The 144,179-nt window shown below is 43.6% G+C and overlaps 6 protein-coding genes across 13 annotated transcripts; 2 read left to right on the plus strand and 4 right to left on the minus strand.

Moving 5' to 3' along the window:
• Positions 1 to 15,974: 15,974 nt before the first annotated feature.
• On the minus strand, positions 15,975 to 53,927 carry ECD (ecdysoneless cell cycle regulator). Of its 6 annotated transcripts, none has more exons than XM_072129631.1 (14): positions 53,774 to 53,927; positions 30,168 to 30,384; positions 28,913 to 29,030; positions 28,220 to 28,307; positions 27,893 to 28,068; positions 27,480 to 27,672; positions 27,254 to 27,382; positions 25,304 to 25,429; positions 21,291 to 21,376; positions 19,578 to 19,684; positions 18,619 to 18,793; positions 18,082 to 18,149; positions 17,415 to 17,620; positions 15,975 to 17,336 (listed from the first exon to the last, which is right to left on the minus strand). In XM_072129631.1, exons 2-14 carry the CDS (start codon positions 30,370 to 30,372, stop codon positions 17,097 to 17,099), a joined length of 1,917 nt encoding a protein of 638 aa, XP_071985732.1. In that variant the 5' UTR covers positions 30,373 to 30,384; positions 53,774 to 53,927; the 3' UTR covers positions 15,975 to 17,096. The 6 variants fall into 6 exon arrangements, with proteins under 6 accessions (XP_071985732.1, XP_071985730.1, XP_071985729.1 ...); XM_072129629.1 differs by lacking the exon at positions 53,774 to 53,927 and adding an exon at positions 32,075 to 32,239 and having other exon boundaries at positions 15,975 to 17,333; positions 17,418 to 17,620; XM_072129628.1 differs by lacking the exon at positions 53,774 to 53,927 and adding an exon at positions 32,075 to 32,239 and having other exon boundaries at positions 17,418 to 17,620.
• Positions 32,164 to 58,274, plus strand: FAM149B1 (family with sequence similarity 149 member B1). Of its 3 annotated transcripts, none has more exons than XR_011850614.1 (15): positions 32,164 to 32,441; positions 35,775 to 35,898; positions 35,985 to 36,095; positions 36,322 to 36,445; positions 37,540 to 37,682; positions 38,865 to 38,972; positions 40,113 to 40,271; positions 44,430 to 44,617; positions 45,230 to 45,363; positions 46,645 to 46,757; positions 47,645 to 47,863; positions 48,942 to 49,062; positions 49,549 to 49,619; positions 51,452 to 51,530; positions 52,043 to 52,058. XR_011850614.1 is itself a non-coding variant. In XM_072129632.1 (15 exons), the coding sequence occupies exons 2-15, from the start codon at positions 35,852 to 35,854 to the stop codon at positions 57,751 to 57,753; spliced, it is 1,737 nt and encodes a 578-aa protein (XP_071985733.1). In that variant the 5' UTR covers positions 32,164 to 32,441; positions 35,775 to 35,851; the 3' UTR covers positions 57,754 to 58,274. The 3 variants fall into 3 exon arrangements, 1 of the variants encoding a protein (XP_071985733.1); XR_011850615.1 differs by having other exon boundaries at positions 49,549 to 49,602; XM_072129632.1 differs by lacking the exon at positions 49,549 to 49,619 and adding an exon at positions 57,680 to 58,274 and having other exon boundaries at positions 52,043 to 52,159.
• Positions 58,275 to 58,459: 185 nt separating this feature from the next.
• Positions 58,460 to 67,278, minus strand: DNAJC9 (DnaJ heat shock protein family (Hsp40) member C9). The gene is made up of 5 exons (XM_072129633.1): positions 66,981 to 67,278; positions 65,955 to 66,095; positions 60,072 to 60,326; positions 59,153 to 59,239; positions 58,460 to 59,073 (listed from the first exon to the last, which is right to left on the minus strand). The coding sequence occupies exons 1-5, from the start codon at positions 67,161 to 67,163 to the stop codon at positions 58,951 to 58,953; spliced, it is 789 nt and encodes a 262-aa protein (XP_071985734.1). The 5' UTR covers positions 67,164 to 67,278; the 3' UTR covers positions 58,460 to 58,950.
• Positions 67,279 to 67,283: 5 nt separating this feature from the next.
• On the plus strand, positions 67,284 to 70,219 carry AP5Z1 (adaptor related protein complex 5 subunit zeta 1). Its single transcript, XM_072129625.1, has one exon. It carries the CDS (start codon positions 67,300 to 67,302, stop codon positions 69,745 to 69,747), a length of 2,448 nt encoding a protein of 815 aa, XP_071985726.1. The 5' UTR covers positions 67,284 to 67,299; the 3' UTR covers positions 69,748 to 70,219.
• Positions 70,220 to 79,402: 9,183 nt separating this feature from the next.
• Positions 79,403 to 84,975, minus strand: LOC140106233 (small serum protein 2-like). The gene is made up of 4 exons (XM_072130516.1): positions 84,903 to 84,975; positions 83,398 to 83,506; positions 81,883 to 81,988; positions 79,403 to 79,805 (listed from the first exon to the last, which is right to left on the minus strand). Exons 1-4 carry the CDS (start codon positions 84,921 to 84,923, stop codon positions 79,682 to 79,684), a joined length of 360 nt encoding a protein of 119 aa, XP_071986617.1. The 5' UTR covers positions 84,924 to 84,975; the 3' UTR covers positions 79,403 to 79,681.
• A 21,005-nt stretch (positions 84,976 to 105,980) lies between these two features.
• On the minus strand, positions 105,981 to 120,018 carry LOC140106250 (beta-microseminoprotein-like). Its single transcript, XM_072130533.1, has 4 exons — positions 119,863 to 120,018; positions 118,071 to 118,200; positions 116,067 to 116,169; positions 105,981 to 106,291 (listed from the first exon to the last, which is right to left on the minus strand). The coding sequence occupies exons 1-4, from the start codon at positions 119,863 to 119,865 to the stop codon at positions 106,162 to 106,164; spliced, it is 366 nt and encodes a 121-aa protein (XP_071986634.1). The 5' UTR covers positions 119,866 to 120,018; the 3' UTR covers positions 105,981 to 106,161.
• Between the last annotated feature and the right edge of the window lie 24,161 nt (positions 120,019 to 144,179).

Here is a 144,179-nt window from a genome sequence, read left to right on the forward strand (position 1 = left end):
GTAGTTTCCATTGGCTGCCATCTTAGTGATAACTCCACCTACTTTAGAGAGGCCATAAATTTTGTAAATCATAAAATCAAATTATTTAAGCTCCATTTTGTGACTAATGACATTGAGTATTGTTGTATTCATTTATTTATATCATCATGGATTTTTGCGTCAGGCGTTCATATTCCCGGAATACCCCTTTAACTTCACCCCTCAAACCAGCAGTTGGAAGCTTGTTAACCCTTTATGTATTTACATAAATTCAAACAAAATGAATGTTTGATTTGGAATTAACTGACAATCATCATTAATACATTCATTGAGCTGCAAAATTTACCCACATAAACTGAAAAAAAGCAAAAAATGCATCTAGGAATATATTGTGCAGTTTTTCCAAGTAAGAGGACGCCCCATAGGTGGATGTAATCCGCTGTCTGGGCACATGGCGAAGCGTGGAAGGGAAGGAGCCATTGAGCTTTCGTAGCGCAGAATAGTTTTTAGGTTCCAGGATGTGCGTGTAGAGACCCTGGGGCCACCTTCACACGTGGCATTTTGGTTAGACTTTGAAACTCAATTCGGAGGCTCCAGCTGCGATCGCACGTTGAGGTAAGATTGCATTTCCTTCGCGTTCAGTTAAAGTGTTGGAAACGCATTGTTACCAAAATATGTGATCATGAGTGGAGCCTTTGTTCGTTCGACAGGGTGGAGTGGAACTTTCTTTGGTCAGTGATGGAGAGGTTTAACCTTGGGGATAGGTTTATTAACCTGGTAAAATGCATGTATGCAGCCCCGAGGGCGAGGATACGGGTGGGGGACAGAGAATCAGATACGTTTGTATTATCTAGAGGTACCAGACAAGGATGCCCGCTGTCTCCCTTGTTATTTGCCCTATACATCGAGCCGCTTGCACTTAAAACCAGAAATGAGAAGGGTATTGAGGGGGGAGGCTGCGGGGGGTGCAGGGACAAGGTCTGCTTATATGCAGATGATATAATTATGTATGTACGTAACTCCCCCAGGTCAATTCCCAGGGCTATTCAGATAGTAGCAGGATTTGGCAAGTGTGCAGGCTTAAAGATCAACTGGAACAAATCTAGCCTGATGCCTTTGGATGAGGAAGCCAGGATATGGGGCAGTGAGGAGAGTGGACTGGCCTGTACGGACACTTTCTGCTACTTAGGTATAAAAATCTCAAATAACCTGAAGGAATTTTATAGACAAAATTTAGACCCATTAATAGAACACCTAAAAAGGAGATCAGGAAGCTGGAAGGGATTACCCCTTTCCAGAGCGGAAAAAATAGGACTAATCAAGATGATTCTCCTTCCCCAGATATTGTATGTACTAGCTGCATCGCCGATTTGGCTGGAGGACTCTTTTTTTCATCTAATAGAATAAATACTAAATAAACTTATCTGGGGAAGGATATCTGGGGAAGGAAAAGGGTCCGGATAAAGATAGAGCATTTGTATGGACCAGTGGGGGAAGGGGAGCTGTGCCTCCCCTTCTTCCAAGGGTACTACTTAGCCGCCCAAATGGACAGACTGGTGAATTGGAAGAATGACTATATGTTAGTTAAACTGATCCATATATCAAATGGACAAACAGAGTCTATTATTGAGCTGTTGGAGAGTTCCTTTTTGAGAGAGTCCCCCTATAAAGGGTGGATATCAGTAAGAACTATGATCAAGTCATGGAAGCGCTTTAAAAAGATAATGCAAATTGAGGGCTTCTTGCAAGAAACCCCACTATGGTGTAATCCACATCTCACGGAGCTTGGGAAGATCCCGGATTGGAAGTTTTGGTGGAGGTTAGGGTTAAGATATGTGTCACAATTAATAAAGGAAGGTCAGATGCTGTCCTTCTTGGAGCTTAAGAGAATTTACGGGTTGAAGGAGGGGGATTGGATTCGATATTATCAATTATCACATGCAATTAAGGGCAAATTACACTTGCCCCACACTCACGGGAAACACATGAATGTTTAAGCTTAATAAGGGAAGCAACAAATCATAGTAAAATGATGTCAAAGATATACAAGTTTATACGAAATAGTTTCACAAAGACAAGGATTCACTGGTATAGGAAGAAATGGTAGATATCGGTAGGTGAGATGAGCGAATCAGAATGGGGCACTATACACAGAAACACCAAGATTGGATCCATTAATTGGAATCATAGATTAATACACTTTTTTTTATTTACCAAATATATTACACCCCACTGGGGTTAAATAAAATGAACAAAAGAGGTGATTCCAGATGCTGGAAATGCGCGTCAATGGGTGCGGATTTCCTCCATCTGGCCTGGCAATGCCCATGTATTCTCAATTTTTGGAGAGAGGTCTTCCAACGAATTTCGGATGTGCTGCAAATTGACTTGGCTCCATCGATCCAGACTGCAGTGCTGGGGCTAGTAAAAGAAGGGGACGGGGTTAATGGACACAAAAACCTTATTATTAAATTGCTCAACATTGCACTCGTATGTATAGCTCAGAAATGGGGAGCTAGTGAGTACCCTGCGGTTGAAACCTGGTTCAAGCTATCCCTGCAAGTAAAAACTTATGAAGAACTATGGTTCAGAAAAGGGAATAAGGGGGAAAGAAAAATCAAGATCTGGGAAAAATGGAAGGGAAATGAGTAGCACGCATCTTCTCCCTTTCTCTCTCTCTCTTTGTTTTCCCTTTTTTTTTTTTCTCTGCCGGGGGACCAGTGGGGTGGGTGGGGAGTTTGGTTATCATTGTTACTAATACTATTTGTGGTATGAAGTCAGGAGAGTTACAACCTTGGTTATTCATACGGAGTACTTATGTGGGACAATCTGTGATGAACTTTTATAGGAAGCCTTACTTAGTAAGTATGGCCCAAAGAGTCGCACCTTCTCTCCTCTTTGGTGCTGTTCTGTGTTAGTAGATAAGAGAGTACCTGAACCGAAGGAATGCATTAGAAATTTATGGAGTGTTATTAAGGCTCTTCGTAGATATGGCTATTGTATAATGTTTAATGTATTGTATTTTTCATGTAAAGTGAACATTTGAAGTATGATTAAGTAATCCGTTGACTGTTCCTACATACTTTGTTAAAGCCTGACTTCGTTTGACAATAATATATATAAAAAAAAAAAAAAAAAAAAAAGTGGAGCCTTTGTATTGCGTTTCCAAATGTAACTAAAATGCCACGTGTGAATGTGGCCTCAGGTACCACAAAAACCCTTATCCCAGAGAATTTGTGTGGTATCGTCATGTGGTATCGTCATGTGGTATCGGGGGCATATTAAACCCATGTCCCTGATGAGCTTTATGCATTTTACTTTCTGTTTATCGCTTCCTACTTTCAAAAATCAATAACTTTATTCTTCCTTGTACAGAGCTGTGTGAGGGCTTATTTTCTGCGTAACAAGTTGGTATTTTATATTCCATTCCTTGTACTGGGAAGTGGAAATACAATTCAAAATGAGGTAAAATTGAGAAGAAACCGCATTTGCGCCATTTTCTTGTGGACTCAGTTTTTACGTCTTACACTGTACATTCCAAATAGCATCTCAGATATATATTTTGGTTTGGTACGATCACAGGGATACAAAATTTATATAGGTTTTTATTTGGTCTGTTACCCAAAATTAAAAACTTATGTACCCCCCCCCCCAAATTTTCATTTTTATAAATTTTTAGTTTTTTATAAAATGTTTATTTTCACATTACTATCATATTAACTAGTGATCGTGTGATCACCAGTTCATAACAATATATAGCAGTGCATTAGAAGTGTCATTCTTTGCATCTACTCAAGCAGGCAGATGCTGATGGCAGACCCAGGGACCTTCATAAGGTCCCAGACTGCGCCGCTGAGAAGACGGCACCCCACCATCACATCGCGGGGTGCCGGGAGGAGAGGGAGAGAGCCCTCATCAATCCCGCGGTCACAGCATTGACGGGTTAACGGAGTTCCGATACAGACTATTAGAGCAGGGTCATGGCTGTCATAAGACAGTCGGGGCACTACTCTTCCCTGCACAGGGGAGCCTGCACAGAATTTAGGTTTGGCCGATGGAGAAACCCTAAGGCCCCTTAGTGACCGACTTAGAAACCCGTATGGGTGGTCACTAAGGGATTAATAGCTTATTCCAAACTGCACACTTCCCTTGCCCTGGCAGCTATAGCCTATGATTTGCTCTATGATAGGATCAATAAAAGATGGCCGAGTCCGGCCTTTCATTGTGTAGTGGTCAGACCAGGTGAGTGCAGATGCCCTTACATTTACTTGACAGGGAGCTAAACTGCAGTGAGTAAGTCCAGTGACTACACAGTGAGTGGTGCAGTGTGCTTCCTATTCCTCATCCAAGGTTTTGGACTCCAACCAATCTGATAATGATGAACTATTCTTAAACTCAACAGGGTCATCAATATTTCATACCAGAAAGTCCTCCTTACAACAAACAGCACAAATGGACAACACTGGTCATGAAGACATGATAAACTGTGCCACATGACAGATGGCAAAGCTCATGGCTTTCTAAGGTAAGGAAATAGTTCACTACTTATTTTCTATAGTAGCTGCTTTTAAAGTAATTTATATTGGCTAGACAACCACTTTTAATTAGGACTACAGCTGTATGAATGAACATGTTAAGTCATTAATTTTCCTGAATGTAATTTACCTACTTTTTGAAATTATCAGCTTCTGGATTAAAAATTCCCCTTAAACAGAAGCCGTCAGAAGAGATTGTAATAAAAAAGCACAACCACCATGTTGTCAAGTGGATTAATGCCTTCCAAGTCATGTTTGTTTCATGGCCGAGTGTGGTAGCATCATAAAGAAAATCTACTTACAAGTGAGATGTCAATTAGTTGTACGAAGTACCGCAGACACATCATGATTCCTCTATGCTGAGATGCTGTGTGCTGACAATGTGCTTAGATTATCAGGATACAGGCTTATATACACTTTCATTTAGCTTCATTCACTAGTATCTGACACACAGAAAGAGAGGTGACAGTAGAGCTGAGAATGTCATGTATAACATGCATCTTGTGGATCCCATCTATTACAGGCATAACATAAACATCTCTACTATATCTCAACTATGAGATCTGTCAGATCTACTGTGCTTTTCCATCGCTTCTGCGCAGTTAACTTTAATTTCAAAATAACATCAGATAACCCAGAAATTCTCATAATATGGACCTTATTTTCCGTAAATTTTTCAGAAATATAAGATAACTGTAAACTTGAAGGTAACAATTCGGGTTTGTTGTAAAAATTTCTACATCGGAAAATCAGTTCAATATATCTCAATGGGGTTATTTGGGGGGCAAACAAATACATTTCATCATCCCCTATTTAGGTGCATGGGACAATGATATGAACGTGCCCTTCACCGTTGTTTAAATGTAGAGCAATTGCCGTACATTTGGACAAAGGGAAACGAGGATATTGTGGATTTCCGCTGTAAACTCAGGATAAAAATCGGTAACAAGTTGCTATTATGGAGCAGTCTATTAACATAAAAGACAACGAAAACTAAAAATACCTTTATGTGGGCATCTTGATTTTGCCTTTTTGAGTGGTGTTTTTAGCCCCAAGGTCCTGGGTTATAATCTGATCATCTGTATGTTTTACGGTTTTGTCTGCAAAAACACATCAATAGCTTGACTGCTTTCCTACTGGCCCTAGTATGTTAAAAAAAAATGTAAACAAATTAGATTGTAAGCTCAGTGGGACAGAGCTGGCGTAAAAAAGAATGAATTAGTTACTCACCGGTAATTTTATTTCCATTAGTCCACCATGACGGCCCACCTGGAGGATGCCCCTTGACCTCTGTAGGGACAGGAAGAAGAGAGGTTAAATTCCCCTCCCCGCATCCTCCCACCAGTGACTTCAAAATAACCACACCGAGGAAGATGCAACAATGATTTATTTATATGTTCTGATCACATACAACTTTATCATTGTGAATACAACATAACCTTAAGAGAAAAAAACACTTTAAGGGAGGGAATATATAGGCCGTCATGGTGGACTAATGGAAATAGAGTTACCGGTGAGTAACTAATTCATTCTTTCCACTTCGTCCCCCATGACGGCCCAACCTGGAGACTTACAATACAAGTAGTCTTTTAGGGAGATTACTGTTGAAGGACCTTCCTCCCAAAGAACAGATCCTTTGAGGAGGGCAAGTCGGGCCTATAATGTTTGGAGAAAGTAGAGGAGGTAGTCCAAGTTGCTGCTTTGCAAATTGGTTCTAAGGAGGCCCCTCTTTTCTGTGCGCAGGAGGTGGATACAGTGTGCTTTTATCCCTGATGGTACTGGAACTCCTTGAATGTCATAACATGAAGATATCGCCATCCTTAGCCATCTAGCGATGGTTGCTTTGGACTTCCTCCCGTTATTTTTCCCCTGAAATTGGACAAAAAGGTTAGAATCGATACGCCAGGATTCAGTTGCTTCCAAGTATTTAATAACAGAGCGTCTTACGTCTAGAGTGTGCCTATTTCCTGGCTTCTGTGGAATTCTGAGACCACCTTTGGGATAAAATTTGGATCCAACATGAGAATAATTCTATCATCAAGAACTTTCCTCAAGAAGTCTCCTTGCTGAGTTGATTGCTATCAGGAATACTGTTTTAAGTGTTAGGTTCTTTACATTAGCAAGAGAAATGGGTTCAAATGGTTCTTTAACTAAAGTATTTAAGACCAATGAAAGATCGCATGAAGAAGTCCTTTTGAGGACCTGGGGTTTTAGTCTAGAGAAAAAGTGACTGTTCCAGCTCACCTCTAGCCTCCTTGTACTCTGGAAAAGGCATGGACTCCACCTTGTTTGTTAAGGTCAAAACAGCATACGAAAAAACTTTCAATGATCCAGCCAGGTTCCAATGAAACTTTAAGACTTTTATTTAGTCAACATTGTGTATCCACAGCATGGTTTCAATATTCCTCTTAAATCCAACGTGTTTCGAACGGACTAGCTGTTCTTAATCATGGTGTATCTGAGAAGATAACATGCACTCGGCTTTATACTATCTGGAATGAATACACCTGTGAGGAGGCGTGGTTGCCTGACGTGTGCACGTTTATCTCTCATGTACTCCGTGTTACAAAAGTTTACATATGGTTTCTTTTACAAAAGATAAAACATGCATAGCTTTATTGTAATACATTATGATAAAATAAAAAACACTGAAAACATGTAACAAAAAAAGAGAGAACTCATTGTGTGTACATTAGGTTCATTTTCATAGAAATTAGTGCATAGTACATAAGACAATAAAAACAGTCGCAGACATGAAAATATTAAAAACAAAATTATGAACAGGATACACCATGATTAAGAACGGCTAGTCCGTTCGAAACGCGTTGGATTTAAGAGGAATATTAAAACCATGCTGTGGATACACGATGTTGACTAAAAAAAGTCTTAAAGTTTCATTGGAACCTGGCTGGATCATTGAAAGTTTTTTCGTTTTAGTCTAGAGGCTGCTAGAATAAACCTTTTAACCCACCTGTGTTCTATGAGGGGCTGATCAAAGAACGTGCTTAGGGCCGAGACCTGGACTTTTAAAGTGCTTGTAGAAAGACCCAATTCCAGACCCTTTTGAAGAAAGTCAAGAACCTGCAAAATATTTGGATTAGATTGACAAGTTGGCTTATCTGAACAAAAGGAAGAACATTTTTTCCAAATTTTGTGATAGATCGCAAAAGTGACAGGTTTTCTACTTGCCTTCAAAGTGTTAATGACAGCAGAGGAGAGTCCTTGAGACAGCAGATCTGATCCAGGATCCATGCCGATAACTGGAGCCATCCTGGATTTGGATGGAAGATCGGACCCTGTTCCAGGAGATCTTCCAATACTGGTAGGATAACTGGATCCTGAGTAGTCATTCTCTTCAGTATTGGATACCAGCTCTTTTTCGGCCAGTTTGGACACACAAATATGGTCTTTGTCTTTTCTTGGTATATTTTCTCCAAGACTCTGGCGATCAGGGGAATAGGGGGGAAGGCGTAGGCGAGAGTGGTGTTCCAATAGTGGGAGAACGCATCTAGATGTCTGCTGGTTTCTCCTTTTTCCAAAGAAAAAAGCGTCAACACTTGGCGTCGCAAATAAGTCTATTTGAGGTTTCCCCCAAAGAGAAGTCAGGTTCTGGAATATCTCTTCTTTTAGACACCACTCATTGGAGAGAGTCTTTCTTCGGCTGAGGAAATCTGCCTTTTTGTTCTCTATTCCCTTTAGGTGGGTAGCCGAGATTGATAGAATGTGGTCCTCTGCCCACGAAAATATTTGCTGTACATCAGTAATGGAGACCTGGTTCCCCCTTGTCTCTTCAGGTAGGACACTGTCATGGTATTGTCTGACAGTATTAACAGGTGGTGTTGAGCCAGTTGAGCAGTGTTTGTGCCGAGTACCTCCCAAACTGCCCTCAGCTCCCGGTAGTTGAATGATCCTCTCAAGATCTCCTTTGTCCAAGAACCCTGTGCCAGTTTTTGACTAAGTACTGCTCCCCAGCTTGCTTGCATCTGTTTGTATAGGGATATACGGACTGTTCTTCCAGTAAATTCCCCTGTCTAGGTTTGCGTCTGCCAACCACCCCTTGAGGAAATTTTTAAACCTTGTTTTTCTTGTTCCCGTGGAACCTGGGTAATTACTCCAGAAGACAGTAAGGAGGAGATTTCTTGCCAAATAAGACCGAGACATTTTTGACATATGGGGAGAAGATGACAGGTATTTTGTAGGAGGAAGTTTCTTGAAATCTATCTTGTATCCCTGAAGAAGGATGTCTAATACCCAGGGATTTAAGTACATTTTTAGCCATTCATCTCTGAATTTCAACAATCTTCCTCCTACTATGGCGTCATTGCTTCTTGTTTCTACTTGGGTCAGAGAAAAGAAACCCTTTACCTTCTCCACCTTTCGGGTAGCCCCAGCGACCCCTTTTCCCTTTGTCTTTATATTCATCCCTATGGCTTTTGAAGTCCAGAAAGGGCTGCTTCCTGGGTGCTGGCTTGTTTTCCGGAAAGCCCTTCTTCTTGTCTGATGCCCTTTCTAGAATGGTATCAAGTTCCGGGCCGAAGACAAATTCTCCTGAAAAGGGAAGGCCACATAATTTTGTTTTTGAACGGATATCCCCAATCCACTGTTTTAGCCATAACGCCCTTCTTGAAGCGTTCGTCAGAGCCCCCTCTTTGGACGAGAAACGGACACCTTCAGCTGCAGCATCTGCTAAGAAAGCCGTTGCCGATTTTAGTAGAGGAAAGTTTTCTAAGATGGTCGTTCTAGGAGTTCCTTCCTTGATATGGGATTCTAGCTCGTTCAGCCAGTACAGAAGATTCCTTGCAACTGATGTAGCTGTTAGGATAGACTTTAAACTCCACATGGATGTCTCCCAGGCTTTCCTTAACAGAGAATCCACCTTGGGGCAGAAATCCCATAGCTTAGAATCTTCTGGCTCAAAAACCAATCTTTTCCTGAAATTCTTTGATATGAGTATTCTTTTTTCAGGTTCCTTCCACTCTTCGGACACTAGTTCTCTAAGAGTGTCATTTAAAGGAAACACCCTTTGATGTTTCGCTTTTAATCCCCCAAATAACTCATCTTCCTTGGATTTGGGTACAACAACATCTTCAATTTCCAAGGTTTGTCTGATGGCTTTCAACAGATTATCTAATTCATCTATCTGAAATAAATGTCTTAATTCCACATTATTAGCAAAATCCTGAGGGTTTATTGAATCTTCTGTCTCTACTACAGAACAAGATGGTGTCTCCGAATTACTTCCCGCCTCTGATGGTGATGTTTCGGGTTCAAGTCTAGGTCTTTTAGAGGGGGGAGCACTAGATGTTGCCGCTGCTATAGATGAGACCACTTTCTCTTCTATGAAACCTTTTAGTTCATCCAGAAAACTATGAATTACTCTTACCGGTAATGTTGTTTCCTCAAGTCACGATGACACCACCAGAGAGATAGGGATCCGCCCTCCAAGGACAGGAAACCTGAGCATAAAAAGAGGCTCCTCCGACTCCTCCTCAGTTTGGTTACAGAGATTCTCTTGGAAGAGCCGTTAAGTTAGTTGACAAAAACATATACACATATTTTTTTTTTTTTTTTTGCGACACCCGTGAACCAACACCACACAAAAAAGTAACACCGGGGTGGGAATACCAGGTGCCGTCGTGACTTGAGGAAACAACATTACCGTTAAGAGTAATTCATTGTTTTCCCCTTCATCACGATGACACCACCAGAGAGAATTGCAGAGAAAAAGCATACAATTAGGGGGGATAATAGAGGATAAGACTTTTCTTCCAAATGAAAGAGAAGAAGAACCCATCACATCCACCCTATAGTGTTTAAGGAAAGTGTGAGGGGTAGACCAGGTGGCCGCCTGGCAAATTTGTTCCAGCGTAGCATCCGTACACTCGTCCTATGATGTAGCTAATGATCTAGTTGAATGAGCACGGATGCCGTCCGGGACAGGAACTTCCGATCTCATAGGCCATCTGAATACTCACTTTAATCCATCTAGCGATGGTTGTGGAAGAGGCTTTATTCCCCTTATTCTTTCCTGAAAAGAAAATGAACAAGCTATCTGATTTCCTCCACCTAGAAGTAGCATCCAAATACTGTACAATACTCCTAACATCAAGGCAATGAAAAGCCCTCTCCTTCTCTGTCTTGGGGTTACTACAGAATGATGGAAGGATGATATCCTGAGATCTATGGAAATCGGATACCTTAGGCAGGAACCCTGGGTCTGGTCTAAGGATAACCCTGTCATCCAAGACTCTACAATATGGATGTTTATGAGACAAATCTGCCATTTAGCCTACCCTTCTGACTGAGATTTATAGAAATACTTTCCAATGGCTCAAACGGAGGGCCTGATAAAACCTTGAGACCCATAGATAAATCCCAGGGAGGTAACTTACTCCTAATTGTGGGCCGAATTCTACCTGCTGCCCTAATAAATCTGGAAATCCATGGATGTCTGGCTAACTCCTGATCAAATAAGGCTCCTAAAGTCGATACCTGAACCCTAAGAGTAGCTGGCTTGAGACCCTTCTCTAGGCCTTTCTGCAGGAACTCAAGGATCTGACTAACATTAAGCTGAGCCAACCACTCCGGGTTCTGACCAGAAAAGGAAAAGTAATCCTTCCAAATTCTATGATAGAGTTACTGGTTTCCTACTCTTCTGTAGAGTAGAAATAACCTCACGAGACAAACCTTGCTTTTGGAGAATCATCCTCTCAATAGCCATGCCGTCAGATGCAGGCCCGACGAGGCCAAAAGGGAGCGATCAATATCACCTTTGCCCTGTCCTGTCTTATCTTCCTATTAGTCCTGGGCAGGAGAATCATGGGAGGAAAGGCATAAAGAAGAGGACTGTCCCACTTTTGAGAAAAAGCGTCCACAGCTAATTGAAGCTCTGCCCGGTTGAGGGAAAAAAAATCTTTCCACCTTGCGATTTTTCCTTGTGGCAAAAAGATCCATCAATGGCATCCCCCAAAGCCTATCTTCCGAAATACTGACTGACTCAGTTCCCATTACCCTTGATATAGGGTCTCTCGACTTAAAAAATCTGCCGTAATATTTTCTACACCTCTTATATAAATCCCTTTTAGTGATGTAAAAAAGGTCTCTGCCAGGATTAGGATCTGATAGGCAACGGTTGTAGTGTCCGACATCACGGCCACCCCATGTCCCTGTAATAGAGGAATTGCTTGCATCAGGGCTTTTAAGACTGCTAACAGCTCTTTTTTGTTTGACGACAGGTCCCTTTCTGCCATGTCCCAAGTACCCTGAAAAAACGGATTTTCCATGTGAGCCCCCCACCCCCACGGACTGGCATCCGTAGTGATTAGCCTGTCCTGACTGGGGTTCCAAGGAAGACCAAACTCTAGATTCTAGGGAGTTTAAAATTTTTATGGGGAGGAGAACTTTTACTTCTAAGGAGGTCTGATCCCTGTCCCACTTTTCTAGAAGAAAATTCTGTAGACTTCTTGAGTGGAACTTAGCCCAAGGGACAGCAGGGATGGCAGCTGAAAAAAAAAACCCAGAAGAGACATTCCCTTTCTTAAGGAAATCAAGGGATTTTGTTTTACTTCTAGCATCGGTGATCTTATTTTTTCTACTTTGTCTACTGGAAGAAAGGTCCTCTGTCTTTGGGAGTCTAACCATGTCCCTAAAAAGAGCTTTCTTGTTGTAGGAACCATAGATGATTTTTTTTTTTTTTATCAGCCATCCTAATTTCTGCAAAATATTAAGATCCCTGGACAGTTGACTGTGTACCTCCTGACTCATGACCCTACCAGTAGGAAATCGTCCAGATATGGTGGGAACAATCCCTCTCGTATGTGGGCTGCCATTTCTGACACTATCTTTGCAAAGATTCTTGGGGCAATAGCGATCCCGAATGGTAGTGCTCTGTATTGAAAATGATGACCTTCCGAGTCTACCTGAATGGCCACCCGTAAGTATCTCTGAAAGTCCTGATGTATGGGGATGTGGTAGTACGCATCGGCTAGGTCTATAGAAGCCATGAAGCAATTGGGGAACAGTAGGTTTACTGCTGATTTCAGGGTTTCCATCTTGAATTTTGGAACAACCAGGAATTTGTTTAGGGGTTTTAGATTTAAAATGACCCTTAATGAACCCCCCGGTTTCTTTACCAGGAATAGATTTGAGTAAAATCCCTGGCCCTGTTCGGCAAGAGGAACCTGACACAGTACCTTTTTCTGGACCAGGGTCCGGGCCTCGGTAATCATCGCTTCTCTGTTTTCGCTCGAAGCGGGATACGTGATAATTAATCGAGAGGGAGGAGGAGAGAGAAATTCCATCGAGACGCCCTTCTGAATTGTCTGTAACACCCACTTGCTCCCTGATATCTCCGACCAGGCTTCGAAGAAGTGGGCCAGTCTTCCCCCTACGGGGGGCCTGGCGTCATAAAGCTTTTGGCCTCTGACGCTTGGGGTCTCTGGATTGATTAAACAGGAGTCCTCTGTTCTTTTGAAAGGTCTAAAATTCTGATTCCTTTCTGCTCCCCTTCTCTGAGACCTTGGATTCCGAAAGGGACGAAAGGAACCACTTTGAGTAGTAGGAAATGATTTAACCCTACTTCCTGCATTTTCCAATAACCCTATGACCCTATGTCCCCTGGCCAGTTTTTTAGCCAGAGGGCTCTTCTCGCAGAATGGGACAATGCTGATAAACGAGCAGTGAGGCATCGACAGATAAAAAGGCGGCTCCCTTCTGTACATTAGAAACCGAAAAGGCTAGGGCATCACTCGGCACCTTATTTTGAATATCAGTTTCTAGTTGATTAACCAAAACAACATAGAACGGGAAACACAAGCGGCTGCAATATTAGGCTTAAAGGCCGAGGTAGCCGAATCCCAAGACCTTTTGAGAAAACTTTCAATTTTCTTATCCATGGGATCTCTGAGGGAACCTAGATCTTCAAACAGGAGTGATGACCTGCGACTGACCTTTGCTACAGACGCATCCACCTTAGGAGCAGAGCCCCATGTACTGGATACATCTGAGTCAAAGGGATACTTCCTCTTGACTGATCTAGGAATATACGACTTTTTATCTGGTTTCTACCATTCTTTCTGTTGTCAGAGATGACACTGTCTCATGAAGGGGAAAAGACAATTTACACCTTTAAGGCCTTCGAACATAATATCCTGAACGGACTTAGGATGACTATGGACATTGAGGACAAAAAGCAACCTAACGAGTTTAAGAAAGTGATCAGAGTCGTCAATATGAAACAGAGGACGCCCTGCCTGTTCTGTTTCGGAGGCCAAAGAACCTGAATCGCTAATTGAGGCTACACCTTCTTCCTCTGATCCTGACCCCTCCGCAACATATACTGCCGCGGAGGTGCCTGGCTGTTCCTGAGTGAGAGGAGGGGGGGGTTTAGGATATGACAACTCTCTGGCCCTTTGGACTTCTTCTCTAACCACGCTCCTTAATGATTCCATCCAAACGGCAGATTCCTCAGTTAAGATCTTGCCAATACAGGTGTTACAGGTGGCTTTTTCATAACTGGAAGGTAGTTTATGAGCTCAAATTTGACACTCTATGGTGCGTCTTACGGGTAGCCTTTTTAGGCTAACAATAACACCCGTTATAAGATCAGTAAAAACAAAACTGAAAACACTCACCGCCCTGCAGTATAGTTACCGGCTGGAGTCCTGTGTGTCTCTGCAAGATCTCGCTTGTCTGCCATGCTGCACAGTTGACTTGTAACCAGCACTCAGCAGTCCCCCTCTTCCATTTTTAAAGCTCCCGCTAAGTGGGCGTGGCCCTTGACCTTACTTCCGGTCAGGACGGCCAGCGGTGAGAAGAAAACAAAAAAGGGACCAAATAGAAAAAAACACTTTTCCCTTGTAATAATAAAAAAAGTTGAGCCCCACTGCTTTAGAATATATATGGCCGGCTCAATTCTCTTTCCGAGCGCTCGTAGCCAAAACCGTGCGCACTTTCCACTAACCCCTGCTGTCGGCAGCCGCCGGTTCCTAGGAGACAGGTTCCAACCAAGGCCTTGCGTGCCCAGAGGGAGGAAGCGCCGCGATCCTCATCCCCACACCGGAGGATAGAACTGACGGCGTCCCACACCTTTCATGGAGAAGGGTAAGTGAGACACCGCAGGGACACCTTCACCTTCTCCTTCCAAGGACAGGAAACCAAACTGAGGAGGAGTAGGAGGAGCCTCTTTTTATGCTCAGGTTTCCTGTTCTTGGAGGGCGGATCCCTATCTCTCTGGTGGTGCCGTCGTGATGAAGGGGAAAGGATGTTTTCTCCTCTCTCATAAAGTTATTGATACAAACTTTACAAATTGGCTTTTTATACGAATCGGGCATAGAATGATTACACATATTGTATTTTTTGGCTCTGGATTTGTCTTATTTCTCGGGTCTTTCAGGCCTGTTAGCCATATCCCCCTTCTCCTCTTTGCCTTTCCCCCTAGACCACAGGTCTTTGTCCTAAAAGGCAAATACAGGAGACTAATAACCCACTAGCATTGAATACACAATGGCAAGATATCCCCTGCCATTCAACCCCACTTAAGAGACTGGAGGGTGCAGGAAAATTGGGTTAACTTCGTCAATCATGATAGACAATAGAAGATTTTTGCCACAAATACCGGAGACGTCGTCACCAGAGTAACTAGACCTCAGATCATAGTGATCTACCTGCTTAAATACCTTAACGGGGAGCCCATCCCCCTTAGAAGCGGATGCGGCCGCATCTTCCTGCTCCCAGTAATGCATTGCCCTACTTTGCGCGCAACTTCCAGTCGCGGCCAGAAGTCGTCATCAGACCTCGGGCTGCTGAGAAATGTAGTTTTCTTTGTCCGCGCACGTGCAATCCAGGATCGCGGCACGCCGGCCAGCCATACGGACCCCAGGACGGCTGCAAGGAGGACCCAGGATCGACCGAGAGCCGGGGCAGCCGGGATTTCGCCATGGACGGCCTTACCGGTGAGTATACTTCGTCTCCCCTCCCCCCCTGGAGGAGAGAGGGCACCTCTCTATGACCTGCCTCGGTAGGGACAGGAAGAACACTGGCGGGAGGATACAGGGAGGGGAATTTAACCTCTCTTCTTCCTGTCCCTACAGAGGTCAAGGGGCATCCTCCAGGTGGGCCGTCATGGGGGACAAAGTGGAAAGTGTAGATTTGTGGAATATATTGGTGCCATACATTATATATAAGCATCTCATGGAATACCTTAGGTATTAAAGTCTTGTGGGGGCAGCTATGGTTAGTTAGTGGAAGAATGTGAAAAGCAATATTCACATATTTACTATTATGTTATATACATTTCTATAAACATCCAGTGATACAGGATCCATAAGTTCATGTTAATGCTGCACTGAAGGAAATCTACTACCTATACGTTACATAGTAGGATTTCCTACAGGCCATACAAGTAGAACTGCAGGAACAGGGACTTTGACTCAAATAATACTAGATGAGAATTAGCATCAATTGTTTTTAATTACAATTTTATTTTATTTTGAAAAGAACAATCACACAAGTAGAAAAATATATATTTACAGACCATGACAGAGATTGGTCAAATGATGGACCATTCAGCGTCCAGTTTACCGGACTGACCACAATGCAGAAGACGGGACTACGAGCCCGGGACTGTATGATGCAAGGAGTCCCTGCTAATCCTGCTTGGGTGCTGAAGAAGGGACTCCTTGTATCATATATACAAGTTCCATCCTCCACAGTGAATTTGGTCAGTGAAATCTGCAGCATCTCACGGACTAACCACAGTCATGTGTTTCTGTGCTATATCTCCTAAAAATTTAGAAATAAATTGACTTACTTTTCCTTAAAAAAAAAAAACGCATCAAGGAGTGGAAATCGATCCTTCTTAAGCTCCCTGCAAGCAAGTTTTAGAAACCACAATATAGAAAAATACAATATAGATACACAGAACACCATAAACATTAACATATCCTAACACTTTAACAATATAAAAACAACAATAATCAAGTACATGAAAAAGAATTGTAATGGCAGAACACACATTGCCGGATATTGGTGTTACTGGACATTGTATACCTTTTCCATGCTCTTGATTATCGTGGCTTTCACATTCTGCATGTCTTATGATAATTATATATTTGTGGTGTCCTGTGTATGTATATTGCATTTAGCAGATGTGCTTTTTAAACTCGTGCGTTTACTTCTATACTATTTATGTCTAGATTTTTTTGCACTTTCTTTTCTTTTGAGTTCATGTTTTCCCTTTAAAAGGTAAAAACACAAGTTAATTGCCATATCAATGCAAATTAATTGATAAGACTTGATTGTCTATAGAGAATACACCACTGTGCTGTGAATCCAGCATTGCCTTAGTTTGGGGGGTTTTGGTTCCTCCTTGGTTTCACTTGTTACACTCTGTAGCTATTGAGAAAATCTAACTGTACTCTTCAGGAAGTTATGATCTTTGTGGATATGCTGCATTCCAGTGCACAGAAGAAGGTGGCGTTTGGGGATTTCGTTTAAATATTTCTGGGATAGTCCATGCATCTTATTTTAGTTGTGATGTACTTGGTAGATACGTACTTACAGAGCTGAGTCTTTAGGCTTATGTCAGTGCTGTAAATTATCCGCTGCCTCTTGGTCTGTGTTATCAGGAAGATGGACCCCTAAACTTTGTAACAGATTGGAAGCCGGTCCGGCCAGTCCAGATTGAGAACTGAAAGATTCAAGTATATTTGTAACCAAATTCAAGTCCACATCCACGGGTGCCAAGTCTGACTCTTCGCCTTTGACCTCGTCGTCCGAGTTACTTTCACCAGCTTTGGTGGTCTTTGGATGGACATTACTCTGCTGGTGAAGAAAAGACATCTGTAATGCTAACATCTTTACAGGACTGTCATAAAAACAATAAGACATACCACTTCTTACCACGTTTTTCTTTTTGGTGAAACTTTTTCCAATGTTTGTGTGTGCCAGTTCCCTGTCCATAACATTCATGTATGAGTGAAGACTTGGTAGGACATCTTCATTCAATGCGCTGACCTGATCATCTTCCGAATCTTCATCACTGATCAGTAGCTCAAAGTCTTCTTCTGAGTCCAGGTCATCAGAATCAAGTTCTTCTGGGTTGGGACCTATGGAATAAAAAAAGAACTCGTCAACCAGTATAAAATGAAATATGAATAGATAATTTCACTGCCGCTTTTGATGTAACAACGAACACTAGAATTGCTCAAATATTTGTTGAATGCCCTGACTGGACTTCACAGAATGAGAGCATTGCCAGGGACGGGACTCCCTGCATCATAGTGAAATATGATACAAGGAGTCTCTACTTCAACCCAGAACACACAAGCCAAACTAATATAATTCCAATGTTTGTGCTTCTTTTTTGTGGGAAAGAAGGGACTCCTTGCATCATATCACTATGATGCAGGGAGTCCCGTTCCTAGAACAGCCCTTGATCCCTGAAACCCAGTCAGCGAATGGTCCGTATTTTTTACAGACCAAACGCGGTCATGTCCGACCAACCAGACAGACTGCTATTTGGTAACACATAAACAACACAACAATAACCCAACAACAGGAAACTTACCAAGGATTTTTTCCAAAGCGCTTGTGAAAGAATCTACATCAAATGTGATCGGTGCTTCTGCAGGATTCCTGCATGTGTTATAGAAAACAAAAGTATATATAAAAATACGAGATTAAAATCTGAGCAGAGAACAGCAGGGACAGCGGAGAAGGGCACCAGCATAGAAGGGCACCAAGAAGATGCCTTTAAATATGAAAACAACATTGATGGATTTATAATATAGAATTGTGTTCCCTTACTCAATAACTTCCCTTTCTTTCCTTGGTAGAACTTGATGAACATAGGTCTTTTTTCACCCGTACTAGATACATAACTATGTAAGATATCATGTTTCTTATGTACACACATGAAAGCTTATTATGAGAAGTTAGTTCTGCTTCAAAGGGATTGGCTCAGCACAAACAGTGATGGCATATTGCTATTCTATCAGTCAGTCTGTCCATCTGTCAATGGTATATCAAGTAACTTTAAGGCAAAGCATGTATGTCATATAAAAAATACACCCGATTAATGTGAAACAGTTATACATTTACATACCAAGGCAGCTCTGCTCCTTCATGAGAAGACACTTTGGTTATAAAAGCCTTCATGCTGTCAGTCACGTCAGACAAGTTGTATTGCTCCTCGCTCTCAGCTGCAGTGTCCTTTGAGCCGCAAGCTTTCTGCAAAATCTGCTCTAATTTATCTGGTGTCAAGTCCAACCAGCTGTCATCTTTAGACAAAAAAAAAATATAAAAATCAGTACACTGGAAAAAAAGAATATAAACACAAGGTCATTAACCCCTTAAAGGAAACCTACCATTTCAAATGGTAGGTTTAAGCTGTAAACACCGAGCACCAGCTCAGGGTGAGCTGGTGCCGGTGCTTAGTTTCGTTAGTGTTAAAACCGCGGTATCGCGGTTTTAAGACTTTTTAAACTTTATAGCATAAACTGCTTCTGCTATAAAGCGGCTTCTGCTATAAAGTTTAAAAAGTGTTAAAACCGCGATACCGCAGTTTTAACACTAACGAAACTAAGCACCGGCACCAGCTCACCCTGAGCTGGTGCTCGGTGTTTACAGCTTACACCGACCATTTGAAATCTGTTTTTTTTTTAAATTTTTACCGGTGTTTTGTATGCGTTGGAAAAGGGGTAGTCTTATACGGCGAATATATCTTAAACTCTATATTTTAAACAGGAAAGTAGGGGGGTCGTCTTATACACCAGGTCGTCTTATACGCCGGAATATACGGTATACATGAAGAGGGCAGCATGGTGAGAAGATGGAAAGGCTGAAGCTCTCAAAGGAGGCAAAGACACAGATACATACACATGCAGAGAGAGACAAGTCTAATGTTACAGATTTATTGAAAAGTGGCCAACCCCTTTGAGCTGCATTTACACCCACAGATACAGGCTACGATGGGTGCGTTTTGCCAAAAAACCAAGATGTTTGAATATTTACACAGGGCAATGTAAAGTTATTAGGAAAGGAATAACGAGGACAATGATTTACCTTCATCTGGAGGAAGATCGGCCTCTTCTTTCTTCAGCTCTTCCATGTCAACAGTCATGGTGCTTAGTAACTGTAAAACTTCTTTGCCAGGACTCTGGTCTGTTGAACTGGGAAGATTGATAACAGCATTCATTCTCACTTTCCATATACATTATCACAAAGTGTTGAGACTTAGTTGTGTTTTCTTTTGGCAATCTCTTTATGCAGGTGAGGATGTCCAGTTATGAGGAAGACCCTGGCAGAAAGTGGTCAGGTCACCTTTAATGCCTCCATTGGGACTTTCTGGCCGGACCTGCTAATGTGAATGGGCTTGTGTTTTTAGAGTAGCTCTAAGGTGAGACAAAATACTGCTTGAATTGTATTAAAGCCGCTTATAGACATGTACACTCACCGGCCACTTTATTAGGTACACCATGCTAGTAACGGGTTGAATCCCCTTCTGCCTTCAGAACTGCCTCAATTCTTCGTGGCATAGATTCAACAAGGTGCTGGAAGCATTCCTCAGAGATTTTGGTCCATATTGACTTGATGGCATCACTCAGTTGACGCAGATTTGTCGGCTGCACATCCATGATGCGAATCTCCCGTTCCACCACATCCCAAAGATGCTCTATTGGATTGAGATCTGGTGACTGTGGAGGCCATTTGAGTACAGTGACCTCATTGTCATGTTCAAGAAACCAGTCTGAGATGATTCCAGCTTTATGACATGGCGCATTATCCTGCTGAAAGTAGCCATCAGATGTTGGGTACATTGTGGTCATAAAGGAATGGACATGGTCAGCAACAATACTCAGGTAGGCTGTGGCGTTGCAACGATGCTCAATTGGTACCAAGGGGCCCAAAGAGTGCCAAGAAAATATTCCCCACACCATGACACCACCACCACCAGCCTGAACTGTTGATACAAGGCGGGATGGATCCATGCTTTCATGTTGTTGACGCCAAATTCTGACCCTACCATGCGAATGTCGCAGCAGAAATCGAGACTCATCAGACCAGGCAACGTTTTTCCAATCTTCTACTGTCCAATTTCGATGAGCTTGTGCAAATTGTAGCCTCAGTTTCCTGTTCTTAGCTGAAAGGAGTGGCACTCGGTGTGGTCTTCTGCTGCTGTAGCCCATCTGCCTCAAAGTTCGACGTACTGTGAGTTCAGAGATGCTCTTCTGCCTACCTTGGTTGTAACGGGTGGCAATTTGAGTCACTGGTTGTGCGTGAAAATCCCAGTAGATCAGCAGTTTCTGAAATACTCAGACCAGCCCTTCTGGCACCAACAACCATGCCACGTTCAAAGGCACTCAAATCACCTTTCTTCCCCATACTGATGCTCGGTTTGAACTGCAGGAGATTGTCTTGACCATGTCTACATGCCTAAATGCACTGAGTTGCCGCCATGTGATTGGCTGATTAGAAATTAAGTGTTAACGAGCAGTTGGACAGGTGTACCTAATAAAGTGGCCGGTGAGTGTATGTATTAAAGGGGGTCAGAAATAATAGCTGCTGTCCGACCGCAACGCAAAGTGTATGACAATCTAAATAGGCGAGTGTGAGCAAGCGGTGATCGTTAGGTGTGCAAAGGACTTCCTCAAGGTCTTCAGCAGATGTTGTAGAGTTACAGGGGCAGGGTTAATAGCTGTAATCTTTCGGATGGTTGATAATTTGGTTTCTCATCATTCCAAAAGACGTTTGCTGTATATTATTTTGTTTTGTTACCTATTTGGCTTGTCTACTGACTGCTGGAAGTAAATCTCTGCTTTCTTCATAAGTTCACAATATTGTGCTGATCCCTCCATTTCACCCTAAAAGTAAAGTGGAAGCATAAAAAAATGTCTTTAGACAAATTAAGCAATTACAACAGGGGAGAATCTCTTCTAAATGAGGCGTTTCTTTATTAACATAATTAAAGAGCAACTCCGCAATTTTTCTAAAAAAATCAATAGCTCTTACTTTCCCCATTATCTTGATTATCTGTGTGCAGCAGTTTCTTTGGTATCCTTTACAGGTTAGCCCGCCCGTGCAGTAGCTGTGTCTCCTGGTTGTGACAATTCCTCTTGTGATTCCAAACAATTGTTTAGAGATACTGGGGGAGATTTATCATAAGCCGGTGCCAGATGCCAGATCTTGATGTATCTGCCAGATCTGGCATAGTTTTAGAAAAAGTGTTTTTGTGATGCACACTATCCCCTATAGGAGCTGCCAAACAGTCACAGATGGATCCCACATCTAGCAATTAGTAAAAATAAAACAGTCTGACCGGAGCTCCTTGTGTGTCCTTTTATATATCCTTTGATAAATCAATGATTTCACTCCTTTCCCAACTATGTTCCAAATTCTTCAGTACACTTCCACACAAACGGTATTTGGATGGGAATAGATCGCTATTCAGACAGTTTTAAGCTGCGTTTTCTTGAATCCTGTAGCCAAATAGTGTACAGCTACTATAGAAGAGATTAAGCAGCAGATAGGGTAGTATGTTCAAATATATGGAGTTTATTTTATTAAAACATACTCACAAAATAGAATAAAATCATGCGCATATAAAATCCACCATCCATTATAATAGAATGTAAGGCAGTAATTGTGCTATGTGTAAGGTATAAAAAGATTGAGAGGTTACTAGCCAGCAACGCCCGGAAGAAGCCGTGGTAGCGAAACCCTGGGTCGGGCGAACTAGCGAGTCTGGCGTCCACATGGTGGATTTTATATGCGCATGATTTTATTCTATTTTGTGAGTATGTTTTAATAAAATAAACTCCATATATTTGAACATACTACCCTATCTGCTGCTTAATCTCTTCTATAGTAGCTGTACACTATTTGGCTACAGGATGCAAGAAAACGCAGCTTAAAACTGTCTGAATAGCGATCTATTCCCATCCAAATACCGTTTGTGTGGAAGTGTACTGAAGAATTTGGAAAATAGTTGGGAAAGGAGTGAAATCATCGATTTATCAAAGGATATATAAAAGGACACACAAGGAGCTCCGGTCAGACTGGCATAGTTTTGCACATGACGGCCACGCCCCAGCGGTGACCATGCCCTCTTCACGCCCACATGGCATGGAGGTGCTGTATTCTCAATTTTAATTGGAAATTGCTGCTCTGCGCAACAATTAGCAATTATTCCACTGCTTCCACGCCAGAAAACAGGTGTAGAAGCAGTGATAAATCCACCCCCCCCATGGTCTCACAGGGGGGGAGGGGTTGCTTTTCCCTGCTCACTCTGGAAGGAGATCATGTGACAGTGCTCTGTATAGCAGATAGGAGAGTAGTGTCTGCTATTGTGCGAGTGCAGAAGTCTCCTACACAAAAAAGTTAGGAAAAATGTCATCCCTTCTCCCTAAGAGTCCCTTCACCCCAGTCTGTGATTTATCAAAACTTACTCTCTCTCTTTCTGCATCTCATACACACTTCTGCAGCCCCTCCCCCTGGAGTTATTCTTACATGGAAGAGAGCTTCCCCTCTACCTCAGCAAGGGGACTACCATATATTCTCGAGTAGAAATCAAGGATGCTCTTTTTTTGTTTTTTTAAACACAAAAAACTAGGAAAACCTATAGCCAGCCAGCCCATGCCAACCCCAAGTATATAGCCAGCCAGCCCATGCCCCCCTCTAGTATATAGCCAGCCAGCCCATGCCCCCCTCTAGTATATAGCCAGCCAGCCCATGCCCCCCCCCTAGTATATAGCCAGCAAGCCCATGCCAACCCCAAGTATATAGCCAGCCAGCCCATGCCCCCCCCTAGTATATAGCCAGCCAGTCCATGCCCCCCCCCTAGTATATAGCCAGCCAGTCCATGCCCCCCCTAGTATATATGTCTGCTATTGTGCGAGTGCAGAAGTCTCCTACACAAAAAAGTTAGGAAAAATGTCATCCCTTCTCCCTAAGAGTCCCTTCACCCCAGTCTGTGATTTATCAAAACTTACTCTCTCTCTTTCTGCATCTCATACACACTTCTGCAGCCCCTCCCCCTGGAGTTATTCTTACATGGAAGAGAGCTTCCCCTCTACCTCAGCAAGGGGACTACCATATATTCTCGAGTAGAAATCAAGGATGCTCTTTTTTTGTTTTTTTAAACACAAAAAACTAGGAAAACCTATAGCCAGCCAGCCCATGCCAACCCCAAGTATATAGCCAGCCAGTCCATGCCCCCCTCTAGTATATAGCCAGCCAGCCCATGCCCCCCCCCTAGTATATAGCCAGCCAGCCCATGCCCCCCCTAGTATATAGCCAGCCAGCCCATGCCTCCCCTAGTATATAGCCAGCCAGCCCATGCCCCCCTAGTATATAGCCAGCCAGCCCATGCCCTACCTAGTATATAGCCAGCCAGCCCATGCCCGCCTAGTATATAGCCAGCCAGCCCATGCCCCCCTAGTATATAGCCAGCCCATACCCCCCTAGTATATAGGCAGCCAGCCCATGCCCCCCTAGTATATAGGCAGCCAGCCCATGCCCCCCTAGTATATAGGCAGCCAGCCCATGCCCCCCTAGTATATAGCCAGCCAGCCCATGCCCCCCTAGTATATAGCCAGCCAGCCCATGCCCCCTAGTATATAGCCAGCCAGCCCATGCCCCCCTAGTATATAGCCAGCCAGCCCATGCCCCCCTAGTATATAAGCCAGCCAGCCCATGCCCACCTAGTATATAAGCCAGCCAGCCCATGCCCCCCTAGTATATAAGCCAGCCAGCCCATGCCCCCCCCTAGTATATAGCCAGCCAGCCCATGCCCCCCCTAGTATATAGCCAGCCAGCCCATGCCCCCCCTAGTATATAGCCAGCCAGCCCATGCCCCCCCTAGTATATAGCCAACCAGCCCATGCCCCCCCTAGTATATAGCCAGCCAGCCAATGCCTCCCCAAGTGTATAGCCAGCCAGCCCATGCCCCCCCAAGTTTATAGCCAGCCAGCCCATGGCCCCCCCCAAGTGTATAGCCAGCCCATTCCCCCAGTATATAGCCAGCCAGCATATGCCTTCACAGTATATAGACAGCCAGCATTTGCCCCCCACAGTATATAGACAGCCAGCATATGCCCCCCACAGTATATAGACAGCCAGCATATGCCCCCCACAGTATATAGACAGCCAGCATATGCCCCCCACAGTATATAGACAGCCAGCATATGCCCCCCACAGTATATAGACAGCCAGCATATGCCCCCCACAGTATATAGACAGCCAGCATATGCCCCCCACAGTATATAGACAGCCAGCATATGCCCCCCACAGTATATAGACAGCCAGCATAGGCACCCCTGCTCGCAGTATGCCTGGTACAACAAAAATACATCAATACTCACCGTTCCAATCTCCCCTTCACGCCCTGAAGATGGTCTTCTTCATTGCTTATGGCGGCTGGTCACTGGTCCTTGTGTGCTGGCCGCCCACACACTACCACACTACCTGGTGACATCATAGTGCGGGCGCCACCATCATGCAGGGAACTGTTGTAGCCAGGGCACAAACTATGGTGTCAGCTGGTGGCTGGCGTCATAATGTGTGCGCGGCTAGCATCCGCCAGCAGCAATGAACAAGAGATCCTGCAGGGCTTCCGAAAGCTGAGCATTAAATAATTTAAAAAAATACAACCTGAATATAAGCAAAGTTGAGTTTTTTCAGCACATTTTTTGTTTGGCTTATACTCGAGTATATATGGTAACTTAATGGCTGTAACTAGCTAAACCAGCCTTCTACCAGTTTGTTAAAGACCCATAAAAATCATATCATACCTTAAAGAAATCATTCTTTTTCAGGTTGTTCAAGAACCCTGTCCAGAGTGGGCTGTCTGTAGGATGTCTTGTGGTCAACCCGTCAGACTTAGAACATTTGGAACAAAGAATCTCAAAACCATGTGCCTAATGGAAAATCAATTGGTGATAAAGAGGTCTGATATTAGAAACCACTGAACAACAAATGCTTCCTACTACAATAGGATAAATAATTAGTTTCTTCTATTGTAAAGTGTTTTAAACATAAAGACAAAGCAATCAACAATAGAAATAGACTACATAGATTATATGCTGTGCAAGTCAATTCTTCTCCAGTTTTAAACGACATCTACTACCAGGATAAAGGATAGTAAACCAAGCACACAGACATACTGGTGTGTGTCGCTTCTGGCGGGATCTGCACTTCTTTAAGCTTCCTGTGCCCTTGTTTTTAAGGAAAAAAGGCTATAAAAGTATGCAAATTAGCCTAAGGGACTGCAGACTCCAATAACACTTATGTAGCCCAGAGCCCCTCAGGTTTATTTGCATAATTTAAAATTAAATTATAGAAGCTACAAGAAGAGCAGATCCTGCCACAGGGGGCAAATAGCAGCATGTGAGTGTCATTGGTTTACAGTCCTTGATCCTGGCGGTAAATGACCTTTAAAGGTCTAAATTCAGTTATGGTTGATAGAGCGGCTCCAGTGATTATAAAGCCGAGAACGACTACACCTAAGATAATGTGCACACGTGACAGCCAGCTAGTCCTAATCCAATGCTATATACAGTCCAGTGACTGCTATTTTTCGGCCTATAAGGCGCATCATCAATAAATGCATGCTAAAACGTCTAGGTTCATATATAAGGCATACCGGATTTTAAGGCGCACCTGATTATAAGGATGAATGACCAGCAGGTGGCAGACCTGTGCACAATTCAAGGCAGCTGTTGTCTTTAAGTACGGTTCATACATAATGCGCACTGGACTATAAGGCGCACCTTTGATTTCTGAGAAAAAAAGGATTTTTTGTGCGCCCCCATTTATGAGATTTATTCACATTCACTCAAATCACAGATCTAACCTGTCATTTCTAATGACATATAATTTTTATGGTGAAAATAAAAAATTGTGACCCGAAGACAAGCATACTCAACAGCAGTTAAGTGCAGGTTTAAAAAAAAAAAAAAATCAATTGGGAGGTTTATATATTACACAACAATTAAAAATTCCCTGGTGGTCACACACAATCACAACACACAGTTCTGCTACATCCATTCACTCTCTCCCCTCTTGCTACATATATTCATTTACAAAAATACACCGAGCACTGCTACATCTATTCACTCTCTGACACACACAACACTTACTCATACCTGCCCCAAGTCTCTGGCCTCATCCACTGACAGAAAGGACCTTGCATTGATACAGGAAGCATGTAACTGTTCCTCTACTTAGGTCCTGCAGTGATGTTCACGTAAGGATGGTAGGGAGAGCAGTGGGGAGGCTCTGCTTTCTAAGAGATTGGGTGAAATGCTTTATCAGCTCTTCACCCGATCTCCAGAACTACAGTCAGGAGGGTCTGGCACTGCTGGATCTTCCTGACCTTCGGACTATAAGATGAAGGCACTTTATATTAAGACTTTTTCTTCCTAAGAAGTTTTGCCCACAGGATAGTGCCTAACTTGCTGATTAGTGGGGGTCTCAGTGATGGGACCCTAATGGACCACGAGAACAGGGGTCCAATGTACCCCCATCGCACCCAGAGAGGAGTAGACCCGTTCATCTCTATGGAAATCTGTATTTGTCGGGGTTTAACATGCATGTACAAGCAGCCAGGTGCTAATTCACCAATAAAGCTATACAAGTGTATATGGACACCCTAGAAAGACATTACTAGAGCACAGTTATTGGTGTAAACATCTACATCTTTTAGAGCAGACAGAGGTAGATTTCCTAGAGACTCCGTTTACCAGCTTCATCCCCAGCTCATGTGGTTTGTACTTGGGATGTGATATGGCAGGAAGGGTGTATCCACTGCGTTTGTCAGGATGGAACCTCTGCTGGCTGAGCTGGGCGTATAAACACTTGGTAAAAGTCACCTGTGAAGGACAGAAATGATGTATAAAACTGTGTCTGAGATATAACAGGTGATCAGATGAATAAATGGAGCTGGATACTGTACAAATCTGTACTTACCGGAGTGAATACTCGCCTCTCCGGCCGGAAATGGTGAAAAGTGCGACAGGCTTTTAAGTCAATAGGGTCTCGGAGGTAAAATGCTTGGATTGCTGCAGATACCAGCTGCGGACGTTCCTTTAACACAGCCGCAATTTCAGCAGGTACAAAACAATGCGCTCGATGCAAAGAGTCCTTAATTTTGTCAGGGTATCTAAAGGTCAAAATGTTAAAATGGCATCAGATGAGTGTAGACTTATGTGACTATTTCGAAGCTTTTTCAACATTCATTAACAGATCTCCCCTAACAGAGCATATTATTAGGGGTTGTTGTTCAACAACACATTTTTAGTTAGGAAAAAAAACTTTATGGAATAGAAAACATATAAGCAGAACAAGACAAATGGGTTAGCAGAGAACAATGAAATAATTACTCTTTAATTCGCTGCTCGATGGCTTGAGCTATTGGCGCCGATGCTGTACAGGCGTCTGGGCGACCAGCAAGTAACATCAAGGCTTGTGATATGTTTAGATTGGAGGACTGGTCCTGAAGGCTGCACTCATCTTGCTGAAATGGTAAAATGCACAGTTTTCCATGGTGAAAGAAGACCTGGTGAGACAAAATCACAGACAATCAGTAGGGGAATACGCCTACTAAGGTTTGGGCTACAGATAATGGAGATGTGGGGGTTTATGGGCATCTACAGAACCTTGGTGTGTGAACAAGATCATAAAAGGGATGCCCATGAAGAAATACTTACTCGGTTCGAGCTATTCTCTGGCTTCAGCCATTTGGGCAAGAAATCAGCTGCCTCTATGAGCAGAAACTCTCCATCGTTGTCTTCCACCCTGTAGGTGATATAAGATTTGAAACCCATAGACAATACTTGAATGTGTGTAGAGGCACTGGGTGTGGACACCTTATCTATAAGTGTAAGTGATCTACAAATTAAAAGGGTTGGACCAAGTTTGAAACTTGTCCCCTTATCTGATCAGTGAGGGTCTAACTGCTAGGACCACCATTGATCACAAGATTGGACCCCCAACAATCCGAAGAACAGGAATTCTATTCTCACCAAGATGAAGGCTGAGAAAGGAAAGTGCAGTGTTCAGCTATTTCCAACACCCCCATGCTACTGAACGGAGTCACAGAATGCATGCTCGTACCACAGCTACGACCATTAAAGAAACCGGGGACCCCATTTTCCATTTTGTAGGGGATCTGTTCTCCGTGATTGGTGATGGTTCCAACAGTTGCACCCTAACCAATCAGATATGTACAATACTTTAATTAGCTTGTGTTGCATCTTGATATGGGAGGTATTTTTACTTTAATTGAAAACAAAAAAAATAATAAAATTCGATAGTAAATTGAACTTGAAAACAGCGTTTTTTAAAATTCCTTTTAGTGTTAATTATTAACCAGCACAGAAATCTAGTAGCAACCCTGTTACCTGGCAGCTAGCGCTGGAAAGTCCTTTGTGATCTGTTGGATCAAGTAAACTATAAACCACTCATCTTCTATATTATCACCAAAGCGGGTAATTCCTCCTATATGGGCTGGAACATCACCTATCATAAGGGAAACAAAATATTATATATTCTGACAAAGTCAAGGAACCAACCTTAAAGGGAACCTACCAGCACGATTCTACCTATAAAGGTAGAACAGGTGGTAGGTGGATGTAAGGGACGTGAGGAGAGCTCTTTTTAGAGCTAATACTCACGTCCCCGCTAACTTTTAATAAACTTTATTCCCTTAATAGCCACGTTACTCCTCCTACCCTGTTGTGTGCGGCGCGCAGTTCCTCGTAGCTGCTCGTCCGACATACTGGCATTCTGCGCATGTGCAGGCCCGCCGGAGCTATTAGAGCTATCCTCACGTCCCTTACATCCACCTACCACCCGATCTACCTTTATAGGTAGAATCGTGGTGGTAGGTGCCCTTTAAAGAAATGGAGGATAATGCATTTCAGGTTTCATTTCTTTTCCATTGATAAGACCTTAACTTGCTGTCAGCGAATGGAAACATCCTATCCAGATCACATGCTATCCTAACCAGGGAATGGGGAAGTGCCGAGGGAGCAGGGGGAGGGGGAGACCATGTAAAAGCCTGTGGAGCTGCACCATGGAGGGACTATTTCTGGTTCAATAACATAATTGTAAAAGTTTATGTCCCTGGTTTATCATGATGGATTTTGATCTCTGAGCTATGATCAATGATCTGCAGTGGGGTTTTCATTGTTGTGGTCTGTTACAGGAGTAGAATAAGTGGGGTTGGATGTTTAAAATGAGGAGCACCAATACAAATAATAAATTTGACTAGAATGGAGCATATTGGGCTTTTTGCAAACAAAAAAATTCTGAAATACATAATATTCCTTGATTTTTTTCAGGATTGTGAATGAGGCTCCAACCACTATGACCCCTATCGATAATGCAAATGGTTGTCCTCGATTTCCCTGTATGAATGGTTCAGTAACGTGAAAACACAACCCATGCTCTATTCACTGCTATGGGACTGAAAGAGTGCTCTCTCTTCACTAGTCCAATGCAACTGAATGGAGTAAGGGACATGCATGTGAACTCCTGCTCCATTTACACATAAGGACTCAGGGATCCCTATTCTCTTATTCCCTGGAGGTCCCAGTGGTCACACGCTGAGTGATTAGACACCCATCCCAAATCTTGGTCTTGTTATATCATTACCTTTTCTTGATTTATACTTGAGATTAAATGGTTGGTTTTGCCAGATGTAATCAGCCAATAAGGGAGCAAGTTTAGCGAGTATCTCTTCTATGTATTGCTTCAGGGTGTGTTTCAGCTTTTCAGGTTCACGTGGTTCATCAGATACCAGGAAAAGTTGATATTCTACAAAATCTTCCATAACCATCATCTTCATCTGCTTCTCCATGATGCCAGGTTTCTACAATACGTAGAAAGTGAAACTCTTAACAATACCCAGATCAATGTATTTTCTAAATTTACTAGAGCTATTAGGTATAATTATTTCCTGAATTCATTGGCATTTACCTCCGTTCTAGAAAAACCTAGGATGGGTAATACAGTTATAACATTGATAACAATATGATTAGTGGGGACCCAACCCTTGGAGATAAAAAGTGTTGGGCTAGAAGGTTGAGCATGTGTTTTGCTGCTCCATTCAATACTAAAACAGTGATGTAAATTGCAGAGCACAGCGCTCGGCTATTTACTCTAACATTCAGATCGCTGAATGGAAAGTTAGATTATATTTTAACCACTTACTGCCCTGATACAATACTGACAAAGTCATAAAAATCTTAGCTAGACAACTAATGGTGTAACCAGTAACCCTTACTACTCTAGAGCTCTGTGTGTTGTGATTACACCTTCTCTGCCTTACTTACACCTACAAGTTTGCTGACAACAGATGGGTGTCTAGTGGGACAACTATGAGGGCTTGGGTTTTACAGTTTGTGGTGCGGGTGGGGTACAAAAACTTAACTACCTTAGTTTAATGGGATAAAATCTGGCGATAGGTCCCCTATAACCTAAATTCTATTGATGCAATGATATTTATGACTAGTCCTATTAAGAATACAATTATCTACAAAAACCAGCTGTATATAAAGAACTATAGTTGTGGGTTACATATTTTGCATTGGGATCCAATGGAGTTCCAATGGGATCAAAGTTTAATTTCTAAACCCTATTAACTCATCGGGAAGGGGGGGGGGGGATGGGTCAACTGCTGGGGTAACCATCAATCAGTAGAATGGGGTCCCGCATTTAATGTCTATAGAGCTGATAAAGTTGCATGCATCTCTTGAACGTGCAAATTTCTTACAACGGAGACCACTAAAATGCTAAATGTCGCTCTGATTCACTCTAGACTAGACTACTTTACCTTCCCCCCACTAAAAGCTTGTGTCCCCCCCCCCCCTTCATGCTTATAGACTTTAAGCTCTTGTGTCACCCCCTCATTCTCATAGACTGTAAGCTCTTGTGTCACCCCCCTCATCCTCATAGACTGTAAGCTCTTGTGTCACCCCCCTCATCCTCATAGACTGTAAGCTCTTGTGTCACCCCCCTCATCCTCATAGACTGTAAGCTCTTGTGTCACCCCTTCATCCTCATAGACTGTAAGCTCTTGTGTCACCACCTCATCCGCATAGACTGTAAGCTCTTGTGTCACCCTCCTTCATCCTCATAGACTGTAAGCTCTTGTGTCACCCCCTCATCTTCATAGACTGTAAGCTATTGTGTTACCCCCTCATCCACATAGGCTGTAAGCTCTTGTGTCACCCCCTCATCCTCATAGACTGTAAGCTCTTGTGTCATCCCCTCATCTTCATAGACTGTAAGCTCTTGTGCGCAGGGCTCTTGCTCCTATTGTTCCATGTAACTGTTTGTACTCTGTAACGTCCTTTGCCCTCTATGATTTGTAAAGCGCTATGGAATATGATGGTGCTACATAAAGAAAGATACTTATTATGGCCATTATATTTGTGAGGAGAAGGTGGTAACATGTGAGCGCCATGTACTGGGCCCACAGTACTAGTCACATTGCCCACACACCACATTCATAGCATCACAGCAGTTGAGTCAGTGCTCAGCATGGCGGGTAACCTCACCTCTTCCTTTACTAACCTCACTCTCTCTCCGTACACCATAAACGCCGCTGTCACTGCTATGGTGACGTCATTACCAGGCGCCTCCTGCAGAACATGTGACGGGAGGCGGTCGCAGACAGTGTGACGTAGCTGGGAGCCATGACGACTACAGAGCGTCCTTACGGCGGCCTGACAGCTCCGTGGTGCTGGTGAGGAGAGTGAAGGGTTACGTGTGGCACTACAAGGCGGCGGACTCGCCATTAGGCTCAACCTACTCGGAGTTGTAGGGTGTCAGAGCCCGGATCCTCCACAAGGTTACGTGTGACCCGGGGAGTTACACTGCATGTCAATGTAGGATCCAGGTAACAACCTGGGGACTGCTGAGCAGGTAGGTGGCAGTACTGACAGCCCCGGGGGCCTGTGGGGGCGCACATTGACCTCTGCTGTCTGCTCTTACTTATACCTACACTGGGAAAGTTGATACTTTATTGTAATAGTACATGTGATCACCTGCTGAGGCTTTTACACTACAGGTCTAAGGCCCCTTTCACACTTGGGCTTTTCACACGCGTTTTCTGCGCGTGCTTTTGACGCGCAGAACTTGCATTGCACTCTGACCCATTGTAATCAATGGGTCTTTTCAGACTTGCATTTTTTTTCACGCACACACTCGCGTTTTTTTTAACGCGCGTTTAAATGTCGACATGCTCTACTTTTGCAAGTCACGCGCGTGAAAAACGCACCATACAAGTCTATGGAGATGCATCAAAAACGCATTGCACTCCGAGACACTTGCAAGTGCAATGCGTTTTTCACGCATCAATTGCCATAGAAAAGATAGAGCTCAGTCCTGAGTCCATTTCACGCGCGTTTTCTGCGCGTGAAAAACGCATTGAAATTGCATTGAAATTGCATCAAAAACGCGCGTGAAAAACTGAGACACTGAACAAACTCTGACTGAAAACTGATTGCACTCTGATGCAAAATGCGCGTTTTTCACTGACCAAAAACTGATCGCACCCTGAACAAACTCTGACGTGAAATGCAACGCGAGTGTGGAAGGGGCCTAAGAGATAAGGTTCTTTATCTCCCATTTTTCATTCCTAACCCAAATTTCACAAGAGTGTATTTTCATCACACCTTATGTTGGTACTCGCAGGTATTGGTAGTTGGGAGATAGGTTGGGTAACTTGGTGACTCATTACCATCATCCTATAATAAGTGTTAACCCTTGGTTTTGTGAGACACCAATCATCTATTGAAATTTTCGGTATAAGACTTTTATAATTCGGCAACATGTGATGTTGTTGGTTGGAGCACGATTTATCATATCATTGTACACCTCTGAAAAAGGAGATCTTAAAGGAAACCTACCACTTGTAGTATACACAAAAAAGGAGCAAAAGCCAGTAATGGGGGCCGACCACCACTGGCAACATACATAACACACCAAAAAATTGATCAAGACAGTAACAATCTTTAAATTCATATATTCAATTTATATTTTATTGGTAACAAAAATGTACAAAAAGTATTTCAAATACATAAAATGTCAATAATGAGTGGATCAAAATTTAAAACAATGATAAAAAAGTGACTATGTGAAATGGATAGCCAAACAAGGCATACAGGTAGGTTATACAAACCAAATTCAATACATTATGAGCACAAACAAGGCATGAGAAATCAAATGAACATGAACAAATTTGACATATGTAAACAGGTTGTACTAATACCATACCACAGAGGGACACACGCCACTAACCCCGACACGTGTTTCGCCGCTTAGGCTTTCTCAAGGGGAGTGGAAATACCGGGCACCAGCTCAGGGTGAGCTGGTGCCGGAGCTTATTTTTGTAAGTTTTTTAAACCGCAGTATCGCGGTTTAAAACACTTTTTAAACTTTATAGCCGGCGCAGGCAGGTACGCGCTCGGCGCTTACCATGCGCGCGGCTCTCATTCACTTCCTATGTAGCCGCGCGCACGGTAAGCGCCGAGCGCGTACCTGCCTGCCCTGGCTATAAAGTTTAAAAAGTGTTTTAAACCGCGATACCGCGAGCTGGTGCCCGGTATTTCCATCAGAAACCTGCCACTACAAGTGGTAGGTTTCCTTTAAACCAACAAACAGGGCCGGCACCAGCACTGGGCATGTGCTGGGGACCAGAGCTGCTTTGGGGGCCCACATAAGGCTGTACATAATGAATCCATAGGGTGTGTGACTGTTTTAGTTTCCAAATTTTGAATGCTGCCACTTGAGTTCACTGCAAGGGGGCCCACTGAGGCTCTGTCGCTAGGGGCCTACGGCGCAATAACAAACAATATCTTAAACTGATACTGTACCCAAGAATGGACAACAGGATTCATACCAGATAGGTTAATTAGCATTAACATAAAATCCATACAGGAAGAATATAAATATATACCGGTATATTATATTCAGACTATCAGTCCATAGCTGTAAACCTGAGAATAATATTGCTTCACGGTAAAGTACATCCAAAACACATCCATAAGTAATCTCTGATGTAGGTAAAACGTTCTGCCTGAAAACGAGGTCAATTCGAATTTTGAAAATGGCAAAAGATTTTTAATAAATAAACGCAAAACTTTACCAAAATTTACCACTAAAATTAAATGAAACCTACCATTTGATTTGACGCATTATAAAGCAAACTGATGCAGGATCATAACTTGCTTACCGTATATACTCGTGTATAAGCCAAGTTATTCAGCACAAAAAATGTGCTGAAAAACCTCATCTCGGCTAATACACAAGTCAATTATTCTTGGATCCTCTGCGCGGTTCCCGCCAGCTCCTCTTCTCTAGCAGGCAGAGTCGCGTTCATGCTATCTCCCAGCTACTGCACACTTTGATGACGTCATCAGCAGCATCATAGTGTGCGACGGCCGGCAGATCGCATGGAAGTGACTGTACCGGCTAAAGGAGAGAGAAGAGGAGCTGTGCTAAGCATTGGTGGTGAGTATCGCCGGAGGGTTAGTATTAAGTTTATTTTTTATGTGCTTGGCATACACGGGGGCTGGCTGTATACCACACCTTCGGCTTACATTCGAGACAATATATTTTCCCAGTTTTGGTGGTAAAATTAGGGGTGTTGGCTTATACTCGACTATATACGGTAATCCCTGCTCACTGGTTTTGCTGAAAAAAAAACAATTATAAAATTATGATAATGAATTTCTGTCGCTTCTGTGCCTGGCTCCGGCACTTCTTACATTAAGTATGTACTGCTTAAGAGAATGATGTAATCCGTGTTTCGTGCCTGACAGGCAAAAGTAATCAATTGCCACACTATCCCTCGGCTGCTGTGTATGAGTGATCGAGCTCAGGTTGATTAGTCCTGTCTTGGCTAATGACTAAGCTTCATGTGTAATGAAAAGCTCTGTGTGTAATGTGTCAGCCAGCCTGATCCAGCTTTCCAAGGTCCTGAATTTTAGGATTGTTTTTTCAACAAAACCACTCAGCCTAGGGATTAACCAAGATATGATCCTGCATCAGTGCAGCTACAGCATTCTCAAGGTATGTTTGCTTCATACTGCATCAAATGCATTTAAGAACAACATGTGATTGTAAGTCATGGGATTGGATGATACAAAGTTACCAGTTTTCCCTGCACTTACGTGTATGTGCACTGTTGGAGCAAGGACACTGATATAGTGAGCCACTCATTATTTTTCAGATTTATGTATACTTACCTTTCAGGATTCTGGGAAAGCTGGGTGCCTGAGATGTTAATAATAGGCATCAAGAGGAAATGATAGAGTAACCTGTACACTAGGATGATCTCCAGGTACAAGAGGAAGCCTGTATCACAGACCTCTCAGATGTAAGTGCCATATCCATGTCCATCTGTCAGCCCCATGTAGTGATCATCTACATAGATAACTATATTACTGTCATCTGCATTTCTAGCAATCAGACCCTTGCTAAAGCAACAGAAACCCACCCCCATCCAGATCAAGGAGAAGGATTTCCCGGCTCTCTTGGCAATGAAAGATATGAGGTGGCGTCTGATGGTGAAAGGTACAGCTACAGTAGATTGTTCTAAATAATTCTGGATGAGATACCTGTATAAATGTACACTTCTCTAAAAAAAATACTTACATTTTTTTATAATAAATAAATGAAAGGCAGCAGATTATAAATCATAAATCAATTTTTAGTATAGTTTTGAAGCCAGACAAAGTGAATGCACCTACATAGTTTTTAAAAATACTACAATAAATATCTCTTGTATTGCTTTTTTCAGCAAATCAGAGGTTTCCAGAAATTCTGGGCTTCCAAGAGATGACACTGAGGTTTCATGGTCGGAGTTCCAGAGTTGTGCCGGCCTGTCTACGGACAACAGCTCTGTTTTGTCTTGGGGCTTTGATGTAAGAATTAAGATATTTGTGGCTAAACATCCTGTTACCGTTAAACTATAGGGTGCAAAAGCATGTTGAAAGGAGTCTAGCACAAGTTTTGACCATGAAAAGCTGCAGAGTGTGTTAGGTATTGACCCTGGAGAGCTGAATAACTGTGTGTGTTGTAAATAACAGCAGGACTTAAAAAAAAAAGACCAAAGTTATTTCAGGATTGTAGCTGTACTTGGAACACTGTTTCTATGTGACGTCCGTGGAGCAGAACTACAAGCTACAGACAGATAAGTTATTTATCTGGGGAGGTACAGCAGGAAGGCACAGCAGATCTAGTGTGTTGTGAAATAGCAGAAATGTAGGAGAGCTGACTGTCATTGTGTGTAATAGGCATCTCATTGATCTCATCATATCTGATCTGTCTCATCTTTCTTTCTATGTGTCAGATATTACTACAATGTTCAAAAGGTAAATGAAAGTGTGTTTAAACCTGTACCCTGATAATCTAACCACATTGTCACCTCACAGCTTAGAGGGATCATGAAGTGTCTGCTTAGAGAGGCTCAACTCACACCCTGGAATATTACACTGTCCATCCATCACTGAGTGATAGGAGCTAAAACAGCAATAAAACTGAATAACATTGTGAATTAAAGGGTTAAAAATTATCTTTATTGTGTAAACATCACTAGTGGATTGAGATTTGAGAATTTTCTTTCATGGGAAAACCCCTTTAAGGACTTGTCCATGAGCAAGATTCATACATGCAGGAGCCTACTTGCCCTATGGTGCTTTAGTATTACGTACAACAGTACAATTGGAATCTAGGTGCTAAACCAAATGGCTCCGTGTAGGCATTTAAACTTTAGGGTCCACCAGCCTGAGTGACTAACATACCAGTGAACTGTGACTGCTATTTGCCGAATAGTCACAAGTATGATGGACGTGCATCACCACTTTTTTATGTAGGTGGTATCTTCTTGTAATTCTATCCTATGCCATGTAAATGAAGTGGCTATTGTGGAGAAGACACATTAAAGCACTTATCTTCTACTAGATATTTGGTTATAATCTGAACTTATAATTTAATGTCTTGCTTTTGCTCCTCACAGGAGTTTGACCAGGCTGCAACAAGACAAGTGCAGAAGATCTTTAAGCAGATTGATGAGCTGCTGTATGAGCAGAAGGCCAGTACACTTGTGGAGGGTCTACAAGAAGAGTGCCATCAATGGACATCATCTTTCCCACATCTACGGTATTTCACTTAATGGGTCAACGGGATTGCATGAGCTGTTTTCTAACATAAAATGTTTAATAAAAGTTGCACATTTAGGTTAAATTCAGTTTTTTGCCATAATTGTGACTTAAGACTAACACATTAAAGGGAACCTGTAAAGGTCCACAGACAGTTGGAAAATTTAACCCACCATCTATGAAAATCACCCCATGTGAGTCAGATCATGGTCTTACAATGTCTGGCATATTCATGTTCTGACTGCCCAGCCTCACCTCCAGCTCATTCCCTGTTCCCTCAGGAATGGGTGAAATACTGGCTGTGTGACTCTCCGAAGAGAATTCCGGAGGGAGGGGTGAATGATGTAGCAGAACAGAGTTCACAGCCGCTAATCAATGTACTGCTTCATGTTTGGTAATGAGTGAAGAGACTGCAATTCTTTACTTATCCATATAGTGGTAGAAACAAATACAAAAGTTCCATATCCAAAATTTTAAAAAATATACATTCTTATGGTTGATTTAAATTATGTATACAGTAAACTTAATTTATTGTATGATGAAAAGTTATACAATTTTCCAGTACACTTTCTGTATCCGTTTCTTACCGCCTTCTAGATCTCTGCTGCTGAAGGTTCCAGTTGAATGGCAGCAAGCAACAGCCATTGTTTACTTGCTGTGGATAGTAATCTGGTCATGTGATGTCACACAGGTGCACGGCTCATTAGAATCACAGAGTAATTGGTCCCTGTGATATAACAAGCTGTGCTCCTGTGTGACATGACCAGGGATCAGCCTTTATCCACAGAAAGTAAACAATGTAACTTCCTGTTTAATGGCAGCAAGCAGAGATCTAGAAAATGATAAGGAATTGATACAAAAAGTACATCAGAAAATTGCTTACCTTTTAATCATGCAAACAATAATATTTATTTCCGGAACTGGACAACCCCTATTAAGCATCCAAATAATTACCTCTAGTATAGATATCCTGCATGCGGTTAGCATAGCACAAGCAGTGGGTATAGACCGGTAGTATAGGCTTGTGATCATGCAGTGAATCCAGCACTTTATTTTGCCATGGAACTTAGGGCATAAAAGGCAAAACATTTGCCGCAAACAATTAAGAATTCAATCCAAATTGAATATTTCTTTCATGAATAAAACATTAAGATTAATATCTGATGTGTTTTCAAATCTTCAGAATACAAGGCAAACAGGTAATACCTCCAATAGACGATGGATACAGCTGGTACTCAAGTCATGCTGAAACTGCAGCTCCTATACCCTTCAATGCAAAAGAGTCCAGTGAGTAAGTACACTATGCACACAAAAATGTTCACTTTGCTACCTTTCCACACCACAAAATAATCTGTGCTAGCAAATATTTGTGACCCAAATAAAGGATTTAGGGATAACTGGGTAGTATCGTAGAACTATGTTAGTTGGTCCAACGATCTTTGAATGTTTTAATAAACTATGGAAATCTATACCTTCATATATACCTTGGAATGTGTAGAACCATCTCTGTGCTTGTTCTGTGCTCCTTCTTTCTCCTGTAGTAAGCAGTGCAGTCTTGTACACAGCACAGAGATAAGGAGAGGAGGTTAAAGACCTAGAGAATATTTCCCATGATGGTATAGCTCTGTAATTACACTATCCAGTGACTGTCTGTAAAGAGTTACGTCATTAAACACTTTATCAGGCTCCTTTATAACTAATCTGCTGGTGAATACAGGACAGAAAACAAATTTACACAAAGGGCCTTAACAAGGTAGAAAGAAGGGGAAAAATAATGGCACAGGAAGAGATTTATTTAATAAAGTTTAATACATAGTTTACCATTATAAATCTCCTACTATACTAAACGTATAGGCCTACAGTGTCGATCCAGAGGAAGGAAAACAAAACCAAATCAGGCTGACACTATTTACCTAATTTTAGGGAATATATAATTTTGGACCCCAAATAGGGGAGAAATCCCTGGATTAACATACCATCACAAAAAAATGTAGTTCAGGAATCCAGGCCCTTTTATAATTGCACAAATGATCCGCCAGGCTCCATAGTCTCACTGCTTGTATAGTAAAGAATACACATCTCTGATGATGGTGTAAATATCTTTTCTTTAAAGGGCATCTACCACCATCCACCACCAGTATGTAGGACTGCATGCAATAGAGCCCGAGGGGCTCCAGGCTACATAGGTGTTGACTTGCATACAGTCTTTCATGCTGGTAGTAGTTGTCCATTAAATGTAGAGCTTGTTCCTTATGATTAGTGCCTGTTCTTTCCTGCCCCATAAAATTCATGCTGGACCTCCAGCTCATGTTTCCCAGCATCTGTTCACATTAGATGGTAAGCAATTAGGTCACCTGTTCCCATACTTTGCTTTCATTGAATGACGGTATGCTCCTGTATGCTCACCTTTCTAATTAACCATGTGTTCCAGATTGGGGATTTTTGGTACAAGGTTTCCTCTCTCCACCCCTGGTGACATCCCTTCCCCGGTGACCTTTTCTCTCTATACTGAAGAGGATGAAGATGATGTGGGGGTAATAACATCAGATGGGACAATGGAAGAATATTTGGCTTTTGACAGCCGAGATAAGTGAGTAAATGATATTAGTAATACACAGTAGATGCATGGGGTGTGCTCATGTCAGTTTTATAATCTCTCTATGTAATCTGCTAGAATAACAAAAGAATAGCTTGAAATACTGTAAATGTGTTTAGTAGTTTTGTGCTCATTCAATATATCCCTTTTCTGGTGAAACACTTACAAGTTTCACATATACTTTGTATTCCAGTTTACAGCCCTTTCATAAACAATTGGTTTAACCCCTTCCCGCTCTGCGGCGGATATATCCGCCGCGGAGCGCAGTGTCTTGGCACTCATTGGCGGATATATCTGCCCCTGTGCCGATGCAGGCTCAGCTCTGGATCAGAGCCGAACCGGCATCTGGATACACGGAGTGCCGGCTGTATCTAACACCCGACATCCCAGTGTAACACCCGCGGTTGAAGTGGTCTCTGATCGGGAGTGTTTAACCCATTAAATGCCACGGTCAACGCGGCCGCGGCAATTAACCTGCCTTCTGGGGTTCTTTCCCCCACGATCTCGCCGTCTTCGGCGATCATTGCTATGGCAGCCCTGGGGTCCAATCAGCCCTGTAGGCACTGCTTAAATGATTGAGTCTCTGACGTCATCATGTGCATAGGCTGACACTGATAATACCCTGCACTATATCAGTATTGCAGAGTATTATCATGAACAAGTAATCAGATGATTTCTTGTTCATGTCCCATGGTGGATCATGTAAAAAATGCCCCATAACATATAAATAGACATATAACGCTAAATCATAACACAAACCCCACATATATAGTATCACCAGGTCCGTAACAACCCGTAGAATAAAAGTAAATAATTATTGAACCCGCACGATAAACACCGCTAAAAAAAAACTGTTAAAAACCCTCCAAAAATGATGATTGTAAAAATCCCACAAAAAATGCAATAAAAAGTGAACAAAAAATCCTATGTACTCAGAATAATGTTGCAAAATATAAACCAGCTCTGTAGCCCAAAAAGTAAAAATGTTATGCCACTTGGAAGACAGCGATGCAAAAATGATAGATTTTTCCTCACATTTTGGCAAATTTTGGCAAATTTAGTAAAACATAAGAAAAGATATTAAAGTCTGGTATCCCCGTAATCGTATCGACCCATAGAATAAAGATAACATGATTATTAGGCTAAACGGTGAACACCAAAGTCAAAAATCCAGTACAGAATTGATGCTTTTCTACTCCTGCCCTCAAAAAAAGTTCCTACATTTTCAACAATAGGTGATACCAACCCCAAAATGGAAACACTGGAAAAAGCATCTCATCCCGCAAAAAAAAATGCCGTCACATGACCCAAATAACGGAAAAGCTAAAATTTTATAGCCTACAAAAGGGGCCAATGAGGAAACTAAAATCCTGCCAGCTGAAGGTCCCTCCTATGCCTCGCTGTGCGCCCATAAAACACGTAACGGCCACATGTGGGGGTTCCCTGTACTCGGGAGAAATTGCTTAACAATTTTTGGAAATGTCGGTTATATGTTTATTTAGCCCTAAAATTAACACAAAATTTGACCATTCTAAATTTCACCTCCATTTTGATTCAATTACTATGAAGATCTCAAGGGGTTAATCTTCCTAAAAGCTGTTTCTGATAGTTTGAGTTCAGAACAGTATTTATCCCCAAAATAGTCAATTCTGAAAATATGGAAAACCGGTATTTGATTTGTTAGTCGTGTGACATTAAAATAAATTATCCAAAAATTATGAAAATGTAAAGTAGATATATGGGAAATAAACGCAAAACTTATCAGCCAAAATTTACCACTAAAATGAAATACAACATGTGGGGAAAAAACCTGTCTCAATTGTTTTGGTAAGTAACAGTGTCCAAAAGTTATAACTATATAAAACGACGCAAGTCAGAATACAAAAAATGGGACTGAGCCTTAAGCTATAAACTGGCTGGGTCCTTAAGGAGTTAAAAGAACGTCTACTCACCCCTCCCATCTCTATTATAATGAAGTGAGTTTTGTCAAGGCTCCCTCTACAACAAATACACCTGCATACAGATGAATAGAGCTTCATTTACATTATCAAGACAGTTGACTTATGAAGTTAATGAGGCTAGTGGTGCTCCTAGGACTTTGACTTTGCTATTAGAGTAATACTATGACTCGTCTTCTTCATGAGCTAGCAAAATAGTTGGTTACATACACTCACCGGCCACTTTATTAGGTACACCATGCTAGTAACGGGTTGGACCCCCTTTTGCCTTCAGAACGGCCTCAATTCTATGTGGCATAGATTCAACAAGGTGCTGGAAGCTCCTCAGAGATTTTGGTCCATATTGACATGATGGCATCACACAGTTGACGCAGATTTGTCGGCTGCACATCCATGATGCGAATCTCCCGTTCCACCACATCAAAGATGCTCTATTGGATTGAGATCTGGTGACTGTGGAGGCCATTTGAGTACAGTGACCTCATTGTCATGTTCAAGAAACCAGTCTGAGATGATTCCAGCTTTATGACATGGCGCATTATCCTGCTGAAAGTAGCCATCAGATGTTGGGTACATTGTGGTCATATAGGGATGGACATGGTCAGCAACAATACTCAGGTAGGCTGTGGCGTTGCAACGATGCTCAATTGGTACCAAGGGGCCCAAAGAGTGCCAAGAAAATATTCCCCACACCATGACACCACCACCACCAGCCTGAACCGTTGATACAAGACAGGATGGATCCATGCTTTCATGTTGTTGACGCCAAATTCTGACCCTACCATCCGAATGTCGCAGCAGAAATCGAGACTTTTTTCCAATCTTCTACTGTCCAATTTCGATGAGCTTGTGCAAATTGTAGCCTCAGTTTCCTGTTCTTAGCTGAAAGGAGTGGCACCCGGTGTGGTCTTCTGCTGCTGTAGCCCATCTGCCTCAAAGTTCGACGTACTGTGCGTTCAGAGATGCTCTTCTGCCTACCTTGGTTGTAACGGGTGGCGATTTGAGTCACTGTTGCCTTTCTATCAGCTCTGCCCAGTCTGCCCATTCTCCTCTGGCATCAACAAGGCATTTCTGCCCACAGAACTGCCGCTCACTGGATGATTTTTCTTTTTTGGACCATTCTCTGTAAACCCTAGAGATGGTTGTGCGTGAAAATCCCAGTAGATCAGCAGTTTCTGAAATACTCAGACCAGCCCTTCTGGCACCAACAACCATGCCACGTTCAAAGGCACTCAAATCACCTTTCTTCCCCATACTGATGCTCGGTTTGAACTGCAGGAGATTGTCTTGACCATGTCTACATGCCTCAATGCACTGAGTTGCCGCCATGTGATTGGCTGATTAGAAATTAAGTGTTAACGAGCAGTTGGACAGGTGTACCTAATAAAGTGGCCGGTGAGTGTATGTGCAGCGCACCATCTAGCAGGCACATACACAGAGTTGGACCTAGTTTTCACTAAAGACAGGTTGCAAAAGCCCACAACACCTGCATTGAAAACTTGCCTTTGTACTTTCTCTAAGCATTTTCATTACAGTATAATTGTGTGTTTCACCTGGTTCCCAGGTTTTGCTTTGGTTTGGATGCATAGCTACTCAATCACTCCTCAGCTCTGTCTAAGACCCCACCTTTCTGCTCCTGTACAACTCCTCCCTACTGCTCTACTCACACAGGGACAAAGCTCAAGGCATGGTGATCTGACATGAGTGGGGGAGGAGTTGTACACAGGCATAAAGGTGGGGGCTGAGAGCTGAGGAGTGATTGAGCAGCACAGAAACCTTTTTTTTTTAAATGCATCCAAACAAAGCAGACCTCAGCACTGGATTCTAGCAGGGGCCAGGTAAGTTAAAAACGCACAATTGTATTGTAATGAAAATGCTCAGAGAAGGCACATTACGGGTTGCTAGGGCAAGTCGAATTGAGTCGGTCATCATGTTCCTACTCGACTGTACTTGTGGCTTTTGTCTTATGTCCTAACAAATAAAGAGATTGTTTGTTTGCCACAACATTGCATGAAGTTTTCCAAGTTGTACTATCTATGCCTGGTATAGCTCCACTGCAGTGAATGGATGTTTGACACAATCCATGGATAACTATGGAGCTATGTCTATGAAAAAATCTTCTACCACCTGTTTCACTTATTGCTGTGCAACATTTCCATACAAAACTATGAAAAAGGATCTTTTCTCACTTTAGGGATGATGAACTCTTTGAATGGAACAGAGCAATGTCCCTTGACAGCCTGAAGATGGGCTATCCCCCAATTTCTCCCCAGTACTGTAAGAAAGAGGCAGCGCTGGCTTGTGTGTTTGATGATGTGTGGAAAGAAACCGTGGCATGTCTGGAGGAACTTATTTGTCGACACTGGGAGGAGTCAATCACTGGTAAGAATACAGATATTACACATAAGACAGACACTCAGCGAGATGTCAGAATATATAGAAGCTGTATGCAAGGGGGGGGGGCAGCGAGTCACAGCAGCTAGATCTCTCAGCTTTCAGAAAATGCAGACTAGTGATATGGGCTGCAGAGATGAGATTTGTCCATTAACAGTGTAACTCTACATGTACATTTAGTGGACTACAGGCAGTCCCCGGGTTACGTACAAGATAGGGTCTGTATGTTTGTTCTTAAGTTGAATTTGTTTGTAAGTCGAAACTGTATATTTTATAATTGTAGTTCCAGACAATGTTTTTTTTTGCCCCAGTGACAATTGGAGTTTCTAAATTTTTTGTTGTAATGGGACCAAGGATTATCAATAAAGCTTCATTACAGACACCTTACAGCTGATCATTGCAGTCTGGGACTATAGTAACATCCAGAGAGCTTCACCAGAGGTCACAGTGGGCAGAGGGGTCCGTCTGTAATTATGGGTCGTCTGTAAGTCGGGTGTCCTTAAGTAGGGGACCGCCTGTACTGACTTCTCTAAGGTTTCTGGAGCAGTACCGTGTGATTTAAGTAACTAATTATTAATATTCTTTTTTTTTTTTCTCCAGTTGATGACAGACATGATATTACCATCAAGACCACTACAATAGAAATCCCCAACCCGTATGCTCCGTTCCAGCGCGTTCCACTGGTTCTGCCTCCAGTCTCACATTCTAAAATTCCTCCCATTTCTCCTAATCCGGTAAGAGGGCCCTGCTCGTCATACACCCGAGCGTGTGCGTTTATTTCAGTCGGGAAAGGTGATACTACCAGTTGCCCCTAACACTTCAATGTTGAGGAAACAAAGTTCTGAATTGTCATCATACAAGAGTTGGGCTGGTATAATACACGTTGAATTGTGAATTATAACACCAAAACTGTTTCATTGTGAAGCTTTTTTCTAATTTGTATGGCCAACATGATTATACAGCAGATAGTTGGCCAGTCCTGTCAGTGAAGGATTTGATGTATTTTAGTCAAATGCCAAGAGGTTTAGGCCGAAGCAAATATTTTCACTTTTTAATACCAGTGCAAAGTAATTCCATTTAAAGTAAAATTAGCAGGTTCTATAAACTTGAATAAATTTAAGGTTCTTTTGTACAGAACCATAAAAATTTAAACCCCTGCTGCTGGGTTCCCCTGTTTTTTGTTAATGTCTTAAAGATTAATAATTGACATGCATCGCTGCATGTTATTTGCCAGCATGTAACATATAAATGCTCTAGGCAGACAAATCCAATGCCATTCATGGGTAACCATCATGTGTCTTTGAAGAGGTTGGCGTGAACATTGGAAATATTTTTATATTTTTTCTGCTCTTAATATTCCACTTTCCTCCTTTACCGCTATTCTGTTCTCTATCTATCCTGTCACCTCTTAACTTTGCTAGTGTTTAAAATGCAACCACGCTCCTAAGAACAAAGACAGAGGAAAATCTTCCCATGTACGTATAGTGAAATAAAACTACAGCACAAGTGTTTTATATTCAGATCCACTAGCGTTCTAGATATAACCAACAACCGGTCATGAACGCGGACTAGTAAAGATCCTAAGCGCATACTGTGCACCCCAAAATAATTATTCTGGTTTATCTCTTCCACGGTTTAGTATGGCACCTTTAAAGTCAATATCCACTGTTAAAAATATAAAATAAATATAAAAGTAAGTTCAGAACATTAAATATTTATTTAATGCAGACATTCTGTTCCGTTTTTGTTATACAGATACTGTATATGAAATTTAAACATTCTGGTTGCCTCTTGCCACCACTAGAGGGAACTACTACACCCGGTTTCTACAGTTAAGTAAATGCATAGCTAGCCAAGTTTTTATTCTTAATGGCTTCTTTTGGTCTTATTGATAAATAAGTTCAGCTGACAAACTTGCTAATGAAAAGGTGGATATTCACTTTAAGCACTAATATAGTCAATTAGAAGGACACTTTTATATATAAGCCTAAAATATAACTTGCATCTGTTTGTAGGCCAATCGTTCTCAAGCAGGAAATATTGTGAATCAACGAAACCTGAATGATTTGATGATGATTCACGGAATACCATTACAGCAAAGGAACTTACATTTGATGGATAAAGTTCTGTGAGTACAGCAATATGAAGCAGAGCTATATCTGGTGGTGGTATACATCAGATAGTACACCCATAGTGGCAAAATAGTGGAAACTAAATTGTATAATTATATAGTGGGAACAGTTGTCCATATTGTGTTAATTGAAAACAAAAAACTAACTTTTAAATCTTTACTTTGTAGTGGTCACTGAGTTGGTAGGTAAAGACCTTGATGCCCATTTGGCTAAATAAATACATAATTCCTTTATTTATATTGTGCAGCGCTGCGTAATCTATGTGCACTGAGTTTGCCAAGTCTGTCCCTGTCCCCAATGGGGCTCACAATCTAATCAACCTACCAGTATGTTTTGGAGTGTGGGTGGAAACCGGAGGCACGGGCAGGCTGGCTGTATACCATGCGGCACAGGCACTCTATATACTTGGGAGCATAGCTATGTACTTCCCACCCTAGGCTTATACTCCAGTTGATAAGTTTTCCGAGTTTTGTTGTGGTAAAATTAGGTACCTCGGCTTATATTTGGGTCGACTTATATTTGAGTATATACCACAAATAAAAAGATAAGAGCATAAGAAAGTGGAGTAAATATTTCAAGGTTTTTTGTCAATTGTATAATGGAAATATACAGTCTGTTGAGACGTTAGTGATTGTTTAAGGACATTACTTTTACAATAAACTAAAGTGATAGTCAGCTCACCGGTTTTATGAAGAAAAGTAACTACAGAACTGAATAGATTGGCACCATCTTATAAATGGATGTATGTAGAAATGAGGATATAAGCATTATGTTGATGTTATTAATAGAAATAAGGTAAGTCAGATAGGTCATCACATAGACCTGTACATTCAGTGGGTATTGCATATCCATGATGACAAAACCCCTTTTTGCCCTCCTGTAGAGATCCAGATGATAAATCACACATGAGGCCAACGTCCGCTGCACTGATCTCTGGGAAGCCAAGGCCAGGCCGCTCCCTGGAGCACAGCTCCTCATCACTGTCTCACAACGTTCCTTCTGCTAGAAGACGTAATCCTCCTCGTACGCTTCACCCTATCAATAACAATCCCTCCAGATCAGGGACACCAAAGATGGAAGAAGTCATTAGAGGAACAAGACTGTAAGTTGGATACATGGAGCACATAGCTCGGGGGGGGGGGGATCATATTCTGGGAATAGTCTTGGTGTTTTTCATGGGGTTATCAATTATCCACAGTGATATTTGGTCATTATTGGATAATATCTTTTTTAGGTTTGGTAGATCAGGAATAATCACTTAATTTTTTTGGGTGGTAATTTGGGTCTTGTGATTCTGACTACTTAAAGTTATTAGACACCGAACAGTGGGGGAGATTTATCAGAAATGTCTGAGGTAAAACAGTTCTAGTTGCCCATGGAAACCAATCAGTTTTATAAACGTCAGTGGGAAAATGAAAGCTGAGCTCCGATTGCTTGGCATGGGTAACTAGAACAGTTCTGATAAAGTTTTTTTTATGTATACTGAGGGTTTAGAAGGCGCTGAATGACTTGGATGGTGATTCAAATATAATTTTTTTGTTTAAAACTTATTGTTGTATATAAAACATAAAATCAAAGTTTTATATACAATGATAAGTTTTAAACAAAAAAAATTATTTTTGCATCACCATCCAAGTCATTCAGCGCCTTCTAAACGCTCAGTAGACATAGTTAAAACGCTATCAGATCATTCACTCTGGGAGGCGTTTTTCCAGTCTGGAGAAGGAATTGCCCCAGGAGCGTGGCAGCAGGAAGACACCAAAAGACATAAGCGGTATTTGGAGTTGTGCCGGATCGCACGACCCCATCAGGATAGTAGATCTTGTACTACTTTCCTTCCAAATTCACTAACAAAGGGTACTGCACTATAGCAGCACCCCTTTCTCCATTATTATAGAACCGTTCTGCTCTCAGACACTTCTGATAAATCTCCCCCATTCATGTATCTCATTCTGAACTCTATGATATATCCATAGGGAGTGAGCTCCCCCTAGTGGCAGTGGGAAGAATTGTGATTCTGAACCAATTTTCACAAACAGAACGCAGGCTCGTATTTTGGGTTATAATACCCTCTTTACCAGAAGTGCAGCCATGACATGCCAAGTTATTGAGATAACATTCCATTGTATTGTATATAATTCTTGTATAACAAGGCTTCTTGTGTCTTTTGATGAAAACAGCCAGACTGCAAATGACCAGCTACCGTGCTCTCCTATCCCATTTAACCGAAATAATCTCCTGCCACCCATTGGAACTTCAGATACAGAACACCACAACCTGCCTGGATCACAGAGACAAACGGTAAGTAATTGTAAATGTCAGATAACTTAGTTTGCACTAAGTGAGGTCTCGTTGTGTGCATTCACACTGTTTACAGGGTACATCAGGGGTATGCTGTTACATTCTATGGCATAGGTTTACATTGACAAATCATTGTCACATAAATTGAGACTTTGGTGCTCCGTCTACAGGATTATGGAGTACATTCTCCAGCAGGGGGAGATGTTTCCATGGGTTATTAAAGAAGTTATCCAAGATACCAACTCGTTTTGGAGCCATTCTACAGATCCATGACTGTGGGACGTCTAAGACACGTTGGGGCAGTAGTGTGGGCATACACCTAACCACAGAGCACACTGGGACCACTATATACATGAAGGGTTGGTCACATCCTCCCATAAACCGCAATTACACCTGTCAGCTATTATTCTCTGTTATCTCACACTTTAGTATTGCCTGAAGTTTTATAGTAATTCTGTTAAGTCCCTGAATATTTTACCTCTGCAGATGGTTTGAGTTAATGTGTGAAAACAGTGGCAGAGTATAGCAGCAGGTCCTTAGGTAGGCTGCACTAGCATGTGAGTACTACACTGTGTGATCCTGTCTTGTACAGCAATGTCCTATTCCATTTACAGGTTTTATTGCTCTGATGCATCCATATTAAATAGAATCTTGCAAGCTAATATATCCCCATGGTTACAGACTACAAATCCAGTAGAGGGGGTCCAGTATGTGGACCAGCAGCAGACTACACAGGGTTTGTCTATAGGCAGTATCCACAGAGACTATAACCCTACTATTCAGAAAGCGGATGCATTGCAGTAGTAAAATATGTTGAAAAAAAATAGTATAAACCGTTTCAGTTCATTCCACTTGTGACCATGGCTAATGGATGGTTCATGTCGGTTTTGTGTGAGCAGAATGAGACTTGCATGGAATTTTCTACTTGCATTACTCTAAGTAGGAATGGTTCACAAGGCAGAAGTGTCCGACTTAAAGATGTTTTGAATTTATTCGTATAAATTACAGCAACGCCGTTTCCACATTATTATTTCTTACATACAAATAACCTTATTATACTGTGCACATAGCACCACACAACAGTTCTTGCCATATATATTCTTGTATTTTCTCGGGGGCAGGGGGATTTGGTTGTAAGCGCCATTAAGTCAGGGCCGTTTCTAGATAAAACAAAGCAAACCTCAAAATTTTAGCCCCCCCACAGCAGGCGGTGCCCCAGCTGCTGCGGAGCAAAAAAAAGCAGGCGTCCCGGCTGCTGCGGAGCAAAAAAAAGCAGGCGCCCCGGCTGCTGCGGAGTAAAAAAAAAGCAGGCGCCCCGGCTGCTGCGGAGTAAAAAAAAAGCAGGCGCCCCGGCTGCTGCGGAGTAAAAAAAAGCAGGCGCCCCGGCGGCTGCGGAGTAAAAAAAAAGCAGGCGCCCCGGCTGCTGCGGAGTAAAAAAAAAGCAGGCGCCCCGGCTGCTGCGGAGTAAAAAAAAGCAGGCGCCCCGGCTGCTGCGGAGTAAAAAAAAGCAGGCGCCCCGGCTGCTGCGGAGTAAAAAAAAGCAGGCGCCCCGGCTGCTGCGGAGTAAAAAAAAAGCAGGCGCCCCGGCTGCTGCGGAGTAAAAAAAAGCAGGCGCCCCGGCTGCTGCGGAGTAAAAAAAAGCAGGCGCCCCGGCTGCTGCGGAGTAAAAAAAAGCAGGCGCCCCGGCTGCTGCGGAGTAAAAAAAAGCAGGCGCCCCGGCTGCTGCGGAGTAAAAAAAAGCAGGCGCCCCGGCTGCTGCGGAGTAAAAAAAAGCAGGCGCCCCGGCTGCTGCGGAGTAAAAAAAAGCAGGCGCCCTGGCTGCTGCGTATCTGAAGCCTATTTGCTCTATTTTTTACTAGGATAAATAGGAGCAGTGATTCCAATTTAAGGGTTGAGTAAGTCCTAAAGGAACAGGGTCAACTGAGCCATCGGCTCACTGCTGGGAGCGGACTCACTCTGCTCACTGAAAAGATTTTGCTCTTTGTGCCGGCTCAGTCTGCTCAGCATCAGGTGCAGATCTTTATACACATGAAATTGTCCGACTAGGTGACCAGATTTCTTTCTTCGTACATTCTCTCCAGTATAGACTCCATAGGCATAATTCACTTAGACTAAGAATCCTGCGTCCCTATCCACTGATAGGGATTTGTTATATATGGTAACTCAATAGGCTAAAATAATGAAATCTCTATATTATTTTAAAGAGAATATTTAAAAAAATAATTTATGAAGATTCCTTGTGAGGTAATGTCATGTGGCTGTGTGTCTATCACTACAATGGATGTGCATGTGTCTGTGCATGTAGTGCCCATGGGGTCTAGTCACTGCTGTGTGTCTGGCCACATAGCTATTATGCTCTACAGAGTGTAACATGCTATTGTTTTCACAGCCCGATGATGTGATGAGGTCCTTTGTGATTTCTGAACACCCAAATCTTCTCCGATACAGAAGAGGATCTGAAGAAATGGGTAATGGCAGATGTTCTGATTTCTCTATCAGTGATAACCACGTGGCCTGGGACCTTTGTATTAGATCCATATTGCCCCTGATTTCTAATAGAAAATACTGCATTAGCATTGTACATGTACAATACAAAGGTGACTGCTGTATATAAGCACCTAGACTGGGAATGTAAGGGATAGAAGTCCTTGGATAACAAAAGAAATTATTTCTATTTAACTATCCGAAAAATGAAAGGTGGAAAGTTTATTAAACTGTAACACATATTACGATAGTTCATGATTTTATACCATTACTATGATCCATTTTTGAGTGTTTTTGCTCTTGACTCCTTAATGCACTATGGCACAGAAAAGGGATGAGTATCCCAACCACAAAGATGCTGTCTCTGCACCCACAACTGCATTTAGATTGGTCCCAGCTGATCACAACAGCAGCTCCCAGCCTCTCCTCTCCTCCAGCAGAGCTCATTTTGGATAGATGTTATCTAATGTGTTTGTGGTTTCTATCCTGCTTTAAGATTCCATTATTGGAGTAACTGGCATTGGTCTTAGTATTGCCAGCTCTTCAGCCAGTTCATTACCATGGGGCCAGGCCATACATGAGAAGAAAGAGGACGGTGATGATCAACACTCAGGTCAGTAGAAGTTATATTCGCTGCTCTGCGAGGACTGGAACATAACTCTGCATTCTCACATTAAAGTGGTATTCCCACCAATCAAGTTAGGCCGTATCTACAGGATCTCAGTGATGAGACCCCCACATATCAGGAGAACTGTCTGACAGGGTCCGAGGTACCTCTGTTGGACCCCTCGTTGCTCCCAGAGATTAATGGAGTAGAAGGCCGCGCATGTCGATTCTGCTCCATTCATCTCTAAGGAGCTGACTAAGATTGCTGAGCGATGAGGGGTACCTTGAACCCCTCGTTCTCATGATATGTGAGGGCCTCGTCACTGAGATCCCTGCCCAACAGCAAGTTAGACCCTATCCTGTGTACCAACAGAAAAGTCTACAAGTATATATAACACACTTCTACTACTGGTGTACCTACCATGTAAATAGATCACATAACTGCAATAAGGCCCATGGCAGGAAACAGTTGCTGAAGTTGCTCTATTGAACACCTATGTGTCAGGATTTGGTGCAAGAACAATGTGAAGAGGGCAAGAGGCCTAAGTGTCCCTGGCCTATGCTTGATTTTGATAGGTTTCCTTTAAGACAACATCACATAACTGGTAGCGGAGGCAATCATAACAAATAGGAGATTTGAAGGCAGCAAAATAGTTTGCACTTCCAAAGTATAATGCTACATTCACACTGCCGTATGGGGGACGTATATACGGCTGACGTATGTTCCCCATAGACGGCAATGGGCGCACGGCGCCCTACGGGAGCGGTACGGTGCAGCACACGTGCGACATACCCCGGAAAAAGATAAAACATGTCCTTTGTTTGTCCATAGTACGGCGCCGTGCGCCATAACTTTCTATGGAGAGGGGCGGGGGTGAGCTCCGCTCACCTCCACCTCCTCTCCCCTCCCCGTGCACTGCCGTTGCCCGCTACGGTATGGTACGGGCGGGCAAGTGAATGTAGCCTAAGAATGTAGCAGTGACAAGATGATTCCAAAATCCACCACTAGAGTGTTGCACAGAGCTAATAGAGCTGCATGGAATCTAAATGGAAAAAAGTTATTTGTGGCGAATCCCACTTACAATCCATGTCAGTCTGAGCTTATTGGGGAAGTTCCGTTGTCTTGTAAATCAAAGACTAATTTTAAAGAATTTGAAATACTTGCTGTTTTCAGCTACTCAGAGTAGGGCTAGTACTGTGCTGTCAGAGTGCGTTCTTGGACCGTTTTTAAACAGACTGTTTAAAAATGGACCAAGAATGCATCGTGTCCAATGCGAAACAGACCCTTAAAGCAATGTGTCCAAATCTCATCAGATTGCAATCCAAGATGACACATCTCTGGTTCACAAAACACAATCGACATGAGTTCAGATAGAAAGTCTGTCACCTGTTTCCAGGTTCTTTCATTTGGAGAGTACACCCATTACATATACCATAAGTCGGCCTCTAAAAAGCTGCACTTCGGGCAGGCCGTAGTGGGCACCCGTACCAGTCAATGCATTTAGACTACATCACCTCCCAATTACAGGCCAAGAACTGTTTCATTTGGTTCAAAACAACTTAACAAATAACAGAAAATGGTTTTCTACACGTAAATGAAAACTACTCTGTGTGTACTTACCTTACTCCAGCATGGGGTGGCTATAGCAGACCTTCCCTGTAGTAGCTACACCAGCTGTGCACACAGCCCTACTCACCTGGTTTCCCTACCTCCTATTTACCCGCCAAAACCTGGCCTGGATCTATGCTCGCACATCATCCTACCCTGCTCTTCCACATTAGCTACACTACTGTTACCAAATGTCAGAAACCTGAGGGCGCGTTCACACGTTCCGCTATCATCGCGTTCATAACGTGACGCTAGCGCACAGTGGGCGGGGCTCGGGCCGATCGCATATGCGTTTCCCGGGAAACACATGCGATTAATAACCCGATCGCATGCGTTTCTCTGGAAACGCATATGCGATCGCCCCAAACTCCGCCCCCTGTGCGCTAGCGTCACGTTATGAACGCGGCGCTAGCTGAACGTGTGAATGCGCCCTAAGGCTGCGTGCACATGTGCCAAGGGCTACACCGATGATCACATGATGAGGTCACATTGTATTTCTACAACTTTTAGTAAATGCAATGGAACTGCAATGTTACCTCAACGTATGATCATTGGAGGATCCTTTGGATTGCGTTTCAGAATGCAATAAAAAAAGCCGTGTGTGAATGCGGCCTTAGGTTACCGTATTTTTCGGACTAGAAGGTGCACTAAAAATCCTTAGATTTTCTCAGAAATCAAAGGTGCGCCTTATAATCCAGTGCACCTTATATATGAACTGTACTTACAGACAACAGCTGCCTTGAACTGTGCACAGGTCTGCCACCTGCTGGTCATTCATCCCTATACTCCGGTGCGCCTTATATATGAACCTAGACGTTTTAGCAGGCACTTATTGATGGTGCACCTTATAGTCCGAAGAATACTGTACTTATGAAATATTACGAGCTCACTTCACCAGGCCTGGTCACTATCAACCACTGACACATAACATAACCAGAACAATAACATAGATAACATAGATACATTGAAGGATTGTAAATAATTCAATTTATTATCAACATAAACCCTTTGGGTGATGCCACACGTGGTGTTTTGAAACAGTTTTTGGTCCGTTTTTAAGCAATCCGTTTTTTAAAACGCATCAGTTTTTGATAGGTTGCGCAATAAAAAAGGGAAAACCGCATGCATTTTTAACGTATTGCTTAAAAACGGACCAAAAACGGTTTCAAAACACCATGGGTGGCATCACTCTTTGGCTGGTTTCCCACGTATCCAAAACACAAGTCGGAGGGGGTTGGACCAAAACGCATATGCATTTGCAATGAAACTCATGTGTTTCAGGCAAACCCCACTCGCATTTTAAAAACGTGACAAAAACAGCACGTGGGGAACCGTCCTTAGGAACTTAAAGATAAGTATTTCTATAATAATTGTGGGAAATATTGGAGGTGCATTTAGTTTTTTATGTGAATTGTGGGAACAGTTTGAGCGCTTATCTTGACCTTTAAAATCCACTCTACATCCCTGATAAGCTCTCTGCACAGCCATAGAAATCCCAAAGCTTAAAGGGGTTTTCCCACAAATACAAGTTCAGACCTATTCACAGGATAGGGCCTAACTTGCTGATTGTTGGGGGAGTCAATGATCACGATAATGAGGGGTCTGATGGGGTCCCAGGTACCTCCGTCAGACCCCTCTGCACTCCATGAAAGTTATGGAGCAGACTGCGGCGCATGAACGTTCTATTATTCATGGTAAAACCCCTTTAAGAGCGCTGTCCCACGTTGCGTTAGCAGACGCATTCAAAACCGCGCCCACCGGGGCGGTCCGCGGTCCGATCGCATCGGCGTTTCTATGGAAACGCCTGCGATCGGGAACGCAAAACACCGGCGGCTCGTACCCGATCGCAGGCGTTTCCATAGAAACGCCGATGCGATCGGACCGCGGACCGCCCCGGTGGGCGCGGTTTTGAATGCGTCTGCGTTTGCGAACGCAACGTGGGACAGCGCCCTAAGGCAGCTGATTTTGAAAACACATGAGAACAAGATGACTGCGTTATTACAAATTCCAAGCGACACCACTGCATACAATTACTGCACATTAAGCATTTTGTCTTCAAAAACCCGCAAATGCAAGCAAACATCTTCAATGCATACGAAATCGCAGCAGAAAAGCAACAAAAACGCCCCACATGTTGCCAGCCTTAGGGCGCTGTCACACACAACGTTTATGGCTGCGTTTGCAAACCACACCGCACCCACCGGGGCGGGTGGCGGCCCGAGCACAACGGCGTTTCAATGGAAACGTCTGTGACCAGGAACCAGCCACCGGTGCTTTGCGGTTTGGTCTGTGTTTGCAAATGCAGCCAAAATGCAACGTGGGACAGTGCCCTTACAGTTGCCTACACTGTCATTGAATTTAACAAAAACGGATTGAAACCAACTAAATGCATGGTAAATATGCAAAAACTAACAGTTGTGTGAATTCTGCCTTAAAAATCATCTAATCTCCAGTAGATTCCTAACAGAAACTTTACCTCATAAAGGGAACTTGTTACATTTGCTTAAGGGGTTATCCAGGTTTAAAATTTTTTTTATGGCCGGGCTGGGGAGGGCTAGTTAAACATAATAAACATGGACTTACCTCCTCCAGCGCCGCTGATGTCCCGCGCCGCGGTCACTTTGATCCGTGCCCCTTTAAACAAACAGGGGCACGGAAGCCGCGCACAGGGAGCTTCCGGTCCGCGATGTGGACGGCTCCTCCCATCGAAGTGACCGCGGCGCGGGACATCGGCAGCACCGGAGGAGGTAAGTACATGTTTATTATGTTTAAATAGCCCTCCCCATCCCGGCCATAAAAAAATGTTTACACCCAGATAACCCCTTTAGTGAAGTAGCTGCAGAAGCCAGGAAAACCGCTGGACTTCCTGTACTGGTCTGCACTCCAATGTGAGATATCACAGAACAGTAAACGGCCTCTAGTTAGATATCAAAGGGGAGGGGCTTAGTATTAGTTTGAATGTAAAGATCAAATAACTCGACCTGAAGATCTAAGTCTAGCTACAATCCAGGAACCACGACTTCAAACATTCCATATCAGATACTTACTGGATGTGCAAGAACAGGGGAGAATTATTGTGCATTCTTGGTGGCACTGTCCCGTTTACCTGGATAGAAAATAAAAATGTGGATTTGAGCGCTAGGACTATATGTCTTCTTATTTGGAAACTATATAAATTGCAAATAGAGAACTAAATTATGTTGTCTATTTCCTCTTCCTTACAAATTGTGTATACATCAGTATTGCACTACCGTGGACTCTATACTCCTACATCTCCCCTCCCCAGTTTGGCAAGTAGAAACAAGTAACACACCTAGGATCACAGAAGTAGCCTTTGGCTTTTTCAATTTTTAAGATGGCAAATATTTTTTTTCCTTCTGGAATTGAATATTTTGTTTTATGTTGTATGAAGGGGTTTTTCAGAAGCTGGTGGTCTGCTCCAGATGAGTCCAGTGTTCAGCATGTGATCTAGACTGAAGTCAGTGGAATGTGTCAAAAAAAAAATGGATGCATATACTTGACCAATATACAAAAACAAATTTGTGTCTTAACTTGCCATTTTCTCCAATTTTTCTTAGTCTGGAAAACGCACCTCAAAAACGCAAAGCGATTGCTTTATTTGAATGTAGTCAAAAACGCAGACCACAAAACGGCAGAGAGAACAAGATAACTGCATTTTTACAAATTCCAAAAAACAGCTTGCAATTAACGCACCTCAAGCATTGCAAACACAAGCAAACATTTGAAAATCACATGCGTTTTAATGCGTTCGATATCACAGCAGAAATGCGACAATGCCACATGTGTCACCAACAGGGGCTGATAGCTCAAAAATGGCCCAGATGGCAAACTCATTTTGAATAGCACATTTCTCTTGCTTATACTATTTGTGTGATATTTATGCTTCTTTCTCTTAAGGGCTCCCACTGCATTTAATGATGAAGACTCCTAGTCGCGGTGGACCTCTATCGAGAAGCAGACATGGATTTTAAACGTTCAGCCTACAAGGACAGCGATTTGTAGGTTTTGTAATACAAAAGATGCCAAATTGTCCACAACACTGCCATTCACACAGATTTCTATTGGACTTTTCCTTGTTTGATGATTTATCAGCAAAAGTGGACGGTCATTCAGATGGGACATTGAAGCGTTGCATTCATGGGAATAACTAGCTCTGCTGGAAAGAATTGTACAAATTGTGATTTGCACTTTGCAGTAACCAAGTACCAAATACATTTGTTAAAAACATTTTCATTCCCTTTGACCTATACAGTCATCACATACCTCAGGCTATACTCCTGCGTGTTTCTAACATGCCCATATTCGGAAAGTTATAGTGGACTATCCAGTTAGTATACTATAGCCATTGGGCACACATCTGCACAGACTGGCAATGCTTCCCCTCATGCAGAGGGCATTTCTGCAGGTTTAGTTCATTGACATAATTTGTAATGTCACTTGTACATATGCTTTTTGTACATGAAAATGTAATAAATACCTTTACTATATTGTATACTGCATTTCTGGAACAGTTGGTTTCCATTAAGCTCTCATTGGAGTATAACAAAGCCAAGACACCATCAGTAGAGATATTATCCCTGGGTTTGAAAAGGTGCAAGAGAGCAAAAAGCATCATGGTTGCACTTTCTGGCAGTGACGGGTCTCACTAGCAGCAAGGTGGATAAATAACTCAAAGCCTTCTGTATAATTCTTTTATTGAAAAGCCCGTACAAACAAACTCAAAAGACAATTCTGTCTCAAACCATTGTGGAGGTAGCAGGAAAAACACAAGTTAACCTCATTTTAACTACCTTTATTTCTTTTTCTGTAATAAAAGGAATACCCATTTTTAAGAAAATCACTTGAAGTGCAACATTTAAAATAAATAACTACAAAATAGTTAAAATATACATTTAGAGAAACTAAAAAAGAAAAACAAAGACATGACACTTGGTAGAGGGGGGCACATACTGTGTGTGTGTGATCTGGATTTGACTCCCCATCACATACGTGAATAAGGGTTTGCTCATTTTAATGCCACATGTTAATTTCCATGACAAAACAAAAATATCAAAATCTCAGACTTGAAAGATAGAGGAATTCCCTTAAGGGAATCTATACAATAAGTGCCAGAGCCTGATCCACCTCCACTAGACATACAACATGTGAATGTTCTCAACTCTCATTTATCACTTTTTCCCCTTCTTTGGTGCTGTGGGCTTTTGTCCTCCCTTCTTGGTATTCTTGCAGTACTTCGCTTCCAGTTGTGCCATGAAGCTGTCAACTTCCTTCTCCCTATCCTGCTGTCTTTTCTGAAAGACAAAACAACCAGTTACAAGAAGCTGAAGATCAAGGATAACAAGTTATCAGTGGATACGGATCGATACTTACTTGGATTAAAGCTTTTAAATCATCCTCTCCACTGCCTAGCCCAATGTCCTTCCTCATTGCTTCAGCTTCTAAAGCTTCGTCATGCGCCTGAAATGCAGAAGATTTTTTTTTTTTTTTACAGTGAACAGTCACCACCTTTTTCATAAAAATAGTTATGGACAAGGCATCTATCTTATGTCCCTCCCCAAAAAAGTGTAATTTGATTCCCTAAAGCATCCTCTCCCTGCAAACTGCACATGTGCAGGATCCAGCTTCTCCCTAAGGAGTCAGCATATCACTTGCTGAGACCTGACAGCTAAGGATAGGTTAGTGGCAGGTACGGGTTGACATGGCCGGCTGCCTGCGGAGGTAAGGAAGAGCCGCCCGAGTCGGCCATGCCTCATAAACCTCAGCTTATGATGCCAGATTTATCACAAGGAAATCCCGGCGGCCAGAAACAAAGCACAACCATGTGTTGCACCACTGGGGCTCTTCTATTGCAGGCATAGACATGAATAGGGAGAAGTCACAATTCACTGCACAGTGCTTGGCATTTCAGGCATGCAAGCCATAATAAATGTGCCACAGACCAGCAAGTTATTGTGGTTTCTTCCTTGTTGGCAATATAAGCAAGTATTGTTTTTATTTCAGACAACCCTTGAAAGGATTGTACTGTGTTTCAATGTTAATTCCATCCACTGGATAGTGGGTAACAAACTGATCTGAAGTGTCCAACTGCTGGGACCACCACTGACCACAAGAATGAACCCTCATCTATCCTGATAGTGGAGATTGATGGGGCCGCAGGTATAGTATGGCACCTTCTACTCCATTCAATACTACTGAAGTTCAGGAAAATGCAGAGTGCAGCGCTCAGGTATTTCCAGAGTCCGTGACTATTAAGGTTTATAGATGTTAGCAGATATTATTTGGGCCTCACCCTTTTCTTGCGCTGATCACGTTTTTTCTTAGCTTCCTTCACGAAGGCATCATAGGCTGGAACCTCTTTCTTTTTAATAGCTTTCTTTATAATATCCCGAAACCTTGGTTCATCGTCAATCCCTGAAAGTACAACAGATTCCATGATGGTGTCCATGTCTCCTTCAAAATCCAGATAGGCTTGTATAACATCAGCTCTTTCCTCCTCCGATCCTTTATACTTTGTTTCATATTCTTTTATGTCTTCTACGGTTATCTACAGAAACAAATTAAGATGTGTGTTGAAAATTAATGAAGTAGGCAAGAAGATCTAGATAACAAATATTGAAGGGGTAAAGATAAGAGAAACTTCCGCAGTATCACCCTGTACCTCACCAAAATCAAGACATGAGATTGCGCCGGGTCCCGCTGCATATTGCAGCAAAGGCTTACCGGTAACACCCGCGATCGGTGCTAGCTTGCTTTCACGTCGTTGCTCCCAGATGACGTCATGGAGAGCGCCGATCCGTTGCCATGACAGCTTTGGGTCTCACGAAGGCCCGAAGCAGTCTCGTTTTAACCCATTCATTACAATGTGCTATTAGCACATTGGGATGTATGGGGAGTAAAATCCCCATATAGGAATCTCCTGCAGTCCCTGGATTTGCCATGCTTAGCATTATTTTAATGTGAAGCATCCTGGTCTACCGAAGGGTGGTGGCACACGTGGCGTTTTTAGGCCGTTTTGGGGTTTTTTTTAGTTGTGCGTTTTCAGATCGTAAAAACGCATGCATTTTTAATTAAGAAAATTGGTAAAACCTGTAAAAAACGCATGCATTTTTTTAACGATCTGAAAATGCATAACTAAAAACTAGAAACGGCCTAAAACCGCCACATGTGCCACCACCCTAAGACTGCAGGAAGAGAGAGCAGTTGTGGACAGGGTCATGTCATCATTGGAGCTCCTTGTGTGTGACCCATGAATCTTCCTGTTCAGGGGGCTGTCCACGGCAATCCAAATTTCCTCCCGTTCTGACAAAGATATTGGTGCCCCCTGACCCATTGAAAGCTGTGGAACAGCACGGAGCAAGAAGATTGAATTAAGTTACAGCTTGAATTGTGGTATTGGCACTTTGCAAAAAATCTGCAGGTTTTGGCTTGCAGTTTGGGCACTCGACCTCTAAAAGGTTCACCATCATTGCAGTGATGGCTAACCGATGGCACTGATGCCAGAGGGGGCACTCGGAGCCCTTTCTGTGGGCACTCAGGGCATCACCATAGATGACTCCAGGTATCTTCCTGCAGTCCCAGAAAGCCCAGGACTTGCTGTGCACAGAGCTATTTTAAAGTGACAGCTCTTCCTGGGACTATTTTCTGCTTTATTGGTGCCTCAGGTGCTGGTCTCAATGAAAACTGTGACAGAGAAGGAAGTATAAATCACAAATTAAATTTCTGTGTTGGCACTTTGCGATAAATAAGCGGGTCTTTGTTGTAGTTTGGGCACTCGGCCTCCAAAAGGTTTGCCATCACTGCCCTAGGGAGTCTGGAAAAATAGTAAAAGAAAAAATAAAATTATAATAAAAAAACCTAAAAATTCAAATCACCCCCCCTTTCCCTAGAACTGATATAAATATTAATAAACAGTAAAAATCATAAACACATCAGGTATCACCGCATCCGTAAATGCCCGATCAAAATATAATAACGGTTTTTCACTGCACTTAACCCCGTAACAGAAAATAGCGTCCAAATTCGAAAATGGCATTTTTTTGCCATTTAGAAAAATATAAAAAAAAATTTATAAAAAGTGATCAAGAGGTCACACAGACCTAAAAATTATAGCAATGAAAACGCCATCAAAAGTCGCAAAAAATGACACAACCCACAGCTCTGGACACCAAAGTATGAAAAAGTTATTGGCGTCAGAAGATGGCAAAATCGCCCCAAAAATTTTTGTACAGGAGGTTTTAATTTTTTTTTTAATTGTATGAAACCATATAAAACCAACAAAACTATAAAAACAAATTTGGTATCCCCGTGATCGTACCGACCCAAAGAATAAAGTAGAAATGTCATTTGGGGCACACAGTGAAAGCTGTAAAATCCAAGCCCACAAGAAAAAGTTGCAAATGTGTTTTTTCACCATTTTCATTGCATTTAGAAATTTTTTTCCCGCTTCCCAGTACACGCCATGGAATATTAAATACAGTCACTACGAGGTGCAATTTGTTACGCAGAAAATAAGCCCTCACACAGCTCTTTATGTAGAAAAATTAAAAAGTCAGATTTTTGAAGGTGGTGAGTGAAAAATGGAAGTGAAAAAAACTAAAAAAGGCCGAGTCGCTAAGGGGTTACTCAAAGTTGTCTAAAAAGACGGCACCATTTGGTACCTACAGAACAAACACAATAGAAAGCAACCTTAATCCACACAGTATTTGCAATAGCATCAAGCTCTTGCAGTGTAGGGTAACATATAAACAGGTAAAGTCAGCATGTAAATATAGACAGGAGCGATATCGCCCATTCAGTGACACCTGGGGGTGGTTGGTGCTCAGTATGGTACCTGGGGTCCACAGCCTTCAATCCAGCCGTCCATCCCATCAATGGTAGAGGGAGGTCTCCTCAGTGACTCTGCGGCATATTGGTTACTACAGGACAACCCTACACAACCTTTTCTAAGTGAACTTCAGGCCCTCCTGTTAAATGCACTGCAGAACAAAGTAATTGAGTTTGACTTTAATGTCCCAAGAACCCTGTCATAACCACATTTTATGGGCTACCGAAGGTCCATAAGGGCCTTCGACCCCTAAAAGAAAGACCAATTGTGTCTGGGGTCTAGATCTACCTAGACTAAATATTAAGACCTTTTGTCTCTACGCTCCCCTCCTATAGGAGAAATGCGTTGGACCTCTTACGTCATCTAGAGGGACTAACTATTGCGGACCATTGCATACTAGGGAGTATTGATGTTGAGGCCTTATATTCGTCCATAGCTCATAAGATTCCTACGCCAATTTGCTCCTGGGCTGGAGGGAGGAGACAATGGTCTTCTCAGATCAGTCCAGTCAATTTCATACAGGGATTGATTTATGGCTTTATTATATAGACCATATCATGATTAGACACATTTAGAGAATTTGGAGAAAAATTGAATATCAATACCATTTCACACATGAGGTCACTAAAGTTTAGCATTTTTAGATGTTTTGATCTCAAGAGGAACGGATGGTCCTGGGCCTTTGCCTAAGATTTAGGGAGAAGGGCTACCCGGATCAAGTCCTCCGAAGGGCTTTTCAATTTGCCCTACACCATAACAGTAAACTGATTTAGTCTGCCAGAATTCTAGATCCGAGAAGACTGGGATTACCAGACTGAATATTATGTTCAATAATGGAGCTCCAGCAATAAGAGGGGGTCATCTGCAAGTCCATTATTAATGGACCCAGATATCAGGGACTCTAGTTCATCAACCATTGATCACTTATAGACGTTCCCTTAGAGACCGTCTAGTGCATAGCCATTATAGGCCCCCCCCAAGAATAACCACATGGTTTATCAGTACTAGAGTGATGGGAAATTTTAAATATAGGGGCTGTGTGGCTTGTGCTTCAATGTTGACAATAAAACAATTCACGTCGAGAATCGCTGGAGATACGTATGATATCAGAACCTTTATCAATTGCAGATCTAAAGGTGAGGTCTATAGGGCCATATGTGAGTGTGGCCTAAAGTATATAGGCAGAACGATACGAGAATTTGGAGAATAGGTGCCCACGTGGGTGACATAGTTAACCAAAGAGACACCCCCACCCTGGTGAGACATCACACATAATGGTCGGACTGATACCATTAAATTTCAGGGAATCACCAAAATACCACGCAGCCCCCGAGGTGGTAATTGGTACAAGAGCGTTCTCCAATGCTAAGCTAGATGGATCTTCCGTATTCAAACAGTGACCCCTGGTGGCCTAAGTGAGTCCTTAAGCTATGCCCCCTTCTGGTATGACTTCTTATCTAGATTTTTTTTTTATCCACTTGATTAAACTTTGCCTCCCATTTCCTATTAATTTCCCCCTTGTAAGATACCTGCTTAAATATCACATGACTGTACCAAATAGATCCTTCAAATACTCTATATCTCTCTCTCTTACGTTACCCTCACTACATTAGTGCCCTCTATAAGTCACCCACGGTGGGGAATAATGATTTTGATAAGCGTGATAAGAAGAGCCATTCTATACTAATAGCTATTGTAGTGTGGTTGAGAGCATTACTTCTCTATGGGAAACGGATCGCCAGGGACCGCCCTCTCACACCCACTGGGATGATATTAGAGTGGCATGTCTCGAGCGCCGCAGTACAAACGAAGTTCAACTAATTATGTATTTCTGGCACGGAGCAACAGACTGTTGCCTTATTGTGGAACGCACGCAAAATACAGCCAGCATCATTAATCTGTCGCTGTAGCCACCGCCAACAGTCTATCAAGTAGGGAATCGCCTTCAAACAGGCAGCTGACCCTTCTTTTTTAGATCTGCAGAAATATTATCTTAGGCCCTGCTGAATCCACCTTCGTCTTGGAGGAAACTGGTTGGGCAAATTCTACTGAAGTCTTTGGGGACTGTAAGGGCAAGTTTATGGGAATAGGGTCTGCTGGATACCATCTCCGAAGGCTTTACCTATTTATATGTTACCCTACACTTCAAGAGCAAGAGCTTGATGCTGTTGGAAATACTGTGTGGATCAGCTCACCATTGTGGCGCTTCAAGGTTGCCATCTATTGTGTTTGTTATGTAGGTACCAAATGGTGCAGTCTTTTTTTTTAAGCCATCAGCACACTGTAGTATATGATAGGATTTAAAGTGCCCTATAGAAGTCTGAATAATAAAATATAAAAGCTTAAAAAAAAAATTATACTAAAAGCCTAAAAATTCTAATCACCGCTCTTTCCTTAGAACTGATATAAATATAAACAGAAAAAATATAAACACATTAACTATCGACACATCCGAAAATGCCCTATCAAATTCACTGCATTTAACACCGTAACGGAAAATAGCACCCAAAGTCAAAAATGCCACTTTATTACCATTTTGAAAAATATTAAAAAAAAAAAAAAAAAAAAAAATAAAAAGTGATAAAAAAAGATGTACAGTCCTTAAAATGATATCATTGAAAACTTCATAAAAAATTATACCACCCACAGCTCCATAAACCAAAATAGGAAAAAATTATTATAATTTACAATAACTTTGTGCAGGTGGTTTTAATGCCTAAATGTATGAAAAAATAAAACCTATACAAATTTGATATCCTCATAATCATAATGACCCAAAGAATAAAGTAGACCTGTCATTTGGGGACACACAGTGAAAGTCGTAAAATCCAAGCCCACGTGAAAAATGTGCAAATCCGTTTTTTCATTGCATTTGGAATTTTTTTTCCCCCTGCTTCCCAGTACATAGCATGGAATAGTAAATACAATCACTATGAAGTGCAATGTGTTACGCAGAAAACAAGCCATCACACAGCTCTTTATGTGTAAAAATAAAAAGTTAGACTTTTGAAGGTGGTGAGCGAAAAATTAATATAGAGGGAAAAAAAAAAAGGTCCAGGTCCGTAACCGGTTAAAGGAAATCTACCATCTGGAAACTACTTTCTGAAGGGATTTCCTAGGCAGATTCCCTATGCCTGCAGCATCCCTCTTTTCCCCAAATTCTGGGATGCAGTAGCCTCAGAGAACTCCACTCCCCCCAGTAGCCACTTCAGAGCTGCCTACCTACTCGTCGTTCTCTTTTTGCGTGCCTCCAGCAGCAACCAAGCTTTATGCAAGCGCAGTAACCCGTTACCCTGCTGGAGAAGCAATAGTTCTAACAAATACTTTACACAACACTTATGACAATACCTTCTTGAAAATCAGGCGCCAGTACTCTTCCCAGTTGCGGTCTTGGGAGATGGCGTCGGACTCTTCATCTACAATCCCCTGCTCATCATACAGGGCTCGTTGCTCCTTGTCACTGAGAACTGCATACACTTTTCCGAGAACCTAAGTAAGTTACAGACGCATAGTTTAAAAAACATGTATAAGGATCTCACAGCCCTCCAAAGAGGTCTATGGCGACCGCTTATGGTGAACACATGCTGTCTCACCACACTGTGACAGAGCTGGCCCACTGCAAGGAAAAATATAGGGTGGACCCTATACTCTGCAGTAGAGTGACGGCTTTCAATGGAGAGAACTGCCCCCACCCCTTGCAGGCGGCTGTATGATCCTCCCACCACATAACTACCTATAAAAGGTAGATCAGGTGGTAGGTACACGGCGCAGCTACTCCATGCTCCAGTAGCCTCTATTCCTCCTACCAAAAATCTTCGGCATGCAGCTGCTGGTAGCTGCTCAGTAGCTCCGGAGCATTGACCGCGCAGCCGCGGGCCTTCTGTTCTGCGCAGACGGCAGGATTCTCGGACGAGGGTGCGCGGCTACTAGGAGCTGCGTGTCGAAGATTTTTGGTAGGAGGAACAAAGAGGCTACTGGGGCTTTTATTTGACAAATATGTCACTATTCTAAAGAGGCTACTGGGGCATGGAGTAGCCAGAGCTGAGGCTACATGGAGCAGCTACTCCACGCCCCAGTAGCCTCTTTAGAAAAGTTACATATTTGTCAAATAAAAGTTAGTGTAAGATTGTGGGGACATGAGGATGAGCTCTTATAAGGGCTATCCTCACATCCTATAGATATACCTACCACCTCGTCTACCTCTATAGGTTGATATGTGGTGGTAAGTTCGCTTAAGTTTAAAAGTTAATTTAATTTCTTAACCAAGCTTTGATGTGGAATTATGAGGGGCCGAGGCACAGTCACCTTATGTCCGGTGCTGTTATAGGCAGGTGCGGCCATACCCTCTAGTACCGCCCCGTTCTCCCTCATTACCTGGAACTTGGCAGTGGCCTCGTCCTTCTCCTCCTCCGGTGCCCGGTCTGGGTGCACTCTGAGGGAGGTTTTGTGATAGCCGCGCCGTATCTCCGCACCCTCCGCTGTCCTCCTCACCCCCAGCACGGTGTACAGGTCATTGCTGCCGAAGTGGCGCTCGCAGCTATCCAGCAGGCCCGGCATGACGGAGATGAAGTCACACAACACACACAGCAAGAATAATAATCAACACGTGACAGATTTTTGGCGCGTTCAGACTAGAGCAACGCTAATTGGTTATTCACGCGTGACGTCACTTCCTTCAAATCCCTCTATCTTTATGTATATAGAGCATGAAGCGCCGTGTGCAGCTGTTAGTATCAGCGCGATGTCGGTGGTGGAGAGTCTGATCCGGCAAGCCCGGGAGCTCGGGGATGAGGAGATGGAGAAATTCTGTTCCCGCGCACGGATTCACCTGCAGAGCGCGGATGCCGAGTGCTTAGACAGTGTGCGGAGGCTGCACCTCATCCTCTCTGCCAGCAGGAGCCGCCGCAGTCTGGATCCTGCTCTAGTGGTGCAGATACAAGAAGCTGTGTGCAGCCTGCATACTCCAGCTCAGGTGCAGGCTGTGTGTGCCGCCATCTTGTGCCAGCTGTGCCCCTCCCCCCTGGTGTCGGTGACATGGGGCCCCACACAGCAGCCTCGCGGCCCCTTGTTGTCTGTCCTGCTGGCCCAGTCCTCTCCCAGCGACCTCCTGGAGCTTGGGCCACGTATTTGCCGGTCCTTGGAGATGCGGGTCCCTGAGGGCCACAGCCTGAGAGCCCTTTTGCCAGCGCTGCTGAGGATAGTTGATGTCTGTGAGGAGAGTCTACAGGAAGAACACATCAACATCGTCAACAAGAAGCTGGCGGACTGGCTGCGCTATGCCACCGTGCCCCAGGTGGGCTCCCCTGCCCCCGCAGGTTTCTTCTCAAGTCCACGAGTAAAGCAGCCCAGCCAAATCTCTGAAGTGGATGGAGCCATCTCCACTGACTTTTTCACTGTCCTCAACCACAGCCAGAACTACACAGAGGACCAATGGATGAACATCCAGGGCTTCTCCACCCTGCGCCGGTGGCTGCTTCACTACGGAGTGGGTGGTAATGTGGCCACTGAAGACAAATCGGAGGTGGAGGGTTCAGTGGTCTCCATGGTGTCCGCTTCATCAACGTCTAGTCGACTCCTACCACCAAGAGAGCGCCTGAGGGAAAAGGGCTTTGAGTACTGCCTGAGAATTATTGAGCAGTGTAACCGGAAGCCACTGAAGAAGGCGGATATGGATCTCCAGAAGGCTTGTCTGGTGGAAGCGGTGTCTCTGATCGATGTCCTGTGTAAGCAAGACGTGACTTTCCTGTACCGCACTTTGCCTCTCGTGAAGATCCTTCATACCAGAGTTTGTTCTGACCCATCTCTAGCCTCTGTGTTGCTGCCAGTTGCTCAGTTCTATCTTAACCACAGTGAAGCTGCCGCTGTGGAGTCTGAGGCAGTGTACCGGCATCTCTTCACCAAAGTACCCTCAGACATGTTTCATCATCCTCTGTTTGCATTTCAGTTTGTCAGGTTCTGCAGGACCAATGGCTCCTTTCTGGCAGAAAATGTGGAGGCTTTTTGCCGGAGCTTTCCCAACATCATGAAGCTTCTCGCTTGGAATGCTCCTTCACTGATAACTGAGTTTGTGTCTCTCCTTCCTGTGCTGATTAGTCCTGATTCTGCCATTGAGATGCTTCATACTTTGCTGGATCTGCCATGCCTTACAGCAGCAATGGAAGTGCATCTTCTTGCTGGGTCATCCTCAGAAAAGAACAACCTGGACCCTTCCATATTGCCTTCAAATTCTACAGAGGCCTACCGCCATCCTGTCTACAGCCCACTTTTCCAATATATATTACGCAGCGAGGCTTGGAACGCCCCCCCTCCAGAAGCATTTGTTAAACTCCGTCAGATCCTAGAAGACCGTCTCAATTCTCCCCGAGTTCACCAATGTTCTCAGGTTGTCCCATGCCTTCTTCAGCTCTTTGTCAAAGTGATCTCAAAGTTTGCGGATGGTCCTCTTGTAAATAAAGTGATCCTAACCTTCCTGGAGCGCAGCAGTCTTCTATACAAATCCCCATTATTCCAAATGGAGGTCCAGGGAATTCTCAGCACTCAACTTCCTAATCTTTTCCGTATGTATCCCTCGGCCATAGTAGAACTTTCCCGTGAGTTATTGGACTTTATTAGTACGGCAGGTAACATCCAAGATAAGGAACCATTGTTTGCACATGTGGTCTGGGCTATGGGAGAATACCTGTCTGTCTTGTATGACAAGAGGTGCACTGTAGAACAGATTAATAGGTTCTTTGAGGTTCTAGAGGCATTACTGTTTGAGATCACACAGCTTCGTGCTTCTTCCAGTGCACCAATCTCATCACCTCGTGTTATCACAACTCTAATGACAACGCTAGCCAAACTAGCATCCCGAAGCCAGGATCTCATTCCAAGAGTTTCTCTCTACTTAACAAAGATGAGGTCGTGTGTACAGAGTTCAGCCATGATTTCTGCATATGGAGAAGAAGACAGTGAACAAATTCTTATACGTGCCACAGAACTTCTGAACCTATTGAAAGTGCCCAGTGTGGCGCAAATTGTCCTGACTCCTCCCTTTGAGGTTTCGAAGCCTAGTTTTCATCGTGATCCATCGTCCTCTCTGCCTCTAGCTATTCGTACCTCAAGTGTATTATTGCTGAGGGAGAGGACATTGCCAGGGTGAATGGCACTGAATGTAAGGTCTTGTACAATATATCAGACTTGTAACATTTCCCTAAAATGGGAGAAAAAGAGCGCTGTTCGGCTCACCCAATCCAAGTGCCTAATGATTCCCTCGTGCACGGAAAAGCGGTGTCGGAGTCGGAAATCCAGCAACAGCCAAGTCCTTATGCGTGAAGAAAGTAGTTAAAAACACACTTTAATGAAGAAAAATGTAGTCATGGCACCATGAGAAAAACTGTAGGGAACTAACTCGCTTTGAATCTTGATGATTCTTGGTTAATTTTTCTTCATTAAATTGCGTTTTTAACTACTTTTTTTTCACGTACAAGGACTTGGCCGTTACTGGGTTTCTATTTACTCTATTGTAACATTTTTGCCTTTTTCTTACAAGTATGCTGCCAAAATATTTGTTTTAGAATATGTTCTATTTTTGGAAGCACCAATCAGCATTAAACATTCTATGGTTCCTTCGATGTTCTTGTCTTGTATAGTTTTCTAAAAATCTAGATAAATACAGTTAGAAACAAAAACATGCTTCTTGATTTATGCAGTCTAATGGGGGGGGGGGATTGTTAACTCTGAAAGTACTCAATAATAGGATAATTAACCTTCAAGAGTCGGGATTTGCCTGTACATAGTTGGTAAAGTGATGCCACATGACCCTGCCTTTAAAAAAAAAAAAAAAAAGACCATGCATTACTTTTTTTTCACTTATAAACCAGATTGTAGGTTGCTTCTTCTTTTAAAGGTTGTGTTTTTGTGAAAGTGCATTTTGACCCGAATGGGTGCTTTGATGTTTTCATGAAAGCAATCTTATTGTTTGCACCTGGTGCAGAAAGCACATGCATGGACGTCATGGCAGGGGCACACTTCAGCCACCTATATGGTATGAACTGAGGTACCTATAAAACATAGCAAGATTGTTTCTCTGACGTATGGGCTGGTACATCAACTCGTTTTGCCTGTTTCACTGTTACATGCAGGAGAAGGAGAGGAGCTGCTGCGGGGGAACAGGGAAAGGCGACTTTGTGTTTTATTATTTTACTGTGGGAGCTAATAGGGGGGCTCAAAATAAGAGTAGGATCTGCTTTGCGGGTGCAAAATAAGTAAGGAGCAGAGCAAAATGCATGGCTTAGGGCTGCTATGTAAGTTGGGATGTATGTGATCAAATAAAATCACAGCAGCCTCCATGGACTCCTAATCCTTTCAATTCTCCATGGAGGCTGCTGTAATTTTATGTGATCGGATGTATACACGAGGTAGATTTTAAATGTTACTGGGTAAAAGACCTTCGAGGACATCATCATGGTCACATGACATGAATTGCTTACTGATGTAAACAGAAGTCTCTCACCGTTCCAGCAAGGCACTGTGTAAAATATTTGACGCAATGGGGGGGAATTTAACAATGATTCTCCAGTTCCGCCAGACCACTCCCATATTCTGAAGGCCAAGGAAAGATGCCAAAAAAGATCTAAAAGCCTTGATAAATGTGGTGCAAGACATTTTAAAAAGTTTTTTTGGCGCAATGCCATCAGAATTGTGGCGCAAATGTGTTAATAAGTTCCTCTATTTTTTTACTCCTTATAATATGTAAACAGAGTTGTACAAGTCCCGCTTGGTCCAACCTTTCCACAATGCATAGTTCAAGTGATGGTCGAGACTTTTATTGAAACGGGAGGCGCTGGAGTAATGTATCTGGAGTGCATAATTAGCATAATTTTTATAGCTCTATATTGCTGCAATCACAGCATATAGAGTTATATTTAAAGGAAACCTACCATTTGATGCATAATGAAGCAAACATACCTTAAGAATGCTGTGTAGCTGATGCAGGATCATAATCCCTGTGCTGAGTGGTTTTGCTGATAAAACTCTGATAATGAAACTCTTGCTTCTGTGGCTGCTTCAGCCAAGATATGATCCTGCATCAGCGCAGAAAGCAGCTGTCCCTGCCTTGGGTTAGTGTTTGGATTTTCCATTGTGACTCCGGGTTCTGTGTTGGACTCTGATCCAGTTCTGCCAGCCCTAACCTCGCCTGTGGAGTGACCTGGTGGTACTATGCCGCAGCAAGTACAACCCGCTTTGCGGTGGGCTCTGGTCCCAGGTGTCGGCTTACGTTATCGTCCTCCCTATAAGACTATGAAAATTTTCAACCTGATAAGGACTACCTGCTGTCTTGACAACATTCAATGCATTTCCTCACCCCAAAAAAACATAGCAGTTTCTCTTCTGCTGTTGTATGATCCCTCAAATCACCACCAGGACTTTGGACAGACCTGCTTGCAGGAATTCCAGAATCTGCTGTGTGTTAGGAGAAGATAAATCAGGAAATTCAGTATGGCACCGGTTTCCTACTTGCCTGTAGTGTAGAGATGGCCTTATCTGACAGACCCATCTGTTTCTCAGGATCCATGCCGATAGCTGGAATATTTCTGGGCTGGGATGATAAACCGTCCCTTGATACAGGACATCCCTCCTCCAAGGTAGAAGAATTGGATCTTCCAAGGACATTGTTTCTTAATGCTGGAAATCAGTTCTTCTTTGGCCAGAGGGGCACTATTAAGATGATCCAGAGATTCTTTCCTTCTCTTCTGTACTGTCCTTGATATTAACGGAAAGGGAGGGAAGGCACAGGCCAGTTTTACCTGCCAGCTGTGACTGAAGGTAGTCCGGACTGTTCTTTTGAAGAGAGAAGTAGTGGTCTACTTTCCTGTGCTCTCTGGTGGAAAACAAGTCTATTAGAGGGGTTCCCCATTTTCTTTGTTAGTAGAGTGAACACTTCCTCGTTCAAACACCACTCATGAGGATCCAGAGTGTGTCTGCTTAGGAAGTCTGCTTCTTTGTTCTCTGATCCTTTTAGGTGGATAGCGAGAGAAAATCTTTTACAGACTGAGAAGAGTCAGAGATCGTGTGCCCTCTTGACACCTGAGACAGGCCACCGTGGTCGTGTTGTCTGGCAGAATCTTTAGGTTTTTTTTCCCCGGAGTTGTTCTGAGCATGTTTTTAGGGTTTCCCAAACCGCCTTTAACTTCTTGTAGTTCGAGGACCTTTTTTTGCTTAGTACCATTGGCCTTGAACCAGGTTCCCTGGCAGTTTTGCTCCCCAATCTGTCTTGCTTGCATCCGTCAGGATAGTTATTGGCCAGTTGTTCCATTTTAAGCCTCTGACTAGATTCTCTGTTATGTTCCACCAGTTCAGGAAATTCTTTACATAGAGGGGGATACTTATTTTCCTCTCCAGTTGTTTTAGATCCCTGTCCCAGGACAAAAGGATCCAGTTCTGAAGATCTCTCGTGTGATTTTGGGACCGGGGAACGCATGCTATACAGGCTGTGAAAGTCCTAGGACAGTGATGGCGAACCTTTTAGAGACCGAGTGCCCAAACAACATCCAAAATTCACATATTTACTGTGAAGTGCCAACATGGCATTTTAAGAAGTAACTCATTGTTACCTGTTCTTTTAATCTTTCAATTGTATCGGCCCCATGAGGCCACCAATACAGTTGAAAGAAGGAGGGCAAATTCAGACTCTTGTTGTAGCTTCTCTCCAGGGTCTCTCTGTAGAGGAGGAATGGTGGGTCCAGAATGAGGACCTCAAAAGGTATTGCAGTTCTGTCAACACCTTCTCACTTTCCCTGCAGTTCCAAACAGCCAATGAATTGTCGCTTTAAAATAGCGCTGAGAATAGCATCTCTTAAGTTGCCTGGGACTGCAGGAAGATGTGGTGGATTTGGTCCTCTTTGGGGTGCCACTTCTGGCACCAGTGCCATAGGTTTGCCATGACTGTCCTAGGAGTTTCATGGCTTCTCTTACTGAACAGTATTGTTTCTTCTGGAAAGACGTAAACTGGGATATTAGGTTTAGATCTTTCACTTCTGGGAGGATAGAATATTGATGTTCTGACTCCATAAGAATTCCCAGGAATTTTATTATATCTTGTCTACATATCTGCCTGGCTGCTGGATTACTGCCTTCATCTTGTCCCAGGAATTTTAGCCTGGTGCTGGGTTGGAGGTTTTACTTCTCATAATTTATGATACAGCCCAGATGTTCTAGGGAAGTTATGGTTGTGGTTCTCTGGGAGACCAGTTCTTCCTTTCAGGTGGGCACTAGAAGGAGATTGTCCTAGTAACCGATTAATGGAATGTATTTTAGCCTTAGAGAAGCTACTAGTTCTGCCATTATTTTGGTAAAGAGCCTGGGTGCTGAGGAGATCCCGAACTGTAGAGCTCTGAATTGATAGTGTATTAGTCGGTTTTCTGGAGATAAGGCCGCAAATCTCCAGTATTTTTGAGAGTTGCGGTGGATTGGGACATGGTAATACGCGTCTTTGAGATCTATGGTGCAAAGAGAGGCGTTCTTTGGAATTAGTGGTTTTGTAGACTTTAGAGACTTCTTCTTGAACTTTTTGTATTTGATGTGTCTCTTCAGGTTTATGATCATCCTGTATGAATTAGAAATGGGGGCGAGTAGAACCCTTTTCTCAATTGATGGGAAGGTACAGGAGATATCACATTCTTGGCTAGTAGGGACTGTACTTTTCCCCACATAAGGTGATGAAGGTGTGGAGGTACTTCTCCCCGCACTACTCCTAGAATCCATGCGTTTATCTTTTGGTTCCACTGGGAGGAGAAAAGAGCTAGTCTCCCCCTGAAGTCCCCCGACCACTGTTAAAGCCAGAGGGCCCTGTGGGCTACGTTAGAAGGCGCTCCTTCCTTAGCCAAAAACCTATTGCATTCACGCAAGACATCTGCGATGAAGGGGGTGGCTGATTTCAAAAGAGGAAGCAAGACAAAAGAGTCTACAAGCTTTTCCTTTAGGGCTCCACTGATGATCTGATTTTCTAAACAGTTTAGCCAACATGTCATGGTCCTCGCGACTGAAGTATTTGTGACATTGGCTTTTAGGCTGAGCATCGCTGATTTCCATGTCTTTTTTAGAATGTTGTCTGATTTACGGTCGATAGGATCCCTAAGTTGAGTTGTGTCTTCGAAAGAGGGGTCAGTTTTTTTAACCACTTTTGTGACTTGGACATCTACTTTCGCAATTGAATTCCACAACTGATTTTTCTTCTTCAAATATTAGCCCATTTCTGAATTCCTTGGCTACCGAAAGCCTCTTTTCCGGCTCTTCCCATTCTTGCCTAATAAGGTCCTCCAGTACCTCATTTACCAGAAAGACTCTTTTCTTCTTTGCTTTTAGACAGCCAAAAGAGCTCATACTGTACCGATTTTGTTTCCAGCAGATCTTCGATGCCCATAGATATATTGCTAAAGGCAATCAGAGAGACTAAGTGGTCTAGAGAGGAAAAAAAATCTGGATTCTGGTTTTGTTCTCTTGAACTTCGAGGATTTACTCCTCTTCACCCCCTTGGTAGGAACAGGAAGCATCGTCATGATCCGAGTCAACCTCTTGAATGGGCTCATGGGTTTTGAATCACTTAGGCGAAGGCCCTTCAGGAAAGAGGGATGATACTGTGCTTTTAACTTCGGACTGGAACATGGATCTTAATTCCTCCATAAAAGACGTTTTTTCCTCACACATGAAATTGTCTACACAGTCTTTACACATTGCTTTAATAAACTCCCTGATTTTTATAGGAAGCCAATCTTCAAGTTTGAGGAGTTTTGGGTTTGGATTTATCATCCTTCCTTTCCTCCTCTTTCTCCCTTTTTTTCCTAGGAGTGAGAAGAGGCTACAATATAGAAGAGAATGTAAACCCCTACCCCCCAAAATCCCTATCGAAGTTACAGAAGTCTGAGGAAGGGGATTAGGGTCCATTCTGGTCTTTACCTTACCTGTAGACAAGGGAGGAGGGTGAGGTATGAGTGGAAGCGAGTGCAGGATAGGATGCAACAGAGTGAACACTGACCTGTGGTTTGCGACACAATTAGCAATCCTGATAATCCTTCGCCAGTCTTGGTAGAAGGGAAGACCTCTAGAAGACTGTACTCGGCTTTTTTAAACTTGCCGCTCCTCGTTCCTGACTCCCTAGCACCAAATAATTGAGGGCCAATGTCGCTTACGGTGCGACGCGCCAAACCGGAAGTTGTCATCGCGGCCTGTTGAATGCGTTCCACCATCGGGAGCCAGAACACATGGTGCCACTGTAGATCGCTAAGGGATCTGGCACCATACACCCCTCCTTGATGGTAGCCAGGAGGCCTGGAGAGGGAAAGTACCAGGTACTGGGCCTCCATGGTTTCCCCCTCCACTCCCCACCCACCGAATGAGATAAGAAGGGAGAGAGACCCTCTCTTCCCCCTGACCTGCATAGGGACAGGGAGAACACTGCAGGGGGAGGGACATTTAACCACTCTTCGTCCTGTCAAAGGTCAAGGGGTAATCCTCCAAGTGGGAGGTCATGGAAAAAGCAGATTTCTCTCAGTTAAAGTATTAAATATATGCTTTATTAAAAAAGACTTTTTTTTTTTACATTTTGGTTTTGAGAATCGCTTTGCTACTCTAAGTATCAATATCATATTACAAATCATACAATGGAAAAAGCTTTAGACTTTACTAGACCTCCTACTATATTCCCAGACAGCCAGGGAATGCTGCGCTCCAAAGCAATTTTAAGGTTATGCTTCCTGGGCTACCGGGAAAGTCTGTCGTGAAGGGACCATTGCAATTTCTGTTATTGTGTTTGTCTCTTAAGACAAAAGTTACTAGTTTTGCCATTCCTGGCTTATGATCTCATAGGGGACATAGGGGAATGTGTTTGGTACATAACAGGAAAATCATATAATAAACTCCATCTCCTTCTTCCCCCTAGAACTAACACAAAACATTGTCAGTGCCCTTCTTAGCCCAAGTCAATTCATATGTAAAATTAGATGTCACCTAATACTATTATTAACAATTTCCAGTAGTTTCTTTGCCATCCTCCTCCAAGAATATATCACAAGTAACTTTACAATGAGAGTGATTAACTAACTAACAATAATCAAGCAGAGGATAGGTCATTAATAGTTGATAATGACTTGTGCTCATTCAATAAGAGCGATGTCAGCCGTGAAACATGATGACTGCTATACTCCAGATGGCGCAATCTGGTTTTGTCTTCGCTCATATTGAGAAACAGCTGATTGTGTGGGGCGATGCACAACACCAGGGCCAGCTCCAGGTTTTAGTGGGCCCCTGGGCTACAGAGCCCTAGTGGGCCCCTTTATGGGCCACCCTCCAGTATACACACTGCCCCCCCCCTCCTCCTCCTCCTGTATACACACTGCCCCCCCCTCCTCCTCCTCCTGTATACACACTGCCCCCCCCCTCCTCCTCCTCCTCCTGTATACACACTGCCCCCCCCCTCCTCCTCCTCCTCCTGTATACACACTGCCCCCCCCCCTCCTCCTCCTCCTGTATACACACTGCCCCCCCACCCTCCTCCTCCTCCTGTATACACACTGCCCCCCCACCCTCCTCCTCCTCCTGTATACACACTGCCCCCCCCCCTCCTCCTCCTGTATACACACTGCCCCCCCCCTCCTCCTCCTCCTCCTGTATACACACTGCCCCCCCCTCCTCCTCCTCCTCCTGTATACACACTGCCCCCCCCCTCCTCCTCCTCCTCCTGTATACACACTGCCCCCCCCCTCCTCCTCCTCCTCCTGTATACACACTGCCCCCCCCTCCTCCTCCTCCTCTATACACACTGCCCCCCCCTCCTCCTCCTCCTCCTGTATACACACTGCCCCCCCCCTCCTCCTCCTGTATACACACTGCCCCCCCCCTCCTCCTCCTCCTCCTGTATACACACTGCCCCCCCCCTCCTCCTCCTCCTCCTGTATACACACTGCCCCCCCCTCCTCCTCCTCCTGTATACACACTGCCCCCCCCCTCCTCCTCCTCCTGTATACACACTGCCCCCCCCCTCCTCCTGTATACACACTGCCCCCCCCCTCCTCCTGTATACACACTGCCCCCCCCCTCCTCCTCCTCCTCCTGTATACACACTGCCCCCCCCTCCTCCTCCTCCTGTATACACACTGCCCCCCCCCTCCTCCTGTATACACACTGCCCCCCCCCTCCTCCTCCTCCTGTATACACACTGCCCCCCCCCTCCTCCTCCTCCTGTATACACACTGCCCCCCCCCTCCTCCTCCTCCTGTATACACACTGCCCCCCCCCTCCTCCTCCTCCTGTATACACACTGCCCCCCCCCTCCTCCTCCTCCTGTATACACACTGCCCCCCCCCTCCTCCTCCTCCTGTATACACACTGCCCCCCCCCTCCTCCTCCTCCTGTATACACACTGCCCCCCCCCTCCTCCTCCTCCTGTATACACACTGCCCCCCCTCCTCCTCCTCCTGTATACACACTGCCCCACCTCCTCCTCCTCCTGTATACACACTGCCCCACCTCCTCCTCCTCCTGTATACACACTGCCCCCCCTCCTCCTCCTCCTGTATACACACTGCCCCCCCCTCCTCCTCCTCCTGTATACACACTGCCCTCCCCCTCCTCCTCCTCCTCCTCCTGTATACACACTGCCCTCCCCCTCCTCCTCTATACACACTGCCCCCTGTATACACACAACCCCCCTCCCCCTTCCCTGGCCCCTGTCATTTCTCCCCCTCACCTGATGCAGCTCTCTCCGTGTGGTCACTGCTTTCCCCGGGAGGTCATGTGACCATGGCATCAAAGGTCCTTCAGCCTTCAGGGAAAGCAGCGAGTGCAAATGCTCTCATTGCGATCTGTGTCCGAGAGAGGGAAGGAATCTCCCGGCAGCGGGGCAGATGTCCTGCTGACCTGGGGAGATCCGGGGGCCCGAGTGGGCCCCTCCAGTACCCCGGGCCCCCAGCACTTGCCCGGGTTAGCCGGGTACTGGCGCCAGGCTTGCACAACACCCTTTTACAGTTGACATCTGTGCTGTCAGGGTGCAGTCACACGTTGCAGTTAAAACTGCATTGGAATTAGCTTTGAGATGGTTTTAGGTGCAGTTTTGTCAATTTCACAGGTGAAAGACATGAACTGAATGGGTGAATTTGATTTTGAAGGAGAAAGCTGTTCTACAAATTTAAATCTGTTGATTTGAGGTCTTTCACTTAAATTAGTTATAATAAGTAATACCACCTGAAACCACCCCAAAACTAATTGTGATGTAGTTTTAACTGCAACGTGTGACCGCACCCTTAGGCTATATTCACACTGCCGTTGCCCGCCCGTACCGTACCGTAGCGGGCAACGGCAGTGTACAGGGAGAGGAGGAGGAGGTTAGCGCAGCTCACCCCCGCCCCTCTCCATAGCAACCTATGGCGCACGGCGCCGTATTACGGGAAAAGATAGGACAGGTCCTATCTTTTTCCCGGGTACGGAACGGTACGGTGCCGCACGTGTGCTGCACCGTACCGCTCCCGTAGGGTGCCGTGCGCCCATAGAAGTGTATGGGGGACGTATATCGGCCGTATATACGTCGGCCGTATATACGTCCCCCATACGTTAGTGTGAATGTAGCCTTAGGAAATGAGAAAACTGAAAATAACAGATCAGTTATAATGGCCATTGAATTCAATGGGTTTGTAGATGCTTCTGTTCTCAGTTTTTTCATTTTTATTTCTCAATCTGTCCAGTTATTTTTAGCAAATGTGTGAATGTAGTAATTTAAGGGCCATTGTGGGATACGTTGAAAATTTACACCGGAGCACAATAAATTCACCCCCAATATTTATGAGACCTGGACTAGGATTGTATATTCACAAATATATCCTCTCATATAAAGATTTCACATAATGTAATATATGTGTAATATACTGCACATACAGCTTAGATGAAAAAAAAATAAAAAATCATACAGTCGCAATTTACATACACGCATAATATACGGTATTGCCTTCTAGGTGTGTTACTGTGTCCCACAGTTGTGAGTGTCTGTTCTGCATACATGCCCTTTTCACTTCTCTTTTCCATGACGTGTGACAGGATTACTTGTGTTACATGGAGGCCCAGCTCTCACAAGGTTCAGAAGAGTCACCTTTTCTCTTGATAATGTATGTGCAAGATGTTTCATTGAGAATGGCTGTACAGCCCCGGTCATTTAAGATTGGCTCCAACACCCTGAGGAGAAATATATAATTAGTTCTTCATGCGATTGTGATGTGTTGAATTACAAGTTTGTGCTGCTAACAGGTTCACTGCTTAAAGGGGTATTCCGGGAATATGAACGTCTGATACAAAAATCCACGATGCTATAAATAAATGAATGTAACAAAACTCAATGTCACAAAATGGAGCTTAAATAGTTTGATTTTAGGATTCACAAAATTTTATGGCCTCTCTAAAGTTATCACCAAGATGGCCGCCACTGGAAACTAGTAGTGGTGATCACATGACCTGCCCAGGCAGGTGCAGGACATGTGATGTGGACATGTGACCAGCGGCCATCTTCTGTCCTGTGTATGCTCCGCCACAGACCGCGCAGAGGAAATTAACGGACTGATTAAAAGGCCAGTAGCATTTTAATTCTTCATTACAGTCTATGTCACCAGCATTTTTCTGCTCATTCCATATTAGCTTATATTTTAAGGACCAATTTGTATATAAATTATGCTGATTCCTGGAATACCCCTTTAAAAGAAACACTTAAAGGGAGTATTTCTGTTTCAGCTAATTTTTGTCATTGTTTGTATGATGAAAAGTTAAGCAATTTTCCAATGTGATTTCTGTATCAATTCCTCATGGCTTTCTAGATCTCTGCTTGCTGTCATTCTATAGAAAGCTTCTTCCAGCGGACAGAAATCTGTCCATGGTTACACAGATCATTATAAAGTATAAACTCCAAGATAGAAGTAATTGTAAGAGTCCTGTGTCAGAATAAACAAACTAAAGGGATATAGACTTAAAGGGAACCTTTGGTGGTAGGTGGATGGATGGGACGTGAGGATAGCCCTTTTTTGGGCTAATCCTCACGTTCCGGGTGTCTTTTACAAAACTTTATTACATGTATATGCTAATTTTTTTATGCGGCTACTGGGGCGTGGAGTAGCCGGACATGAAGCTACTAGTCGCGGCTACTCCACGCCCCAGTAGCCGCGTTACTCCGCCTACCAGGTAATCTTCGGTGCGCAGCTCCTGGTAGAACGCAGGGGACCCGTACGAGGGCGCGCAGCTACCAGGAGCTGCGCGCTGAAGATTACCTGGTAGGCGGAGTAACGCGGCTACTGGGGCGTGGAGTAGCCGCGACTAGTAGCCTCATGTCCGGCTACTCCACGCCCCAGTAGCCGCATAAAAAAATTAGCATATACAGGCAGTCCCCGGGTTACATACAAGATAGGGTCTGTAGGTTTGTTCTTAAGTTGAATTTGTATGCAAGTCGAAACTGAATATTTTATCATTGTAATCCCAGCTAAAACTTTTTTGGTCTCTGTGACAATTGGGTTTTAAAAATGTTGGGTTGTCATAAGAATCAATATTAACACTAAAGCTTCATTACAGACACCAGTGTTAACGGTTATAGCTGTTTATTGTGGCCTAGGACTAAAGTACAATAAATTACCAATATCCAGAGGTCCGTTTGTAACTAGGGGTCGTTTAAGTTCTTAAGTAGGGGACCGCCTGTACATGTAATGGTATTTTCTTCAATCAGACAATAATATTAAAAGTGACAGGAGTTTTCACTTCAAAATATACTGATAATTTTTGTATAAAAAAGAACGCTATGTAAATTTAGGTAATAAAGTTGGTTAAGGGGATTATGTATGAAACTTTATTGATAATAATTCCTTTATTTATATAGAGCACACAAGTTACGCAGCACTACACAGAGTTTGCTAATTTGGTCACTGTCCCCAAAGGGGCTCACAATTTAATCAACCTACCTGTATGTTTTGGAGTGTGGGAGGAAACGGAGGACACCCACGCTAACCCATACAAACTCTTTGCAGATGTTGACCCTGGGATTTGAACCCAGGTCACCAGTGCTGCAAGGCTGTAATGCTAACCACTAAGCAAAGTGCATATATAAATTGTATGGTCATTTACAGTCTACAAGCTAAAAAGGCAACAGTTTTCTAAGACCCTGATACAAGTGATGACATAAAAGTAGCAACCAACACAATACTGTATGATACATTCGTAATTTATGATATATAGCCCAAACCACCAATCAGTAAATCCTAATATTGGGAAGAATTACCTGCTGCAGCAGCTGAGCTCACCAGCTGGATCACAAGAACACGTTATGCATTTTGCTTTAAACCATGTAGTATTTAAAGCTCTTTTGATGTCCCCATCCATGCACCCTGTGATAAAGCAAGAAGATTGAGTTCACTGTTAAGTTAGGTACAAAAATGTGACTGGTTACATTACGTTGCAAAAATGAAGAAAATTTATTTACATTTTATAAAAACAAAATACCAAGAACAGCACATTACAGTTCTGAATCATCTTCTCTTCTATGTTTAATATTATGGGCTATGCAAATGAGTAATCACTATAAAAGACATGTCAGAAATAGGTAATGACAAAATGCAGGCAGTCCCCAAGTTATGTACAAAATAGGTTCTTTAGGTTTGCTCTTAATTTGAGTGTGTATGCAAGTCAGAACTATATATATTAGAATTTTTGTCAAAAAAAAAAAAATGGATTTTCAAAATGTTGTGCTGTCATGGGAACAAGGATTATCAATAAAACTTGATTACAGACACCTTACATCTCATCATTTACTTAAGTAAAGCATCTATAGGACATGATGAAAGGTCACAGCCGGCAGAGAGGTCCATCTGTAACTAGGGGTTGACTGCAAGTCGAGTGTTCTTAAGGTCGGGGACCATCTGTATTTGGTCTATTTTAGACTCGAAAGGGAAAATTACATATCTGAATAAACCAGTAAGTGATGGGCCCATCTTTCAGACTATATCCAGGACATTTTGGAAAGGTTTCAGATATTGTGAGGTTGGAGTGTGTGATTCTGCTCATAGACCATACAAAGGAGTATTGGATTGTTATCCAATGTGTGCCCAAAGACAATGGAATCTAACAATACATTTATGGACAAACATTCATAGTTAAAGGGGAATTCTTGGAATATGAATGTCTGATACATAAACCCATAATGCTACAAATACATTAATATAACAAACCTCAATGTCATTAGTCACAAAATGGAGCTTAAATAGTTTGATTTTATGATACACAAGATTTTATGGCCTCTTATGTATACAGAGTTATCACCAATATAGCCGCCACTGGAAACTACAAGTCCCATGATCCTTTAGTTCTCAGTAACTCCTCCTCCCTCTTATGCTCTGCTCCTAGTTATGATATAACAGACTGTCCTGCTCTGTTACCATAGTAATGATGTGTAACTGCCATCACTGCACATTACCACACTGAGTATGTCTCACCACAACACCGGCCACACTGGATGCACTGCAACCTACCGACTACAGCCAAACAGTGGTGATCAGATGACCTGCCCAGGCAGCTGCAGCACATGTGATGTGGACATGTGACCAGCGGCCATCTTTTCTCTTAAAGGGCCAGTAGCATTTTAATTCTTCATTACAGTGTATGTGCACAGCATTTTCTGCTAAGTAGAGCAAAATTTTAAACAACAACTAATGACTTATTAGCCCGTATTCGAATGACCCATTTGTTTATGAATTATGCTCATTCCTGGGATATCCCTTTAATTCTCCATGGTACTTACCATCAGGTTTTTCACCTGCACTTGAAAGTCTTGATTCCCTGTTCATGCACGCTCCATTACATAAAGACGTCAAGAAACTACAAGCCAATAGAAAGACCACCACGCTGCCCTGAAAGTAAGAAACGGAAGTTGTAAAGACGGATTTTTACCAACTGGTGAATTCATGTAATAAGTAAATTGCTTTACTGTTTAGAGCGGGTCAGAAAGAGTAAAGTCACTTTTCTACTAAGCAGTTGGTCTGTTAACATCAACTCAATATTACCGTATACACCGGCGTATAAGACGACTTTTGAAGACAGAAAAATCTTCTGTCTTCTCTGGGGTCGTCTTATACGGCGGTAATCGTCTTATACGGCGGCATGGAGAGGGCTCACGGGCTGAGCCCTCTCCATAGCCGGTAAGTCTTTGCTGCATATTGCAGCAAAGGCTTACCGGTAACACCCGCGATCGGTGCTAGCACCGATCGCGGGTGTTTGCACAGCGATGGCTGCCGGCAGCCTCAAAAAGACATCGGGGCACATATGTCCGCGCTGTGCTGTCTTCAGTCTTCCGCGCCGTCTTCTTTCTTCTGCTGGGCGCCGCCATGTCTTTCCCCGGGTCGGCGCCTAGTATGACGTCAGCAGCGACGCGTCATACTAGGCGCCTGCCGGGGAAGATCAATGGCGGCGCCCAGCAGAAGAAAGAAGACGGCGCGGACATCGGGGGAGCAGCGCCGCACATCGGGGCCACCGGAGGGTGAGTATATAAGTTTTTTTTTTTTTTTTTTTTTTTTTAATGCTGGGCAGTGCTGTATACTACTGGGGGCTGTGCTGTAATGGTAATGTTGTTGTTGTATGCCTTATGTTTTTGAGCGACAGTTTTCCTGCTATATACCTGCATGTCATAAGAATTTACATTAAAAAAAGGACCATGTTAAATTCAAATCTGTTTTTTTTTTAAATTTTTACCGGTGTTTTGTATGCGTTGGAAAAGGGGTAGTCTTATACGGCGAATATATCTTAAGCTCTATATTTTAAACAGGAAAGTAGGGGGGTCGTCTTATACACCAGGTCGTCTTATACGCCGGAATATACGGTATATACACATGAATAATGACTAGTGTACATCTCACTTATCACTCCCTGGTCCATGGGGTCCAGATAGAAGATGACTTTCTGGACACTACAATATTCCATGATATTTGTACACCCAGTGCTATACTAACTAGAGACACTTTACAGGACAGAAGTGTCCCACAAATGTTATTTTAGAGATGTAGTTATAATTTGTCTCAAATGCACCGTTTTGAAGGAGACTGTAAAAACTGTTAAAAAGTGTTCTTGTTTTATCACATTTACTCAAGAAAACCTTTTCTGGTGGATGAAATCCTACACCCAACATGCCATATAGAAATATTCATTTGTACATAGGTCCAATGCTATGGTTCTGCAGGAAAACATTGCTTATTATTGGTATAAATGTTATATATGAAGATACGCAGAATGTCACAAAAGGAAGTTACTTACCACTGCAGATTTCCAGTACATGATGATAGATCACACAGAAAAGTCTATGTGTTCCTCAGATCCAAACAATAAATGAGTAAGTATAATATTTATACTCTTTATGAGCAACACACAATAGGTGTGGCTTTAAGATGCGGGGTTATGACACGCCTACGTTCTTAGAGGAAGGCGATAATTTGTGATTACTCATGAAGTTATTATCAGATCTGGTCATATTTTCTTTAATTGAAAGGGGTTTCCCAAAACAATGCTTATCACCTATCCATAGGACTATCAAAAAGTATCTGATTGCTGGGACTTCATGTGATTGGTGATCTAGAACAGGTTTGTCAAACAAATTTTCAAGGGGGCTACATCAGCCTCGTGGTTACCTTAACACCTTAGGCCGGTTGCGCTTTGAACCCATTTTGGGCTGTTTTTAAGCAGTCGGTTAAAAAACGTGTGCGATTTTGAAAAAAAAAACATGTGTATTTTGAAAACATATCTGTTTTTGAGCAGTTTAATTAGGATAATTGGTAAAACGGGTCAAAAACGGATGTGTTTTCAAAAAACGCATGCGTTTTTAAAAAACACATGCGTTTTTTAACGGACTGCTTAAAAACGGCCCCAAAAACGGTTTCAAAACACCACGTGTGCCGCCAGCCTTTGAAAAAATGCTGTGTCCTGAAGGCCATTTTAGGCTGGTTTCCTGTCCCCCCCCCCCCCCCCCCCTCTTCAAATTCCAAAAGACATAACTTTTTTTATTTTTTATCTGAGATGGGCATATATTTTGCAATAATATTTGTATACAATAATGGAAAATTTTTATGGCAAAAATATCATAATGATATATATTTATTAACTCTCTCCCGTAATGAAACAGAATATAACAGCTGTTTTGCCACTTGTTTTTTAGTAAAAAAATGTTTTCGCAGTTCACCACACAATACAATAAACACAATAAAATTGTTCTCTAAGGAGACACTAAACATGTACACGTTTTCTTACGTTTCACTACTTTAGCAAATAAAACATCTTTTAAGGAAACTGCATTTGCTGCACGTGTCGCCATATATAACGTTTTTATTGCTCAATCAAAACAGGATCATTAGCGCTTGTTCATAGCGGGAAAAGGTAACAGTTAGATTGTTACTATTACAGGGAACATCTCACTTTTTGATTCGCTTTCTATTACATATTTTTGGGAAATAGTGCCAGCGGGATCAACATGACAAAATAGATCGTCCTAATGTGGCAATGGCCCGCTAATTAGGGCAGTCTATATCAGTGGTGGCGAACCTATGGCACTGGTGCCAGAGGCGGCACTCGGAGCCCTCTCTGTGGGCACCCGGGGAATTACCCCAGCATGAAGTTCACCAGACAGGACTCAAAGAATCTTCCTATAGAATCTTCCTACAATGATAGGCGAATTTGCCCTCCTCCTTTCTACTGTGTTGGTGTCTTTAGGAGGCTGAACGACTGAAAGTTGTCAAAGAACAAGGAGAAATAAATTATTGCTTAAATTGCTGCGCTGGCACTTTGCAATAAATAAGTAGCTTTTGGTTGAAGTTTGGGCACTCAGGCTCTAAAAGGTTTGCCATCACTGATCTATATGGTCACATGTCCTCAAGCAGTTTAACGGCATGAATGTAATTTTATTACGGTATAAACATCTGTTTATTAGTTACATTTATACAGCATTACCATTACAATCAGCCATTTGAGGGCAACCACAAAGCTGAACATATTGTTAAAGAAAAATAACTTGAGACACCTGCATGGCCTATATGTGCCCCCCAGCAGCCACAGTGCCCTTCCAAAAACCACAGTGCCCCTAGCAGCCATTTTCCTGTCCCACTGTGGGAAAGAAATATTTACTCATCTTTCCTCTCTCCCTCGAAACTTCACCAGCAGTCCTCATCTTTACGTCAGTGTGTACCCGCTGTACGGGCCTGCTCTGAAGCCTGCACAAGTGATCACCTCATGTTTTCCGGCTTCAGTAGCACTGCGCACAGCGGGTGCACACTAAAGCAAAGAAGATTACTGCTGGGGCTGCTTCGGGGCAGCAATAAAAAGGCAAGTATCAGAGTACTCTGCCCCTATGCTGTGCTCCTGACCAGTGTGCCGTTTTGGCCAGAAAGTTGGGTGATGACTTTTTAGAACGGCTGGAAAAATCCATATCACAATGGGAGTATTTAAATTTTTACAGTTTTTTTAAATTTCTTTCAGATTTTTTTCTATTATTTCAGGACCCCAATGGTACTTGAACCCTAGGGGGGTCTGATCACTACTGTATTACAATATTCTGTGCAAGGACTCAGGGAAGGAGACCTGTCCATCCCCGTAGTAATCACTAGTTCCCGTGTCATAATGATACAGATACTACTGATTCACGTTCATGCACATAGGTACATACAACATACATACGTATATATAGCACACAATTTCAGTACTGTGATAGAGCAAAAGCCAAAACAGCCCCCAATTAAGCAGGACAGATATAGTATAAAGGCAAACACATGCTATAGGTTGAATTTTATTAGGAGCCCCATTTATATAGTGAAAAGTAATAAAGCGAAGAGTGACATACATAAACTGCTGTAATATACTAGTGTATGAGAGCCAGATACAGGTTACCAACACATAGATTGGGATCCATGAGACACTTCCTGAGGTCATAAAGGTCATATTTTGTTTTTAGCAGAGTTGATTCGTAGGGTCTAATTTCCAGTTGGAAATTGTTGCTTGGCCTGATGACCCCACTGATGTAGACAAATATCTCGGAAACAGAAGGGTTAATTTTCTGCATCTTCATAGGATACCATTAAGCAACTGTACTATTTGTTTCTTATGAGAGCTTAGACTGAACCATATAACATAATATTGTTTACATAAATGATTTGTTGCAATATTCATTCTGCGAATTAAATCCATTATGAACACAGTTCCTATGTTCTCCATACTTGTGGAACTGGTTTTGAGGAACAGTGAAGAACACGTAGAGACATGCAATTGTTCTTAGATTAAAGAAGATAATTAACCAGTTGGAAATACCAATCCATTCAATGCAAATTAGAATATTAAAGGATCAAAATGGAAAGGCGGGAAGCAGTGAATGGTTAATGTCTCTTATTCCGTGTAGTATTTTGTATTTGCGTGACAGATAGGAGACTCATCTAGGTCAACATTCAATATATAAAATTCTTCTGGCTTTGACAGATCAACACTTCTATGATGTATGACCCAGTAGTGGCCATACAACTGCAAACACTGATCGCTGAGTGCTCATTCCACCATCAGCTTTCCTCTTACCTCTAATATATGCATACATACTTGGCTCAAACTCATTGGCTGAACATCTAATATACATAGATGGTTAACAAGTCCAAAAGCTTGTTCAGTTTGACTGGTGGTGAATCTTACGAAGCTCGATAAGACCAGCTTTGCAATAAAAATTATGAGTCGAAGGACATATGGGGGGTCAATTACACAAAAAAAATTATTTGTTGTAGAATTTTATGCAGGGAGATTGCAAGTGTTATAGCAAAAATACACGTTAGCTGTGTTGTGTGTGCTGCATGATGCTGACAGTTACCCAGGAGCACCAGCAGTGTGATAGATGAGCATAGTGAGATCACACCCAGAGTGTACACAGCAGCTTCACTAACAGTGTCTGCTGCGAATTGGACAGTGTCAGAGAATATCATAGCAAATGTCTCCTACTCTGCCCAGCACCTCCTTTCTGACAGTGGAGAGGGTTATAATAGTAAGATACCAGGACTGATATCAGCATCAGTGGGGGCCTGAATGAATATTAAAAGTGCCCTTGAATCTGTGTAGCAGCCCCTACAGAACTGTATTTTCATCACTACATGTGTAAGGTGGTGGGAAATGTCCTCTTTAAATGGTCTATGATTGGGCCATGTACAAGCACACTAGTTCTAAAGCACAACTGTGCTGCAACCCATGTAAGGTAGATGAATGGGTGTGAGAAATATCCATATCAGTGTTGGCCATTCTCTTGTGGGCAGCATCGTGCAGTCTACAATGTTACACAACAAACACACCAGTTTGTAGTCTGCAGCCATAGCAACGTGATGCATTGTTATTTCCATACAGAACAATTAATTGCATTGGGATTGTCAACCACACCTGACTTTTATCTATGGATACTGTTTAAGGAATGCTTAGAAAGAGCCATGGGGTTATATAAATGTGATATAAAACAGGAATCATGAACATTGCTTGGAGTATTACACATCTTTTCAGACACCCACACACCCTATCATTACGTAAACCTTTTGTCACCAAAATTAGTATTAGGTAATTTTACCAATTGTTGCCCTAGGTTGTAAAACTGAAGTTATAGGGTTCTCATTAATAATAGTAATGCAATACAGTGGGGTCAAGCATCGATGTGTACTTTGGTGTCAGCATATTCACGTCGATGTGCTAGTAATCTATACTGCGCCGCCTGTGGTCAAACACGCCCATACTGCGCCCCCCTAATATGCATTTACCTCTCCAACGCTCCTACAATATCCTGCTCCAGGCAGAGCACTGGTGATGTCACTGCTTAGAGTGCTGTGCAGGATATCCTGAATGGTGCTAAAAATGTTCCTGCTCCCTCTCCTCTCTCACAGCATATCGATTTAAAACATAGGCTGCGGGTAATGCCACACATGTTTTAGGACAGTAAAGCATGCGTTTGCAGTCCATTTAAAAACACATGCGTTTTTGAATGTTTACCTTCATTTCTAGAAGTGTAGGCAGCTGTGAAACAGAAGCATGCTTTAAAAGGGTCCACGCGTTTTTTAACGGACTGCTTATAGATGGCCCAAATAGCCACCTGTGCCGCCGGCCTAAGGCAACATCACTGAAACATAATCTCCTGTGCTAAAATGTCGATAACCAAATATTAGGGATAAAGTGTAATGAAAAAAATGTTGTATGTAGTATTGCAGTGGTATAGGATTGTATTGTAATACATTTGTATTTGCTGTTTTTCTATTCTGGTACAGGCGGTCCCCTACTTAAGGACACCCGACTTACAGACAACCCATAGTTACAGACGGACCCCTCTGCCCACTGTGACCTCTGGTGAAGCTCTCTGGATGTTACTATAGTCCCAGACTGCAATGATCAGCTATAAGATGTCTGTAATGAAGCTTTATTGATAATCCTTGGTCCAATTACACCAAAAATTTTGAAACTCCAATTGTCACTGGGGCAAAAGAAAAAAAATTGTCTAGAACTTCCATTATAAAATATACAGTTTCGACTTACATAAAAATTCAACTTAAGAACAAACCTCCAGACCCTATCTTGTATGTAACCCGGGGACTGCCTGTATTGAAAAAAAAAAAAAATGTCCAGTAAAATTTGGTAGATCATTGGAGAACCATACTGCCACCTATGACAAGACTCTGCGAGTGAATGAAAGGGTGGTCGTGCATGTACACAAATGCTTCATTCAGTTTTCTGGAAATGTAATAAGTAATTGTGTCAAACATTGTGGTCTTCTCACCTTTGTCCAGCAGGTCCACAATTTTAGTCAGCTCTTTGGTCTTGACCATGGTGGAGAGGTTGGAGTGTGAGTGAGTGTGTGGACAGGTGTCTTTAAACAGCTCAAACAGGTGCAATTAATACAGGTAGTGACTGCAGAAGAGCAGGACGTTCTTGAGGGCGCGTTCACACGTTCCGCTAGCACCGCGTTCATAACAGAGAAACGCATGTGATCGGGTTATTAATCGCATGCGTTTTCTGGGAAACGCAAATCGGATTGGCCCGAGCCCCGCCCACTGTGCACTAGCGTCGCGTTATGAACGTGACGATAGCGGAACTTGTGAACGCGCCCTCAGGGAGCAGTCGCATGTTGCGTTTTGGTGGCATTTTCATTACAACAGCTGAGAGTGATTTGCCTAATTACATAACTGTCAACATTTGTGTTTACAAAACACAGTCCAAACGCAATGTTAACATATGCGCTAACTTTTACATTTGTTAATGCTTTGTTAACGCAAATGTTAATAGTAATGTAATTAGGCAAATCAGCTCATCTTAGCTGTTGTAATGGGTTTCAAAATGCAATGAAAACGCAACCAAAACGCACCATGTGACCGCACCCTAAGGAAAGTCTTAGGCCGTGTTTACATGGTTTGAGTTTAACCCCTTAAGGACGCAGCCTGTTTGCAGGTTAAGGGCGCGTTCACACGTTGCGTTTTGGTCGCGTTTTCATTGCGTTTGAAACGCATATACAACAGCTGATGAGAGGTGATTTGCCTAATTACATTACCGTTTAAGTTTGTAAACGCAATGTTAACGCATGCGTTAACAAAACGCATGCGTTAACACGTTGTTAACACATGTGTTAACCTCGCGTTTACGATGCGTTTTGTAAACGGAAATGTTAACAGTGATGTAATTAGGCAAATCACCTCTCCTCAGCTGTTGTATATGCGTTTCAAACGCAATGAAAACGCAGGTCAAAACGCAACGTGTGAACGCGCCCTCAGGCTCGCAACTTTTTTTTTAAATTTGACCAATGTCTCTTCCTGTGGTAATAACTTTTGAACGCTGTTACTTATCAAAGCGATTCTGAGATTGTTTTTTCCCCACATGTTGTACTTCATTTTAGTGGTAAATTTTGGCTGATAAGTTTTACGTTTATTTACAAAAAAATGATGAATTTTTAGAAAAATTTGCCATTTTCGAAATTCTAAATCACCGCGTTTTCAGGCAGATAGATTTACCACCTAAATAACTTGCAGAATAACATTTCCCATTTGTCTACTTTACATTTTCATAATTTTTGAAATGTTTGGATAATTTATTTTGCCGTCACGCGGCCTACAAATCGAATAGCGATTTTCCGTATTTTCGGAATTGACTATTTTGGGGATAAATACTGTTTGAAATCAAATTTTACATATTTAGCAACAAAACCCCCTATATAACCAACCCATTTTCAAATCTGCACCCCTCAAACTATCAGAAACAGCATTTACAAAGATTGTTAACCCCTTTAGATCTTCATAGTAATTGAACCAAAATGGCGGTGAAATTTATAATGGTCAAATTTTGTCGGTTATACGTTCATTTAGCCCTAAAATTTACACATTTCCAAAAGATAAAAAGAGAAAAACCACCATAAAATTTGTTCTACAATTTCTCCTGAGTGCAGCGACCCCCCACACGTGGCCGTTACTTGTGTTATGGGGGCACAGCGAGGCGCAGAAGGGAAGGAGCACCCTGCAGCTGCCAGGATTTTAGTTTTCTGGTTGCCCCCTTTTGAAGGCTATAAAATTTTCGCTTTTCCGTTATTTGGGTCATGTGACGGCATTTTTTTTGCGGGACGAGATGCTTTTTCCAGTGTTACCATTTTGGGGTTGGTATCACCTATTGTTGAAAATTTTCAAACTTTTTTTGAGGTCATGAGTAGAAAAGCATCAATTCTGTACTGGATTTTTTACTTTTTTTTTTTTTTCGTGTACACCGTATAGCCTAATAATCCTGTTATCTTTATTCTATGGGTCGATACGATTACGGGGATACCAGACATGAATATTTTTTCTTATGTTTTACTAAATTTACCAAATAAAACCCTAATGTGGGGAAAAATCTATCATTTTTGCATCGCTGTCTTCCAAGTGGCATAACATTGTTACGTTTTTGGCTACAGAGCTGGTTGATGGTTTGTTTTTTGCGGGACATGTTGTTCTTTGCAACAGTATCATTCTGGAGTACATATGTTTTGTTGATCACTTTTTATTGCATTTTTAGTGGGATATAATAGGTAAAAATCATAATTTTTGGCGGGTTTTTAACATTTTTTTTTTACGGCGTTCATCATATGGGTTCAATAGTTATTTCGTTTTATTCTATGGATTGTTACGGACGCGGTGATACTATATATGTGGGGTTTGTGTTATGATTTAGACTTTTTTGAGCGTTATATGTCTCTTTATATGTTTTGGGGCTTATGGGCATTTTTAGTGATTTATAAAGTAATTTTTTATTGAAAAACATTTTTTTTTACTTTTTTTTACATGATCCACCATGGGATATGAACAAGCAATCATCTGATTGCTTGTTCTTGATAATACTCTGCAATACTAATGTATTGCAGGGTATCATCAGTGCCAGCCTATGCAGATGCATAGGCTGACACTTTGCCTTTAAGATGACATCACAGACGCCATCTTAAAGGTAAACCCTCCAGGCTTCTCTGGGGTCCCAATCGGACCCCAGAGGTGCCAAAACAGCGATCGGCCCCCCCGAAAACGGTGCGGGGGGGGGGGGCGATCGTGGGGTAAAGACCCCCAGAAGGCATGTTAAATGCCGCGGTCGCGTTGACCGCGGCATTTAACGGGTTAAACACCCGCGATCAGAGCCCACTCCGACCGCGGGTGTTAGCCGGGGATGTCAACGGTAGATTACCGTTGAAATCCCGCGGCTAACGATGCCGGTTCGGCTGCTATACAGCGCTGAACCGGCATCGTCTCTGCGCAGTAGCTGTACTGCGCTGAGCGCTATTCGCGGGACTCAGCGCAGTACAGCTACGGCACAGAGCGCTAAGGGGTTAAAATGTGTTTTAAAGTGAGGAAAGGAAATTTCCCTAATGAATTACTGTAAACATGTGTTTACAAATCGTAACAAATGCAATGTTAACCCAGGTGTTAAAGGAAACCTACCACTTGAAGTGGCAGGTTTCAGAAGAAAACACCGAGCACCAGCGCAGGGTGAGCTGGTGCCGGAGCTTATTTTTGTTATCGCGGTTTAAAACACTTTTTAAACTTTCTAGCCGGCGCAGGGAGGTACGCGCTCGGCGCTTACCATGCGCGCGACCGTGCGCGCGGCTTCATAGGAAGTGAAGGAGAGCCACACGCATGGTAAGCGCCGAGTGCGTACCTCCCTGCGCTGGCTATACAGTTTAAAAAGTGTTTTAAACCGCGATACCGCGGTTTAAAACACTAACAAGAATAAGCTCCGGCACCAGCTCAGCCTGAGCTGGTGCTCGGTGTTTTCTTCTGAAACCTGCCACTTCAAGTGGTAGGTTTCCTTTAATTAGTTAAAGGGGTTTTCCCACGAAGACAAGTTAGGCCCTATCTACGGGATAAGGCCTAACTTGCTGATCAGCGGGGGTCTCAGTGCTAATAGCCCCGCAGATCGTGAAAACGACTAATGGAGAAAATGGCTGCGCATGACTGTTCTGCTCCATTAATCTCGTATGGAGCTGAGGGAAGTTGCTGAGCGTCGCGCTCAATGATCTCCGTCAGCCCCATAGAGGTTAATGGAGCAGAATGCGCAGCGTCTGCTCCATTCTCCATCTGAGGAGCGGTGAGGGGTCCGTTTTCGCGATCTGCGGGGTCTCAACACTTTTCTTCGTGGGAAAACCCCTTTAACCTCTTAACGCTCAGCGTCTGATATATCGGACGCTGAGCGCAGTGACTTAGCGCTCAGCGTCCGATATATCGGACGCTGAGCTGATGCCGGTTCAGCTCAAGATCTGAGCCGAACCGGCATCGGGAAAGACGGGGTGCCGGCTGTGACTGATAGCCGGCACCCCAGTGTAACACCCGCGATCGGAGTTGTCTCCGATCGCGGGTGCTTAACCCGTTAAATGCCGCGGTCAGCGCGACCGCGGCATCTAACATGTATCTGGGGGATCTTTCCCCCACGATCGGCCCCCCCGAACCGTTTTCGGGGTGCGCCGATCGTTGCTATAGTAACTCTGGGGTCCGATCTGGACCTCAGAGTTACCTGCAAGAATTGCCGGTAAGATGGCGTCTGTGACGTCATCTTACTGGCACAGTGCCAGCCTATGCAAGTGCATAGGCTGACACTGATAATACTCTGCAATACATGAGTATTGCAGAATATTATCATGAAGAAGCAATCAGAAGATTACTTGTTCATGTCCCATGGTATAAAAGTGAAAAAGTAAAAAAAAAAGTTATTCAATAAAAAAATAAAGTCATAAATCACTAAAAATGCCCCAAACCCCCAAAACATATAAAGAGACATATAACTCAAAAAAAAGTCTAAATCATAAGACAAACCCCACATATATAGTATCACCGCGTCCGTAACAACCCGTAGAATAAAAGTAAATCATTATTGAACCCGCACGATAAACGCCGTAAAAAAAAACTGTTATAAACCCTCCAAAAATTATGATTTTTACCTTTTCAATCCCACAAAAAATGCTATAAAATGTGATCAAAAAACCATATGTACTGCGACATGATACTGGTGCAAAGTACAACATGTTCCGCAAAAAACAAGCCATCAACCAGCTCCGTAGCCAAAAAAGTAACAAAGTTATGCCACTTGGAAGACGGCAATACATAAATGATAGATTTTTCCCCACATTAGGGTTTTGTTTGACAAATTTAGTAAAACGTAAGAAAATATATTCATGTCTGGTATCCCCGTAATCGTATCAACCCATAGAATAAAGATAACATGATTATTAGTCTATACGGTGAACACCAAAAAAAAAAGAAGTAAAAAATCCAGTACAGAATTGATGCTTTTCTACTCCTGTCCTCAAAAAAAGTTCCTAAATTTTTAACAATAGGTGATACAGACCCCAAAATGGTAACATTGGAAAAAGCATCTCATCCCGCAAAAAAAATGGCATCACATGGCCCCAATAACGAAAAAGCGAAAATTTTATAGCCTTCAAAAGGGGCCAATGAGGAAACTAAAATCCTGGCAGCTGCAGCGCCCTCCTTCCCTTCTGCACCTCGCTGTGCCCCCATAACACAAGTCACAGCCACATGTGGGGGGTCTTTGTACTCAGGAGAAATTGCAGAACAAATTGTATGGTGGGTTTTCTCTTTTTATCTTTTGGAAATGTGTAAATTTTAGGGCTAAATGAACGTATAAGGGAACAATATGACCATTCTAAATTTCACCTCCATTTTGATTCAATTACTATGAAGATCTCAAGGGGTTAACAATCTTCGTAAAAGCTGTTTCTGATAGCTTGAGGGGTGCAGATTTGAAAATGGGTTGGTTATATAGGGGGTTTTGATGCTAAATATGTAAAATTTCATTCCAAACTGTATTTATCCCCAAAATAGTCAATTCTGAAAATCCGGAAAAGCGATATTCTATTTGCAAGCCGCGTGACATCAAAATAAATTATCCAGACATTTCAGAAATTATGAAAATGTAAAGTAGACAAATGGGAAATGTTATTCAGCAACTTATTTAGGTGGTAAATCGATCTGCCTGAAAACGCAATGATTTTGAATTTCGAAAATGGCAAATTTTTCCAAAAATTTATCATATTTTCTTTTTTTTTGTAAATAAACGCAAAACTTATCTGCCAAAATTTACCACTAAAATGAAGTACAACATGTGGGGAAAAAACAATCTCAGAATCGCTTTGATAAGTAACAGTGTTCAAAAGTTATAACCGTATAAAGCGACGCAGGTCAGAATCCAAAAAATCGGACTGAGCCTTAACCTGTAAAATGGCTGCGTCCTTAAGGGGTTAATGCATGTGTTTAACACAACGTTGACATATGTATAAACATTACCTTAGCTGTTGTTAACAGTAATGTAATTAGGCAAATCTCCTCTCCTCCAACATTGTGAATGCAACCAAAACAAAATGGGGCTTAATTACTAGGGTTCCGCGTGACGCGCTTTCGTCGGCTTTTGAAAATTTTCGTGATGTGCGCCGCTGTGACAGCTATTTATAAGGGTATTGTGTCGCACACGCATGCGCACGGGATTGGATTTTGGTGCAATACCACTGGCCCTTATGCGACAGAAATCGGGGGGGGGGGGGGGGCTGGCCGTTGGACGGATTTGGACTGGCCGCAGGGTTTAACTTTAAAATTGTGTCAAAAGACAATGCACTTACAGGAAGAAGAAGGTGGACTCCGGCCGACCTCATCAGTGAAGCGACACATGCAGGAAATCGGGCGCAGGAAGTTAATCGTGGCACAATGCATTCCAGTTGGACATTCTGGATCGGGGAACGCCCCGGGGACTGGTAAGTAAATGTGCCCCAATGTGTGAACGCAGCCCGAAGGCCCAGTTCCCATCTGCACTCACTTTGCTGTTTCTGTTTAAAAACAGATGACTAACGAATCTGGTTTTTTCCCACTGTTTTCAATAGACTTGCAATGGTGTCCGTTAGTATCCGTTTTTTACATCTTGGGTTAGACCAAAGTATAGTTATTTTTAAATGGATCCATTAAAGGTATCCAGTAAAAAAACGGTACTTTGCTATTAATGTATCCTTCCAGACATCTGTTTACATTACAGGCGGTCCCGTACTTAAGAATACACGACTTACAGACGACCCCTAGTTACAAACGGACCTCTGGATTTTGGTAATTTACTGTACTTTATCCTTAGGCTACAATAAACAGCTATAACAGTAATCAATGGTGTCTGCAATTAAGCTTATTATTAATCTTGGTTCTTATGACAACCCAACATTTTTAAAATCCAAATGTCACAGAAATACTGTCTGGGGTTGCAATGATAAAATCTACAGTTTTGACTTACATACAAATTCAACTTAAGAGCAGATCTACAGAATCTTGTACTGCCTGCACATTTATTTTTAAATATGGAAACTGCTAAATGGAAGCCAAAACGCTGATGGGAACTGTCCCTCACATGTTTGAAGGAGACAGAATTCTTGCTGGTTGGTAAGTTATAAAAAACTTAATTAAAGGAATAAAATACAAACTAATTTTCAAAAAAAATGATACATTCTGTCTCTCAAAATTGTGCCTAGTATAACAATATCACAGACCTCTCCATTTTTTATAGGACAGAAAAATTGCAAAATCGTCAGTTTCTCAAATACTTACGGTATTTAGCTTTTTATTAACTGTAATACAGTTGGGATCCCATTAGCTTGTACAATATTTAGTGCTGCCACTTTATGGTTGCATGTACTTTTTATTATTCGTACAATCATTTGTTTGTGAGTTTTCAACTTTCAGCTATTATTGTATTCTACAAGTCACTGATTTCCTGAATTTATACAGATACATCACCTGTATGTACTTATATACTACTTAGATATGTTGGTGATTCCTCTTTTTATGATATAGTATATACTATTTAATTAAGGATCTTGTGAAGAACACATCATCTTGTTCTCAGTTACCTTTGTGTATGTAATGATTCATTTGCGCGTCATCCTATTGTTTTCCAGAAGTTTTCGACATAGTGTGCATACTAAAAATAAATTGTGCAACGTGCATTAGAGAAATGGTGCAAGTGATGCCCCATAATTAACAAAGTCCGGATCAAAGACTTCTCCTGTGAAAGAGGTTGGGCAAATGCCTGTTTTTCTACAGTCAATCTCTATACACCTGGTTGGCCTCCTTTATTAATGTCTGGTTTAACTAATGCGGCCAGTCCATAGTTTAGTGTAAAAAAGAAAATTTACTAAAGATGTGCAACATCCCCCACTGAGGCTTAACCTTCTCTTGGGGCCTGGAGGCAGCCGTGGCCCAGAATACCGGAGTGGCGGCCGGTTGTGGTCTAGGCACGCTGATGTCACGGTGCTTGTTATGGGGACCGGAGGGAGAGGCTGATGTACTGAGGCCGTAATATATGTCCCTGGGTGATGGATGGGTAGCCCTTGGTGGTACAGGACTCACTGACTGACTGACCTAGCCCCTCCCTGTCCAGGTTTTTTTTAATTACCCTGGTCAGGTGGTGGCTGACTCTCCAATCACACTCCATTGTAACCATTGCCTGTATAGGCAGGATCTACTGCTGCTAATTACCTCTGTGTAATAACTGTGTAACCCTTAAGGTGAGTTGCACAGGCTCACCTACTGGGGAGACATAAATAGAGGGCCTTATTCACAAATACTCCTCTGCCCATACGTTGGCAGCAGGGCCGGATTATAGGCGGGGCTCCCGGGGCTCTAGCCCAGGGGCCCCCACCATCTTGCCCCCCCAGGGGGCCCCCACCAGATCGCGCCCCCCGGGCCCTGACTCCTCACCCGCCACCTTCCTGAGCCGTCCGCCCGACCCCGGCACAGGTGACCGCCTCCCCGCATATCCCCCTGCATGGCCGAGCCGTCCGCCCCCCGGCAAAGGTTCCCGCCTCCCTGCCCGCCCATCCCGCTGCATGGCTAAACCTCCCCGCCCGCTCGTAATCCCGCTCGAGCTCCCTCCTCCCCTGCCCGAACAAACGGCCGTCCTTCGCTCCCCAACCCCGCCTGAAAAGCGGCCGTCCTCCGCTCCCCAACCCCGCCTGAAATGCGACCGTCCTCCGCTCCCCAACCTCCCACCGGCGGAACAATCGCCCGTCCTCCGCTCAACCCCCTCCTCCCACGCCCGAACAAGCGGCCGTGCTCCGCTCCCCAACCCCGACCGAAAAGCGGCCGTCCTCCTCTGACCCCCCTCCCCCCACTGGCGGAACAAGCGGCTCTCCTCCGCTCCAATTCCCCCCCCCCCCCCCCGGCGGAACTAGCGGCCGTCCTCCCCGCCAGAACAGGTGTCCGCCCTCCGCTCAGCACCCCCCCTCCCCTGCCGCAGCCGACGAAAGAAGTGTCAATCCTCTGCCCCCCCCAGCGGAACAAGCGGCCGTCCTCCGCTCCTAACGTCCCCCCCGCCGGAACAAGCGCCGTCCTCCGCCCCCCCCCCCCTCTGGAACAAGCGGCCGTCCTCCGCTCCTAACGCCCGCCCCCACCGGAACAAGCGCCGTCCTCCGCCCCCCCCCTCTGGAACAAGCGCCGTCCTCCGCCCCCCCCCCTCTGGAACAAGCGGCCGTCCTCCGCTTGAACCCCCCCCCCACCGCCGGAACAGGCAGTCGCCCTCCCCCCGCTCTCCCCGGCCTAACATGTGATCCCCCCGTCCAAACCAGCAACCGACCGACCCCACGCCGAACAAGATCCCCCCCGAACACCCGCCTGACGCGACTGTTGGTCATCCAAAAAGGGTAAGTATACACTACATATGTATTTATCTGTGTGTATATATGATGTATATTCTGTGTATATACAGTGTATGTACACTGTATATACTGTGTGTATATATGCATCTACTGTCTATATATTTATATACTGTTTATATATGCATCTACTGTGTATATACTGTGTATATATGTTTAAACTGTGTATATGTGTATATATGCATCTACTGTCTATATATTTATATACTGTGTATATATACATTTACTGTGCATATTTGTATATACCGTATATATGCATTTATTGTCTATATATGTATATACTGTGTATATATGCATTTACTGTCTATATATGTATATACTGTGTATATATGCATTTACTGTCTATATATGTATATACTGTATATATATGCATTTACTGTATTTATACACACATATATTTGTATAAGCATATATATACATATGCTTATACATATATGCTGTGTATGTGGTATGTATGTATATGTTCTGTATACTGAATGTGTGTGTGTGTGTATTTCCCATATGTGTGTGAAAATGCTGTATATACTGAACGTGTGTGTATTTGCTGTATGTGTGTATATTCTGTATGTATATGCAACATGTGTATATATGGTCAGTGTATACTGTATGTGTGTATATATATATATATTGTATATGTGTATGCCGTATGTGTTATGTATATATACTGTATGTGTGTATATACTTTATGAGTTTGTGTTTTAGTGTATAAATGTATATGGGTACATAAATGTGTGTGTATACTTGTATATATATGGGTGCAAGCATACGAGTGTAGAACTTTATGTGTGTATATAAAGGTGTGTATATATCACTGTATAAATGAGTGTAATTGTATAAACTGTGGGACTGCATGTCTGGTGCGGGCTGAGGTGTATGTTAAATGGGACTGCATATCTGGTAGGAGAGAAGGTAGATACAAAGATGTGTTACTGGGGATGAGGCGGCTGTATGTAGCTGTGTTACTGGGGATGAGGCGGCTGTATGTAGCTGTGTTACTGGGGATGAGGCGGCTGTATGTAGCTGTGTTACTGGGGGTGATGCGGCTGTATGTAGCTGTGTTACTGGGGATGAGGCGGCTGTATGTAGCTGTGTTACTGGGGATGAGGCGGCTGTATGTAGCTGTGTTACTGGGGATGAGGCGGCTGTATGTAGCTGTGTTACTGGGGATGAGGCAGCTGTATGTAGCTGTGTTACTGGGGGCAAGGCGGCTGTATGTAGCGGTGTTACTGGGGATGAAGCAGCTGTATGTAGCGGTGTTACTGGGGATGAAGCAGCTGTATGTAGCGGTGTTACTGGGGGCAAGGCGGCTGTATGTAGCTGTGTTACTGGGGATGAGGCAGCTGTATGTAGCTGTGTTACTGGGGGCGAGGCGGCTGTATGTAGCTGTGTTACTGGGGATGAGGCGGCTGTATGTAGCTGTGTTACTGGGGATGAAGCAGCTGTATGTAGCGGTGTTACTGGGGGCAAGGCGGCTGTATGTAGCTGTGTTACTGGGGATGAGGCGGCTGTATGTAGCTGTGTTACTGGGGGTGAGGCGGCTGTATGTAGCTGTGTTACTGGGGGTGAGGCGGCTGTATGTAGCTGTGTTACTGGGGATGAGGCAGCTGTATGTAGATGTGTTACTGGGGGCGAGGCAGCTGTATGTAGCGGTGTTACTGGGGGTGATGCGGCTGTATGTAGCTGTGTTACTGGGGATGAGGCGGCTGTATGTAGCTGTGTTACTGGGGGTGATGCGGCTGTATGTAGCTGTGTTACTGGGGATGAGGCGGCTGTATGTAGCTGTGTTACTGGGGATGAGGCGGCTGTATGTAGCTGTGTTACTGGGGGTGATGCGGCTGTATGTAGCTGTGTTACTGGGGATGAGGCGGCTGTATGTAGCGGTGTTACTGGGGATGAAGCAGCTGTATGTAGCGGTGTTACTGGGGGCAAGGCGGCTGTATGTAGCTGTGTTACTGGGGATGAGGCAGCTGTATGTAGCTGTGTTACTGTGGGTGAGGCGACTGTATGTAGCTGTGTTACTGTGGGTGAGGCGACTGTATGTAGCTGTGTTACTGGGGTGAGGCGGCTGTATGTAGCTGTGTTACTGGGGTGAGGCGGCTGTATGTAGCTGTGTTACTGGGGGTGAGGCGGCTGTGTATAGCTGTGTTACTGGGGGCGAGGCGGCTGTATGTAGCTGTGTTACTGGGGATAAGGTGGATGTATGTAGCTGTGTTACTGGGGGCGAGGCGGCTGTATGTAGCTGTGTTACTGGGGATAAGGTGGATGTATGTAGCTGTGTTACTGGGGATAAAGTGGCTGTATGTATCTGTGTTACTGGGGGTGAGTTGGGTGTATGTAGCGGTGTTACTGCGGGGATAGTGGATAGTGAGCAGGAGGACGTGTATGCACGCTACACTCAGTGGGGGCCTCCACCAGATTTTGCGCCCAGGGGCCCCCACCAACCTTAATCCGGCCCTGGTTGGCAGGGGTGTTGCAGATGCATATACCTGGGGTATTTGGTAGGTGCACACATGCGCACATCTGGCCATAATAGAGTAAGGGTAACATTCTGACGAACTGGGCTCACCCTGCCGTAAGCGCAACACACCCATCCCCTCTCCATCGGGCCTGGCACCATAACACAGTGAAATATAGGACCTGTTCTAAATCTCTCAGTGCATGGTCACAGTGGCGAAATGGCCAAATTCATATATGTGCACCTTTTATGGACAGAGATATGAAATTTTTTTTGTATATATGGTGGCTCATTTACTAAGGGACGCACTTTTGTCCGACTGTTCACCTTCTCAGGGATTACACAGCTTGCACAGGTATTTAACGAGTATCTGCACTGGGATTGTGTTGCACGCAATCCTTTTGGGCCCTTTTAATGCTACACAAATTGAGGGGCATGCTGTCGGATAATCCGACTGATTTAGACTGAGCGCAGGATTTAACTTTCAAATTGTGGTGCAAGCCCAAGCACTTACATGTACCACTAAAAACATGGTGAACTCTGTCGGACCTGAGCGGGGAAGCGACACATGCAGGATATCGGGCGCACGATCTTAGTGAATCGCGGCACAGTGCATTATCGTCGGACAATAAGCTTTTGGTGAACTCCAGCGGCACTGGAGCGGTAAGTACATGTGCCCCATTATGTCACTTTGTTGGAAGTGCTGGACATAAGTAATTACAGCTAATATGAGATATGATGCACATCTTGTTTATTACTTATAAGAACCTCTGCTTCTTTCTCTGTACCTGTACTATTTCATCTCTTAAACATGTAGTTTAGATACTAATTCTCTTTCTTCAATCCGGTTCTGGACACTTAAATGAAAGACATTTGCTCCTCTACTAACCCACAGCTCAATTGTTCTTCCCTTCTACAGCCACAAAACTGTACCGTTCCCAGGGTGAGGGCAGCCCTTGTTGTTGGTACCTCTGGCCATGCCAGTACTGCAGAGACTAGGTTTAGGTAGAGAACTTGTCTGTGTAACCTAGAACATGGCTATAAAGAGTGAGACCAGAAATATAGAATGAGAGGAAAGATCCTGAGCATTGAGAATACCCATTTAGAATTGGAAGATGACTGAGCAGTTAAGGGTGATAGCACACGTATGCGTTTTCAATCAGTTTTCAATCAGTTTTCAATGCGTTTTTAAGCAAAGTGGGCCAAAAACGGATTGAAAACGGATTGAAAACGCATACGTGTGCCATCACCCTAAGGTATGTATGAAATTAATAGACCCTGTAAAGTTATCAGAAACTGGAGATGGTTTGCTCCTTTCTTTCCAAAACTCTCATTTGAGATAATTTCTTATATTGTGTGAACTATTTTTCTAATATACTTCATTAAAAAATTCAGCTTAGCTTGTAAAACAAATCTAACTCCCCGTACACCATCATATGAAAAAGTTAAAGACTAAGATTTTTTTTCACAAAAGATGTAAACATTTTTTTTTGTATTAAAACATAATAAATTTGGTAACACTGTGATCGTACTAACAAATAAAGGTACGTTGTTATTTGGACTCCACAGGAAAAGATGTAAAAAAAAAAGCCCAAAGGAATATGTTGCACCTATGTTTTTTTGGTAATTCTATCACATTTGGATTTCTTTCCAGCTTCCCTGTACAATGAGCAAAATAAAAAATGATGCCACTAGAAAATACAATTTGTACTGCAGATAACAGGCCCACCTATGTCGATGTAAATGGAAAATAAAAAAGTGGGTTGTAGAAAGAGGAAAGAGTAAAAAAGGAAATGCAAAACTGAAAATTGCCCAGTAATGAAATGGTTAACATTCACAGCTTTGTAATAAACAGGAGAGGAGAGAGAGAGACCTGTCTTCAATCCTGTAGACAGATTTGCCATAGCAATGAAGAAGTAACATTGTAACTAATGGGCACTTTGCAGTCTGTTTCTTTACAAACTAAGGCTACATTCACACTACAGTATGGGGGACGTATATACGGCCGACGTATATGCGGCCGATATACGTCCCCCATACACTCCTATGGGCTCACGGCCCTGTACGGGAGCGGTACGGTGCAGCACACGTGCGGCACCGTACCGCTCCGTAGCCCGGGGAAAGATAGGACCTGTCCTATCTTTCCCCGTATTACGGCGCCGTGCGCCATTAGTTTCTATGGAGAGGGGCGGGGGTGAGCTGCGCTCACCTCCTCCTCCTCTCCCCGCGCTGCCGTGAGCCCGCCGTACTACGGTGCGGCGGGCTCACGGCAGTGTGAATTTAGCCTAAGGCTACATTCACACTGCCGTATGGGGGACGTATATACGGCCGACGTATATACGGCCGATATACCTCCCCCATAGACGGCATTTTGTGCACGGCGCCCAATGGGAGCGGTACGGACATGTCCTATCTTTCTCCGTAGTACGGCGCTGTGTGCCATATGTTCCTATGGAGAGTGGCGCTCACCTCCTCCTCCTCTCCCCGCCCGCCGCCGTTGCCCGCCGTACCGTAGCACCGTAGGCCGTCTGAATGTAGCTTAACAGCATACCGCAGTGTGCTGGAGAGGAGAAGGAGGTGGCCCCCCCTGAGGGGGCTCTGACAAATGTTTCCAAAGCCCATCAGCGCTGCCCATTTACAGGCTGAGCAGATGAACAGAACATATCTACCCCTGCTCTCACCCTTCTTCATCAACTCTGGAAACACCTCAGGCTCATTACCATAATTTTAAACATTGATTTTTGAAGGAGGCCATGGGCCTGGAGTAAGTGCCCCTGGTTTATCATGCATGTTTCTAATGGTAGATTTTCTTTAAATGTGGTTATAAAAAATTCCTAATTTCATCATGGCCAGGTGACATATGATTCCTAGATTGTGGACATCCACGAAGATAAAGGCATATGAAGGAATTATGGGCTGGTGATTACGGTAGATATGACCAGTTCCACACAATTTGGTAAAGCTGATTTACATTTTAGTCCACGTCTGCCATAAATGACTGGTACACAGCAGGTAGAAACCCATCTGGGATCGGCGTTTAGGCATACAGTAGGGGCCAGGCCTTCCACCTCCTTCCCTTTCCCTTATCTCTCTGACCTCCCCTTGCTCCCTGTCTTGTCTAATGTGGATTCCCCTTGAATGTGTGGTGCATTGCAGGCCACCCAGGCCATCGTTTAACCTTATAAACACTTTCATTTCTGGTTGTTCTTTTTGTTCATGTTGACTATTTGAATGCACATGTCATCACAAAATTTTAATGCATCTACAATTCACCAAAATAGAAACATTCAATGCCTTGTATAGTGCTTTATTTCTGTGCAACACTGAATAAAACTGTAGAACCAAAAACATTTTTAAAAAAAGCAATTCGAAAAATGCACGTTCAGTCCCTTTCAAACAGAAAATCCCTGGACCAATGAGGCCAGTGATTGGGCGTCACATGATTAACTCCAGAGATCCAGAGATTGGACTGGCAGTGTTTAAATTGAGGGACCTTTATGCTATGTGTATCTATTATGCCTATTACCTCACTTACATTTTCTTGCCACTTTTTGTGCAGTTGTTATCAGTAAAGTTTAATTGTTTCAAATAATGTTGCCCCTTTTTAGGTAGCACTGGGGAAACTCCTCATAACAAATACCTTATATAATTGCATGTCAAACATGGAGGCACACTTAAAAAAATTCAAAACATATTGAAATCTGGATATTTATTTATTTTTAAAATTTTAGTAGGTGTAGATATAAGTTGTAGATTCTGTTACACTCTTATATTGAAGTATTTATATTTTGCTGTGATGGCTTAATACCTTAGCATAGAGAGATTTATTCATTCTTTTGTGATATTAGGTCACAATGCTCAGAAGAGAAATTACTTTAAGCAACCCAAGATTCCACTTCACACATTTCTTCGGAGTTGTCCTTTCTTTTAACGTCATATTTACATGTTTCCTCGTTGAGAGCTGTTGTGCAATTTATTGGATCTTTCAAAATTGGCTTTGCAAACCTGAAAGAAAGTAATGTAATACATTCATGATAAACCACATAATTCTGACGCCAAAGTAAAGAAAGATCATCACAGAGGATTTTGGGAAGATAGAGAGAAGCAGCCAATGATCAGCTCCAGGGAAATCAAAGATATTCATTTACCAGTCAACAGAATACTTTTACATGATGCTAAACCATTTCTAAGAAACCTGTTATGCTGCTATAAGGGAATTTCTTAGATACACTCGAGGGACAGACAGTAACAGGGAGCCCTAATGCTAAACCCCCTTCCCTACCGAATTGCCCAGCCGACCCTAAGCAATAGGTGACAACTAATTGATGTTTACTTCCTGCGCCAGAGTGCACACTGTAGAGAAAGACTGGACATCACAGAGGAGAAGTCAACAAATAGGGGCCAAAACCAAGAGGACAATGCAGTACAGATTCAAGAAGCAACGGATAGTCAGAATATATACAAAGGGTCAAGGAATCCAACATACAGAAGTCAAGATAAATGAAAGCTATCTTTATGTGGTGTGGTGAAAATCAATTAAGACAGCCAGGAAAGGAGTTAACTAGCCTTCAGGGGAGCCAGGAGGCGCTTGTCGGACCCTGAACACCTCTGGCGCATTTGAATAGATATAAAAGTTTGTTTTCTTCATAACATGGGGGCCCCGGAGAAAGTGCAAAGAGGCTCCATTGTGAGCCTAAGGTAACGAGGGTTGCATATGGGACAGTGTACTTTAAAGCAAACAAACCATCAGGAATCCACTTACTGGAACCAGATGGTAGATTATCTGAATATGCCTAATCATTATAAAGCTTTTACTATTCTTCTAAACCTAGCCTATGTGTGTAGATGCTAATTGCCTTCAGAGGCTACTGGAGGCGTGGAGTAGCCTCTGTGAACTCCAGGGCTAAGGCTACTCCACGCCCAAGCAGTGGCATAACTAGGAGAGGCAGGGCCCCATAGCAGGCTTCCACTTACAAATATACATACAGGCGGTCCCCTACTTAAGGACACCCGACTTACAGACAACCCATAGTTACAGACGGACCCCTCTGCCCACTGTGACCTCTGGTGAAGCTCTCTGGATGCTTTAAAATAGTCCCAGATTGCAATAATCAGCTTAAAATTGTCTGTAATGAAGCTTTATTGATAATTCTTGGTCCTATTACAGCAAAAAAAATTGAAACTCCAATTGTCACTGGGGCAAAAAAAAAAAATTGTCGGGAACTACAATGATAAAATATACAGTTTCGACTTACATACAAATTCAACTTAAGAACAAACCTACAGTCCCTATCTTGTACGTAACCCGGGGACTGCCTGTATTTATATACTCACACATGCAAGTTACAATCACACATTTATACACACATACAGAGCATATACACACACATATAGTGCCATGTACAAACATACAGCATTTATACACACATACACATACTATACACTGTATATATACATCACATACAGTATCTGTTATATACATATTATGCTGTATTATAATTGTGCACATATTTCACTCTTAGTGTGTCAGGTTTGATGATGGGGCTCCCTGACACTACAGGCACCAAAGTGCCTGCTATGGCTTCTACCACTGTAGTTGCGCCCCTGACACCAAGTACCCTCAGTAGAGCTGCCCCCCCTCCGATCGTCCATGCCACCTGTGAATGCGGCGGCACAGCCACTGCCGTTGCAATGGCTCCTGACGCTCAGTGAAACTGGCAGGGGAACAGGAACTGCTACGCTTTTACATCAACCCTATAGTTGGTGACACACTGGGAGCCACTGCGCCTGTGCAGACTGTGCCATTGTGTTGCAGGGTGATGTCTCTTCAGAGGCTACTCAGGGCATGGAGTAGCCGTAACCTCAGAGCTCACAAAGGCTATGTAGCGATAATTAACATTTACACAAAATAAAGCTTTAAAACACATAGGCTTAGGAATGTATAACCACTTAAAGAGAACCTGTCACCAGAATTTGACCTAATAAATCATCAGATGAGCAGCTTCTGGATCTTTCATGGTGAAGTGTGGTGGCATCATACAGAAAATCTACTTTGAAGTGAGGTGTAAATCGGTTTAGTGAAGTCAAGGAGGAGAAGAGTTTAACCCTGAGGTCAACTTTCCCTGCTTCAGAATACCCCATTCACTGTAATTGATGGACCTGCGTCCAGGGACATCATTGACCAGGTCTCTTGAAGTCGGGTGCATGATGTCACATAAGAGGTGGTGTCCAGAGGCAGGGAAGCTTCACTTTGGCGTTAAACTCCCGCCTCCCTGATTTACATCTCACTTCAAAGTTGATTTTCCAGATAATGACACCAACCTGGGCCATGATGGAAATTTGACCTGGAAGCTGCTGCGTGACAACATACTGGTAATAGTTTATTAGGTTGATATCTGATGATAGGTTCCCTTTAAGGCAGTGAATAGCCTTTCCTGTTGCTTAAATGCACCGTTTAGAGATGAGCGAACATACTCGTCCGAGCTTGATGCTCGTTCGAGCATTAGCGTACTCGAAACTGCTCGTTGCTCGGACGAATACTTCGCCCGCTCGAGAAAATGGCATCTCCCGCCGTTTTGCTTTTTGGCGGCCAGAAACAGAGCCAATCACAAGCCAGGAGACTCTGCACTCCACCCAGCATGACGTGGTACCCTTACACGTCGATAGCAGTGGTTGGCTGGCCAGATCAGGTGACCCTGGAATAGACTAGCCCCTGCCTGCGCTGCTCAGATCATTCTGTGTCTGGATGCTGCTAGGGAGAGAGCTGCTGCTGGTCAGGGAAAGCATTAGGGTGTTCTATTAGAATAGTGTTAGGCAGGAGTTATTCTACAAGAACCCAACAGCCCTTCTTAGGGCTACAATAACGTTATACTTTTTTTTTTTGTTTGTTTGTGGCTGGGCTTGCTGGCACTGGTAGTGCAGCTAGTACCATATTGTGAGGAATTTGCAGGGGGACTTGCTACCATTGTGTTTAGCTCTTAGTGACACGCATATCCATCTCAAACACCAAAGTGGGACAATTTATTAGGGGTTTGAGTAGAATTAGGCAGAGTCTGCTGATTTAATATTTTTTTTTTATCTTTATTTCATTTTAAACTCAAACTCATCTTGCATAGTAGTGTGCTTTCATTGTAGGCAACAAAATAGCCATAGGAGAACCCCAACGGCTTACTTAGGCCTACAATAGCGTTATATTTTCCTTTTTTTTTCTTTGCTTGTGGCTGGGCTTGCTGGCACTAGTAGTGCAGCTAGTACCATACTGTGAGGAATTTGCTGGGAGACCTGCGACCGTTGTGTTTAGCTCTTAGTGACACGCATATCCACCTCAAACACCGAAGTGGGACAATTTATTAGGGGTTTGAGTAGAATTAGGCAGAGTCTGCTGATTTTTTTTTTTTTTACCTTTATTTCATTTTATAGCTCAAACTCATCTTGCAAAGCAGTGTGCTCTCATTGTAGGCTACAAAATAGCCATAGGAGAACCCCAACGGCTTATTAAGGCCTACAATAGCGTTATATTTTCCTTTTTTTTGTTTGCTTGTGGCTGGGCTTGCTGGCATTAGTAGTGCAGCTAGTACCATACTGTGAGGAATTTGCTGGGAGACCTGCGACCGTTGTGTTTAGCTCTTAGTGACACGCATATCCACCTCAAACACCAAAGTGGGACAATTTATTAGGGGTTTGAGTAGAATTAGGCAGAGTCTGCTGATTTTTTTTTTACCTTTATTTCATTTTATAGCTCAAACTCATCTTGCAAAGCGCAAAATCCAGTTGTGTGCTGTCAGTGTAGGTTAGAAACTAGCCATAGCAATAGGATAGCATCGTTTTGTTAAAAAAAATAAAAAACAAAAAAAAAATAATTAACACTTTAATTTGGAAAATGTTTAACCCGAGGGCTAGGGGTAGAGGACGAGGGCGTGGACGTGGGCGTCCAACTACTGCAGGGGTCAGAGGCCGTGGTCCTGGGCGGGGTGAGACACCACCTGCTGATGGGGGAGCAGGGGAACGCCGCAGAGGTACACTCCCTAGGTTCATCATGTCTCAAGTTACTGGGACTCGTGGTAGAGCACTGTTGAGGCCAGAACAGTGCGAAGAGGTGATGTCGTGGATTGCGGACAATGCTTCTAGCCATTTGTCCACCAGTCAGTCTTCCACGCAGTCCACCCATGTCACCGAAATCGGCACTCCTCCAGCTCCTCCACCTCAGCCTCCTTCCCCCCAGTCTGCCCCCTCCCAGCAAGCGGCATACTCTGAGGAACTGTTTTCTGGACCCTTCCCACAGTCACAAACCACTTGTCCTGCTGCTGCTGAGCTATTTTCCGATGCCCAGGTTTTCCACCAGTCGCAGTCTGTGGGTGATGATGACATTATTCACGTAGTGGAAGAAGTGTGTAAAGAGGTGTCGGACGATGAGGAGACACAGTTGTCAGACAGTGGTGAAGTTGTTGTCAGGGCAGGAAGTCCGAGGGGGGAGCAGACTGAGGGATCGGAGGATGATGAGGTGACAGACCCAAGCTGGGTTGATAGGCCGGGTGAACACAGTGCTTCTGAGACGGAGGCGAGTCCTATAGCAGAACAGGTTGGAAGAGGCAGTGGTGGGGCCAGACGGAGAGGCAGGGCCAGAGCTGGTGCATCAGCGCCAAATGTTGCCCGTAGTCAAGCTCCCGTGGCGAGGGCTAGATTTTCAGAAGTCTGGAGGTTCTTTAAAGAAACACCGGATGACCGACGGACTGTGGTGTGCAACCTTTGCCAAACCAGGATCAGCAGGGGTTCCACCACTACTAGCTTAACTACCACCAGTATGCGCAGGCATCTGAATGCTAAACACCTCACTCAATGGCACCAAGCCCGTTCACCTCCGGCCGGGCACACCACTGCTCCTTCCCCTGTGTCATCTGCTAGTCAGCCCCCTGCCCAGGACCCCGGCCCAAACACCTCCCGTGCGAAAACCCCATCTTCGCCTCCACGATCCCCCACAGCATCCACCAGCGTTCAGCTCTCCATACCCCAGACGCTGGAGCGCAAAAGGAGGTATAGCGCAACCCACCCACACGCCCAAGCCCTCAACGTCCACATCTCCAAGTTGCCTGGAGATGCTGCCCTATAGGCTGGTAGAGACCGAGGCCTTTCGAAACCTCATGGTGGCGGCCGCCCCTCGGTATTCGGTCCCCAGCCGCCACTACTTTTCCCGATGTGCCGTCCCAACCCTGCACAAGCACGTGTCAGAGAACATCCTCCGTGCCCTGACCAACGCCGTTTCTGACAAGGTCCACCTGACCACGGACACGTGGACGAGTGCTGCCGGGCAGGGCCACTATATATCGCTGACGGCACATTGGGTTAACTTGGTGGAGGCTGGGACCGAGTCTGACCCTGGGGCTGGTCATATACTGCCGACGCCGAGGATTGCGGGGCCTACCTCGGTCCAGGTCTCAAAGGCCTACTATGCCTCCTCCTCCTCCCACCCCTCCTCCACCTCCTCCTCTGAATTACCATCCGTGGGCATGGCGCCATCAGTCGGTAGCTCTATGCACAGCAGCAGTGCCATCGCTAAGCGACAGCAGGCGGTGCTCAAACTGCTGAGCCTAGGCGATAAAAGGCACACCGCCCAAGAGTTATTACAGGGCATCACAGCACAGACTGATCTGTGGCTGGCACAGCTGAACCTGAAGCCAGGCATGGTTGTGTGTGACAACGGCCGTAACCTGGTGGCAGCTCTGCAACTCGGCAGACTGACACATGTGCCATGCCTGGCCCATGTGTTAAATCTCATAGTTCAGCGTTTCCTCAAGACATACCCCAATCTGTCTGATTTGCTCATGAAGGTGCGCCGCATCTGTGCGCATTTCAGGAAGTCCAGCACAGATGCTGCCACTCTCAGGGCAGCGCAGCGCAGCGCCGCCTCCAACTGCCCGCTCACCGACTGTTGTGCGACGTGCCCACGAGGTGGAATTCAACACTAACCATGTTATCCAGAGTTTACCAGCAGCGCAGAGCGATTGTAGACTGCCAGATGTCAACTTCCACCAGAACTGGTAGTCAGGTCAGTCAGCTTCCTCAAGTCTACAATGAGGAGTGGACGTGGATGTCTGATATCTGTCAGGTGCTGAGTAACTTTGAGGAGTCAACACAGATGGTCAGTGGTGATGCCGCCATCATCAGCCTCACCATCCCGCTGCTTGGCCTGTTGAAAAACTCTCTGGTCAGCATGAAGTCGGAAGCTTTGCGCTCGTCACAAGAGACGGGGGAAGAAGATTCCCTTGTTGATAGCCAAAGCACCCTTAGGTCTGTTTCTCAGCGCATATCGGAGGAGGTGGAGGAGGATGAGGAGGAAGAGGAGGAGAATGTTGGCAAGACAGAAGAGGGGACCATTGTTCAGTCCTTCACTGTTCAGCGTGTATGGGCAGAAGAAGAGGAGTTGGAGGAGGAGGAAATGGACAGTCAGGCCAGTGAGGGGAGTGAATTCTTGCGCGTTGGGACTCTGGCGCATATGGCAGATTTCATGCTAAGCTGCCTATCCCGTGACCCTCGCGTTCAAAGAATTTATTCCAGCACCGATTACTGGGTATTCACTCTCCTGGACCCACGGTACAAGCAAAATCTTTCCACTCTCATCCCTGGAGAGGAAAGGAGTGTGAGAATGCATGAATACCAGCAGGCCCTGGTGCACAAGCTGAAACAGTATTTCCCTTCTGACAGCGCTAGCGGCAGAGGGCGTACTTCTGCGGGACAAGTAGCGAGGGAGAGTAGGCGACCAGGCAGCTTGTCCAGCACTGGCAGGGGTACGCTTTACAAGGCCTTTGCCAGTTTTCTGTCACCCCAGCAAGACACTGTCACCTGTCCCCAGTCTCGGCAGAGTAGGGCTGATCTTTACAGAAAGATGGTGAGGGAGTACGTAGCTGACCATACCATCGTCCTAAATGATCACACAGCTCCCTACAACTACTGGGTTTCAAAGCTGGACATGTGGCACGAACTGGCGCTGTACGCCTTGGAGGTTCTTGCCTGCCCTGCCGCTAGCGTGTTGTCCGAGCGGGTTTTCAGTGCAGCTGGTGGCATCATCACCGATAAGCGTACACGCCTGTCGACTGACAGCGCTGACAGGCTGACGCTTATCAAGATGAATAAAGCCTGGATTTCTCCGCATTTCCATTCTCCACCAGGTGAAAGAAGCTGAACCTGAATAATGTATGCACTCCTCCTCCTCATTGTCCTCCTTCTCCTCCTCTTTGTACACTAAAGCAGAGGAAACTGGCTATTTTTTTGCCAGGGCCAACTGGCTCTGGCTATAGTACTCTATGTATTTAATTTTTCTGGAGGGCCAACTACCCTGTCCTCTGTTTTAAACAATTTTTGGGAGTGCCACATACAGGCACTCAATCTATGTAATTTTTCTGGAGGACCAGCTACCTGCTCCTCTGGTTTGAAAACTTTTTTGGACTGCCACATACAGGCACTCAATCTATGTAATTTTTCTGGAGGACCAGCTACCTGCTCCTCTGGTTTGAAAACTTTTTTGGACTGCCACATACAGGCACTATCCAAATTAAATTGTCTCCATAGCAGCCTCCACACGTCGTCTTTTTAGCTGCCTTCACACGTTGTCTCCATTGCTACCTCCACACGTCATCGCCATAGCTGCCTCCAAAAGTAGTCCATATAGCTGCCTCCATACATGGTCCCCTTATCAAACGAGCTGTGTCAGGCAGAATTTTGGATTGTTTTCATGGCTTCCATGTTAACTTTGTCGCCACCCTGCTGTGTAATCCACAAAATATACTGGCAAACTTTTATCATTTACCAATATTATTTCAGCGCTTCTTGCGCATCTGTTTACATTCCCCTCACCCGCCAGAACCCAAACTTATAAGAACGCTACTACACTTGATCTTATACAAAAGGTTCTTAGAAGTGCTGTTTGGGGAGTAGCCTAGAGACAGGGGCTTGGATTGGCGAAAGCTCGCCTGGCAGCGGAGCGCCAGCTCCATCCCAAGATCCAACTAACATAGTTTTAACTGCAGCACCTTTAATCTACTACTAGTTCACTGCCTCCATACATGGTCCCCTTATCAAACGAGCTGTGTCAGGCAGAATTTTCGGTTGTTTTCATGGCTTCCACATCAAACTTGTTAACTTTGTCGCCACCCTGCTGTGTAATCCACAAAATATACTGGCAAACTTTTATCATTTACCAATATTATTTCAGCGCTTCTTGCGCATCTGTTTACATTCTCCTCACCCGCCATATCCTAAACTTATAAGAACGCTACTACACTTGATCTTATACAAAAGGTTCTTAGAAGTGCTGTTTGGGGAGTAGCCTAGAGACAGGGGCTTGGATTGGCGAAAGCTCGCCTGGCAGCGGAGCGCCAGCTCCATCCCAAGATCCAACTAACATAGTTTTAACTGCAGCACCTTTAATCTACTACTAGTTCACTGCCTCCATACATGGTCCCCTTATCAAACGAGCTGTGTCAGGCAGAATTTTGGGTTGTTTTCATGGCTTCCTCATCAAACTTGTTAACTTTGTCGCCACCCTGCTGTGTAATCCACAAAATATACTGGCAAACTTTTATCATTTACCGATATTATTTGAGCGCTTCTTGCTCACCTCCTTTGGTTCCTCTCTGCCACCCATTGGTTTTAAGCCTGAGTCCATTTGGGGTATGTTGCCAAGACGCTCTCTAGCCTGCCGCTGCTGCCGCTGCCTCTGCATAGTCCCCTATAGTGTCAGGTTCAATTATTGGATGTTTTAGATGCTATCTAGCCTCATTCGGTCACTCTGCCATTGCCATGCTGTTGCCCATAGTTTTGGCATAATGGTGCGATTAAGCAGCCTCAGAGGCATCCATGCATGCTGCCCCTGCTATTTCCTGTCCATTTCCGTGGTGTTTTCATCCTTTTCTGAGGTTCCCAGGTGCTTGGCCAAGCTTCCCTGTGCAGATCCTTGGTCCCCTTGAAAAATGCTCGAGTCTCCCATTGACTTCAATGGGGCTCGTTATTCGAGATGAGCACTCGAGCATCGGGAAAAGTTCGTCTCGAATAACGAGTACCCGAGCATTTTAGTGCTCGCTCATCTCTAGCACCGTTGCATTTACAATCAACTAATTTTGCACAGCTGCTCCCTGTGACAAAGAAACCATCAAAGACTCGGTTTTGAGCTGAAATTTTCACCCCATACTTTTTAAAATACACTTATTAACCACTATCTACAGGAGCCATTGCCTACTGCCTGCTATGGCAGATATAAACCAATCACAGCTCAGCTTCTGTCTTGCCAAAGATCAGTAATATGAGCTCTCAGATTTGATTGGTTACTGTAGGCAATGTTATGTGAAGTAATATGGACCATGAGGGGGAGATTTATCAGAGATAAAACTGTTCTAGTTGCCCATGAAAACCAATCAGAGCTCAGCTTTCATTTCATCAACAGCTGTGGGAAAATAAAAGCTGAGCCTTTACTGGTTGCCATGGACAACTGGAGCAGTTCTGCTCTTAGTCACTTCAGATAAATCTCCCCCTAAATAAATAATAAATAAATTTAGAGAGAGAAAGAGACAAATAGACAGGTAGACAGACAGACAGATATATATAGACATACATACATAGATAGATGATTAGGTAGGTAGGTAATGTAATAATCCTACCTAATATATTACAGATGGGACACAACAATTATGAATAGTTTTTATAGTTTTCGTATAACTGGTGGGAAGGACACCATACAAATTGTGTTATTGGTGTTGACAAAATATATAAAGTGAAGAAGTTAAAGACCTACTTAGGACAGCAGGTTACTCCATAATGATAACAAGTGCAGAAGCAGCAGTCATCTGATGGCCAGCTGTCACCCACTTGATACGACTTTCCGTCCTTTGTGCAACCTAAAACAAAATGAAGAACGACGGGGGAGATTAATCGGAAGGTTCAACTTTTAGTTGCCCATCAGCTGAGCTCTGATTGGTTGCCACTAGAACAGTTCTGCTCTCAGACACTTCTGATAAATCTCCCCCAGAGTGTCATTGGCTGTAAACATGACTTTTCTGTTGTGTGACCTGTGTGCATTCAGCATATAGAAGATTATATATTACAGTATATATTGTGCCTGTACACCATGAATTATTCATTACATTTAATATGGAGAAAATATCAGAGATGGGATAAATAACAGTACATTATAGTGTGCAAACATGTTCTGTGGAAATGCACCTATGTAATGTCAGATCTCACCGACTGAACACATTACAGTGGACGGGAGTCCTTGCATCATAGTGATATATGGTGTAAAGAGTCCCTGTTTGCCGGACAGCCTGTTTACAGCTACACTATAATAGTTGTTACAGTATGCAGGTAGCCTGTGATCTAGGAATATATATTAATTCTTAGGAGTAATGTATTTATGTACAAAAATCAGAAATTTTTGGGATCTCCATTCCAACATACATCACAGTCCACATATTTTACAGGTGTTGTCAGCTAAAGTTATAATACAAAATCAATAACTAAGTTAATACCATTTTTACCGGCAATGTGAGTAGAATTTGTTGCATGCCATGCAGAATTATCCATTTTATTATTGCTATTACTTTGGAATCACTTTAATTTTAGAAGGGAAAAAGGCATATTTTTTGAAATGTTAAATTCAGATTTATAGCAACCATACTTGTACCTTTTATGGATTTTTTACCCCTCTCAGGTGCCATATTGAAAGTTGTCTGAATTATTATGGTTCAATCAAGATTTATTAAGCAAAACAAAAATAAATTTACAAACATACCGTATTTTTCGGACTATAAGGTGCACCAGATTATAAGGCGCACCATCAATAAATGCCTGCCAAAACATCTAGGTACATATATAAGGTGCACTGGATTATAATGTGTACCGGATTATAAGGATAAATGTCTAGCGGGTGGCAGACCTGTGCACAGTTCAAGGCAGCTGTTGTCTGTAAGTACGGTTCATATATAAGGCGCACTGGACTATAAGGCACACCTTTGATTTCTGAGAAAATCAAAGGATTTTTTGTGTACTTTATATTCCGAAAGATATGGGTATGTAAAAATAGTAATAATAACGAACAATCATATGTAAAAATAGTTACATAAAATGTCAGAATTTTAACCCCTTAACACTGTACATCTTGTCCATTCTGAAAGTCTGAACTATCAATTTCTATGTATATATGAGGGCTTGTTTTTCAGCAGGAAAAAAAAATGTACTACCTGGTTGTTAAATTAAATTTTCCATGAAAAGTCATGGGAATAAGGAAAAATTACAAAAGCAGTGACTCTTTGATCAACTTTTATAATCCCACATGCACTGCTGCTGTTGAATTTCTCCAGTTGGGTTTGAGCATGGCACATAAAAGAAATCCTCTGGAAATTAAACTAAGGCAAAACACATTTCTGGGTTTCGATTACCCTCCCTCCTGTGGTCTGCATTGTTGACATTTTCTGTACTTGCTTTTGCATGGCTATGTGTTTGGTATTTCATTTTTATGGATGTCTGTATAATTACTTTGCAATCATACTGTATTCTACATATGTATGGAGTTGTATGGTATATACGGTCTTCTTATTCATTGATTGAATAGAAATAGAGTATTATTACCTTATGTAATCAGTAATTCAGGGGTTAACAAGTAACATCATATTTCTGCTGTGTGTTTGTTTGGTTTTTGTTCTATAACGGGTGGGATCCATAATTTAACCATACTAGTAAAGCATAAAACACATAACAGTAATGTTTTTAATTTATTAATATATAATATTTCACGACTCACCGTCTTTGGGTAGAGGATATATTTTCTGGTTATGGACTTCATGACCCATTTTCCCATTCATCTCTGTCACACACTGACCATGGCATAAAGATATCATAGTCACAGCCACCAGAATATGGAGTAAGTAAGCCTGTAAGAATCAGAAAGGATCTTTACCTTGACTCTGGAAATCTGTGCCTGTCTGTTTTTTGGGTGGGGGTGGGTGCTTTTTTCGATTTATCTTAAAGGAAACCTACCACTTGAAGTGGCAGGTTTCAGATGGGAATACCGAGCACCAGCTCAGGGTGAGCTGGTGCCGGAGCTTATTTTTGTCAGTGTTTTAAACCGCTGTATTGTGGTTTAAAAGACTTTTTAAACTTTATAGCCGGCGCAGGGAGGTACGCGCTCGGCGCTTACCATGTGCGCGGCTCTCCTTCACTTCCTATGTAGCCGCTCGCACGGTCGCGCGCATGGTAAGCGCCGATCGTGTACTTCCCTGCGCCGGCGATAAAGTTTAAAAAGTCTTTTAAACCACAATACAGCGGTTTAAAACACTGACAAAAATAAGCTCCGGCACCAGCTCACCCTGACCTGGTGCTCCGTATTTTCATCTGAAACCTGCCACTTTTAAAAAGTAAAAAATCTGTCCCCTGCGTCTGCTGTTTCTTTGTAACTTATTTTTTTAAAAAGTCGCACAAAAGGCATAGAGAGTTACAAGTTTTTGAGCAACCCCTTTTCATCTTATTCCAACAAAAAATAGCAACTTTTTAAAATGTCAACATTTAGATTTAAAAGATAAATCAGATGAAACACTGGAAAATGTGGTCACAAGGAACATTGCTGTGTGGGTGAAAATGTTGCACTTTTGTGCCCCTCTCCCAAAAAAACACAATGATAAATAAAGCAGCACTCCAAATAAATGTAGATTCATTCCAGCAAGACTAAAAATATAGCAATGTTTTACACTCACCGTGAATTTTGCTGTACTTTTTTCATGGTGGAATAGATCTACATTTACAGGTGGTCTGCGACTAATGAACACCCAACATACAGACGACCTCTAGTTACAAACGGCTCTCTGGGTGTTGGTAATTAACTGTACTTTAGCCCTAGGCTACAATGATCAGCTGTAAGATTTATCAAGGGTGCCTGCAGTTAAGATTATTTGTTAATCGTGGATCTTATGACAACCGAAAATTTATAAAATCCATATGTCACGGAGAGAAAATTTTTTGCTGGGGTTATAATGATAACATATACAGTTCCGAATTACATACAAATTCAACTTAAGAACAAACCTACAGAACCTATCTTGTACGTAACCCGGGGACTGTCTGTATAGTGGAAAATGCCATGAGTAAGGCTTGGTCTTCACCTACCATACATGATCTGTAAAGACTTTTGGATTTTAATATACAATCCTGCTTGTTTACTTCAGGCAGCCCGGGGTTACGTACAGGATAGGTTCTGTAGGTTTGTTTTTAAGTTGAACTTGTATGTAAGTCGGAACTGTATACTTTATAATTGTAACCCCAGTCAAAATATTTTTGGTCAATTGGATTTTAAAAATGTTGGGTTGTTATAAGAACCAGGATTAACACTAAAGCTTCATTACAGACACCTGTGATATCTGTTACAGCTGATTATTGTAGCCTAGGACTAAAGCACAGTAAATTACCAACATCCAGAGGTCCATTTGTAACTAGGGGTCGTATGTAAGTCGAGTGTTCTTAAGTAGGGGACCACTTGTATAGTGAAAAATAAATCATCTCTAGTCCCATATTCTGATAATAAAGCATCAGATGAGACTTACCATTGCTGCTTCCCGTATTACTGTCAAGCTCAATGCCCAGATATTATTGCCATCTCAGTAATTTATATACTGGCTGGTGGCCATGTGACTTTTTTCAACAGTTTAAAGCAAACACAGCTCGGAAGCTGTCGGATACTTTATTGGCGGAGTGGAGGCATTGTAAAAGAATAGGAAATATGTACAGAAAGTTCTAGAAGACGCCACAGTAAATGTCTGTATGATATGGCTTGTTGCTGCCATCCTTCCATAACTGCCACTGTCTTTTTCTGCATGACAAATGAAATGTTTATTTAGTAGTAGAAGATGTATTTTTGGCTTTAATTATAAACTGATCAACCCTCATAGAGCATGATAAACCTGCTGGCACCAAGTGCTGTTGTTAACCCTTTAAATGCCACTGACAAAGCTGCTGGCAGCATCAGTCACAGGTGTTACCAGTCCTTTCAGGTTCAACTCTGAACCAAATTGGGTCAGTTCATCCCTATTAGTGACCATTGGTCCTCATTTATCAAAAATAGTGCAAGTTGTACTATGTGCAGTTTCCCTGTGTAGGGTGCAGTGTGCGACAGATTCATAAAATGCATTGCACAATCCAATTATCACTGTTACAATAGCTTAGGCAAGATGGCACTCCTCATTAAAGGGGCGTAATGATAGGGGTAGCAACCATAGCATCTGTATATTTGTGTATGTCTGTATATGGTATTGTATGTATGTGTAAATTTGATGCATGTACATATGTGATGTGTATATGCTGTATTTCTGTATATATGTTGCATGGGTGTATATGGTACTGAATGAATGTGTGTATATGCTGGTATGTATATACTGTTCGTATGTTATGCTGTATTTGGTATATAGAGTGTGTGAGAATACAAATCTACTATAGGGTCCAGTCTCTAAACAGTAATTAAAAATAGTGATACTTTTTGTGAACCAGTAAAAAAAAATATTTTTAAAGAAATATATAAAGAAAAAAATGCAAACAACTGTGAAGGAATGAAGGCATAAAATACTTGTGTCCCGTATCTATCATCAAGGCGCTTTCCAGACAAATCAGTTAATCCAAGATGTTATTACTTAATTGTTTTTTGGGTAAATAGTCATGTCAACTGTGAAGGAACCTGGTAATCTTTGGGTATTACAGATTACGGAAGATCTTACACGGTGTGGATTTAGACTTAATGCAGTAATTCTTTAGTACTTTGTTGTGGAATATTGCTAGGATATGCCCAAAATTATCATCCTAAATCCTAAAGTAGCAGAGTTCCCAAAAGTCCTAACCAAACCAAACAGGAAATCATGACATATTCTTACCTCTTTAACCCCTTTGTGTATTTTATGACACATTGTCATATTTGTAAAAGCACTTATATGAATACTCTGTGGATGTGATAGGCTACAATGTACAGTAAAAATTATTTTGTGTATAACAATAGTATAAGTTTTTGTTTAAATGTATGTTCAAACGTGTTCTCATGTCAATGCAATAGTCTATATCCACCATAGGGATACAGGGATACAGTGCGCACCAGCCAGCCAGCATTAGCCAGTGGTATAACTATGAGAGACAGGGCCACAAACTTCTAAATGGGGCCCCACTTACCTCTTAAAAATATACGTACAGTGTATACACACCATATCTACATCCATACAGCACCAGATACACCCAGGCATCAGATACACAGACATTGTACAGCATATACACTCCACAAATACACACATACAGCATATTCACATTTAATACCCCAGATGCCTAGTGCCCCCTGACACTGTGGGCCCCATGGCAGGGCTGCTACCCCTGTAGCTATGCCCCTAGGTGTAGCTACGCCATGCAGTAACTCTCCATTGTGAAGAGCTCATCATTCTATGTTGTCTCATGTAATTGAATGGGAAAAGGTAGGAAAAAACTTTATGCAGTATTCTGCTAACTCATTTCAAGTCAACGGCCACCATACACTTACGACATCCAACATTTTAAGGATGACGCCCACTCCGATCATAAAGCATTGTAGCAGGACATCTGTTTAGACGTTAACCTGTTGGAGTCCATTTCTACATAAAACAACAATCTTTTCGTCAATTCTGAATAGCGTCACTTGAGTGTTTTACTGCCTGGAGCCCTGAGGAATAAAACTGAAAACTGCTGTTGGGTCTCACTTTCTTCAGGTGTTATATTACAGTAGTATGACACTCAATAGCATAGGAACCCAGTACAATGTTTAGTGGCTAATGGGCTAAAAGACCATCTACCACCAGGATAAAGCATTGTAAACCAAGCACACTGACATACTGGTGTGTGTCCCCTCTGGCACTCTTCAAGATTCCTATGCCTTTGTTTTTAAGAAAAAAAGGATTGGAAAATTTTGCAAATGAGCCAAAGAAGCTCCAGGTTCCCTTAGCACCTATGGAGCTCAGAGACCCTCAGGTTCATGTGCATAATTTTAAAAGCCAGGGCATAATTAGCTCAAAGAAGTGCAGATCCTGCCAGAGGGGGCACACACTAGTATGTCAGTGTGCATGGTTTACAATCTGTGATCCTGGTGTTAGATGTCCTTTAAGGCATTTTAAGTTTAGATTTATTGAGTTATCACTGTATATATGTGCAGTCTTTTTCTCATGTTTGGGAGTGTTCTCTAATGAAAGGCTTCTCCAGAATATGATGACGTTGGATACCACTGTAGAGTGTGATCCGCAGAAGTGTCCCACCAATGTGGTTGACTATGAAGCCATATTTTTGTGTGAGAGGGAGTGAGCGAGTCCAACAGCGGACCCAATAATGGTAGATGTATTTTTTTTATTTTTCCTATTTTTCCTTGAGATAACTGCCCTGCACTGTTTCTAAAAGACTTGTACCTTTGCAGCTAAGTTGCTAACTGCATATTTCATGATTTATCAGTAAACTATTATTATACCAAAGGTAAGAATCTCATGTTATACTTCACCGATCTTGATCTTTAACAAAATCCTTGAAAATCCCACTGGTGAAAACTACCGCCACAGGTTGTGCAATAAAATACTGAAAGGTCAAATATGGACACTAAATCTCCTCTGTTAACAAGAGCTTTATTGCATATGTCATAATAAACCCTTATTTATTCTACAAATTAATCTTCAGATTTTTTCCCTTAACAATGTGTTGTAGCACTCCAGACATTCTAATTATTATGTTTGTTGAACTTAAATTTCAGTTTTAATGCACACAAACATAATGGGGACCAATATCCGGCCACACCATTTGCGGACGGATATTGGTTCCCATTGACGCCTATGGCGTCTGGTCACAGTGCGGTGAGCATACATTGTTTCACCACAACGTGACCGTGCATGGAGAAATATAGGATATGCTCGCCATTCGCTTATTTATGGAGAGGACAGTGGTGAGCAGCGCTCACTCCTCCTCTCTCATGTGCCCAGCTGTATACTCATATGGGCTACGGCCTGGGTGACATATGATATCAGGAAGAGGCCTTAACCCCTTCCTGATATCTAAACCAACATGAGGAGAGAAAAAGAACTGGACCACACATCCACACATCACACAATGATCTACTGCCGCTAGGCTAATTATACAACAAACTCGAGGTTCTTAGTTACATTTTGATCAAATTGTATAAGCCCACCAACCACTTCAAGGGAACCTCTTTTTAATGGGTCCCTACGCTATTGTGTGCGGCATCACATGGCGTCCACCACCGCCGCAGCACAGCGCTGGCAGGGACCAAGACCCGGTTGCCCCCCAGCACCCGTACTGGCAGACATAGCCCCCATGGCTCCAGGCCCGGATCCCCACCAGCACCGCACAACAGAAGCAGCGGACGCCATGCAACACCGCACCATGTGAACAGGAAAAAGGCTCACCATGTGTGAACAGGTGTTGAATACTCACTGTTCCATGTAGTCTCAGGCACTAGCTGAGAAGAAGTAGGCGGCCCCTATATGCAGTCTCCTGCTAATTTAAAAGCACCTGGGTCGAATGGGGTGGAGTGCTGGTACCAGGCAAAAAACAAATCAAATCAATCAAATCAATCAAAACAATATCTAATATCCTGATATCTGCCTTGTTAAATTTATTAGAATGAAGTTATCAACCAGTACTCTAAATAAATAGTAAACTATAAGACAGATGAAGAGTCAGCAACTCCAACAACAACAGACAAAGGGGAGGTCCAACAATAAATGTTGATAAGCCATTCCATCAGTTGTTGCAGCCACTATAGAATGCAGCCAACAGCTTCTAGCTACCTGTTTATGACAGCCTGGGTGTTGGTCAAATCCTATCCATTAGATACACCATCAATAATTATTCCTGAATAAAAATGTATTATGGTAACCCAGCGCAAGCCTTAAGGAGCAGCAAACTGGGCATTTGTCTGTCCTAAAGGGGTCCACTGCATGTGGACATTTGTGGGCAGAGGAGGTATTGCTTTTTAAATACTCCTTGGTTGAATGCCTGGGTGAAGATGCTTATCATCTATCTCCTGTCTATATATCTATCAGGCCCCACTGGGGCCTAACCCTTTCTTGTGACCTGGAGGCAGCCGGGGGCCAGAATACCGGAGTGGCTGGCTAGTGTTGCCTTGGGCACACTATGGTCACGGTGCTTGGCATGGGGACCGGCAGGCTGACCTACAGCCTGGCAGGTGTCCAGTAAGTGGTGTGTGCAAAAAATATGGAGGGAGAGGCTGATGCAGTGATTTCTCCCTGGGGCAACCCCAGAGGTGTCTGTAGGATGAATCTTTGGGTGATGGTTGGGGAAGCCCGTGGTGGTAAGCAGTATGGATTCAGGGATTAGACAAAGGCAAAATTGTGCATATCACCTTACAGTACTTTATTCAACAGCAGGCAATGGCCAAACGATAACAGGAGGTTTAGCAAGCTGGAAGAGTCATGGAGAGCTCGTCCGCAGGAAGGTTACACACAGCCTGGTAGTAGCTTGTAGATTAAGTCTACTGACTTACCCTGGATGCTAGGCAGTGGCCCGAGGCACCTGTGGTTCCTGGTATAAGGACACTGGCTGATGCAGCACTGACATGTGCTGCTTGCTGGAGCTGACATGTGCTTTAAGATGGAGTCTCTCACTCTGACTAGGCTGAACCCTGTGCTCCCGCCCACCAGGGGTTTATATACTCCCTTGATCAGCTGGTAGCACTTCTCTAATCAGCTTCCAGGTCGGATTATAAGAACATCATTGGACAATAACATTTGACATTGTTAATTCTTGCCTTACCAGGCAGTGGCTACAGCTGCAATCACTAAGTTCTCCAGTACTTAGAGACCTCCTAGAGTGTTGATCAGTCTCCCTAACAGCTCCTGACAAGGAGAGGGCGCTATTCTCAACTAACACCTTGCCTATTCGTTGGCAGGGGTGTTGCATATCTATCTATCATCTATTTGTCTAGTTATCTATCTCCTATAATTGTCTATTTCTATCTATATATCTGTCTATCTAACCATTTATCTATCTAGCTTTTTGTCTTTTTATTTATATAGCTTCTATTTACATATCTCCTATCTATTGCTAGAGATGGAATAAACCTCACATATTTCCACGATTCTTTGGAGTGCTGCCGTTTTTCTGCTTATATATTCACAATCTTTGGGTAAGAGTATTTGGATAGCACCCACCTGAACTTTTTCCCTGGGCTGTGCTGCTTTAGAATTTTTCTTTTTGATTTATTATTTATCCATCTGTCAGGCTTCTGGGGTAGAAGACCCACTGGACCAAAGCGGACAATGACAAAAGCCAACACCTGGGGCCTGGAATCTAAGTGGTACCCGATTTTCACCAGAGCCCGCCGAAGAGCGGGTTGGACTTGCTGTGGCGTGGTACCGCCAGGTCGCTCCACAGGTGCAACTTTGTCCGCGGTGGCAGCCAAGGCGAGGAGGTCAAGATGGCAAAGGGTCAGAGGCAGAGCAGAAGGTCAGGGCAGGCAGCGGCAAGACAAAGCTTTCTCGGCGGTATTGAGCATAAAGATACAGCAGGGATTGCTGGGAGACGCCGTATTTTATCTATTTGCTGAAAAGGGCCAGCACCAATCAGCTGTCCGCTGGCCCTTTAAATCTTCCGAAGCAGGTAAGACCTTGGTCCTTTTCAAGAGATGAAGCATACTTTTACTAGATTTCAGGTTCAAAGACAGCAAGACGATGACAGTGATGATAATAGCTATGGCTTGCAGATATACCGTATATGCTTGTGTATAAGCTGAGTTTTTCAGCACAAAAAATGTGCTGAAAAACGTCCCCTCAGCTTATACACGAGTCAAGCCGTGTAAAAAAATAATTAAAAATGGACTAAAAAAAAAAAAAACTATTTACTCACCCTACGGTGGCCCCGATGCGCAGCGCTGCTCCCCCGATGTCATTGCGGCTCCTCTTCTGGCTTCCCGGCTCCTCTTCTTGCTTCCGCGCCGTCTTCTGTCTTCTTTAACATCGCGTTGGGTGCCGCCATTGTTCTTCTCCCATGCGGCGCCTAGTATGACGTCAGCAGCGGCGCGTCATACTAGGCGCACGGGAGAGAACAGTTGCGGCGCCCAACGCGATGTTAAAGACGCGATGTTAAACACATGCTGTATATTACTGGGGGGCAGGCTGGGGTGGCTGTATACTACTGGGGGCATGCTGTATACTACTGGGGGCAGGCTGTATACTACTGGAGGCAGGCTGGGGTGGCTGTATACTACTGGGGGCAGGCTGTATACTACTGGGGTCAGGCTGTATACTACTGGGGGCAGGCTGTATACTACTGGGGGCAGGCTGGGTCAGGCTGTATACTACTGGGGGCAGGCTGTATACTAATGGGGGCAGGCTGTATACTACTGGGGTCAGGCTGGGTCAGGCTGTATACTACTGGGGGCAGGCTGTATACTACTGGGGGCAAGCTGTATATTATAGGGGACTGGCTGGCTATATACTTGGCTGGGTCTGTGACCAATGCATTTCCCTCCCTCGGCTTATACTCGAGTCAATAGGTTTTCCCAGTTTTTGGTGGTAAAATTAGGGGTCTTGGCTTATACTTGGGTCGGCTTATACTCGAGTATATACGGTAGATGAATGTTCTACCATATCCAGATATTATACCTCCAATCATCTATATAAAAATTCATACAGCCTTCTCTTCTTATACAATTTTTGTATAATAATGACTAGAATGTGGAAGATCTTAGTGGTTAAAAAAAACTGACTTTCCCTCAGCTACCATTGGCTAATTAGTGGCTTTTACTATTGTAATGACAACTGGACACTTATTTCCCTTTTGGAAAATGTGAAGGGAAAAATATGACAGAATCATCATGTTTAGGGTACATTCACATGACGTATGAAGGGGTGAGCACTATGCCTACAAGTTAGATAGATTATTCAATGGTACACTCTATTCCTGAATTTCTGTCTGCTATTTTTTTATTGTGATCCTGACTTTGGCTTGTTTTGTGACTACTCAGTTTTATTGTTCTATTACCTGACCATTTATTTCAAACCCACCATGGTTTGTCTCTAACTATACATCTCTGTTGCATAATCTGACTAACCCAGCTGATGGCCTGACTCACAACTAGGGAACAGCTCAGTCTGCTGTGAACTACTCTTATATTTTGTGACTTTTTGTCTGACCCTTGCTGCTCTGTCTGATGTTGAGGTTTTTAGTTTCCTGTAAAGGTATCCAATCAATGCCCTGTCCCAAAAATCCTTGATCTGTACCTCTAATGACCGTGTTTAAGCTAATTAACACATTGGGGGAGATTTATCACTGCTTCTACTCCATTCTTCTGGCATAGAAGCAGTGTAATAATCACAAATTATTGCACTGCGTATTATAATTGAGACTACATCTTTTTAAGGCCATAAAGGTATGAAGGAGCGGGGACGGGGTGTAGAGCGGTGCAACTGCCGGTGGAGTAGTACTTTAAAAAAAATCTGCAAATGATCATTCACTGGTTTTTACGCAAAATTACACCAGGTCGGACCTAAGCCTCTTGATGTATCCAGCGGGACATGGGGGGAGTGGCTGCTATCATATGATAAAGTAAATCATATGATAAGCCGTATTGTATGATTAATCTTCCCCATAGAGGGAGAAAGTCAGCTTTCTTCTGACTGGCAGGAATATTGCAGCTCGGTAGAAGATTCACAGGACAGGACTAAAATTGGTTTATCGATTTTATTTGCAAATCAGTTTTTGTGTCACTAGGGTTTCTGTTAAAGCATTAGTTCCCAAAGTGGCCACAAGACAGGGAATGGAAGCAGATTTCTGACTCCATTCCCTCCTTTTATTCCAGCACCATTGGAATCAGCTTATTAATGTGGGGCCTGAGTGACAACCACAGTATGATAGGGAAAACGTCATTTTGGTTTACATGCTCTTTCATATTGGTATTAATGTTCAGCTTCAGTTGCGCATTATGTTTTGTCTCCATTGTGTGTCCGTTTTTCTTCTGTTTGTCTCTGTGATGCATCTCTTTTCTCTGGTTTACTGTAAATACCGGCCAATGTGAAAACACCCACCATCAAAAGCAATGGCTTTGCAAGGCTTCCATGGAAATTACTGAACCACTGATGTGAAAAAAAAATGCCAATGTGAAAGAGCAAGAGCCCTAATACTGAAAAAAAGACGGTCTAAGAGAAACTGCCAGTCATAAATTATTATAATATCAATATTTATTAGATATGCATTAAAATAGTTCAAGCATAAAAGATCATTATTAGAGATGAGCGAGCACTAAAATGCTCGGGTACTCGTTATTCGAGACGAACTTTTCCCGATGCTCGAGTGCTCGTCTCGAATAACGAGCCCCATTGAAGTCAATGGGAGACTCGAGCATTTTTCAAGGGGACCAAGGGTCTGCACAGGGAAGCTTGGCCAAACACCTGGGAACCTCAGAAAAGGATGGAAACACAACGGAAATGGACAGGAAACAGCAGGGGCAGCATGCATGGATGCCTCTGAGGCTGCTTAATCGCACCATTATGCCAAAACTATGGGCAACAGCATGGCCATGACAGAGTGACAGAATGAAGCTAGATAGCATGTAAAACATCCAATAATTGACCCTGACACTATAGGGGACGGCATGCAGAGGCAGCGGCAGCAGCGGCAGGCTAGAGAGTGGCATGGCGACATACTCTAAATGGACTCAGGCTTCAAACCAATGGGTGGCAGAGAGGAACCAAAGGAGGTGAGCAAGAAGCGCTCAAATAATATTGGTACATGATAAAAGTTTGCCAGTATATTTTGTGGATTACACAGCAGGGTGGCGACAAAGTTAATATGGAAGCCATGAAAACAACCCAAAATTCTGCCTGACACAGCTCGTTTGATAAGGGGACCATGTATGGAGGCAGTGAACTAGTAGTAGATTAAAGGTGCTGCAGTTAAAACTATGTTAGTTGGATCTTGGCATGGAGCTGGCGCTCCGCTGCCAGGCGAGCTTTCGCCAATCCAAGCCCCTGTCTCTAGGCTACTCCCCAAACAGCACTTCTAAGAACCTTTTGTATAAGATCAAGTGTAGTAGCGTTCTTATAAGTTTAGGATATGCCGGGTGAGGGGAATGTAAACAGATGCGCAAGAAGCGCATGATGCGCATGGAGCTGGCGCTCCACTGCCAGGCGAGCTTTCGCCAATCCAAGCCCCTGTCTCTAGGCTACTCCCCAAACAGCACTTCTAAGAACCTTTTGTATAAGATCAAGTGTAGTAGCGTTCTTATAAGTTTAGGATATGCCGGGTGAGGGGAATGTAAACAGATGCGCAAGAAGCGCTGAAATAATATTGGTAAATGATAAAAGTTTGCCAGTATATTTTGTGGATAACACAGCAGGGTGGCGACAAAGTTAACAACTTTGATGTGGAATCCATGAAAACAACCCAAATTTCTGCCTGACACACCTCGTTTGATAAGGGGACGATGTATGGAGGCAGCTATATGGACGACTTTTGGAGGTAGCAATGGAGACAACGTGTGGAGGCTGCTATGGAGACAATTTAATTTGGATAGTGCCTGTATGTGGCAGTCCAAAAAAGTTTTCAAACCAGAGGAGCGGGTAGGTGGCCCTCCAGAAAAATGAAATAGATTGAGTGCCTGTATGTGGCAGTCCAAAAAAGTTTTCAAACCAGAGGAGCGGGTAGGTGGCCCTCCAGAAAAATGAAATAGATTGAGTGCCTGTATGTGGCAGTCCAAAAAACTTTTCAAACCAGAGGAGCAGGTAGGTGGCCCTCCAGTAAAATGGAATAGATTGAGTGCCTGTATGTGACAGTCCAAAAAAGTTTTCAAACCAGAGGAGCGGGTAGGTGGCCCTCCAGAAAAAATTGAATAGATTGAGTGCCTGTATGTGGCACTCCCAAAAATTGTTTAAAACAGAGGACCGGGTAGGTGGCCCTCCAGAAAAATTGAATAGATTGAGTGCCTGTATGTGGCACTCCCAAAAATTGTTTAAAACAGAGGACCGGGTAGGTGGCCCTCCAGAAAAATTAAATGCATAAAGTACTATAGCTAGAGCCAGTGGGCCCTGTCAAAAAATAGCCAGTTTCCTCTGCTTTACTGTACAAAGAGGAGGAGAAGGAGGAAAATGAGGAGGAGGAGGAGTGGATAAATTATTCAGGTTGAGCTTCCTTCACCTGGTGGAGATTGGAAATTATGAGAAATCCAGGCTTTATTCATCTTAATAAGCGTCAGCCTGTCAGCGCTGTCAGTCGACAGGCGTGTACGCTTATCGGTGATGATGCCACCAGCTGCACTGAAAACCCGCTCGGACAAGACGCTAGCGGCAGGGCAGGCAAGAACCTCCAAGGCGTACAGCGCCAGTTCGTGCCACATGTCCAGCTTTGAAACCCAGTAGTTGTAGGGAGCTGTGTGATCATTTAGGACGATGGTATGGTCAGCTACGTACTCCCTCACCATCTTTCTGTAAAGATCAGCCCTACTCTGCCGAGACTGGGGACAGGTGACAGTGTCTTGCTGGGGTGACATAAAGCTGGCAAAAGCCTTGTAAAGCGTACCCTTGCCAGTGCTGGACAAGCTGCCTGCTCGCCTACTCTCCCTCGCTACTTGTCCCGCAGAACTACGCACTCTGCCGCTAGTGCTGTCAGAAGGGAAATACTGTTTCAGCTTGTGAACCAGGGCCTGCTGGTATTCATGCATTCTCACACTCCTTTCCTCTCCAGGGATGAGAGTGGAAAGATTTTGCTTGTACCGTGGGTCCAGGAGAGTGAACACCCAGTAATCGGTGCTGGAATAAATTCTTTGAACGCGAGGGTCACGGGATAGGCAGCCTAGCATGAAATCTGCCATATGCGCCAGAGTACCAACGCGTAAGAATTCACTCCCCTCACTGGCCTGACTGTCCATTTCCTTCTCCAACTCCTCCAACTCCTCTTCTTCTGCCCATACACGCTGAACAGTGAAGGACTCAACAATGGTCCCCTCTTGTGTCTCGCCAACATTCTCCTCCTCTTCCTCCTCCACCTCCACCTCCTCCGATATGCGCTGAGAAACAGACCTAAGGGTGCTTTGGCTATCAACAAGGGAATCTTCTTCCCCCGTCTCTTGTGACAAGCGCAAAGCTTCCGACTTCATGCTGATCAGAGAGTTTTTCAACAGGCCAAGCAGCGGGATGGTGAGGCTGATGATGGCGGCATCGCCACTGACCATCTGTGTTGACTCCTCAAAGTTACTCAGCACCTGACAGATATCAGACATCCACGTCCACTCCTCATTGTAGACTTGAGGAAGCTGACTGACCTGACTACCAGTTCTGGTGGAAGTTGACATCTGGCAGTCTACAATCGCTCGGCGCTGCTGGTAAACTCTGGATAACATGGTCAGTGTTGAATTCCACCTCGTGGGCACGTCGCACAACAGTCGGTGAGCGGGCAGTTGGAGGCGGCGCTGCGCTGCCCTGAGAGTGGCAGCATCTGTGCTGGACTTCCTGAAATGCGCACAGATGTGGCGCACCTTCGTGAGCAAATCAGACAGATTGGGGTATGTCTTGAGGAAACGCTGCACTATCAGATTTAACACATGGGCCAGGCATGGCACATGTGTCAGTCTGCCGAGTTGCAGAGCCGCCACCAGGTTACGGCCGTTGTCACACACAACCATGCCTGGCTTCAGGTTCAGCGGTGCCAGCCACAGATCAGTCTGCGCCGTGATGCCCTGTAATAGCTCTTGGGCGGTGTGCCTTTTATCGCCTAGGCTCAGCAGTTTGAGCACCGCCTGCTGTCGCTTAACGACGGCACTGCTGCTGTGCCTAGAGCTACCGACTGATGGCGCCATGCCCACGGATGGTAATACGGAGGAGGAGGAGGTGGAGGAGGGGTGGGAGGAGGAGGAGGCATAGTAGGCCTGAAACACCTGGACCGAGGTAGGCCCCGCAATCCTCGGCGTCGGCAGTATATGACCAGCCGCAGGGTCAGACTCGGTCCCAGCCTCCACCAAGTTAACCCAATGTGCCGTCAGCGATATATAGTGGCCCTGCCCGGGAGCACTCGTCCACGTGTCCGTGATCAGGTGGACCTTGTCAGAAACGGCGTTGGTCAGGGCACGGATGATGTTGTCTGACACGTGCTTGTGCAGGGCTGGGACGGCACATCGGGAAAAGTAGTGGCGGCTGGGGACCGAATACCGAGGGGCGGCCGCCGCCATGAGGTTGCGAAAGGCCTCGGTCTCTACTAGCCTATAGGGCAGCATCTCCAGGCTAAGCAATCTGGAGATGTGGACATTAAGGGCATGGGCGTGCGGGTGGGTTGCACTATATTTGCGTTTCCGCTCCAGCGTCTGGGGTATGGAGAGCTGAACGCTGGTGGATGCTGTGGAGGATCGTGGAGGCGAATATGGGGTTTTTGTGGCAGGGTCCTGGGCAGGGGGCTGACTATCAGCTGACACAGGGGAAGGAGCAGTGGTGTGCACGGCCGGAAGTGAACGGGCTTGTTGCCACTGAGTGGGGTGTTTAGCATTCATATGCCTGTGCATACTGGTGGTAGTTAAGCTAGTAGTGGTGGAACCCCTGCTGATCCTGGTTTGGCAAATGTTGCACACCACAGTCCGTCGGTCATCCGGTGTTTCCTTAAAGAACCTCCAGACTTCTGAAAATCTAGCCCTTGCCGCAGGAGCCCTCGCCACGGGAGCTTCACTAGTTGACACATTTGGCGCTGATGCACCAGCTCTGGCCCTGCCTCTCCGTCTGGCCCCACCACTGCCTCTTCCAACCTGTTCTGATAGAGGACTCTCCTCTGTCTCAGAAGCACTGTGTTCACCCGGCCTATCAACCCAGCTTGGGTCTGTCACCTCATCATCCTCCGATCCCTCAGTCTGCTCCCCCCTCGGACTTCCTGCCCTGACAACAACTTCCCCACTGTCTGACAACCATGTATCCTCATCGTCGGACACCTCTTTAGACACTTCTTCCACTACGTCAAGAAGGTCATCATCACCCACAGACTGCGACTGGTGGAAAACCTGGGCATCGGAAAATTGCTCAGCAGTAACCGGACAAGTGGTTTGTGACTGTGGGAAGGGTCCAGAAAACAGTTCCTCAGAGTATGCCGGTTCAAATGCCAAATTTTCCTTGGAGGGGGCAGACTGGGGGGGAGGAGGCTGAGGTGCAGGAGCTGGAGGAGTGCCGATTTCGGTGACATGGGTGGACTGTGTGGAAGACTGACTGGTGGACAAATTGCTCGAAGCATTGTCGGCAATCCACGACATCACCTGTTCGCACTGTTCTGGCCTCAACAGTGCTCTACCACGAGTCCCAGTAACTTCAGACATGAACCTAGGGAGTGTAGCTCTGCGGCGTTCCCCTGCTCCCTCATCAGCAGGTGGTGTCTCACCCCGCCCAGGACCACGGCCTCTGACCCCTGCAGTAGTTGGACGCCCACGTCCCCGCCCTCGTCCTCTACCCCTAGCCCTCGGGTTAAACATTTTTAAAATGAGAGTTATAACTTTAATTTTTTTTTAACTTTTTTTGGTGTTTTTTTGGTTTTTTTTGTGTTTTTTAGTTTTTAAAACCAAACGATGCTATCCTATTGCTATGGCTATTTTCTAGCCAAGTATGAAAGCACACTACTATGCCAGATGAGATGACGCTGAGTTATTAAAAAAATAAACGTAAAATAAAAAAGGAAATGGCAGACTGTGCCTAATTGAAATCCAACCCCTACTAAATTTTCCCACTTCGGTCTTTGCAATGGATATGTGCGTCACTAAGCGCAAAACACAGCGGTCGCAAGTCTCACTACAAATTGCTCACAATTTGCTAGTAGATGCACTGCAGCAAGTACAGCCACCAGCAGATCAACCAGAAATCAAATATATATAACGCTACTGTAGGCGTAAGTAAGCCGTTTGGATTCTCCTATGGCTATTTTCTAGCCAAGTATGAAAGCACACTACTACGCAAGATGAGATGACACTGAGTTATTAAAAAAATAAACGTAAAATAAAAAGTAAATGGCAGACTGTGCCTAATTGAAATCAAACCCCTAATAAATTTTCCCACTTTGGTGTTTGAGGTGGATATGTGTGTCACTAAGAGCTAAACACAACGGTAGCAAGTCCCCCTGCAAATTCCTCACAATATGGTACTAGCTGCAAATAAAAAAAAAAAAGTATAACGTTATTGTAGCCCTAAAAAGGGCTGTTGGGTTCTTGGAGAATCACTCCTGCCTAACAGTAAGCTAATAGAACACCCTAGCGCTTTCCCTGACCAGCAGCAGCTCTCTCCCTAGCGGCATCCAGACACAGAATGATCCGAGCAGCGCGGGCAGCGGCTAGTCTATCCCAGGGTCACCTGATCTGGCCAGCCAACCACTGCTATCGACGTGTAAGGGTACCACGTCATGCTGGGTGGAGTGCAGAGTCTCCTGGCTTGTGATTGGCTCTGTTTCTGGCCGCCAAAAAGCAAAACGGCGGGAGCTGCCATTTTCTCGAGCGGGCGAAGTATTCGTCCGAGCAACGAGCAGTTTCGAGTACGCTAATGCTCGACCGAGCATCAAGCTCGGACGAGCATGTTCGCTCATCTCTAATCATTATACTTATTTTGACTACATTTGTGCCTATATTCTCAAGGAACCTCATACTCATGACCAGGGCCGATTTTAGCATATTTGCTGCCTGAGGCGAATATTTAAATGCTGCCCCCCCCCCACTCCTGTTCCATTGCCGCTACCTGTTCAGTAAATACTGGTTTGCAGCCAGATCTTGTTGCAGTGAGCTCTGCAGATTTTTGAGGCAGATAACCTTTAAAAAAAGCATCAGAAAAGCGAGTGTGTGAGCTTGGCGGCGAGTGTGCATTGATCCCAAGTGTGTGCAGTGTCTTAAGTGTGACTTAGGTTTAAGGGACTTAAGTTTGAGGGGCTTTAGCAGGTAACTGCTGTGTTTTGTGTTACTTTGACTGTAGATTCTTCTTTCTGTGCATATTTCTATTGTAATCCCCATTAGAATAATGGACTCCATAAGTGGCATTGCTACACAGTGTACATCCTGTGCCATGTATGCTTTCCTTGAACAGCCGTTCGAGGGGGAATACTGCTGTGTGGGGTGTGTGAAAATTGCTCATCTGGAAGCCCAGATTCTGGATCTAAATGAGCAAGTTTCAAGGCTGCGGACAATTGACAATATGGAGTGAAGTTTGCTGCTCCTGGAGCACAACCTCTCTGGGGAAGATGGGTGTGGGGAGGGAAGTATGGAGGTGCAGAGTGAGGGGCCAGCTAGTTGGGTAACATGTAGAAGGCGGGGTAGAGGGAAGAGTTGTAGGGAGTCTAGTCCTGATCTGGTGCACCCCAATAAGTTTGCCAGGCTGGCGGATGAGGGGGATATCAGCTCTGGGGTAGCAATGCTGCAGCAAGACGTGGCCGCTAGCAACCAGGGGAATGTCTGCTCCAGTAAGAAGGGAAATGGGAGCACAGGCAAGGTCAGACAGGTGCTGGTAGTGGGAGATTCGATTATTAGGGGAACACACAGGGCAATCTGTCACAAAGACCGTGCATACCGAATAGTGTGTTGTTTGCCGGGTGCTCGGGTTCGGCATGTTGCGGATCGGGTTGACGGATTACTGGGAGGGGCTGGTGAGGAACCAGCGGTCATGGTCCACATTGGCACTAATGACAAAGTAAGAGGTAGGTGGAAGGTCCTTAAAAATGATTTCAGAGATTTAGGCCATAAGCTCAGGGCAAGGACCTCAAAGGTAATTTTCTCCAAAATACTGCCTGTACCACGTGCCACACCAGAAAGGCAGCGGGAGATCAAGGAGGTAAATAAGTGGCTCAAAAGTTGGTGTAGGAAGGAGGGTTTTGGGTTCATGGAGAACTGGACTGACTTTTCTGTCGGCTACAGGCTCTACAGTAGGGATGGGCTGCACCTCATTGGGGAGGGGGCCGCTGTTTTAGGGGAAAAAATGGCTAGAAGGTTGGAGGAGTGTTTAAACTAGAGACCTGGGGGGAGGGCAACTACACTTGTGCAGGGCAAATAGACAGTGTACAGGAGCTGGGAAGAGTCCTAGTCCATGGGGGAGGAAGGGGGGCTGGAATGAGATTGGGGAATAAGGACAAAAGGAATACGGACAGGGAAAATCATATAAAGTGTATGTACACAAATGCCAGAAGCCTCACAAACAAAATGGAGGAACTGGAACTCTTGATGTTGGAGCGGAAATATGATATAGTGGGTATCAGCGAGACATGGCTGGACAGTAGCTATGACTGGGCTGTTGCTATAAATGGTTATAGTCTTTTTAGAAAGGATCATATAAATAAAAAAGGTGGAGGGGTTTGTTTATATGTGAATTCTTGCCTCAAGCCCGTCCTGCGAGATGACATCAGTAACGCAAATGTGGAGTCCCTATGTTTTGAGATAAGAGGAGGGAAAAAGAATAATAAAATATTACTAGGGGTTTGTTATAAGGCTCCAAATATAATGGAGGCAGCAGAGGAAATGCTGATAAGTGAAATGGATGCGGCTTCAAAGCATGGTGAAGTATTTATCATGGGGGACTTCAATTACCCAGATGTCAACTGGGGGGCAGAAACCTGCAGGTCCTTCAAAGGCAGCAGGTTCTTGTCAACAAAAAAAGACAATTACCTGTCGCAACTAGTCCTGGAGCCAACAAGAGGGGGGGCACTGCTGGACCTTATCCTAACCAACAGACCTGATAGGATATCAAAACTACAGGTTGGGGGGAACCTGGGGAATAGTGATCATAATATCATTGATTTTGTATTACGCTTTACTAAGAGCGTTAGTGAAGGGGCAACCAACACTCTAAACTTCAGGAGGGCAAATTTTCAGCAACTAAGGGAAGACCTTAATGGCATAGACTGGGATAATGTTCTCAAAGACAAAAGCCCCCCCCCAAAAATGGGACTTTTTCTCATATATTCTGAAAAAGTCCTGTGAGAAACACATACCTTATGGGAAAAAGCATAAAAGGAACAAGAAAAACCCTATGTGGCTAACTAGTCTTGTAAGGAAAGCAATAAGCGAGAAAGATAAAGCGTTTAAGGTGCTAAAACGTGAAGGTAGCGATGAGGCATTACAGGATTATAGAGAGAAAAATAAATCCTGTAAAAAGCAGATAAAGGCCGCAAAAATAGAGACTGAGAGAAATATTGCCAAGGAGAGCAAAAATAATCCCAAATTATTTTTCAAGTATATAAATGATAAGAAACTAAAAACAGAGAATGTGGGTCCCCTTAGAAATAACATGGGGGTCATGGTGGAAGGAGATGAGGAAAGGGCCAATCTACTGAATGTCACCTTCTCAACTGTCTTTACCCAGGAAAATCCCCTGGTGGAAGACACAATGAGGAATAATGTTAATTCTTTTTATAATGTCAACAGTTTAACCCAGTAAGAGGTACGGCGCCGCCTCGCAACCTCTAAGATAGATAAATCACCTGGGCCAGATGGCATACACCCCCGGGTTCTGCATGAATTATGTACGGTGATAGACAAAACGTTATTTTTAAAATTTGAAGATTCACTGAGGACTGGTTATGTTCCACAGGAATGGCGCATAGCAAATGTGGTACCAATATACAAAAAAGGATCAAATAGCGATCCTGGAAACTACAGACCCTTGAGTCTAACTTCTGTGGTGGGGAAAATATTTGAGGGGTTTATTAGAGATGCTATCCTGGAGTATCTCACTGAGCACAACCTTATAACCCAGCGTCAGCATGGGTTTATAAGAGATCGGTCCTGTCAGACTAATCTGATTGGTTTCTACGAGGAGGTAAGTTCAAGACTGGATCTGGGGGACGCTGTAGATGTTGTATATTTGGACTTTTCAAAGGCATTTGACACCGTGCCACATAAAAGGTTGGTATATAAAATGAGACTGCTGGGAATAGGAGAAAATCTGTGTATTTGGGTAAGTAATTGGCTTAGTGATAGAAAACAGAGGGTGGCCATTAATGGCACATTCTCAGATTGGGTTGATGTTACCAGTGGAGTCCCACAGGGGTCAGTATTGGGGCCACTTCTTTTTAATATTTTTATTAATGACCTTGTAGTGGGTTTACACAGTCAAGTTTCAATATTTGCAGATGATACTAAGCTGTGTAAAGTAATAAATACCGAGGTCGATAGTTTAGCATTACAGAGGGATTTGTGGAAGCTTGAGGGATGGGCAGAGAAATGGTTGATGAGGTTTAATGTAGATAAATGTAAAGTTATGCACTTGGGCCATGGAAACAAAAAGTATAATTATGTTCTAAATGGTCAATTACTTAGTAAAACTGAAAAGGACTTGGGGGTATTGGTGGATGGTAAACTTAATTTTAGTGACCAGAGCCAGGCGGCTGCTGCTAAAGCAAATAAAATAATGGGATGTATCAAGAGAGGAATAGATTCTCATGATAAAGACATAGTTTTGCCCTTATACAAATCCCTGGTCAGACCACACATGGAATATTGTGTACAGTTTTGGGCACCAGTGTATAAAAAGGATATAGTAGAGCTGGAACGGGTGCAGAGAAGAGCAACCAGGATTATTAGGGGAATGGGGGAACTAGAATACAATGACAGATTAAAAAATTTGGGATTATTCAGTTTAGAAAAAAAAAACGACTGAGGGGAGACCTCATTACAATGTACAAATACCTGAACGGACAGTACAAGGATCTCTCCAAAGATCTTTTTATACCTCGGCCTGTGACCAGGACAAGGGGGCATTCTCTGCGCCTAGAGGAGAGGCGATTTTACCATCACCATAGACAAAGGTTCTTTACTGTAAGAGCAGTGAGACTGTGGAACTCTCTGCCGCAGGAGGTTGTTATGGCGGACTCTATGTACATGTTCAAGAGAGGCCTGGATGACTTTCTGGAGAGAAAAAATATCACGGGTTATGGGGATAAAACATTTATTTAATTCTTAAAGGCTGGACTTGATGGACTTGCGTCTCCTTCCAGTCTTATATACTATGATACTATGAAATGCTGAAAACTTTACTAACAATTAACATCCCCACAGGCAGACTCACTGGCACTGCGGGACTGACTGCAGGTTCTGAGAGTCATTAGTGCCTTATAGATGACAATCTCTTCCATCAGGAGGACTTCATTCCAGGTTCTCCAATCCATGACGTATCACTGCTGAATTCACGGGCAGATAGCTTCAGCTCTGTGCAGCACATCTCCACCCGGTGTCCCTAAAATTACCATTGTCACTTAAAGTATGAACTCTCCTGGATAACAACACTGGACTCCTAAAAAATAAATACCCCTCACAACACAACTGACCTCTAACTCCACACATATAAAACATCCCTTCATTATATATATATATATACACTCACCGGCCACTTTATTAGGTACACCTGTCCAACTGCTGGTTAACACTTAATTTCTAATCAGCCAATCACATGGCGGCAACTCAGTGCATTTAGGCATGTAGACATGGTCAAGACAATCTCCTGCAGTTTAAACCGAGCATCAGTATGGGGAAGAAAGGTGATTTGAGTGCCTTTGAACGTGGCATGGTTGTTGGTGCCAGAAGGGCTGGTCTGAGTATTTCAGAAACTGCTGATCTACTGGGATTTTCAAGCACAACCATCTCTAGGGTTTACAGAGAATGGTCCGAAAAAGAAAAAACATCCAGTGAGCGGCAGTTCTGAGGGCGGAAATGCCTTGTTGATGCCAGAGGTCCGAGGAGAATGGGCAGACTGGTTCGAGCTGATAGAAAGGCAACAGTGACTCAAATCACCACCCGTTACAACCAAGGTAGGCAGAAGAGCATCTCTGAACGCAGAGTACGTCGAACTTTGAGGCAGATGGGCTACAGCAGCAGAAGACCACACCGGGTGCCACTCCTTTCAGCTAAGAACAGGAAACTGAGGCTACAATTTACACAAGCTCATCGAAATTGGACAGTAGAAGATTGGAAAAACGTTGCCTGGTCTGATGAGTCTCGATTTCTGCTGTGACATTCGGATGGTAGGGTCAGAATTTGGCGTCAACAACATGAAAGCATGGATCCATCCTGCCCTGTATCAACGGTTCAGGCTGGTGGTGGTGGTGTCATGGTGTGGGGAATATTTTCTTGGCACTCTTTGGGCCCCTTGGTACCAATTGAGCATCGTTGCAACACCACAGCCTACCTGAGTATTGTTGCTGACCATGTCCATCCCTTTATGACCACAATGTACCCAACATCTGATGGCTACTTTCAGCAGGATAATGCGCCATGTCATAAAGCTGGAATCATCTCAGACTGGTTTCTTGAACATGACAATGAGTTCACTGTACTCAAATGACCTCCACAGTCACCAGATCTCAATCCAATAGAGCATCTTTGGGATGTGGTGGAACGGGAGATTCGCATCATGGATGTGCAGCCGACAAATCTGCGGCAACTGTGTGATGCCATCATGTCAATATGGACCAAAATCTCTGAGGAATGCTTCCAGCACCTTGTTGTATCTATGTCACGAAGATATATATATATTCTACTGGAATTATAGCATGCACAGCACACCAAGCAATATGCAGCACCCTTAATTTATTAAAACAGACTCCCCAACATTGGGTTTACATGATGCAAAGTTATCTATTGTATCCTATAACTAATATATCCCACCCTGTTACATGTGATTTACAGACACCTTACAGCTGATTATTGCAGTCTGGGACTATAGTAAAGCATTTAGAAAGCTTCACCAGAGGTCAGAGGGGTCTGTCTGTAACTATGGGTTGTCTGTAAGTCGGGTGTCCTTAAGTAGGACAGGACCGCCTGTACTGTATCCCATATACAGCCTCCCAGCTTAGTAATATACTGTATCCCATATACAGCCCTCCAAGCTTAGTAATATACTGTATCCCATATACAGCAATGTGAACAAAGCTTAATTTCAGCTCTTACCACGTGAGTGAACCACTGGTTCGGGGGAGAGCTCGGAACCTCACTCCACTTGAGTCCAGTCAATGTAATCGCATTAATCCAGCTGACATCCACCAGAATCAGACGGTGTTTTCAAATAAAAGTTTCTTTCTTTATTGAGTTCATTTAAAAGTAGTTATTGGACAGACATTGTATGATATCCAACGCGTTTCAGGCGCCGATTGCGCCCTTAATCATGGACAATGTGACATAATAACACCAAACAATTTATAGTGAATGCAGGACATAGATAGGATTTAGACACCGCCTTGAAGAGGCGTGTGTTCCAATCAGGCAACCGGATACAATATTGCAATCAGCTTGGAAGTCACATGATCCGGTGTGAGTGTGGTGGTCAAGGCAACCTGATCACGTGATCTCACACGGGAGCAACAACAACAAGCCGGTAAGCATGAGCGGTAAAAGGATAATGGTAATAAAGTTAACCCATCCGTGCCGATCGTGTCCTTACTGGAATAATCACGTTTATGCATAATTATTGTAAAAACAAGGTAAGTATAAGTTAAAAACAATGTTAGTTGACATTGGATGTAATAACCACAGAACTCAAGAAGATATTGAGCAATATTCATATCAATGTTGATGTTGTTAAACGGAGGAAACAATTTGGCAAGAATAGAATGACCACAGTAGGGAACAGTGGAGTGAGAAGAGGTATATGGAAAAGCACGTAAACATACATGAAAATAGATAGATGGAACATGCAAGGAGATATAGAGAGATGCTGATGTGGGCAATGACAATGATAAATGAGCTAATGGTAATGTAATGTCAACTCATTCCTAACGTTCATGCCTTTGGGAGCCATGGTGTCTAATTGTAAGATCCAAAAGGCTTCCCTATCCAATAGTAGCCTTTTGATGTCCCCTCCCCTCCTGGTTGTATGAACCTTTTCGATAATGAAAGCTAAAAATTATTGGTTATTCTGTCATGTGTATTCCGAAAGTGGGCAGATGCACCACTTATGTTTCTGGATTCATTACCATTGACATCATTTAAATGTTCCAGTATCCGTGTTTTAAATTTGCGTGTTGTGCAACCCACATACATGATGTTGCATGCCTTGCACTTGATGCCATAGACAACATGGAAACTGTTACATGTGAGATGTTGTTTTATTTTGAATGTTTTGTTCCCTGTAGTGTTACAAAATGTTTTGATCGGAACAACAAAATTACAGGTGCGGCATCAACATTGATATGAATATTGCTCAATATCTTCTTGAGTTCTGTGGTTATTACATCCAATGTCAACTAACATTGTTTTTAACTTATACTTACCTTGTTTTTACAATAATTATGCATAAACGTGATTATTCCAGTAAGGACACGATCGGCACGGATGGGTTAACTTTATTACCATTATCCTTTTAATGTTGTTGCTCCCGTGTGAGATCACGTGATCAGGTTGCCTTGACCACCACACTCACACCGGATCATGTGACTTTCAAGCTGATTGCAATATTGTATCCAGTTGCCTGATTGGAACACACGCCTCTTCAAGGCGGTGTCTAAATCCTATCTATGTCCTGCATTCACTATAAATTGTTTGGTGTTATTATGTCACATTGTCCATGATTAAGGGCGCAATCGGCGCCTGAAACGCGTTGGATATCATACAATGTCTGTCCAATAACTACTTTTTAATGAACTCAATAAAGAAAGAAACTTTTATTTGAAAACACCGTCTGATTCTGGTGGATGTCAGCTGGATTAATGCGATCCCATATACAGCCCCCCAGCTTAGTAACATACTGTATCCCATATACAGCCCCCCAGCTTAGTAATATACTGTACCCCATATACAGCCCCCCAGCTTAGTAATATACTGTACCCCATATACAGCCCCCCAGCTTAGTAACATACTGTATCGCATATACAGCTCCCCAGCTTAGTAATATACTGTATCCCATATACAGCCCCTCCAGCTTAGTAATATACTGTATCCAATATACAGCCCCCCAGCTTAGTAATATACTGTATCCTATATACAGCCCCAGCTTAGTAATATACTGTATGCCATATACTGCCTCAGCTTAATAATATACTGTATCCCATATACAGTCCTCCTAGCTGAGTAATATACTATATCCCATATACAGTCCTCCCAGCTTAGTAATATACTGTATCCAATATACAGCCCCCCAACTTAGTAATATACTCTAACCCATATAAAGCCCCCCCCGCTTAGTAAAATACTGTATTCCATATACCACCCCCTCGCTTAGTAACATACTGTATCCCATATACAACTCCCCAGTTTAATAATATACTGTATCCCATATACAGCCCCAACTTAGTTATATACTGCATCCCATATACAGCTTCCAAGCTTAGTAACATACTATATCTCATATACAGCCCCCCAGCTGAAATCTGACCTCATATAAATATATACAACCCCCCCCCCCCCCAGTATAAAACGATTATGGCCCCATATAATAAATACAGGCCCCATCCCCAGTATGAAACGATGCTGGCCCCATGTAATATATACAGCCCCCATCCCCTTCAGTATAAAATGATACTGGCTATACTGTATGCCATATACAGCCCCCTCCCAGCTTAGTAATATACTACATCCCAAATACAGCCCCCTCCCAGCTTAGTAATATACTGTATCCTATACACAGTCTCCCAGATTAGTAAAATACTGTATCCCATATATAGCCACCCAGCTTAGTAATATACTGTATCCCATATACAGCCCCCCAGCTTAGTAATATACTGTATCCCATATACAGCCCCCCAGCTTAGTAATATACTGTATCCCTTATACAGCCCCCCAGCTTAGTAATATACTGTATCCCATATACAGCCCCCTCCCAGCTTAGTAATATACTGTATCCCATATACAGCCCCCCAGCTTAGTAATATACTGTACTCTATATACAGCCCCAGCTTAGTAATATACTGTATCCCATATACAGCCCTC

The sequence above is a fragment of the Engystomops pustulosus genome, chromosome 11 (genome assembly GCF_040894005.1).
Source record: "Engystomops pustulosus chromosome 11, aEngPut4.maternal, whole genome shotgun sequence".
Taxonomy (NCBI): domain Eukaryota; kingdom Metazoa; phylum Chordata; class Amphibia; order Anura; family Leptodactylidae; genus Engystomops; species Engystomops pustulosus.

What these genes read in the sequence shown, in the direction of transcription:
- ECD (XM_072129626.1), bottom strand. Translation starts at nt 32,113, where the DNA reads ATGGTGTACGGAGAGAGAGTGAGGTTAGTAAAGGAAGAG. An exon ending in TGAGGTTAGTAAAGGAAGAG is followed by an intron (nt 30,385 to 32,074) that starts GTGAGGTTACCC and finishes TACGTATTGTAG; the next exon opens with AAACCTGGCATCATGGAGAA. An exon ending in GAAGGAGCAGAGCTGCCTTG is followed by an intron (nt 18,150 to 18,618) that starts GTATGTAAATGT and finishes TAACACATGCAG; the next exon opens with GAATCCTGCAGAAGCACCGA.
- FAM149B1 (XM_072129632.1), top strand. Translation starts at nt 35,852, where the DNA reads ATGATCTCCAGGTACAAGAGGAAGCCTGTATCACAGACCTCTCAGAT. An exon ending in GTGGCGTCTGATGGTGAAAG is followed by an intron (nt 36,096 to 36,321) that starts GTACAGCTACAG and finishes TGCTTTTTTCAG; the next exon opens with CAAATCAGAGGTTTCCAGAA. An exon ending in AATGCAAAAGAGTCCAGTGA is followed by an intron (nt 38,973 to 40,112) that starts GTAAGTACACTA and finishes CATGTGTTCCAG; the next exon opens with ATTGGGGATTTTTGGTACAA.
- DNAJC9 (XM_072129633.1), bottom strand. Translation starts at nt 67,163, where the DNA reads ATGCCGGGCCTGCTGGATAGCTGCGAGCGCCACTTCGGCAGCAATGAC. An exon ending in AGGCCACTGCCAAGTTCCAG is followed by an intron (nt 66,096 to 66,980) that starts GTAATGAGGGAG and finishes TAACTTACTTAG; the next exon opens with GTTCTCGGAAAAGTGTATGC. An exon ending in GGCGCCTGATTTTCAAGAAG is followed by an intron (nt 60,327 to 65,954) that starts GTATTGTCATAA and finishes TTGTTTCTGTAG; the next exon opens with ATAACCGTAGAAGACATAAA.
- AP5Z1 (XM_072129625.1), top strand. Translation starts at nt 67,300, where the DNA reads ATGTATATAGAGCATGAAGCGCCGTGTGCAGCTGTTAGTATCAGCGCG.
- LOC140106233 (XM_072130516.1), bottom strand. Translation starts at nt 84,923, where the DNA reads ATGTACTGGAAATCTGCAGTG. An exon ending in TGTACTGGAAATCTGCAGTG is followed by an intron (nt 83,507 to 84,902) that starts GTAAGTAACTTC and finishes TCTTACTTTCAG; the next exon opens with GGCAGCGTGGTGGTCTTTCT. An exon ending in GAGCTCAGCTGCTGCAGCAG is followed by an intron (nt 79,806 to 81,882) that starts GTAATTCTTCCC and finishes ATTTCTCCTCAG; the next exon opens with GGTGTTGGAGCCAATCTTAA.
- LOC140106250 (XM_072130533.1), bottom strand. An exon ending in ATATCCTCTACCCAAAGACG is followed by an intron (nt 116,170 to 118,070) that starts GTGAGTCGTGAA and finishes ATTTTGTTTTAG; the next exon opens with GTTGCACAAAGGACGGAAAG. An exon ending in GGAGTAACCTGCTGTCCTAA is followed by an intron (nt 106,292 to 116,066) that starts GTAGGTCTTTAA and finishes ACTTTCTTTCAG; the next exon opens with GTTTGCAAAGCCAATTTTGA.